This window comes from Canis lupus, chromosome 24 (genome assembly GCF_011100685.1).
Source record: "Canis lupus familiaris isolate Mischka breed German Shepherd chromosome 24, alternate assembly UU_Cfam_GSD_1.0, whole genome shotgun sequence".
Taxonomy (NCBI): domain Eukaryota; kingdom Metazoa; phylum Chordata; class Mammalia; order Carnivora; family Canidae; genus Canis; species Canis lupus.
The window spans coordinates 30,180,876-30,282,054 of NC_049245.1; the positions used below are offsets into that span (position 1 = coordinate 30,180,876).

The following is a 101,179-nucleotide window of genomic DNA, read 5'->3' on the forward strand; positions in this document are numbered from 1 at the left end:
AAGTTAGGAAAAAATGACTAGGGAGATTGATTTTTTATTTTTTATTTTATTTTAAAGATTTTATTTACCTATTCATGAGAGACACAGAGAGAGAGAGGCAGAGACACAGGCAGAGAGAGAAGCAGACTCCATGCAGAGAGCCTGACGTGGGACTTGATCCAGGGTCTCCAGGATCACATCCTGGGCCAAAGGCGGCACTAAACCTCTGGGCCACCAGGGCTGCCCGGAGATTGATTTTTTAAAAAACATTTTTATTTTTTATTTTTTTAAATATTCATTCATTCATTCATTCATTCATGAGAGACACAGAGACACAGAGAGAGAGGCAGAGACACAGGCTGAGGGAGAAGTAGGCCCAATGTGGGACTCGATTCCGGAACTCCAGGATCACAACCGGGTCGAAGGCAGATGCTCAACTGCTGAGCCACTCAGGCGTCCCCCTAAAAAACATTTTTAACAGCTATATTGAGGCATAATTCACATACCATACAGTTCACAATTGCAAATGTACGGTTTGATGATTTTTAGTATATTTATATAGTTGTGCAACCATCATTACAATCCAATTTTAGAACATTTCCATCACCTCCAAAAGGTCCTTTTTTCCCATATACAGGCAATCCTCACTCCCACGCCCCAGGCCCAAGGAACCGTGGATCTGCTTTCTTCTATATGGTTTTTTTTCTTTTCTAGAAATTTCATACATATGTAATAGTAGTCTTTTGTGTCTGTCTTATTTCACTTAGCATAATATCTTTGTGGTTTATCTGTGTTGTAGAATGCTGAATGGTATTCCATTCCATTCCTTTTTATAGCTGAATGGTATTCCATTGTATGGATATGCCATGTTTTGTTTATCCACTCACCAGTGATGGACATTTGGATTGTTGCCACTCTGGGGCCATTATGAATATTACTACTAGGAACATTCATATACAAGTCTTTGTGTAGGCACATGTTTTCATTTCTTTTAGGAAGATACTTAAGGAGATTGCTGTTTAAAATGGAAAACATTCACTGAGAGAACACTTACTGAATGCCTAGGTCTGACTTTCACAGCATTGTCCTAGGTGCCGGGGATACAGTGACAGAGAAAATTCAGCACAAATTTAGCCCTTGTGGAGAGTATACAGTCTATGGAAAAGACAGGCATAAGTCAAATAATTGTGCAAACAAATGTGACATCACAGCAGTAGTAAGTGCCATAAAGGAGTGGTACATGGTGCCATGAGAGCCTGTGATGGAAGGATCTGCCCCAGTCAAGGTCAGGAAAGCAGAAGTATGCCAAGACATATCACCCCAGTGAAATTGACCCTTCAAAGTAATATCCTATATGTTTATTTCCAATAATGTTGCCCTTGCAAACAATTCCAAGGCCGTTTATAGGTGTGCTAGACCTAGGCCTGTTTGTCCTCAAATAAAGTCCTTATGTCTTAACCTCTCAGAGTTTTTTGTTTTCTGATTAGACCATGAATACCATAACAAATCACATAAGAAAATCTACTGCATTCCTTTAAAATCACATCTTACTACCAAAATGGAATTCCCCTGCTGGGTCATGGACCTTATTCCCCAGAGCTGGGGGAAAGGTGTTCATGGCAGTTTGCAAAAATAAAGTTACAGATATCATTCGTAAAAGGAGGAGAGTGGACAATGTGAAGTCTATTCTCCCTTATAGCTCAAAAATCATGTGTCTGTGGTTTGCCACTGAGGAGATTCTGAACAGTGACCCATAGTGTGTAGAGGTAACTTCCAAAGAAGAAATAAAAGAATGTGTGTAGCCAAATGACAGGGGTCAGTCTGCCAAAAGCACCCTTCCATGGGAAAAAAACTGGATAAGAATAGTTAAGCTCACAGGCTTTGGAGGCCAACAGATCTGGTTCAAATCCCAGATTTACCACTAGTGAAGTTTTTTGATTCCGCTAACAGGGTTGTTGTATGGATTAAATGATTCATTCAAACTACTTAGCACATGAAAACTGTTCTATAAATTGTTAATTACATTATTACATCTTTTTCTACAACCCTCATTTCCCCCTGTACTGTGTAGGCTTTCCCTCTTCTGTTGACTTGCTCTCTTTAAAACATACTGATTCCAGGGACACCTGGGTGGCTCAGTGGTTGAGCATCTGGCTTTGGCTCAGGTTGTGCTCCTGGGGTCCTGGGTTCAACACCCCCCCAACTGCCGCCCATTGGGCTCCCTGCAGGGAGCCTGCTTCTCCCTCTGCCTGTGTCTCTGCCTCTCTCTCTCTCTCTCTGTCTCATATATAAATAAATAAAATCTTAAAAAAAAAAAAGAAACATACTGATTCCACTGATTCACCTGAAGTCAATCTGTGTTCTTGCCTTTGACCTGAGGGAGCTTTTGTCCTCTAAAGTGACTTCTGGTAATAGATAGCTTCCATCTCTTATGATTTAATCTGACTGATTTAACTCTTAAAGTGCTGCAGAGCTCTTTCACACATGTATAACTACGACTATTTTTATTTTTTTTTATTTGAGTTAATACATACAAATGACTGTGCTCACTTTTAGTAACCATGATTTATAAAAAGTCACACCTTGAATGTTCTTGGGTAGGATTTCTTTTAAAACACCGGTCACTCTACCCTGAAACAGTTCCATAAATCTTTCATTCTCACCCAGCAGTGTACTTTCCTGCAGCGACAGATAATTTTAGCCATAAAAACTTGCTTAAGCCGAGGCTTTTCACCGAGCCTCAAGTTGTGGTGGAATCCTTTTTCTTATGAACACAATTCTAACAATCAGCATAACTGACCAGCTCAGAGAAACTACCACCTGCAAATTAACAATAAAAGAAGCAGCACTGTTTCATTCTTTAGGAAGAAAGTGCTACAGTTTTTAAAATTAATTAGTTAACACATTTTTTGCTGAGGAAAAGCATGGTAGACCTCCATATATTGTTCCCTCCCATCCTGAATGGCGCCAACTAAGAATGGCTCATAGCATGAAAACCGTTTGCCATCTCCAAACATTGACTTTCTAGATGGAGTCATTTCATCTGTAAAATAGGGATATGCCCTGTCTAGGCAATTTCTCAGAGTTGCTGTGAGGACCAAATGAGGTGTAGAATGTGAAAGAGCTTTGACATAAACCTAAGAATTATTGTTGAGGATTTCAAGTAGTGTATTTTTTTTTAAGATTTTAATTTATTCGCGAGAGACACACACAGAGAGGCAGAGGCATAGGCAGAGGGAGAAGCAGGCTCCTCACCAGGAGTCTAATGAAGGATGGAGTCCCAGGACCCCGAGATCATGACCTGAGCCAAAGGCAGATGCTCAACCACTGAGCCACCCCGGTGCCCCTCAAGTAGTGTTTTATACAAGAGATGTTAAAGTATAAACCCTTTGTGTATAATTTGCACATGTCTTGTTGATGGCCAGAGCCCCTATTCATAAACCGATGATGTCTCAGTGTTGGAATGTCAGTGCCTTCAAAAATCTTTTGACTCAGGGCCCTAGAATTTTCCAACTACTAAAAAGTGATATCTTCCCAGACCAGACTGCCAATCGGTCATAGAGAATTGCCAGAGCACTGCCCCTCTTCACTTATTCCTGAAATATTCTTTTGGCCTAGGCTCTAATAGCAACATAATTTCCACTGTCTTCCTTGGACAGTTTTGAAAAAGTGTAGACTGTGCCCCCAAAGGGCCAGTTTTGAACTCCATGAAGATGTACCAGCACTTCTGCTCACTCAGCAAATTCATGGCATCTCTGGGACAGGAGCTGATCTACCAAGACTTGCTCAAACAATTTCATTCCAGTTTAAACTTGCGTCCATCGTGGATTTTTTTATCGTAAAACTGTATAGGAGGGCAGCCCCGGTGGCGCAGCAGTTTAGCGTCGCCTGCAGCTTGGGGTGTGATCCGGGGGACCTAGGGTGAAGTCCCACGTCGGGCTCCCTGCATGGAGCTTGCTTCTCCCTCTGCCTGTGACTCTGCCTCTTTCTCCATCTCTCTCTATGAATAAATAAATAAATAAATAAAATCTTTAAAAAAAAAAACAAAACTGTATAGGAATCTGACAGTCATTCAGTCGTAGTCCTCAGTGATCATGTCTTGACATGACATGGCCAATCAGGAGGTATGTGGCAAATGTCACTAATGAGATACCTTTTAGAAAACAAACAAATGGGAGTAGTCTTATAATAGTGTCACTCCTGTTCATTTGTAGTTTGACACGTTCTCCTGAGCAATAGAGCAGGGAGTGGCATTTTAGCTGAGTGCTGGGAATATCACACAGCCCACAGTCAACCTTATCTATGGCTCAGCCAGTGGTGAGAGACCATCACCCGTCTGACAACCGTAAATTATGGTGGTGTCTGTGAATGAGTGGTGACGTTGCAGTTATTGCCTCTATGGATGCTTTTGCTTCAGTAATACATGTTTTCTCACCTTAGTAGTAGTATCTGTGGGGGAAAAGTCTGAGCAGGAAACAAAACTTGTTAAAAATAAAGTGAGCCATATTGATTTAGTTTGTCCTTATCTAATGGCAATTTTTAAGATCTTTTAAAATTGAAGTTCGATTTCCCAACATATAACATCCAGTGCTCATCCCATCAAGTGCCCTCCTCAGTGAATTTTTACGATTTTTAAATGACTTTTTTTCTTATTTTCAAAATGCCTTTTTTTCCAGAATTATTTATTTGTTTTATAAAGAAAGAGAGCACAAGCAGGGGCAGGGGCAGGGGGAGAGAAGCAGACTCTTCACTGAGCATGGAGCCCAACAGGAGGATCAACCCTACAACCCCAAGATCATGACCTGATCTTAAATCAAAAATCATACACTCAACTAACTGATCACCCAGGTGCCCCTCAAGATGCTTTTCTGACTATCTCATCACAACTGTTTTTAGTACTATTTGTCTCACTTCCCCATGGGGGTAAATCAACCTATATCATGAAGAGTATGACTTTCTTTTAAACCTCCTTACTGGGAAAAGGGTAGTAGAGCAGAAAAACCCTGAGGCACATAGCTCTAATCCAGAACTTTCCATACGCACACACTCATATACTGTAGGTTTGCTTATTCTCTTGACTCCTTCTGGGCATAACCCAGAGAAGGGCAGATCAGGGTCAACACAGAGTCAACACAGGCAGGGCTCCATTACAGGAAGATTACAGGAAGACCCATTGGCATGCAGCCAGTACAAATTACTACAGGCAAAACTGAGAGAGGCTTAGGATCCAGGAACTCCAAGTCATTTGGAGTTAGGATCAGAGCTAAAGAGGTGGTTAAGAACAAATTAGGATGACCTGTTTTAGTCATTAGGTCCAAATTTTGGTGTATGTGTGCGTGTGTGTGTGTGTGTGTGTGTGTATGCATGTATTTGGGGTCTGGAAGGGGTACTATTTTTTTAATTAAAAGGTCAGAGGCAAGATAGATAAAGGTAGCTCATGAATGATTAGATAGATGGTTAAATAGGTGGATAAATTGATGCATGAATGATTGGTAGATGAATAGATGCTGAATGGATAAATGGGAATAATGAAATTAGGATGGATGGCTGATATGACAGATGAATGGGCGGTAGGCAAGTGAATGACTAGTTAGATGAATGGATAAATAAATAGACAATTGGATGTTTGGATGGATGAATGGAGAGCTTGATAGATGATACATACATACATACATGGGTATATAGGTACATAAATAGATGAGTGAATGGATGATCAAACTGATGGATTGGTAGATGAACACAAGATGAACTAATGAATGAACTGGATGGATCAAAGCATAAATGGATGGATGATTCAGTAAACAGAATAATGGCCCCCAATATGTCTATGTCTTAATTCCTAAAATTTGTGAGTATGTTAGATTACCATGGCAAAGGGGAATTAAGTTAGCTAATCAACTGACCCTGATATAGGAAGATTATCCTGGATTATCAGGATGGACCCAATGTAATCACAAGTATCTTTATAAGAGGAAGGCAGAAGGTACATAATTAGAGAGAGATTTGAAGGTGCACATAGGTGTTGATTTTAAACTCTGAAGATTTGTAAATTTGAAGATGTGTGTACATCTTTGTTTTGAAGAAGGAGACAATAGATCAGGGATGCAAGTGGGCTATAGAAGCTGGAAAAGGTAAGGAAACTGACTCTCCCCAAAAGGAGTACAACTCTACCAACATTTTAATTTTAATCCCTTGAGACCCATTTTTTTTTTAAAAAGATTTTATTTATTTATTCATGAGACATACACACAGAGAGAGAGAGAGAGAGGCAGAGACACAGGCATAAGGGAGAAACAGGCTCCATGTAGGGAGCCCGACGTGGGACTCGATCCCAGGTCTCCAGGATCAGGCCCTGGGCCGAAGGCGGCACTAAACTGCTGAGCCTCCTGGGCTGCCCCATTGAGACCCATTTTGGACTTCTGAATTCTAGAACTACAGATCTTCCTCAACTTAGAACAGGGTTATGTCCTGATAGCCCCATTGTTAAGTTGAAAATACCCCAAAAGGGATCCCTGGGTGGCGCAGCGGTTTGGCACCTGCCTTTGGCCCAGGGCGCGATCCCGGAGACCCGGGATCGAATCCCATGTCGGGTCCCGGTGCATGGAGCCTGCTTCTCCCTCTGCCTATGTCTCTGCCTCTGTCTCTCTCTCCCTGTGTGTGTGTGTGTGTGACTATCATAAATTAAAAAAAAAAAAAAAAGAAAAGAAAATACCCCAAAAGATACAGATGCAATGTAACGCTGGGACACCTGCACCCCGATGTTTCTAGCAGCAATGTCCCCAATAGCCAAACTGTGGAAGGAGCCTCGGTGTCCATCGAAAGATGAATGGATAAAGAAGATGTGGTTTATGTATACAATAGAATATTACTCAGCCATTAGAAACGACAAATACCCATCCTTTGCTTCGACGTGGATGGAACTGGAGGGTATTATGCCGAGTGAAGTAAGTCAATTGGAGAAGGACAAACATTATATGGTCTCATTCATTTGGGGAATATAAATAATAGTGAAAGGGAATAGAGAGGGGAAAGGAGAAGAAATGGGTAGGAAATATCAGAAAGGGAGACAGAACATGAAAGACTCCTAACTCTGGGAAACGAACTAGGGGTGGTGGAAGGGGAGGTGGGCAGCGAGTGGGGGTGACTGGGTGATGGGCACTGAGGTGGGCACTTGATGGGATGAGCACTGGGTGTTATTCTATATGTTGGCAAATTGAACACCAATAAAAAATAAATCTATAAAATAAAATAAAATAATAAAATAAAATAAAATAAAATAAAATAAAATAAAATAAAATACTGTGTCTAACAACAACAACAACAAAAAAATACCGTAGGTCAAAAATGTGTTTAATACACCTAACCTACTGAACATCATAGCTTAGTCTTGCCTATCTTGAATGTGTTCAGAATACTTATCTTAGCCTACAGTTGGGCAAAACCATCTAACACAAAGCCTATTTTATAATAAGTGTTGAATGTCTCATGCAATTTTTGAATTTGTACTGATAGTGAAAAACAGAATGGTTGTATGGGTGCAGAGTGGTTATAAGTATATTGGTTGTTCTCATGGCTTGTAATCACATGGCTGACTGCGAGCTGTGCTCACTGCTGCTACCCAGCATCATGAGAGAGGATAGTATAACATATGGCTAGCCAGGAAAAGATCAAAATTCACAATTCAGAGTATGGTTTCTGCTGAATGCATATTGCTTTTGCACCATTGTAAAATTGAAAAACCTTAAGTTGAACCATCATAAGTTGGAAACCATCTGTATAATATGGTCTGTGTTGTTTTAAACCACTGTTGTTTTAAACCACTGTTACTGTTTGTGGTAATTGGTCACTGCAGCAATAGAAATGGATGAATACACCAGTGGGTAAATAAATGGATGAAGGTGGACAAATACTTGGATGATTAAATGAATGGATGATAAATGGAGGCAAACGGATAGATGGATAAATGGATGAGTGGAAGAATGGGTGAATGGATACATAAATAAATGGTTAGTTGGTTGGAAAGAAGGTAAAAGAAGACTTGTTTCTCCATTCATTACACTTCTGACACCAAATGTCTGCAGTTTGTCCTTTCATTAAACAATTCTGACACTACCTGGGGTTAGCCCAGATCCCACAGGTTAAGGGCTCATTCCCATAAGACTGCCTCCCACTTCAGATGCCAACCACAAGTTGTAGGTTCCTAGGTTACCCACACTTCTGTTCAACTTAGCTACAAATTGGGGCTTCCCACAACCCCCTCCTCAGGTTGGGGAATTTGCTATCATGGCTTACTGAACTCAGGGAAATACTCTATCTACATTTACCAGATTATTGTAAAGGATACAAATGAACAGTCACGTGAAGAGAGCATAGCACAAGGTCTAGAAGTGTCTCAAGGGCAGAAGCTTTCTAGTACATGGATAGACGCACCAAACCAGGGCCTCTCTAAACCTCATGGTTTAAGGATTTTTGTGGAAGTTTCATCACATAGGCATGATTAATTATTAACTCAATCTCCAGCCCCTCTCCTCTTCTCAGAGAATGGGGAGAAGTGAAGTCAAAAGTTTCAAGCTTCCAATTATGGCTTGATCTATCTGGTTACCAGTCCCCATCCTGAAGCTATTCAGGAGCTTACCAAGAGTCACATCATTAAAACAAACAGTGCTCTTATCACCCAGCAAATTCCAAGGGATTTGGGACCTCTGTGTAAGACAATTCTATCACCTCCATCACTGAGAAAATTACAAGCATTTTCAGAGTTCTGTGTCAGGAGCTGGGGATAGACACCAAACATATTTCTTATTATGCTGGAGAGGGATAAATGAATAAATGGATACATGAATGGGTAAATGAATAGATGGATAGGTAGGTAAATGGATGAATACATAGGTGGCTGATAGATAAATGGATATATAAACATAAAAGATAAAATGTGTGTAGATGTATAGATACACGGATTGATGGATGGTTGTCTGGTAGATGGGTAGACAGACACATGGATTGATAATTGGTATGATGGGCAATTAAGTGGATATATGAATAGGTAATGAATGAACAGATAAATAGATACTTGGTTGGAGATCTGATTGGATAGATGGATACTTGCATGTAGGCATGAATAAATGAAAAGTACATTATGCTTAAGAACAGAAGTCCAATCTTCAACATGAAATGTGGACTTGTTGACCATTAAGGATCTTTCCAGTTAGGAAAAGAGATGTCCAGATAGAATGTAAAATGTGTGCAAAGTCCTGATCTTGCAGTAAGCCTCCATCCTCCAAGATGAACCATTTAAAACAAGAGACCTTTGCACTTAATGATTCCTTTATCTGGAATATAATACTCTACCTCCAAGTAATTAACTCTGCTTATTCCCCGCATCACAATACAGGCATTGCTTTCTTAGGGAAGCCTTACCTGACAGTATTGTGTAACTTTTCTTATAAGCACTTGTTAAAATTTCAATTTTACATTTATTTGATACATGATTGTGAGATTAGTATCTGTCTCCTCCACCAGATTCTATCTAGCTCTAAAGAGCAGGGATCAAAGTATTTTGGCATACCATTTGGTCCCCATCACTTAAGTCATGTCTGATACATAGAAAGTGTGCTTTTTATAAGTGTTTTTTGAATGCATTGAAACCTTCCTGTGGCTTTCTCACTCAGATCATCAGGAAAGATCTTGATGGGTTCCTGGGGCATTACTGATACCAGGGTGATTAAGTTTTGATTTACTGATGTAAGACTTTGACAAGGAGAGTGCTTCTCCAAAAGGGAGGAGCCATCCCCTGGAACCTAGTGTCCCCTGCATCCTAGAAAGACCAGGGCTCTATCTCAGGCCTAGCTCAATCATCTCTTTGCCTTAACAGTCTTTCAGATTCTCAGCCATCTGGGAACCAGCAGCCTCTCTGACTGGATGAGATCCTCCAGCCATCCTCACCCTGACCTCCATCAGGGCCAGCTCCAGCCACCTGCTCCTGCCCTGCTCCAGGGGGGCAGATTCAGAGGCCACACCACTAACTAACTGCTAGCGAAAACTCTTCTGTCATTGTGATCATTGTGGTCTCCTGTCAGTTTCACTTTGACCTTCTCAGTTCTCTGCTAGGCTTCAATTTGGGTTTTGTGATCTATTCTTCCTTGCTGTACCCAGCACACCAAGGGTCTGAGAGAACTACACTCAAGTCCCAGCTCTGCATGAACTAGCTGTGTGCCCTTGAGCAAGTCACTTAACCTTTCCAGGCCTGTTTGCTAGTCCATGAAATGGATGCAATAAATCTGTTTCAGGATGATTGTGGAGATTAAACAAGATGATACAAAGGAAGTATCTAGTACGTTAACTGGCAATAGTAAGTGATAATCAATTATTAATTCCCTTCTTTCTTTCCAGGTTTCTCTCTCTTGTTTCTTTCTGTGGCACAATGCTGTCTCCCTTTCTGTTTTCCACTGTTCTGTCTACAGAACGTTTTCTAGCTCTCATAAAAATAGCACTACATAAAACAAAATGGCACGGTATTTTTATATCCTCCGAATAACTCAATTCATTTATAGACCGGTCAATTTTAGTTATCCGAACATTACTAAGCCACCTGAAACTGCTAAAGGTCTATATTCATCCAGAGAATAAAGAGCCAAATCAATACTTTAAAAAACACCAAGAGAAAGACATTTTCCCGGAGGCCTACGGCCTCATATGGAATGTGTCAGCCTATTGCTGCTTCTTCTGGCTGGAAGACAATGCACAAGAAACCCTTTATATTTTAAATTTGACACAGCAGCCATGATGATAGTGGAAGAATGGATGCCCATATTTCCCAGGAAGAGGGATTTGGCAGGAGTTCCCATGTGTTACCCACAGGGTGCTCATATGCGTATGTAAGTGTTGGAGATTTGAAAATTCAGAAAGAAATGAAGAAATTAGTGGAAAAATGGTTATCAACTTATTTTTAGTGTAGTCAGTGGAATAATTTGATAATGGTGAGGGTCTCTAAATGGAGATTTCAAGACAGGATCATTATCAACTATAACAAACACAAGCACAAAGGAAAGCAGACAGTCCAGGGTTCAAATATTGGCAGCATTACTTTCTGACTGTAACTTTGGTCAAGTTACTCTGTCCCCCTGGGCTTCTTTTCCTTCACCTGTAAGTCAGAAATTGATGTTGTGTACATTATGTTGGAATGTTGTAGCTGTTAAATAGTCCATTACAAAAAATAAATAAATAAATAAATAAATAAATAAATAAATAGTCCATTACAGGTAACAAGAATAGTGCCAGGCACCTAAAAAGTACCTAATCAGGGGATAGGCATGATTATTAATTATTATTAGTTATAGGGTTTCTGGCATCTTCACCTCCACCACTTATTATTGAGAAAGATACTTGCATAGCCATGGAAATGTTGGAGATTATTTCCAAGAAAATATGGTGAGACTCACATTTCTCAGAAAGTTCTGGATTAATTAACACTACCCAAAGTCCAGCTCTTGGACTTATATATAGCTTAAGGATGATTTTGTCAGCATTGAGATTAGGGTGGACTCACACTAACCAAACTCATTAGACCAATATACAAACCAGATCAGTCAATTAATATTTTTTTTTCTTTATGTAGGCTCCACCCTGGACTTCAACTCAAGACCTTGAGATCAAGACCTGAGCCAAGATCAGAAGTCAGACACTTAATTGACTGAGCCACCCCAACGCCCCAACTGTAGTCAATTAATTTTCAGTGAGATATGCAACTTTGAGAAGATTAGAATACTCAAGGCTGTGTGATTACTACATTTTCTCCCTGGGCTCACACCTATGTTGGAAGACAAGTCTCCATAGGAACACTACATAATGAGAAAATTCGAGTCAGAGCAGTGAGCCATAAAAGATTTAAATATAAAGTGGTTGCAATCCATGTTACTTAAGCTAATGATCTCTTATTAGCAATAGCCTTTCCCATGCTGTGTATTGTGAAACTTTATCCTCTTTGCCAAGCTAAAAAGTAAACATTCATTGATGATTCTGACCATTTGGAGATTTTGTAGAATCAAAATACCATAAACAAGTCAAAAGACAAATAACAAATTAGATAAGTATGTGCAATACATATGGCAATAAAAAGGTTAAAATCTAATATACAAAGAGCTTTTATGAACCAATAAGAAGAGAGTAATGCTACATCAGAAAAATGGGCAAAAAGGACAGCCTGGGTGGCTCAGCGGTTTGGCGCCGCCTTCAGCCCAGGGCCTGATCCTGGAGTCCCGGGATCAAGTCCCACATCGGGCTCCCGGCATGGAGCCTGCTTCTACCTCTGCCTGTGTCTCTGCCTCTCTCTCTCTCTCTCTCTCTCTCTGTGTCTTTCATGAATAAATAAATAAAATCTTAAAAAAAAGAAAAATGGGCAAAAGGTATGAATAGATAGTTCATGTAAAAAGAATACAAGTGGTTTATAAATTATAAATGGGAGCACACTGTGTTTATGAATAAATAGTTTATAAGCTTTGTCAAGCTAAGTGGAAATGATTTTTTCTTATTGTTATCATTTGCCTTTTTCTCTTTTTTTTTCCATTTGCCTTTTTTGGTTAATGAAGTGCGTATATATGGCTGTATATTTGTATGTAGATGGCATTATATTTGTATATGATTAATAGCCGTTAAAATGTACTCTTTAGGGACACCTGGGTGGCTCAGCCATTAAAGTGCCTGCCTTCAGCCCAGGGCATGATCCTGGAGTCCCGGGATCGAGTCCCATGTCGGGCTCCCTGCATGGAGCCTGCTTCTCCCTCTGCCTGTGTCTCTGCCTCTCTCTCTCTCTCTCTCTCTCTGTTCTCTCATGAATAAATAAATAAAATCTTTAAAAAAATAAAAAATAAAATGTACTCTTTATTAATTGCTTCTATCTTTTGCCTATTTTTGTATTGGAGTATCCATTCTCTTATTGATTTAAAAGAGCCCCCCCCCATATATATATATATTCAGGTATTAACCCTTTATACATATTGAATAACGCTTTCCCCCTTCCTTGGGCTTCTTGAGACAGGGTCATGGAGGAGAAGCAGAATATCCACTGTGTGTCAGAGTCTTTCATATAAATTATCTCATTTACCCTCACAACAAAAGGTATTGTTGGACATAAGTGCTATAATCCCATCTCACAGCTGAAGACCCAGTGGCTCAGAAAGACTGGGTAACTTGCTCAAGAACACACAGCTAGGAAGGACAATTTGAATTTGGAACCTAAAGCTGTCTCTTTCCTCTCAATCATGCAAATGCCTTTTCAGAAGGCTCCAAGCTCTTCTAACCATCACCTAATCTCTGACTTGCTACATCTGGGACCCCACAGCAGGGCTAGCCCCAGCTTGTTCATGTTCTTGAAGGAACACGAATTGGGCAGAAGTAACAGGTAGCTGAACATTAGTCAAACTATCCTTTTTCTAGCATGTTGCATATTTGGGGACGAATCCTGGACACTGGGGTGCCCACTGAGTTTCAATTTCCTTTCTCTTCTTGCCTGTTTCCCTGTTTCCCTGAGGCCAGCCCAAGTTGGATTCCTCTGCTTAAAAGACAGCAACTCATACAAAACAGGAGCAGCATATCAGCCATCCCCTCTCCTTTAAGAGGAAGATTTGTAATTTGACTGAGTTAAATGGTAGAGCTGTGGGGTTAGAATCCATATTACTAGTAGGTGGGATCACCAGAATCACAACCAGGAGTACAGCCCTTTCTTCTGCCTCTCATCGACATCTGCAACATCTGCTGTCACATCCTCATATGCAGCTGGTGTACCAGTCCCATCGAATGACCTGTAGTACCCAACAGGCTTGGCTGTGACATACTTCATGCCAATACACACGCTTCTCTTTTTCGCCTAAAAAACCTAAATACTTTTATGTCCGTCAAGTAGGAACTCGCCTCTACTCTGAAGGACCTCCAGACCCTCCACTCCAGTGTGAAGGACCTTCCAGTTTTTTACCCTCTACTATGAAGGACCCTCAGACCTCCCCTTCCATTTTGAAGGACCCTCAGAAAAAAAAATGAAGGACCCTCAGATTCTCCTTCCACTATGAAGGATCTCTAGACTCTCTTTCCAAAGAGGCAGAGTCCGTCCTCCTTCTCTGCACTCCACGGCCCCTGTGCTGACCTCTCCCATAGCTTTGACTGTTACTGTAGTTTTGTTTTGTTTTTTAAAAGATTTTATTTATTTATTCATGAGAGACACACAGAGAGAAGCAGAGACATAGACAGGTGGAGAAGCAGGCTCCATGCAGGAAGCCCGATGTGGGATTCAATCCCAGGACTCCAGGATCACACCCTGAGTCAAATGCAGACTCTCAACTGCAGAGCTACCCAGGTGTCCCAGTGTTAACTGTAGTTTATTATATGTCTGGGTTCCCCACCAAATTCAAACAGGGGTTCCCTCTAGGGCAGGATCCAGGCTTGGTCATCTCTGCATCTCCAGTGTGCAGCAGGAGGTGGGGAATGAATGATAGGGCTTCTGATCCTGAGGTCTCTCCTCCCCACTCAGCCTGTGCCCAGACTCACGGGTCTGATTCCTGCCTTAGATCTCACTCGGATTTGCTTCCCTCCTTCCCCACCATTCTATGAAGCTTAGTTCCTATCTCCATCTTACTGTGAGGGCCTGAAATACCTCTTTATGTTGCATTACCTGCCAGCTGGACTTGCACCACTAACTCTGCCTGCTTGGTGGGAGAGTCTCAGAGCTTGGGCTTTAGTGAGGACTCTGCACTCCCTTAGGTCCTTCCTGGCTGTACTCCGGGGTTCAGTTCAGGACCAGGCCCTAACTCTTCTGGCCCTCTTCGTGGTCTTGTGGGCATGAGGCCAGGCCTCCTCATGACTATAAGATTCAAACTTTGCTCCCAGCTTGTCTCCCTTATCATTCTGCTCCCCACCCCCCGCCCCCCCTACCACTTCAAGCATGTCAGAAGGAAAATCAGCTGAGTCACTCCTGGACCAGGAGTCCTGCAGCATCACGAGCAAAAGCAACAGAGCGAGAGAAATTAGCTCATCCCACAGAGAGGCACTTAAAGCAGCCAGGCAGACTACAGCCCCCGGCAGGCCAGGCAAAGGACCACCCAGATCACAGCTGTATCCTCTCTGCTCTTGCTATTCCGTGGAGAGAAGTGCTTTCAGGGCCAAGCCTACAAATCCAGTCACACCAGAGAAGTCTTGATACAGGGAAAGGATCGTGGGATCCCACCAGGCTGTTGCCAGGATCCTCATTTTTGCACACCTCCTCAAGATGAACTGCTGAACCAGGGGATCGGGGACTATGTGTCTTGAGCTCTAGGAGAAGGATGTTTGAGAGTCATTGCCAAGTTGGTCTTTAATACTCACAGATGGCCACTCTGGGCAAGCCCCAAAGATCACTAGATCATCATCTCTGCCCAGAAAGGTTCATGATCCAGTAGATGGGGATGTTAAAGCATTCCAGATTGGGTTCTTATAGAGAAAAGGGGATACAAGTAGAGACAGAGAGGTCCAAACAAAGCCCCCTTGTATGGAGTGTGGTTGAAAAGAAAGAGCATTGGCCAGAGGGTAGGAAGAACGATTTCATCTAAAAAATTATGTATTGAGAAGTTCAGATGTTGTGGTACAGAAGGAGTGGAGAGAGATGAAGCAGGAGGACTGGGATACAGGGAGGACTTCATTTTGAAGACCAGATTGCTATAGTAACAGAACATTCACTGAGTTTGGGTACACAGAAGAAGCAATGAAGGGGGAGTAAAGTTGACTTTCTTAAGTTTGTACAGTTTGAGTCTGAAATGTTGGGTTGGAGTGGAACCCATTAGCTCTGTTTGCCACCTTTTAGCCTCCCTGGGCCTGGGAACCAGAGACTCGAAGCCCTGGGCAGGGCCCTCTCTATAAAGAGTGATCAACTGATCTAATCACACCATCTTTGGGAAGCTTGGATCTAATAGATAAACCCAGACACTAGAGCAGCCTGCAATATGAGAGAAATACAGGGAAGGGGCAGGGAGCAGAAGCAATGAGGCAGCAGAGACACCAAGCAGAAGAGACCATGGGGCAGGCAGGCAGGGGTGCCTTGGTGTGAAGCTATGACCCAGTGAGAGTAAATGCTTGGGAAGGGTAAATAAATACTCACCAGAGGGAGAAGCCATGAGATAGAAGTGGAGATAGAAAAGCATTAAGTCATAAGCCTGGTGAAGGGACAAAGTTGGGAAGCAAGGGTGCCCATTTCTCACGAAACCATGGGATATCTAGAAAGACAACAAGCATTTTCTGTTCATCCATAGCTGCTGGATTCCTCTCTCCCTGGCTCTGCCTCCAAGCAGAAGACATGGCAGTATGATGAGCCAAGGGCCAGGATACTAACTAAGCCACAGGGTGAAGGATGAATCTCCCTTCTTTCTGATTAGCAATTGTTTTATGTTCTCCCTCTCTTCCTGTGTGCTTGAGAAGGGAAATTGCTTCGGTTTGTTCCCACTAAGGATCTGTGTTTCCAGCATATCAAGGAAAACCTGTAGTGGGTGGATAAGTCAAGATGAGCTGTGGAACTTAGGATCTCTATCCTGCGCAGTATATTTGTCCTTGGGCTTGCCATTTTGCACCAGTGGAGTGGGGAATGAGTATGGGCCCCATGATGGGGATAGGATAAAAAAGATACTAAAATATTTGAGGTTTCTGGTCTCTAACAATAGGTGCCCAGTGATCCTAAAGAAAAAAGGATTTACTGGAAGAATATCAAGTAGCTCATAGAACTAATAGGAAGACTGGAAAACTGGCCTCAGAAAAGTCAGCTAAGGAAGCCTGGGTGGCTTAGTAGTTGAGTGTCTGCCTTCAGCTCAGGTCATGATCCCAGGGTGCAGGGATCAAGTCCTGTGTCAGACTCCCCACAGGGAGCCTGCTTCTCCCTCTGCCTATGTCTCTGCCTCTCTCTCTCTTTCTCTCATGAATAAATAAAATCTTTAAAAAAAAAAAAAAGAAAGAAAAAAGAAAGAAAATCTAGCTAAGATCCTACTACAGGGACCATCCAATTAGGTCATTGCTTTTGCCCCTGGACACATGCCTCTAACATACAGGCTCTGGTTTCCTCCAAATAGAATGCACACTCAGATGCAGAGCAACCAAAAATGGCACATGTTGTCTTTTGAGGTCAGTTAGGTCTCCCTTGAGCCCAGGTCAAAGAAATCCTTCACATTTGTCAACTGAGCACGAGAGGCCAGAACCCCAGAGAAAGAAAATGTGCATTTGTCTGGCTAGGTTCTCTGCTCACATATTTCTTTCTAAGTCCCTGGGAGAAGGAATGAGCAAGAGTTGTGGTAGGATAGGCTTCAGGTCTCGGGGAATCCTGGGCATCCTCCGAATTCCATCATCCCCAACATGACTTAACACATCACAGTTGGCAAACCTGGCCAAGTGAGCACCAAGTTAAGACCTGAAGGGTGAGTAGTTGCTGGCCAGTCACAGAGATGGGGGAAGAAGGTTCTGGTATATACAAAGGCTTGGTGCATTTAAGTAACTGAAATTGATTCCACATGTCTGGGAAGACAGGCAAAGGAGACTGTGGGGTGAGATTTGCTAGACAGGAAGGAATAATAGAGAGTTTGGATTTTATACTGAAGGCAGCGGGATGCCATTGACATATTTTAAATCGAAGACAGACATGATGATATTCATGCTTCAGGAAAGACAAGTGATTTTTGTAAGAACAGTAGTTCCATGAGTAAGGATTTTGTTGTGCTTACCATTGTATCACCAGCTCCAAACACACAGGAGGTGGTGGGTAAACACTTGTGAAGTGAATGAAGGCATGACCATTCTGCGCAAGACCATTAGTCAGGAGGTGCCCATTAAATAATATTAAATATTAAATAATCTGTGGTGGTCTGAACTGTAATGATGGGCTGTGGGGGTGGAGAGAAGAGACCAGATTCATGGGATGTTTGGGAGATAGAATACATTAGCTGCTGCCGGGGGGTGGAGGGGGCAAGGTATCAAGGATGATGTCCTGGTTCCTTACACAGACAGATGAATAGCTGGGGGTACCACCACTCAAGACAGAAATGATGGGAGGTCTGGCACAGAGATGAACAAATTCGTCTGTCAACACATTGTTTTAGGCATCTTCAGAAGGTCCAGGTGGAGAATCCCACTGTGAAGTTCATTACAAGAGGTCTCCAAGGAAGCACATCTACCCCTAGAGAGACTACAGATGGAGATTGAAGAAATCTCTCCGGAGAGCAGTGCTAGGGTCTGTGCCAGCTAGGACACTTGAGCCCAGGATGCTGGGACCCTGGGAAGACCCTGGCCCTGTCTCTGCCCTTGACTCTGCCATTAAACATTTATGTGATAAACGTCGAGAGCTCACTCTGTGGCCATCCTGATGTCTTACCTTCCCTCTCCTAGTTCCCAGGCTCGTCACTTCCTTAGGACTGCAGGGAGGACAGCTCTGCTTTTAGGGAGACTGAGCCTAAATGCTGCCCCATACATCTTTCTCAGAATTATGTAAGCTAGTCCAGAACGCCGGAGCCTCAATTTTTAGATAGCACAGACTGATAAAACTGAGTGCTCACATCACATGCTTATATTACTTTTATAGTTAAAATTATAAAACTAACACAAATCACCTAACAAGATGTGGATACACACTCCAATGGCTCCTTACGTAAGGAAAAGAATCCTGTTTTGTTACTATACTACTGTCATGTCACTGTGCCACTCCTGTTTCTAGGGGTTCAGAAGTGAGGCCAGCCTGTCTGACAGCAGCCAGGAAATAAGCACGGAGGAGGCGGGGTGGGGCTTGGGGGTGGGGACTAGGGATTCGTGTTACTCAGTCGCCCGTGAAAATTGCCCTGTTCTCTGGCTTTTCCATGAAAGAGGATTTCAACCACCTCCTTTTTTTTTTTTTAAGTCTTTTTATTTTATTTTATTTTTAAGTAATCCCTACACCCAACATAGAGCTCAAACTCACTACCCAGAGATCAAGAGCCGCATACTCCACTGACTGAGCCAGCCAGTCATCCCTCAACAACCTCCATTCTGACCTCGAACTTTCTAATTGATGAAGTGTCTTCTTTCCAGCTTATCAATTAGCTTGGGCAAAAGACCCTATAGGTAAAGCATCCCCTGATGGGAACTGAAACTACCCACTTCAGCAAGAAGGACTGACCAGAGCCAGCAACACTCTGCGGGACTGACCCCAAGACAATGATGGGCCTGACCTTCACTGCCCACCTGCACGTACCCACCAACCTTTGTCCCACATTTTCCTTACATAAACCTGGAAGTATTTTCGGCACTTTGCAGTCTTTGAGACATTAGTCTACTGTCTTCAGTGACAGTGACTCACTGAAATTCCTTTCTTGTTTCACTACCACTCATTTCTCTGCCTTCGGATTTTGTCAGCAAGTAGTTGAACGTGGTCTGTTTGGAAACCCCAGAGGCACGTGCTTTTCCACCCTTGTGCGTAGGGCCTGAATGTGTGGGGATGCTGGGCCAAAGAAAGTGCCATTAACATGAACAGTAAAGAAAGGAACAACTTCATAGATTATATTGAGAACATGGTTGAGATACAGAGATTTTTCTAGAAGAGAAGAATTTCCTGTTTTGTTTTGTATGATAACTCAATAGGGAATCAAAACAGTGCATATGTTTTGAAATGTACATACTTATTAAGTGCTATTTAAATGCTAAATTCTTTTAGTCTGAAAAGTAAAATGGTACTCTAACAAATGTAATATAAGTAATGAAGCATGTCCTGTCCATGATCTGTTTGCTCTCAAGTGCATCCTACCCTTCCCCTGCTTTGCTCTGTGTCACAGCAGACTGACCCCACAGGCTCATCTGTCAGCTGAGTTACAGCTAGGTTGAGCATGGGAGGCACTGGCAAAACCCAGGAGAACAGGAAAAGGACATCTGGGGGACAGTGGGGGATGGAGGAAGGGCCATCCCTGCAGAATCCGGTAGGGTTCTTTGGTAGCAAGCAACAGATAGAGACTTGGGTTATTTTAAGTATAAATGGGATTTATTGGAAGACTACAGGAAAAGTCAGAGAACTGTTAAAAAAAAAAAAAAAGCTAAATAGTCAGCTTTTGGAAAGATCCATAGCTCTAAGATCTAGGGAATAGGAATCAGCAGTCTCTTTAGGAAGCTTGTTTGGAGTAGCTATAGTACACAGTAATCACTTTTGTCCTTGGATCATTCTGCACAAGACTCAAAATCTAGGAGAGGAGAGAAAGGGTCCAATTGGCTCAGCATGAGTTAAGTGTTCATCATTGCCCTGGGGGTAATGCAGGCAGAGAAGGTTTTCCCCATGAAGTGAGAGCAGGTGGGGAGAGCTGTGTTATTTGCACCCTGGGCCCACAGTAAAAATAAGAAGTAGGGCATGAAAAAGTGGCCCCAAAAGGGAGCAAGAGGATCTTCCTCTCTAGCCAAGAAACCCACCATGAACCAAAATGGAGGCCAATCTGAGAATGAAGTGGCTGCAGCTGGAGACACTGGCTGGGGGATAGATGATGTGTTTGGACTTGCTTCTTCCTTTGAGCCAAAGGCAGCTGCCTGCTTCCATGTAACTTGGGGCCTGTCAAGGGAATCCTCAAGCCAATCAGTTCTGGAGTGGATGAGATGGGGTGGGTGGAGCAGATTCTTAGACAGGAGGGCAAAGCATAGAGCAGGGATAGGCCTACTTACTCTACTCCTAGGGTGTGTTGGAACAGTTTATGTTTGTACTCAGAGCTCATTAGCACAGGGTTGTTTAGCATGTAGTAGCATTGTGGCTGGAAGCCAAGCTCTGAAGAAGCACCCAAGGACCCTGGTTAATAGAAAAATCATAACTTCACTTTTCAGGTGGAATCAATGGGCGAAGGCACAGGTTCATGAAAGGGACTGTGAAGGATTTACTGGGATCAAGAGGGTAGCAAGGATATCAGCTTGGTCTAAGCTGTGTCCATACATGGAGTGAAGACACACCTGGTTATACCTCTACAGACCTGCTAGGCTTGTCAACCAGACATCTACTCCGCATGAGGCTATGAGGGGCCACCTGGGAGAAAACTCACCCTAAATAAAGAGGGAACCAGAGAAGATGACCTAATGAATGAAGCCCTTGTCCTAGGCAATTTGGAGATCAGACAGGAGATTGATGTCCAGTGAATAAATATCTGAATCTTCAGATAGGGTGAGGAGAGAGAGAAATTCTGAGCTCTGGAAAGTGAAAACATAAATGGGAAGCCTAGAAAAATTGCTGCACTAGAAACCTCGTAAAGCCCTTCCCTCCTGCACAGCATAGCTGTTGGGCTTCGATCAATTCCCATGGCACGATGCTCCTGCTACCCCAGTGCATCTCAGCATCAGTGGTAGTGTCTGGAGGAAGCCATGTAACTGTACCCATTAGAGGGTAGCTAGAGCCAAAGAATCTACTTGGAGATAACTCAAGGTCACCTTCCAGGCTTGTAAACAATGTGAGACATCCCTGAGCCCCTGAATGATCTACTGTGAAATTCTTGCCTGGAAGTGGGAGTTTTGTGTTTGAAGCTAGGGGCAAGAGCCATCAAAATATTAGTTATTGGATGAAGAACATTCATCCAATAGCAGAGAGGGTGGTAAGGAATTTAGACAAAAATAGCCTGAGTGACTACATCTTCCAGGACTGGCGCAATTGCTAGCACTTAAAAAATGTCAAGCCATCTTCACCTGGGTGGTGAATATGTAGTGGCTGGTACAGGCATTCATGGTAAAGAAGTCCTGTTTCTGGGATCCCTGGGTGGCGCAGCGGTTTGGTGCCTGCCTTTGGCCCAGGGCGCGATCCTGGAGACCCGGGATCGAATCCCATGTCGGGCTCCCGGTGCATGGAGCCTGCTTCTCCCTCTGCCTGTGTCTCTGCCTCTCTCTCTCTCTCACTGTGTGCCTATCATTAAAAAAAAAAAAAAAAAAAAAAAAAAAAAAAAAAAAAAAAGAAGTCCTGTTTCTCTCGAAGGCTGAGTACCAGTTCAACCCTAGGAGCAGGCTGGCCTACTATCTCCTTCCTTTTCTCCCTCACTCCCTCCAGCCCCTCTCTCTCTTCTGCCCCAGGTCTCTGTCTCTCTCTCCCTCTTCAATCTTTTCCTCCTGATTTCCTACCTTGTAGCAGCTACTTTCACAAAAGCTGACGGCTTATGCCTTCCAGGAGGGGAAGTTCAGGAACTGCAACAGTTGGGTTTTTGCTTTTTGGTGTTTTTTTTTTTTTTTTTTTTTTTTGCTTTTGTTTTTTGTTTTAAAGCTGAGCAGCAGGATCACAGAACCTGCAGGTTTGCAGCCTGCTCTGCAGGACAAAGAGAGCAGAGAGAGATGAAAGCCTCGCCGACCAGAAGAAAGGAAACTCAAAGGAAGCTCATTGAAAAGGGGGAGGAGACTTTGCTTAAGCCATTGGGGTGGGAGCAGGGCACTGCCCCAAGCCTATGCTGCTGTTTCCATTGTCCAGATGGTGTCATTTGCCCTGCAAAACAAGTAACAGATATGATTTGGATGCTCAGAAAGAAATATGTGAGTGAGTCGTGCTGGAAATGATGCCTGCGGCCACTACACTCAAACAGAAGAGATGGAACCATACTTGAAAGCAACTGCCCTGTCATTGGGGCCTCCAATTCATTTGAATACTTTGTTTACATTGTTACCAGCTATATTTGCACAACTAGAACTTCCACCTGCCTGTAATTTACTTAGGACACATACTGTATTTACATGGTATAGACCAGAGTGGGAAAACTGGTCATACCAGTTTGGGGGCTGGAAGGAGTGGAAACTCAAATGGAATATTCATCTTGGTTTCCCCAGACCCACTGCCCTTGCCACAGGTGCTAGCATATAGTAAATACAACGTAATAATAATAATAATAACAATAATAACAATAATTTCTGAGGGAATGGCTATATCCTAGGCACTATTCTAGAGTTCACAACACTCAAGTGAAGTATGTGCCTTTTTTTTTTTTTTTAAGATTTAGTTATTGGAGAGAGAGAGAGAGAGAGATAGCATGAGTGCAGGTGGGAGGGCCAGAGGGAGAGGAGGAGAGAGAATCCCAAGCAGACTTCACAGAGCACAGAGCCTGACTCAAGGCTCCAACCCAGGATCCTGAAATCATGACCTGAGCTGAAACTAAGAGTCAGACAGTTAACTGACTATGCCACCCCGGCACCTCAACTATGTACTATTATTATCTCTATTTTACAGATGAGGAAACAGACAGTTTCTGTAACTTACCCATGGTTAAGCAGCTAGTATGTTCAAGAGCCAAGATACTGAAGCCCACATTCCAACCTACCCAGTCTGGATGCACGTGTGTTAATGCCAGTTATTAATCAACTTCAAGATTTCTGGTTCAAGATGGCGATTTTAACAAGTGGAGTGGATTACCAACCTTCTTTCCCAAAACACAAGTAAAATAATAAGTGTAGGAATTTTGAAAAGATTGATTGATTGATTGATTGATTGATTTATCTATAAAAATAAAGAGGGTAGGAGAGAAGACAATACTCCCAAGCAGCAATAAAATTTTAGAAGCTGGAAATCAGATGAATATATGCTGGCTGGCTTAGGAGACCCAGAACTGTCGTGGGAAAAGCCAAGAAACAGCAACCTGTCTTCACAGCAGAAACTCCCAAAGCTCAGGGTTTGGAGGCACCCCTAGATGGGGCTGAAACAGGAAGGTTGGTTTAAAATCTAAGAAGAAGACACCTGGTTCTCTACAACCCCAGCTGAAAATTGAAGGTTTATTTTCCTGATAAGGTTAAAGAGGGCTCTGGATCTGGGGATGCCAGGTATAGTTAAGGGTAGGTATCTTCTCTGCTGAAAGCAGGGGAATTAGATATAAATTTGCATACTAAGTGTTGAAACTCCCACCCTTTTCTTCCCTCATAGCAGCTAGAGTGCTGGTTGCCAGGATCATATCCTCCAATCAAAGGGGACAATCCTTCTCTCTGGGGAATCTTACCAGTTTAAGAAGAATGATATAACAAAGAGACCCTGGGGGGATCTCTTTACAATGATGTTCACAAACCACACTCCAAACCCAGTACAAAGAGCTCCTAACTGGTGCTTTTTAGTACTCTCTCTCTCTCTCTTTTTTTTTTAAGTAGGCTCCATGCCTAGTGTGGCACCTAATGTGGGGCTTGAACTCATGACCCTGAGATCAACATGTGAGTTGAGATCAAGAGTCAGATGCTTAACTAACTGAGCCACCCAGGCACTCCTTACTGCTTTACTCTTAAATGTGATCAGGCAACCTAAACTTCTACACCTAAAACTAATCAAACCATCTGCTAAATGTCCCCAAACATTTGAGGAAAGCCTCCACTGTGAAAGAGAGAGACACAAACTGCTTACCTAATGGGTGCAATTTGAAGGAATTTGAGACAATACATAGAAAAGACAAGATTGGATACTGCCCCCGTGGAAAAAGGACAGGGGTGTTTTAAAATAGGAATCAAGTAGATCAAAAAGAGTTCTTGGAAATTAATACAGCTTTAATTGAAAGGATGGAATAATTTTCCTTGGATATTTAGAGGACGTTGTATGGTTTTCTCTTACTTTGGAACCTGATGCCATTATGATTTTTGATATTTTCTATGCAAATTGGCTTCACTGTCTGGAAGCTTTTAGGATCTTCTCTTTGTCATCAGTAATCTGATACTTTCTGAAGATGTGACTTAGGGAGAAATATTTTTGGTGTTTGTTTTGACCCTTCTTTAGAATCTTTGAAGCTGGAAACTCATGCCTATCTTTTCCAGGATATTTCAGTTATTTTCAATATATTCTTATTATTTCTTTGATAATTTTCTTCCATTTGTACTCTCTGTTCTTTATTTTTGGAATTCCTATTTTTCAATTGTTGCATCTTCAATTAGTGCTCAAATTCTCTGATATTTTATCTCTTATCATCCATCTCTCTGTCTTTCTGTCCTTCAGAAAGATTTCCTCATTTCCTCATCTCATTTCTGAGCCAGTCCTGGGGAGAGAGCTCCAAGAAGTCTGGACTAGAGAATACAGGGAAGCAAGCCCTCCAGGGAGACTGTGATATCCCCTGATATGGCATCTACTGTCCTGCAGTGTTTGAGCTACAGGTGTGGGGAGGTGGTATTGGGGAAAACCTTCTCTGGTTCTCTTGTTGCTGTAGTACTGGGACCCTACTGCAACCCTCTTGTCCTGCACCTCCTCACCTTTCCCGTCTTCCAATTCAAATCCAAATTCTATCTTTACAATAGAATCTATGGACAGAAGTGAGAGGATTGGTGATATAGATTGTCTTCTGAACTCTGATGTATTAATATCTTTCTTTAAAAGCCTCTCTTAATACTGGCCACCCCCAAGAACTGGATTCCATGAATGCCCAGTGAGTCACCAAGACTCCAGTTTGGATACTCCCTTCTAAGAGCCAGTGTCTGGGTAAAAGGTAAGGATCAACCTCATCATCCCCTATAACAGTTAAGGACTCACAACTTGTCAGGAACATGGGACAGTAAGATTTTTGTTAGGCCTCAGGTAACACACCATTGCCTAGGCCTTGCTGCGTCCTGGGATGCCAGAGGACTTGTTTCCTTAGCAACGATAATCATGTGACAGGAACACACAGAGATCCTGGAGATGTTGCTTAGCAACTATGCTGCACCTGCTGGGGCTCTGGGCCGGCAGATTGGGCCAGGGAGCCTGGCTTTGAACTTGGAAACTCCTATCAGAGCTGGCAAAATGAGGAAGACCTAATTGGGCAGGTCCAGTTTGGACCATGGGCTTTTGCAGGGATGACAGAAGCACAGATGGAGAAGCTAAGACATATGGAACTGGCTTTCCCAGAGAAATGGGATGTGGGAGGTAATGGCAAATGTAGGAAGAGCAGGACTGGATGGGAAAAATGACTGTGGGGATCAGTTATCTGACTGTCCCACATGGAGAAAACTCTTACATCTTAGAGGATGGGTCTCCAGAACCCTGAGGAGAGATGTTCCTGGCTCAGGACCCAGCTCCACAAGGCTTATCAGGGACTTGAATCAAGCCACAGCACCTGGTCCCTAAGAGTCAGTCCAAGGAAAATTCCCCTCTGCAAGAAAGCAGAGCTCTTCACAAAGGGTAGACATTGGTAGTGGTCATTGGTACAATGAACCAGTCTCAGGGATGTAACTATGCAACCAGGGGCCATGGGGAGCTGTCCATGGTTTGGGGTAGCCTCCCTACCAACTCTCTCTGACCCGCTACCAGGGCCTGGTTGACTGGGAGGGGAATAGTAGGGACAAACGGCTCAGATTTTAATATAGCTTCCTCACTCAAGAGCAAGGAACTCAACTTGGTGTTTCAGTTTCTCTATCTGTATAACAGGAATGATAAGAATGACCACTTCATGGATCATCATAAGGATTAACAGAGTCACCAACTCAGTAAAAGTGATCATTACAGTTCTTGGTTTATAGTAAGTGCTCAGTAAAACTATCATCATCAACATCCCCACCCCAATTCTGACCCTTCAGCAACTGACGCTGGAGGCAGACTCTCTGGCCAGGTCTTCTCCATTCTCCCCTGATGCCTCCCAGAGCACATGGTGGCACATAGTGGCAAGAATTCTAGGACCTACTGCTTTTACAACTGGAATGTCCCTTCCCTTGAGGAGCTTGCTGAAGGTTTGATATCCCTGACCAATTAATTGACTTAGTTTAGAGAACCAAGTGCTTGTCTGACCCTTACTGTCCCAAATACTCCAACTCTTCACCATGGTGCTGCTCAGAAAAATTGCACGTGTGGCATGTTGCTTTAAGAAATGGTGAGGGCGTGGATTTAAGAGTTGAGCTCAAATTCCAGTTTCTGCCACATCCTAACCATGAGATCCTGAACAAGCTACATTGTGTCTCTGAACCTCAGTTTTCTCATCTGTAACACAGGAAAGTCATTGTACCCAACCACCGTGGTATGAGATATGCCTGGCTCTTGACGAATGTTAGCAGTATTAGCCCGAGTTGATAGCCAGAGATGAAAACTAAGATTTCTCTCTCTTTCTCTCTCCCTCTGTGGCTTAACGTCTTTATAAGCTGTCTCCAAGTGAGGATGTGAGGACTGAGGGGTGACAGATCCCATGGGTGCCTCAAAGGGAGAGAGGACACAGAGCAGCTGGTGGTTGAAGGAATGCCCCCGTTTCTCCCCTGCAGTGATGCTGGCAGCTGCGTTGGCAGCTGGGCCCATGCCCCTGACTCTGCTGCTCCCTGGTGCTGAGGGAATCCCAGCCAGCCTGCTCTCAGCACACTTTCCCCTGCCCTCCACTCCAGCCAGCCCGAAGCCCCTCTCCTGACCTCCCTCTGAGCCACAGCAGAGAGAGACTCTTGCCTGTGCTTCCTCCTTTCTCAGCTGAGTTTGTTCCCCAGATGACCCTACAGCTGCGTCTTTCTAAAATTAGCTGGATCCTGCACTTGACTCTGATAATTAATTACCCAAATGGAGAAAATTGAATAGTTAACTGGTTCACAGGAAGATAATTAGCTTTTCTGAGCCCCTGTTACAGGCAAATAAAGAGGAGGATTGTTTCTCAATTGCCTTCATTAAAGGGAGTCCCTCTCAACCAGGGGCCCTGCCCCAGAGGCCCTCGGGGCCCTGTAGGGTTCCTTAGGGCTCCTGGTGCTTCATCCCCAAATAGAGAGGCAGCTGGTACAATGTAGTCAGCCTCTGGCTCCAAAAGGCTGGGGCTCAGGCCCCAGCTCCACCACTTGTTACCCATGTGACCTTGGACAGTTACACAACCTCTCTGAGCCTCACTCTCCTTATCTGGAAATGGGGATGACGGTGTGTACCCCATAAGGGTATTATAAGCATTAAATAATGTAATGTAAGTCAATTTGGTTCTTTGCTCATAGATGGGTATTTTTGCCGATAAAATTCTTCATGGATTCATTGTTCACTGATGAAGCACGCATTGACTGAGAGCTGTTTTACCACATCATCATTATTGCTCCCACCACGGTACCACACCCCTCCATCATGGAAACACAGCAGATTCTGTTAGCCAGTGACACACACAGAAACCAAGGGAACATTAAGTCAAGATTAAATCAAGCATTATATGCTGACTGATGCAGGCCTGTTCAACTTGTCCCTGTACTTCGGATACTGGCTCTGCCTTTTGGTCCCAGGCTCCCTGGGTCACCATGTGGCCACCTGTCTTCCAGTAGCAAGTCCCCACCAATCCTCTCCTTTTTTTTTTTTTTTTTTTAAGATTTTATTTTTGTGACAGAGAGAGCATGCCAGCACACAAGCAGGGGGAGCAGGAAAGCGAGAAGCAGGTGTCCTACTAAGCAGGGATCTCAATGCAGGGCTGGATCCCAGAACCCTGGGATCATGACCTGAGTTGAAGGCAGACACTTCACCAACTGAACCACCCAGGCGTCCCACCCACCAATCCTCATCCCCATCTACCTGGCCACAGCTCCTCACCCTTTCAAAGTTGTATTTCCTTCTCTCAAGCACAACCCCCTCTAGTGATTATCTCTGACACATCTAATACATACAGATAGAGACATAGGATTCAAGAGCCTGGAGCCAGACTGCCCGAGTTGAATTCAGCTCAATAATCTACTGTATTACTTGCCTGTGTGTGGGTTTCCTCATTATGAAAAGGAGGTATGATAATAGTAGTGCCTACTGTTGGGGCACCTGGGTGCAGTCCGTTGAATATATGGCTCTTGGTTTCGGCTCCAGTCATGATATCAGGGTCGTGAGATCGAGCCCCATGTGGGGCTCTGCACTGAGTGCGGTGTCTGGTGGGGTTTCTCTCTTCCTCTCCCTCTCCCTCACACTTGCACTTTCTCTTTTCCTCTCATGAATAAATAAATTTTTTTTAAAAAGTAGTATCTACTGCATGGCATTACTATGCCTAAGTATATATGAAGTGTTTAGAGCAGAGCTTGGGCCTTGTAAGTGCTCTCTCTCTATGCTTATTTTCCAATTCTGATGTTGGGTTAGGGCAAGGAAAGGGCTACTGACAGAATGGAGAGAGGCAGGGCCTTTCACCTGTCTCAGAGACAATTGGACCATCTCCAATGGGAAGATTAACTTCTGGACATCATTTCTCACACCATCTTTTATTTTTTTTCTTTTTCTTTTTTTTTTTCTCACACCATCTTAGGTAACTAAGTTGCATTGTCTCATTTCTATTTAAATCCCCCAAATTCCTCCTCTGGACTCACTCTCAGCTAGCTTTCCTTTTTGTTACACTGAGAAAATACAGGTGATTGGAAAGGACCTCCAACAAGCTCCCCACCACATTTCTTCCTTACCAGGACTCTGTCCATATATTCTGCTTTCTTCACTGTTCCTACAGATGAACTGCTTGGATTCTTTTCCAAGGCCAACCTTCAGCTTATGGCTAGATCTCATCCTTTCTTGCTTCCTCAAGGACATCACTCCAGCAATTTGCCCTTTCCTGCATCATCAATTTTTTCTCTCCCCTGGAACATTCCCATCAGCATAAAACATGCTTTTATTTCTTCACCATGAAAAACAAAGCAAACTTCTTTGATCTCACAACCCTCTAGCTATCACCTTTTTGCTTTGATTCCCTTTTCAGCAAAACTGACTGAAAGAAGTTGTTAGCAATTGCTATCTCTGATTCTTCTCCTCGCATTCTCTCTTGCATCTATTCTTATCAGGTTTTCACACTCATGACTGGATTATCATGATTACCAATTGCTTCCATATTGCTAAATCCAATGGTCAATGCTCAGTTGTTATCTTCCTTGGCCACACAGTAGAGAGTACTCTACCTTGCCATTCACCAAATCTCTCCTTTCCTCCTTTTGGGCACTTGATTTCTTAATCTGTAGTTAGATGTGGCCATATGATGGGTTCTGGCCAATGGAATGTGGGTGGAAGGGATATATGTGCCTCCCAAGCCCTGAGTTACAGAAACATTCCATGCTGGATATCTGTTCCTCCAAATCCACTCTTCACCTTTTCCCACCCTGGTCTGTGCCTTAAGAGCCTGGCCACTAGGGATTTTAGTAATGAGCCTTCTCATTTCTGGATGGCTTGAGTCATTGGGAAGTACCTGCAGGAGATTGGAGGCAGGAAGGAAGAAGGTCAGGCAATTTGTTCCCCTGGATTGGTCCCTGTATGCTTGTTTTTAGTTGGCTATCTGCCTCTACCAAAGCTTCAGTCAGGCATCTCTACCACATAGTTCTTTGTCTCTCTTGAGTCCACTAATCATTGCTTTCTCTTATCTCTTCAAGTCTAAGATGGTAACAGCTACTACGATCAACCATCTCATGGTCATGGAAATCCTTTCACAGTTTTCCTGCCCCTGCTCCTACCTTTATAGATAATCTTTTAATCAAATGCTTCTAAAATTACGCAGCTTGAGTGTGCTATTTCTTGCCAGACTCTTACCATTATACTTTCTGTGTACTATTCTAATCTCCCACCAACATTTACTGGCTGGACATTGATACCTTGAGTGCCCTTGAAAGCCACAAGTTGAAGATAATTCAGCCTCTGTCAACATGGACTCTGAATATTTTTATGGAGCAAAGAGCTTCTTCTCCCCTCCTTTTATCATTCTTCTCTGCTGCTGAATATACTGTACGTGAGTGAGAAATACACTTATATTGCTCATGCCACTGAGATATGGGGATGTCTTTAATGTCTCTATTATGGCAGCCAGTTCTACTGGGGCTAATACAACTTATCTGCAGCATTTGGCAATTGATGTGTTCCTAGAAATACTTTCTTTAAATTTATTTTTTTTAATTTTTATTTATTTATGATAGTCACAGAGAGAGAGGGAGAGAGAGAGAGAGAGAGAGGCAGAGACATAGGCAGAGGGAGAAGCAGGCTCCATGCGTCGGGAGCCCGATGTGGGACTTGATCCCGGGTCTCCAGGATTGCGCCCTGGGCCAAAGGCAGGCGCCAAACCGCTGCACCACCCAGGGATCCCCTAGAAATACTTTCTGTGCTTAGCTTCCATGACACTGCATTTTTAAAGTTTTCCTTCTACTTCAATGAATGTTCCTTCTTAGTTTCCTTTATTGGTTCTCCCTCATCTTCCCATCTAAATGTTGGGTTTCCTACCTAAATGTTGGAAGGAAAACAGTCCTGCCTCATCACTGTCACCATATTACTACTGAATCCTAGTCTTGAACTGGTTTGATTGTAAAGTCTTTTTTATTTTATTTTATTTTATTTTATTTTATTTTATTTTATTTATTCATGAGAGACACACAGAGAGAGGCAGAGACATAGGTAGAGAGAGAAGCAGGTTTCCTGCAGGCAGCTCGTTGGGGGACTCAGTCCCGATAACGCTCTAAGCCAAAGGCAGACACTCAACCACTGAGCCACCCTGGCGTCCAGATTGTAAAGTTTTCTAAGAACAACTCTTCCCCAGGCACCATACAAATCTTCCTGATTTTCTGTTTTCCCGCTTTATTTCCACTTACTTCCTGGTGACCTCATCCAGTTTCATGGCTTTGAACACTCCCAGATTTATATATCCAATCCAGGCTTCCCCCCAAATCTCTGGGCTTATATGCCCAACTACCTGCTTGATGTCCTTTTTGATGTCTAATAGCATCTCAAATATAACATGGAATTAAACTCTAGACCTCTTCAAAACTTGCTCATTGTATCACTTCCTTCATGTCAATAAATAGCAACTTCTTGCTTCCGATTGCTTAGACTAAACACCTTGGAGTCATCCTGATCCATCTCTCTCTTTCACCTTGCATCCAATTTGTCAGCAAGTCCCATCAGCCCTAATTCCAAACATATTCAGAACCTGACCAAGTCTTACTACCTCTACAATCTTGGCCTCAGGAGGGACCAGACTTTGAGGAGGAGGGGAGAAAGATATGGAAGGAAAACAGTTCTGCCATATTACTGTCACCATTATAATTACTGAATTCTAGTCTTGAACTGGTTGGATTGTGAAGTCTTCTAAGAAGAACTTTTCGCCAAATCCATCCAAATCTTCCGGATTCCTTTCTCAGACACAGATTTACAGACCAGATGGTTTCCAGAGAACTCACCCTATTATCCCAACAGAATGAGGACATCAGGGCCTTCTGTAGGGAACATGCAGCAGAGGAATGGGATAAGCACCATCACCAGCTTTTAGCACCATTTAAACTGGTTCCAGGGTGGGAGAATAAACAATTCTGAGGAAATCTGCACCCAAAAGCTCAAAGGATGCTCACTGGATCTTCATCAGGTTCTGTTTTCCTAAAGCAGAAACCATCTTTCTCCCTAGGAGTCCCAAGAATAGGTCAATCCCCAGATAAAAATTCTACCCAACTAAGGAATGGATGTTGAGCCCTTGGGCACTCACCTGGGAAGGCTAGAAACCATAGAAGCTGGGACAGTGCTTTACTGATCCCAAAAATGTACTTTAAGCAGAAGAATGACATGATTAGATTTGTAATCTCAAGAAGATTCATCTGAAAAACAAAACCAAAACCAAAAGCAAAACAAAGGGATTACCTTGGAAGCTGGTGTGACAGACAGAGGAGTGATAAGAATGAGACCAGGAGGTTGCCACAGGAACCCACATGTTAAGAGGGGGTAGGAAAGGTGATCCAGGAAAAGGCAATGCAAATAAGGATGGAGAGGAATGGGTGAATTCAGGAAATAGTACTCTCTTTCTTTAGAAAGAATGACTCAGGGACACCTGGGTGGCTCAGTGGTTGAGCCATCACTGCCTTCCACTCAGGGCTTGATCCCAGGGTCCCAGGATGGAGTCCCACATTGGGGACTTCCCCTGAGGGGAACCTACTTCTCCCTCTGTCCGTGTTTCTGCCTCTCTCTCTGTGTCTCTCATGAATAAATAAGAATTAAGAATCTTAAAAAAAAATTAGAAAGAATGACCTTTCTAAAAAAGCAACTCTAATGGTATGATTCTTTAGTTTAAATTCTTCCTTAGCTACCTATGGTAGCTAAGTTTAAGTTTAAGTACAAAGTCCTTAACATGACTATTGCTCAGCTCTCAGCTCTCCATGTGTACCAAGAGCTCCACTACCCTGAAATGTTTTCAGGGTCTCATAAACACTAGGAGAGCTCAGTGCCGTAAATGTTTGTACAAAACGTTCCTTGAGGTCTTCCAAAATTTTTGTCCTGTGGCTTCTGCTCTTTCCACTAAAATACTATCACTAAGTTCATCAGTGAACTTATTGTTAAATCTAAAATGCACTTTTGAATTCCTATCTTATTTGATCTTAGCAGAACTCAACATTTGGCTACTTTCTCCTTCTTGAAATACATATATGTTTTTCCTTTTTATAGTATGTTCCCAGCCCTATTTTGGATGCTAGAGATGGAGTGGCAGGCAAATCAAGTATTATTCTTGCCCTCCGGTAAGATGTGAAGTGGTCCAACCAAGGGTATAAGTATATAGGAGCACTAGCAATTGAAGGAAAGGAATACAAAATCCATGAAATGGGGTGCCTGGGTGGCTCAATTGGTTAAATGTCTGCCTTCTGCTTGGGTCATGATCCCAGGGTCCTGGGATTAAGCCCCACATTGGGGCTTCTCCCTCTGCCTGCTGTTCCCCCTGCTTGGGGTTGCTTTCTCTCTCTGTCAAATAAGTAAATAAAATCTTAAGAAACAAACAAACCACAAAACTTGGTCTTTATTATTTATCCTGGTCTTGGTGGTCCTAGAAAGTGCCAAAAAAGAAAATGAAATAACTTACTAAGCATTGGAAATAAAATTTTTCTCTAATGCTATTATTTAACATGAAAATATGAGAGGTTCCAGTAAAAAATATAATTATATGAATAAGATAATTTGAGAAGGTGTCTTGTTATAAGATATACAAAAAATCATAGCATTTTTCTATTTTACCAATAAATACCTAAAAATGGAAATATGAAAATGTTTTATTTATAATAGCTCCAAAAACTAAAAAATATTTAAGAATAAATTTAACAAGAAAGGCTTTGGAAAAGCTAAATAAAAAAAAACTATAAAGTTTATTGAAAGATATAAAAGAACTAACCCAATAAAAAGCTTTACCATGTTCTTGGATGGAAAGGCTTAATACAAAAATTCTAATTTTCTCTAAATTTATATATCAATTTATTATAATTCCATTCTTAATCCCATAAAGTTTTGTTTAAACTGGATAAAGTGATCTTGTCTGAAAACTATGAAAAGAAGGGACAGGAGTCTTACATTACCGGATATTGATTATAGTCCAAGAAGAGCAAACTGAGGTAACAATATTTTATATCCTCCAGACTGCTAAAAATTAAAAAAGAACTATTGCCTGTAGGGATATTGAGAAATGGTGCTCTCATACACTGCTGATGGAAATGTAAGTGTTTTAGTCTTTTTGGAAAGTAATCTATTGACATCTGTTAAAATTTAAAATGCATACCCCTTCATCCAGTTGGCTTAGGTATTTAGGCAAATCAAGTATTATTCTTGCCCTCCATTAAGATGTGAAGTGGTCCAACCAAGGGTAGAAGTATATAGGATTCTGTCCCTTAGAAAAAGGAGCATCAGAAGACAAGAACCTATGTTTATTACATTGTTAAGAGTGGGGGGAAAATCAGAAACAAAGCAGGTGCCCAATAGTGAGAAGATGAGGGAATAAATTTTGGTACTTTTTTGAAGCCATCAAAAAATGCATTAAAAGGGCATCTGAGTGATGCAGTTGGTTGGGTGTCCCTTGGTTTCTGCTCGGGTTGTGAGCTCGCGGTTGTGGGATTGAGCCCTGTGTCAGGCTCTGCACTGGGCACAGAATCTGCTTGAGATTCTCTTTCTTTCTTTCCTTGCCCCTCCCACTTGTGTTCTCTCTCTCTCAAAATAAATAAGTAAATCTTAAAAATATATATATATGTATTAGAGCTATACTAGTTGAAGTGGAGGAAATGTCACAAGGTTGTATAGACTCAGGAAAGCAAGATCAAGAAAGTTGTCTTCTCCCTCAAAACAATGACAGAAACCTACATAAAACTTGTGTGTGTGTCTTTATATAGGTCTTAATATAATTATATAAGCATGGGGAAAATATAATAGGGTGAGATTCATCTGTGAATGAGGAAAACCCCAAATAACAGTGGCTTAAATAAGATAGTCTGTTCTCGTTCATGTTAAGGTCCAGATGTAGGCAATCTGGAGCTGATGTGGCTTTTCACTTTCATGAAAACCTCTGGAAACCAGATTCTTTCCAGCTTTCTGCTGTGTTGTTATTAGACTGACCTTCATTCTCAAGGTCTAGCCTATACATCCTCATCCTCAGACATCATCATGTTCCAAGCAGCAGGGTAGAGAAAGGGGTTAGAAGGGAAATGATGCATGAATCCATTTTTAAAGAAAGGTTTCTGGGATGCAGCAACAAAACACTTTCATTGGTCAAAACTTAGTCACAGGAACATACTTTGCTGCAAGGGAGAATGGGAAATGTACTCTTTATTCTGTGGGGCTAAAAGCCCACCAAAAATTTCTTGGCTTCAAGTATACCTTCTTTTAGACAACTTTATTTTTTTTTTTATTTTTTATAACAAAGAGATTTCTATATTCTTTTTTTTTTTTTTTTTTTTTTTAGATTTTACTTGTTAATTCATAGACACAGAGAGAGAGAGGCAGAGACACAGGCAGAGGGAGAAGCAGGCTCCATGCAGGGAGCCTGATGTGGGACTCGATCCCGGGTCTCCAGGATCACACCCCAGGCTGCAGGTGGCGCCAAACTGCTGTGCCACAGGGGCTGCCCTCAGACAACTTTAGAATCAATCTTTCAAGTTCCAAAAGTTATCCCATAGGGATTTGAATTGAAACTACATTAATTTTGGGGCACCTGGGTGGCTCAGTCAGTTAAGCATCTGACTTTGGCTCAGGTCATGATCTCAGGGTCCTGGGATTGAGGCCTGTGTCAAGCTTCCTGCTCAGCAGAGAGTCTGCTTGTCCCTCTCTCTCTGCTGCTCCACACCCCCTGCTTTTGCTCTCTCTCTCTCAAATAAATAAATAATTTTTTTTTTCAGCTGAAAGGTCTCACATTTATTACTGAACCAACCTACTGGTATAGAGGCATAGTAACAGAGAAAATCATTCCCTTGATAAGACATGTCTATTGGCCAGGTAGGGAGGATGTTTCCATATTGATAGGATAGGAACATGTGATCTCCATGTGGCTTAAATATGTGTGCCAACTATGCTATTTCATGATCTGCGATGCTTCCTCATAGACCCAGCTTGGTTCTTCTCCAGTGTCTCCTCTTGGAGTTGTACCTGATTTTATTACCAGTTTTCATCCGAATCCACTGGGGAATAGGACAATTCTGCTTTTGTTTCTTGGCCAGGAATCGCTTGATTCTGAAAGTCTTGTGAGAAGACATGGCGATCACAACCACATGCAACAAGGATGGCGGCAGAAAGGAGAGAGGAGGAGATGGGCCTAAACTCTTTTTTTAAAAAAGAAACTTCATTAACTTCATAAAATAATTCAGGAAAAACTAACATTTTTATATCTTGAGATGTGGTCTCTCTCTCCAACTTTTTAAGGGTTTTTTGTTTGTTTTAGGAATATTTTATTTATATTTCATATATTTTCTTCATGTGTCATATATTTAAATCATAGTCACACACAGGTATTCTACAGTTATTGTTGCAATTATGACTAGAATCTCCTTTTTCTCTCCCATTACATTTACTAACTGGTTATGGTTAGTATATAAGAAAGTTGTAGATTTGTCTATTTCTTATATTAAACCACTTTAGGGGTGCTTGGGTGGGTCAGTCGCTTAAGTATCTGACTTTTGGTTTTGGCTCAGGTCATGATCTCAGAGTTGTGAGACTGAGCCCTTATGGGGCTCCAAGCTGAGCACAGAACCTACTTAAGACTCTCTCCCCCTCTGCCCCTCCCCCCACTAGCTCTTGGGAGTGCATTCTCTCTTTCTCTCAAAAACAAAACAACACAAATCAATCCTCCCCTAATTGACATCTATTATTAGTTTCCATAATATTTTCAATTGGTTTTCATGGAATTTCTAGGAAGAAAAGAATATAATCTGGAAATGAAGATTATTTGCTGTTTTTTTTTTTTAATCTATTGCTTTTATTTCCTTTTCTTCGTTAATGGCATTGTTCTAAGATTTCAGAAACATTTTGATTAATAGCAATTACAGTGAACATTTCATTTAATTGGAACATTCCCAAAGTTTAATGTTATACCATTAAGTTTGTTGCTTGTGGCTTCTGATTAAAAAAAGAAAGTATCCTTGGCTTTTCTGTTCTTTGCTTACTAAGGTATTTATCATAATCATTGTCAGTGCCATTGTCATTGTTATCAGAAATATATGTCATGCTTTAATTAATGCATTTTTGGCATATATTGAGATGATCATATGCTTTTTTCCTTTCACCATCTGATGTATTACAGAATGCTTGATTCAGCACAGATTTCTTAATCATTCTTCCTGGAATCAACACTACTTGATCACAGTGCACAATTCTTTTAATACACTGTTGGATTTAACTTACTAATATTTTATTTAAGGCTTTCATATCTGTAAGTGCCTAGTTAGTCTTCTGTATTATAAAATGTATTGCATTTTTGTATTATAAATTACATCTTTTCCTATGCTAGTGTAAATGTCTAGTTTAAATAACACAGAAATGGTATTTTAAAATAAGATTTCCTAGAAGTCATTCATAAAACCATCTGGGGCTCTGTTGCTTGGAGACATTTTTCCATTTTATCAATGGCTTTGGTAAATTATGGTATATAGGTTCTTTAGAGTCAATTTTAGGAACTCATATTTTCAAGGAAAACCATTCATTTCTGATAAATTTTCAGATATATTAACATAAGCTTTAATATAGAATTTTCTAATAATTTATATTTTTTATATGCAGAAGTGAAGACCCTATTCCTTATATCTGGCACTGTGCTTAACATGTTTTATCTCTTATTTTTCTCCTTGTACTTGATAATTTTTCTTTCCTTCTTCTTTTCCCTCTTTTGTTCCAAGAACCAGCTTCTAGTTTTATTTATCAAAATCTAGTTATTTTTAACTTTCTAATTTATTAATTTGTTTCTAACTTAATCATCCCTCTCTTCTAAAATATCTGTGTCCTCCCCTCACATATGCTGATAGCTCTGCTGGGAGAGATCTAATTTAAAAACATATTTTTTTTACAAAGAAATAAAAAAGTCATTGTTCCATTAAATAACAATGAGATAAAATTGTTCATATTAGCCATGTATAAAATATCCAGTAATGTCAAGTGTGTGAAGTAGGATTGTATATTGATATAACCATTCTGACAGGCAATTTAATGATATGTAAAAAGGTTAAGTGGGTATTCATTTGAACAAACTATGTCTAGCAATTTAACTAGACAACCAAGTACATCAGGGAGCAAAGATGTATTTGAAGGATATCTTCAGACTATTATTTCTAATGGTGAAAGTTAAGAGATTGAATAAACGGCATAACCATGCAACAAAGTACAATGCAGCCATTAAGAAGGATGTGATAGGTTTATGTTTTGAGTTGTTACATTTTGAGTTGATATAAAAAAAACCGGTTAAACATAACAATGATTCTAATTATGTAATTACATTGCATAGAATCTGGGAAGGCTATCACCGAAGTGTGAAGGTAGTTATATCTGCCAACAGGCAGTGTGACATTCTTTGAATAAGTATGCCTTATTAGAAAAAAAAATAATTTTGACAAAAAAATTCTGAGTCGCTTACACTCTTTAGGGGTATATATGACAAACATTTACTAGATGCTACGCAAGGCATGGGAGGTGATAAGAAAAAGGAGAATTGGTGCAGTTCCTCACTTGAATACTGAGGTGAAGGTAATTTCAGTTCCCTAGAGAGCAAGAAGGGTGATGGAAGGGTTTTTTTCTGCCAAGAAGTAGAGACTTCAAGAGACAAGGCAAGAGTCCCTTGAAAACCTAACAGGGGGCAGCCCCGGTGGCTCAGTGGTTTAGCGCCTGCCTTAGGCCCAGGGCATAATCCTGGAGACCTGGGATTGAGTCCCACATCAGGCTTCTCCCTCTCTCTGCCTCTCTGTGTGTGTGTGTGTGTGTGTGTCTGTCATGAATAAATAAATAAAATCTTAAAAAAAAAAAAGAAAGAAAGAAAACCTAACAGGGAGGACAGACCTCTTACCTTGCTCATATCTATCCAAATCTTGGGACACCTGGGTGGCTCAGCGGTTGAGTCTGCCTTTAGCCCAGGGCCTGATCCCAGGGTCCTGGGATGGAGTCCCACATCAGGCTCCCTGTGGGAAGCCCGCTCCTCCCTCTGCCTATGTGTGTCTGTCTGTGTCTCTTATGAATAAATAAATAAAATCTTTTAAAAAATCTACCTAGATCTTTTGGGTTTCCTCCTATCCTGAGATACTGGCTCTTACCTTTCTCTCCAGACTTAGCTCCTGCACATACTCAACATCTCTCACCAGTGTCCTGTCCTTCAAACCACCTGCCATTCTTTAAATGTGCCACACAACCTTGTGTCTCTCTGACCTTCCTGATGTCGTTCCTCTCTATGGAACACATACTCCTCCCACTTCTCCCTAGAACAACATCCCTTGGTTGTCCAAGATTCAGCCTGTGGTAGGTTAGATGATTATTCAGCAAATAATTAGTTTTACACTGCAGATCCATGCAAGAAATGTACTTTATTGCACCTTGATTTTGGTCTGTGATATGACCTACTTTGGCCAATGAGATATTGGTACACATGATTGAGCAGAGGCTTAAAATGTGCTTGCGTGTTGGGCTTTGTCTCTTCTATGCCTATCTTTTGCCATGATAATGAGGTAGCCAATGGTCAAGGAGGCCCAAAATTCATGGAATACAGGCGCCTGGGTGGCTCATATGGTGAAGTATTTGACTCTTGATTTTGGCTTGGGTTGTGATCTTGGGATTGTGGGATCGAGCCCAAGTTGGACTCTGTGCTCAATGGGGAGTCTGCTTCTCTCCTCTCCCTCTGCCCTCCCCCTGCTCATGCTTTCTCTCTAAAATAAATAAAACTTAAAAAATGAATGGAATAGACTTGAATCAAATTTATGGCCTGGAGCCAGGCCCATGTAACCCCAATTTTAATTGAGAAATGCTGTCTCAATATTGAAGACACCTTTAAAAAATTTTTTTAAAAATTTATTCATGAGAGACACACAGAGAGAGAGAGAGGCAAAGACACAGGCAGAGGGAGAAGCAGGCTCCATGGAGGGAACCTGATGCAGGACTCGATCCTGGAATTCCAGGATCATGCCCTGGGCCGAAGGCAGGCGCTAAACCGCTGAGCCACCCAGGGATCCCCTCAATGTTGAAGACACCTTTGCATATTCTTGGGATGATTTTGGAACTTATACCTTTAGTTACTTCAAGTTTGTCACTTCATGCATTAATCAGATCTCAAAGGAGGGTGTTTTATGCTTTTCCACCTCTTGGTGGACTGGTGTGTGTGTGTGCATATGCATGCACGTGTATGTGTGTGTGGGGGGGGGCGTGCAGTGCACGTTTGATGGATTATGTTTTCCTTAGTTTTCTCTGGCTCAGAGTTCCTGCTTTGGGAGCACCTTGCCTTCCCATCCTGCTGGCCTGCACTGCAGCATCGCTTCCCGAAGAGCCTTTTCACTGGGTTCCTCCTGCTCCAGACATCACACCCACAGGGGGTGTGTGCCAGGAGCCTTTATGGAAGGCATGGTGCAATCGAGGGGTTTCCTACTGCCCAGCTGCTCAGCCCCTTCTCCGCCTCAAGCTTCCAGCTTCCTGTCCTCCTTGCCATGCCAGGCACCCTTCAGAAGCCCAACCTCTCCCTTCAATGTAAAGAAACAATTCTGCATTCTTTCCTCATCTCAGGGTCTACATTTTCAACCTGCAGCATTGTCATTGTGCTTTATAAACAAAGGGCTACCCCGTCTTTCCATTTTTAGTAACAGAGAGCCAGCAAGGACTCTGAAATATGAGGCTGTGTTAGCTTAAGTTTCCAGAAGCAGATTTGGAGAAGGAGATTCATATGAAAATTATTTATTTAAGCATTCAAATGGCAGGGAGTGGGGGATCGGACCTGGAAAGGAAGCCGAGGAAAGATGTGACAGCAAGCAATGTTGAAGGAGGGTAGCTCTGGCTCAGTCCCTCATGGGAACCCTGGGGACACCTTAAAGCCTTAAAATTGCCCCCATTGGGGAGCCAGAGAGTGGGAGGATTATCCCCCTGTGTTTGTCAGTCTTTGGCTGATGGCTGGCCCTAGGGGCACATACATTCCCTGGCTTTCTACCAAGAGCTGCAGGTGCAGGCATGGGGAGAACCAGTCTGCATAAAACACAGCCCAGGGGGCCAGGGCGCGGTGGGCAAAGCATTGACAGTGGCTGCTGCCCAGCCTTTCCTGTCCCTCCCTCACCCACCTGCATGAAGGGAAGGGTTGTGTGGAGAATAATTTCCTCACTGATGTGAGTCATGGCACCCCCTGGAAAGTAGAAGCAGCTATTGCTGCGGATGAGAGGTCAGCCTCTGTGCTATAATAACAAATATATTTGATCTCCATCCCCAGTTCCTCGCACAGAGCTCCTAAAACTCTTGTAATTTCCTCAGTAATGGGAGTACCTTTTGTTATTTATAACAAGGCCTCTTAATCACAACTGAGTTCATGCTACTCAAGTGACATAGGGTGGTTGGGGGCTCTACTAAGTCAACTCTTCACCAGAAAAGACCATTGATTACAGGACTGGAACTTTGGGCTCCATTCACCGATTTAAGGAAAGGAGGGCATTGCAAATTAAGTTGCATAAAAGCTCTTAAACAAGGAGATTTGATGAGCTTCTGGGTGGGTGAATGCATCCATGTGCCAGGATTCATGGGGACAGGAGTTCCTGAGCTCGGGACGCTTCATGACTTGGCCCTCTGGACTTCTTCATCTAGCTGGGCATCTGTATCTTTCGTCATATCCTTTATAATAAACTGGGAAATGTAGAAAGCCGGTTCCCTCAGCTCTGTGAGCTGTTCTAACAAATTACTCAAACCTGAGGAAGGGGTTGTGGAAACCTCCAATTTATAGTCAGTTGGTCAGAAGTCCAGGTGACAGGACACCAGGGTGGCTCAGTGGTCGAGCATGTGCCTTCAGCTCAGGTCATGATCCCGGAGTCCCGGGATTGAGTCCCACCTTGGGCTCCCTGTTCAGCAGAGAGCCTGCTTCTCCCTCTGCCTGTGTCTCTGCCTCTTTCTCTGTGTCTCTCACGAATAAATAAATAAAATCTTAAATAAAAAAGAAGTCTAGGTGACAACCTGGACTTAAGAAAGGTGTGTGAACTCAGGCATCCTTGTAGGACCGAGCCCTTAGCCTGCGAAATTTGCTGCCATCCCTAGGTAGACAGTGTGGGACACCCCGTTAGTGTTCATGGAGAAGCGGAGAACTGCTTGGTGGTGTTGGAACACAGTCCAGAGCATGCTTATTCTTACAGGCCCTTGTCTCATTTTCCCACCTCTTTGAGGCTTCTCTTTGCTTCTTGGCCTGACCGCAGGGCAGCAGAGTCCTGGGGTCTGTGTGGTTAGAACTTGCATGGGGGACTGCCCGGTCATCTCTGAGATGATGCCTCCACCATGGGCCACGGAGTCCTGGCCACACGGGAGAGCTCCACTCTCCTCTTTCAGACTCTGCCCTGTCTGACCTTGGTTGCTGGATGCAAGGGGCAGGTTAGCATCCTGTCCAAGAGGCAGCTCTCCTGTTTGTGGCTATCTGCTCCACACTGGAAATGAGGTGGCCAGTGCTGTTAACCAGGTACTAGCCTCTGGGGGAGCTCTCTGTGGAGGAGAGATCTGCTGTTTGCTCACTTCTGGGAGGCAGCCTCAGGTGCTGGAGTCAGACCAGTACTCACTCCCTGAGTCTGAGCAGGGGCTGGTGGTGGACTCTGCTCTCCTAGGCTGTTCCTCAGGAGCGCCCAGTATTGCCTCCTCGGGAATTAACTCTCTCAAAAGAGACCTTGAGGTGGGTGAGCTTCATCCAGATCTCGGCTGTCAATACTTTTCCAGGAGATTTTTGCTCCAGCTGAGCCTGATTCCCTCTCCTCAGTTCAGTAGCCCCTTTCTCTGCTGCACTTTGCAGAAATGCCACTGGTCTGAACACACACGTGGAGAATTCCTCTCTACTCAATCACACAAATGAACACCACGTCAGGCAGTCGGCCAGCTGTGGGGAGGCCTCTGAAAACCAGAGTCTGCTGCAGACCCAAGTGAGGCCCTGCAGACTATCTGCGGTTTTCTGTGCTCCTCCCCTCAGGTCCTACATCCACACTGGGATGTGTGTGTGTGTGTGTGTGTGTGTGTGTGTGTGTGTGTGAGTGTGTGTGTGGCATTAAAAACACATCATCCCCAAAGCCTCCAAATGCTAGCAGAGAAATTACAACTGAAAAGGCATATATCCACAAGGACAAAGAACTGGAGAGATGATACAGGAACAGATGACATGTCAAGAAAATTTTGGAAGCTGGAAAACTCAGCAGTAACTCATTTTAAAGAGTGAAGAAAGCTAACATTTAAAACTGAAAGGGGGGGCATCTAGGTGGCTCAGCTGAGCCTCTGCCTTTAGCTCAGGTCATGACCCTGGGGTCCTGGGATCAAGTCCTGCATAGGGCTCCTCACAAGAAGCCTGCTTCTCCCTCTGCCTATGTCTCTGCCTCTCTCTGTGTCTCTCATGGATAAATAAATAAAATCTTTAAAACTGAAAGGGACATGGTGTGCCATAAGAAACAGCAAGTGGATTCCTTGCTTGGAATCCCCCTAAAGATGGGGACAAGAGGTGGGACTGAAGCTTGGAGGTACATCTTGGCTGTCCTTCTGAGGGTCAGTGAGATGCCCAGAGTTCCACTCCCACCTGCACAACCAGGAGACTACTTTGCCCACATGGAGAAAGATGGGGACTTCACACCAAGAGGCCCTGGGTTCAGAGTTACCACACACCAGGTGAAAACAGGGAACTGTACTGAAAATGCAAAGTCAGCGAAAGTCTATGTGTGAGTGGTAAACGTCCCCCTCCCCCCCACTCACTCCACTCAACTTCCCACCCTACAGCCAAAAAGATGGCAGACAAGCTTACAACCTCTGGAGGGAAGAAGGAAGTTTCCTCTCTGGGAAAAGGGCTAGGCTGAGAGAGAAAAGCGCTATTGACATGTGGCATTGCCCCAGTGAAACAGCTGGGTTCCCACGTGGTCACCCTACTGTGAAGACCACTGGGAGATAAGCCCCATCCAGACACTCAGGACTCGAAATCAGCATTTTGATACGTTAACTTTTACATCTGAGCAGATAGATGTAACATCTCACTTAACATCAGAAGGGTGCTTCTATTTTTTTTTTAAGATTTTCTTTTCTTTTGTTTGTGTTTATTAAACACTAACTAAAAGGCCCTAACGGGATGCCAGGGTGGCTTAGTTGGTTAAGTGTCTACCTTCAGCAGCTCAGCTTAAGTGATCCTGGGGTCTTGGGTTCAAGCCCCACGTTGGGCTCCCTACTCAGTGGGGAGTCTGCTTCTCCCTCTCCCTCTGCCCCTCCCCTGCTTGTGCTCTTTCTCACTCTCTATAAAATAAATAAATCTTAAAAAAAAAAAAAACCCTAACAGTCCAATGCAACAAGGGAAATAATCTATATCAAAGCATATTTTTATGAAATGTCAGAGCATGAGAAGTGAAGAGATTATTATAAAAGTAGTAAGACAGGGGAAAAAAGCCTCACATACACAAAACTGAGAATTGGAACGGTCTTGGTCTTCTCACCAACAAGACTGAAAGTAAAAGACTGCATACCTTCAAGATTCTGAAGGAAGACGATTCCTATCTAGAATTCTATACCGATCAACACAGTAAATGAGAGTGGAGAATTAAGATAAACTCAGACAAGTTAGGCCTCAGGAGTTTTATCTTCCAAGTACCCCTTCTCTAAATGAAAGAATGTGCCCCACCAAAATGAGCTAGTAAATCAAGAGAGGGGATCCCTGGGTGGCGCAGCGGTTTGGCGCCTGCCTTTGGCCCAGGGCGTGATCCTGGAGACCCAGGATCAAATCCCATGTCGGGCTCCCGGTGCATGGAGCCTGCTTCTCCCTCTGCCTGTCTCTGCCTCTCTCTCCTTCTCTCTCTGTGACTATCATAAATAAATAAAAATTAAAAAAAAAACATGTAAATCAAGAGAGAAGAAAACCTGGAAACAGGGACACAAGGATTCTATTTTATTTATTTATTTATTTATTTATTTATTTATTTATTTTATTTTATTTTTTTAAGTAGACTTCACACCCAGTAGACTCACCACTCTGAGATCAAGACCTGAGCCAAGATCAAGAGTTAGACACTTAACTGGCTGAGCCGCCCAGGTGCCCTGAGGACACAAGGATTCTAATACAGAAATGAGACAAAAAGAATATAAAGGGGGTGAGTCCCCAAAACAGCTGAAGACAGGCACAGAGGACAGGACAGTTTGGAGAGAACAAGAGAATTCCAGGAGAAATTTCTCCACAAAAATCTTGCAATTGTTCAGTTACCTAATATTTAAGTGAACTGAGAAATCTGCAGTTCTATGCAATAGTTTCAGGAAGAATTATTGATTGGTATATAGAAAACTAAGCCAAAATAAACAAACAAACAGAAAGAGGCCAAAAGGCCAATTTACTCTAGGGAAAGCCAAAAGTTGTATAGGAAAGGATAAGTAGGGATGCCTGGGTGGCTCAGTGGTTGAGCGTCTGCCTTTGGTCCAGGGCATGATCCTGGGGTCCCAGGATGGAGTTCCACATCGGGTTCCCTGCAGGGACCCTGTTTCTCTCTCTACCCGTGTCTCTGCCTCTCTCTCTGTGTGTCTCTCATGAATAAGTAAATAAAATCTTTTTTTAAAAAAAGGAAAGGATAAATAAATATAATCTATACAGCTCATTAGTATGTAGTATTTACAAAATCCTGATAATGTTGAATATTGACTGAACCAAAAATTATCTAATTATATAGGGATAATGAGCACAGTAGAAGTGTATTTGTGGGTAAGAGTGTGTGGAATTTAAGAAACTGAATCTTCTGTAGCTGTAAATAAATGCTTAATTTCTAAAATAAAAAGAATCAACCAAAATAACAGGATAGGGAACACTCCCCAACTCAATTTGTGAGCCTATCTAACCCTGAACCAAAACTAGTCAAGGATATCAGAGGGTAGCCAGTTTCACTTGTAAGTGTAGATGCAAAAGCTTTAGTTAAAATGTTAGCCCGCTGAATGCAATAGAACCAAGCTGGTTCTAGCTCAGTAATGAAAAGTTGGCCCACCTTTAAAAAAAAAAAAGTATTCATCTAAATCAACACAATAATAGATTAAAGGAGAAATTTTACATAATTACCTTGACAGGCATAGAAAAAGTGTTTGATAACATTTGGCGCTCATTTATGTTAAAGATAATCTTAGCCAGGGGCCCTGGATGACTCAGTTGGATAAGTGTCCATCTTCTGGTTTCAGCTCTGGTCTTGATCTCAGTATTGTGAGTTCAAGGCCCATGTTGGGTTCCACACTGGGTGTGGAGCCTACTTAAAAATAATAATAATAATCTTGGCCAATGGGGAGTAGGAAATTTCTTTAATTTTAGGAAACTCTCTACCAATATTTTACAGCAAATACTTTTTCTCCTCTCAAATAGAATACTTAAATACTTAAAAGGTGAAGTATACTTAAATAGAATACTTAAATGGTGAAGTATTAAACATTCTGGTTAAAATCAGCAAGATCGGGTGCCTGGGTGGCTCAGTTGCTTGAGCATTTGCCATTGGCTCAGGTCATGATCCTAGTGTCCTGGGATCAGCCCCAGCATCAGGCTCCTTGCTCAGCAGGAGCCTACTTCTCCCTCTCCCTCTGCCTGCTGCTCCCCCTGCTTGTGCTCTCTCTGTCAAATACATAAATAAAATCTTTTAAAAATAATCAGCAAGATGAAGGGCACCAGGCTGGCTTGGTCAATGAAGCATGTGACTCTTGGTCTCAGGGTTGTGAGTTCAAGTCCCACATTGGGTGTAGAGATTACTTAAAAAAAATATCATCTAAAATCAGGGAGATGACAAGGGGGGCGGTCCTCTAATATTTTTCCTGTTCAACATTGTATCTGGGGAGTCTGACCAGGCAGAACAGGAAGAAAAGAAAAAGAAATAAATGATACAAAGATTGTAAAGGGAGAAAATAGCTTCTATCTTGTTCTGAGGAGACAAGATTCCAGGTTAGAGGTCTAAAACCACCAAACTTGCAAATGAGAGAAGAGAATTAAAACGAATTCAGACCAGATATGTCTTCCAAAGTTTATCTTCCATAAGCCTGTATTAGTTTCTCTGTTGTTGCTATAACAAATCACTACAGATGTGGAGTCTTAAAACAACACTGATTTATTCTCTTGCAGTTCTGAAAGTCTGAAATAAGTCTTAGAGGTTAAAATCAAGGTGCCAGCAGGGATGTGTTCCCCCTGGAGGCTCTAGAGAATGTTTCCTTAATTTTTTCAGCTTCTAGTCACTGCTCACATTTTTTGGCCAGGGGCCCCTATCTCCATCATCAAAATGCCTCACAGCAAAATTTGTTTATACCACTGAATGGTCTCTCTCCTGTACCTCATCACACAGCCTTCATTTTCCTTCTGCCTCCCTCTCAAAAGGACTCTTGTGATAACACTAGGCCCACCAAGGTAATCCAGGCAACTCTCCCATCTCAAGACCTTTAATTTAGTCACATCTACAAAGTCCATTTTGTCATGTCAGGTGGCATATTTACAGGTTTTGGGGGTTGGGATGTGGGCATCTTTGGGGGCTCACTATTCAGTCTACTGCATATCACTTCCATAGAATCATTCACAGGTTATTTGATTGTTTCCATAGAAAAAGATATTTTGCAGATTATTAGAATTAATACAAGAGTTTAGCAAGGCAGCTCAATTGCTTTCCCATGGTTCTGACACTAGGAGTTGGAAAGCATAGTTTTTAAAAAGATGTCATTTACAAAATTAAAGAAGAAATTATATCTCAACAAATCTAGAAAAAGAATTCTAAAGAAAACAAAAATAAAAAAAAAAAGATTTTATTTATTTATTCATGAGAGACACAGAGAGAAGGAGAGGCAGAGACACAGACAGAGAGAGAAGCAGGCCCCATGCAGGGAGCCCGACATGGGACTCGATCATGGGATTCCAGGATCATACCCTGGGCCAAAGGCAGATGCTCAACCGCTGAGTCACCCAGGTGTCCCTAAAGAAAACAAAATTTAAAAGGATTCTAATAAAAAGGAAACTATAAAATACTTTGCAATAAATCTATAAAAGATGTTTAAAACCTTCATGAAGAAAACTATAAAAAATGATAGAAAAAAATCTTAAAGGTGAATTAAATAAACAGGAAAACATATGAACATGGGCAGAAAAAGTTATTAAGATAAAGAAGTCAATTCTCCATAGGAACATGTGGCTTTTATTGCAATTCCAATAAAAATCTGTTTTTATGTTGGGGCACCTGGCTGGCACAGTCAGTGGAGCATGTGACTCTTTGGGTTATGTTTCTTTGGGAACGGGACAAGCTGATTTTAAAATAGGAATGGAAAGGTACAAGAGTAGGTGAAACACACATGAAAATGCAGCAGAGGATGGCTGACTCAGCGTTGTACACAAGACTTACTGTAATGTACCGTCGTTAAGACTGTGGCATTGGAATAGGGGCAGAGATTGAGAGCACTGGGACAAAATAGAGCCCAGAAACACAGCCATAGATGGACAGCAGATATACATGACAGAGTGGCTTTGCAGATGAGTGGAGAAAAGACAGTTTTTAAAAAATGGTGATGAGTAATTGGTTATTCAGAGGAAAGAATAAAATAAAATTGGAACTCTTTCTTGAATGACATTAAAAAAAAATCCAAGTGGAATTTGAGAACCTAGCAAGAAAACTTTTAGAAGAAAATATGAGAGCATGTCTTATGATCTTTGGCTAGAGCACAGATTTAACAAAATATAAAAGCACACCTAGGGAAGGAAAAATAAGATTAGATAAAAACAGAGAGGGAGGCAGACCATAAGAGACTCCTAACTCTGGGAAACAAAAGGAGGCAGGTTGCTAGAAAGGAGGCAGGTGGAGGGATGGGGTAATTGGGTGATGGGCATTAAGGACACTTGAAGTAATGAGCACTGGGTATTTGTTTTGTTTTAAAGATTTTATTTATTCATTCATTAGAGACACACACAGAGAGAGGCAGAGACATAGGCAGAGGGAGAAGCAGGCTCTCCACAGGGAGCCTGATGTGGGGGCTCAATCCCAGGACCCCCGGGATCATGACCTGAGTAGAAGGCAAACACTCAACCACTGAGCCACCCAGGTGCCCCAGCACTGGGTACTGTATGCGACTGGTGAGTCACTAAATTCTATCTCTGAAACTAATAATACTGTATATGTTAATTAAATTGAATTTAAAGGGTACCTGGGTGACTCAAGTGGTGAAGTGTCTGCCTCAGCTCAGGTCATGATACTCTGGGTCCTGGGATCCTGCATTGGGCTCCCTGCTCAGCAGGGAGTCTGCTTCTCTCTCTCTCTCTCTCTCTCTCTGCTCCTCTCCTTGCTCATGCTCTCACTCTCTGTTTAAGTAAATAAATAAAAAATTAGAAAAAAATTGAATTAAAAAAAGCATAACCTATACAGAAAAAAGCTGATAAAATCAACATCATTAAAATTAAAAATGCTCAAGTATCAAAAGACATCATTAAAAATGTGAAAAGACAAACGGCAGACTGGGAAAAAATATTTGCAAAAATACATAATTGACAAAGGATTCAAATCCAGAATATATAAATAACTAATAAGTCAATAATTTAAAAAGCTCCATGGAAAAATGAGAAAAAAATAAGCAGGTAAATCAGAGAATAAGACACCAGAATGTCTAATATATGCATGAAAAGATGCTCAACCTCATCGTTAATCAGAGAAATGCAAACAAAACCATAATGAGGTACATTTCAAATCCATCAGACTGGGAAAGTTAAGTCTGACAGTTTCAAATGTTGGTGGTCATACGGAGAAATGAGAACTCTCCTACCCTGCCAAAGTGTGAATTGGTACAAGCATTTCAGAGACCAAGCAGATAATATTTAAAGGTGAAGGTGCATAAAGATGCATATGCCTTTTGAGCCAGGACTGCATTCACTGGTAAATGAATCACATAGGATGACATGTGTATATGCCCTAGGCTCCTGCACTTGTGTTTGAGGAGACACTGTAATAATAAAAACAGGAAACAATCCAAATTTCTGTCAACAGGGGTTGGGTAAATAAATTCAACTATATTCAAATAATGAGCTACTATATATCAGAGGAAATTAATGAACCACAGCTATGCGTGTTATGGAGGATGATTTTCAAAAAACTTAAGAAAAAAAGTTTTAGGAAGTACTGTGCCATTTTTATTAGAACTTAAAAACATGAAAAGACAAGATATTTGGGGATTTAGACACATCTAGTAAAAGTATAAAAAAGAAATGTATGGGGGGGCACCTGGGTGGCTCAGTGGTTGAGCATTTGCCTTCTACTCAGGTTGTGATCCCGGGGTCCTGAGATCAAGTCCCACATTGGGCTCCTAGTGAAGAGCCTGCCTCTCCCTCTGCCTATGTCTCTGCCTCTGTCTCTCTGTGTCTCTCATGAATAAATAAATAAAATCTTTAAAAAATGAGAATAAAAAACACACAAAAAAACACACACATGGTTTTGCTTTGGCAGAGGGAATGAAATCAGGGAGGGTAACACAGATCTCCAACTATAAATGCAATGCTTTATTTCTTAAGGTGGGTGATGGCTATTCACTATCATTTATCACTTAGAAGAAAATATGTCACTTAAGTAGCACTGTTTGCTTATTGTTCAGAGACATGGAGGAAGAAGCACCAGGAATTAGGAAGGGGAGGGTGAAGGAAACTTCCAGAAGACTCTTGTTTTTTTTTTTTTTTTTTTTAAACCTTGCACTCCTGGTTGACTTTTTAAACGATACACAATTGTGGCTTCAGTAAAAGTCGATATGATAAAACTAATAAAACTGTGAATCAGGGAGTAATATGTGATATGTTTCTGTAAGATCTTCATTTGTAGATGCTTTATCTCAGTGCTATTCAAATATGATCCTTAGACAAGTGTGGGTTGCCGATCTAGTCTGCCATGAACTAAATATAGCATCGAGCCTAAGTGTTTGGGAGCTATTATAGCAATTTTATTTTTCATTATGATTATTTTTTAAAGTAGTCTCCATGCCTAGCATGGAGTACAATGTGGGCTCCTGAACTGAGATCAAGAGTCAGATACTCAACTGACGGAGCCACCCAGGTGTCCCGCTTTTATAGTAATTTTAGAGAGATTTTATGTATGTTAAATCTAATAACTAAAAATGGGATTATATTTTATATTTCACTATAATTTAATTTTTTCTAGAAATAAATTCTTATTTTACAGAAGTATTGGAGGGTAATGAATTGAAAACAAAGAAACAACTAGTCCTGCACAAATAATTTGAGATCCATTGCTCTGCCTTAATGAGAATTGATATCTACATGATTTCTTTTTCTATAATGCGTAGGTTTTCTTGTTCACTGGGGATCTTGTGCTCTACTCCTAAAATATTAATGTTCAATGTGGGAGTCCGGAATTGTTTTGTTTGGTTCTGGATATGTGCCTTGCATATAAAGATATGGCTATTCTCTGCATGCATTTTCCCCAGAGACACATATAAATATAGTTGTAACTTCCTGTTAGTAAACAGTAAGTCTTTAAATTTAGAATCAGGTGGGGAGGCTGACATGTAGAAGCCTAACAAACTGGATTGCTTTCAAAGTCGTATCTTTCCTAGTTAATTGTTAACTCACCAGTGTGCGGGTCTTCTTATATCAAATATCACATGGTGTGTGAAAACACTAGATAGGGTTTAAGGCAGTTCATGGCTTTTTTTCCATGACAAATGGACCTCATACTACAGAGGAATGAAAGATATACATTAATAAAACATTATCATCATAATAGAACAACACCAGGGACAGTGGCTCAGTGGTTGAGCGTCTGCCTTTGGCCCAGGGCGTGATCCTGGGGTCCTGGGATCAAGTCCCGTATCGGGCTCCCTACATGGAGCCTGCTTCTCCCTCTGCTTATGTCTCTGCCTCTCTCTGTGTGTCTCTCATGAATAAACAAAATCTTAAAAAAGAGAGAGAGAGAGAGAGAGAACGACACCAAACTAAATCTCACCAGTGCTTGGCAGTAAACTTCCTGAGCAGTTTCAGGCTGTGTGTGGCCTCCATCCTGGGATCCAAAATCTGCGGAATGGCCTGTGTGACAGCAGGAACCCAGTTTCCATGAGATTCTGTCTGTAAGATGCAGCACAACAGGCGCCTCTGAAATGTCCAAACATACTTGTTTTAGATCTCCTTTTCCCCTCAAGAAAAGATTCCTTTTAAAAAAGTATTCTTTTTTTGAAGCCAGATTACTGATTTCCAGGGTTTTCTTACACCTGCCACTTCCCAAGGGATTTTTTTTTTTTTTTGGTATACTATTTAATCTTTCTGGAAGGCTAACAAAACATTGCATATACCTGGCTTTCCCTCAGAAACACCCTTTCCAAATAAATTTAAAAAAAAGAAGAAGAAACACCCTCTCCTTTTCAATCATCATGCTTTTTAAACAAATTTTTTGAAGAGTTTATTTATTTATTCATGAGAGACACACAGAGAGGCAGAGACACAGGCAGAGGGAGAAGCAGGCTCCATGCAGGGAGCCCGACGCAGGAATCTATCCCAGGACCCCGGGGTCACGCCCTGGGCCGAAGGCGGCTCTAAACCGCTGAGCCACCCTGTCTGCCCTTATCATGCTTTATAAAGGACTTTATTATCTGCTCTCTGGGTTCATTTAACTCTATTAACATATTAATTTAGCATCTTCGCTATGTCTTCTTGTTGATTCTCATTTCATTCTCTATATGCCACTTAGCACTTCTGTTTGAGCATCAGTATCTTCCACTTTCGTACCAAAGTGCCATTCTAGCATTCTCACGACTAATATTTAGCTTTGCTTTGCATTTCATTCTCAGGCTCTTTTATTTTTATTTATTTATTTTTTAAAAAAAAATTTATTTATTTATTCACGAGAGACACGCAGAGAGCGGCAGAGACACAGGTAGAGAGGGAGAAGCAGGGAGCCGGACGCGGGCGGGACTCGATCCCAGGATTCCGGGGATCACCACCTGAGCCAAAGGTGGGTGCTCAACCACCGAGCCACCCGGGTGCCCCTACTTTTTTTTAAAATTATTTTATTTTATTTATTCATAGAGACAGAGAGAGAGAGAGAGAAAGAGAGGCAGAGACCCAGGCAGAGGGAGAAGCAGGCTCCATGCAGGGAGCCCGACGTGGGCTAAACCGCTGCGCCTGCAGGGCTGCCCCCTACTTTTTTTTTAAAGCTCATTTATTTATCTCTACACCCAATGTAGGCCTCAAACTCAAGACCCCAAGATCCAGAGTGTCATGCTCCCAGGGCTGAGTCAGCCAGGCCCTCCTGTCTCCCCCTTTTAGGAGGAACCTGAGTTGCAAGGCCACAAGGACAGCCCTTCCGAAGCCTTACACTCCCGCCGGAGGTCTTGGCAGCAGATTCCCCGCTCCTGCTCCCCTCAGTGCTCTCCCAACCCACTGAGCTCAGGTGAGGTCGGAGACCTTGATTGCAGGGTCACCAACCTGAGAGGTTAGGTGATGTAGTCCCCATACATCATGCTTCTGAGACGACAGGGTCCAGGGTGAGCACAAGGGGGTAGAGGGAGAACAGACAGTGGAAAAGGTTCCCAAAGACCAGACGTTAAAGCTCTGAAGCCGCTCGAGTGGCTCAGTTTGGCTGCTGCAGAAGCCAGGGTAGAAGAGCAGGGGGAGGTCCCACTGAGCCTGCAAGTTGACTCGAGGTCACGGAGAGCCGGCACAGGTTTAAGGATCTGCAGACACGCGGGCGGCGCTGCGTCGCGCCAAGAGGGACAGCTCAGGGACTGGGGAAGCCAGCCCAGAAGCGGAGACCGGGCGCTGGCACCGGCCACTGCCCGCAGCCCGGGATCCATCCTCGCCGCGCAGCCGCTGGCCGCAGAGGTCACCTGACAAGCTCCAGCCCGCCCCTAATTGGCTCGCAAAGCTCGCCGTCTCTCCCACTGTCGTCCCTGTGGTTTAGGAAACTACATTTCCCAGAAGGCCTCGCGGCGCTTAGCTGCTCCTGGTTGGTTAAATGAGGACGATGCCTGGTTCGTCCCTCGCGTCTGCGGAGCTTTGCGAGACCCGGGTGGGGATGGGGGTGGGGAGGGTGGGGGCGAAGCTTTCTGGATTAAAACAGCCGGCACACCGGAGGCTGGGAGGAGAGGCGCGGCTCCGCCCCCCCTACTGTTGCGCACAGACCTCTGGGAAATGTAGTCACTTGTAGATGCCTGGGGCCTGGGGCTCTCAGCTCTCCCTGGGGTCGCTCATGGAGCGGGAACCCGTGGGGAGAGTCCGGCCGAGCCTTCCACACTGGCTCTTCCCTCTCCACCAGGTAGCGCAGTGCGCGAGCATCTTCGCATCTACCTCGGGATCATCCCATGCTGGGATAACCTTCTACCCTCTTACCCTCTAGTCCTGAGAATTCTCCAAGCTCGGGTTTCTGCGAAGTACTTTTTAGAGGGATCTGCTGAGAAATAGGGAAAGTTTTATTTTATTTTATTTTATTATTTTATTTATTTTATTTTATTTTATTTATTTTATTTTATTATTTTATTATTTTTATTTTTTGGGGGGGAAAGAATTTTAAAGGAAACAAATGATAGCGGCCCTAAATTACTCCCCCCTCCTCTGCTGCGCAGCGGACGCTTATTAAGGGTACGCGGGGGATCCCTGGGTGGCGCAGCGGTTTAGCGCCTGCCTTTGGCCCAGGGCGCGATCCTGGAGACCCGGGATCGAATCCCACGTCGGGCTCCCGGTGCATGGAGCCTGCTTCTCCCTCTGCCTGTGTCTCTGCCTCTCTCTCTCTCTCTGTATGTGACTATCATAAATAAATAAAAATTTAAAAAAAAAAAAAAAAAAAAAAAAAAAAAAAAAAAAAGGGTACGCGGGACCATGGCGCTGCGCATAGGGCGGATCCTTTCCAGGTCTGGACTTCCAGCCGGGCACAGACTTCCGCCCCGCGGAGCGCGGCCGCTGCACCTGCCGGGTGCTGCCCCCGTCGCGGGCTGCCTTCTTGGGCCACACGACGCTCGGCCCCAGCCCCAGCCTTGTTTCTGCCTCGAGGACGTGCGTTCTGCCTAAGCTGCGGGGGCGACGGTCCCATTTCACTGAGGGGAAGACTGAGGATGTGGTGGGTGAGGGGTCGTTGGCCTGCCCGGGCTGCCCGGCCGGTCGTGTGCTGGTCACCCCCTTTCTCGAGTTTGCTGCTCCTACCTTGGGTTAAGTCAGCATCATCCCGGCCTTTCTTTCTATTAAAGGTTTTATTTATTTATTCATGAGCGACACAGAGAGAGAGAGAGAGAGAGGCAGAGACACGGGCAGAGGGAGCAGCAGGCTCCACGCGGGGAGCCCGACGCGGGACTCGATCCCGGGACCCCGGGGTCACGCCCTGGGCTGCCGGCAGATGCCCCCCCGCTGAGCCCCCCACCCCGTGCGCCATCCCGGCCATTCTAACGTCTCCAGCCGGTGTTTATGGAGGGTGTGCTGGGAGCCAGGCATTGTGCCCAGTGCTGGGGACATGGAACCTGCCTCTAGTGGGGGGGACGGGTCACAGGGCGCAAATAGGAGTAAAGTTTCAAAGTTTCAAAACTAGAAGGAGGAAACAGGATGCTGCAAGAAGAGAGAAGGATGGAGGGAGCCAGAAGTCAGATTGGGAGATTAGGGAAAGGAGGAAAGGCAGGCCCCACCGGAGACTGGGAGGCCCAGAAAAAGGAAGGTCTGTGACAGCCCAGGAAAGAGTAGTGGAGGCGGACTGAACAGCAAGTGCAAAGGCCCTGAGGCAGGACAGAACCTAGGATTTTGTTATTCAAGGAACTGAGAAGAGGCTTTTGTGACTGGAGCACAGTGAAGTTGGGAGGGAGTAGAGCAAATTGAGGCTGGCCTCCTTTCCTCCAGGCTTGCCTCTTTTTTAAGTCGTCACATGCTGGCAATAGACAAGAATTTTCTTTCTTTCTTCTTTCTTTCTTTCTTTCTTTCTTTCTTTCTTTCTTTCTTTCTTTCTTTCTTTCTTTTTCTTTCTTTTCTTTCTTTTTCTTTTCTTTCTTTTCTTTCTTTCTTTCTTTCTTTCTTTCTTTCTTTCTTTCTTTCTTCTTCTTCCTTCCTTCCTTCCTTCCTTGTTTCTTTCTTTTCTTTCTTTCCTTAAGATTTTATTTATTTATTCATGAGAGCCACAGAGAGAGAGGCAGAGACACAGGCAGAGGGAGAAGCAGGCTCCATGCAGGGAGCCTGACGTGGGACTTGATCCCGGGTCTCCAGGATCATGCTCTGGGCTGAAGGCAGGCGCTAAACGCTCAGCCACCCAGGGATCCCCCGACAAGAATTTTCAAAACTCGGATGTGATGATGTTGCTCCCTTTTAGAGGCTTTGTGTTCCCTGCAGGTCAAACTGCTTGGGCCCAGTGTTCAAGGACCCTCAACATTGGATTTACCTTCTTTCCAGTCTCCCTTTTCACCTCTGCTTGGTACTACGCCTTCTTCCATGTGCTTGCTGAGTGGGTGGACTTGGTCTTGGTCGCACTGTCACTTCCTCTGTGCTCTTCCCCAGGAACTCGTATTCTTTCTCTGTATGATGCAGAACATGAGGCCAGGCAGTTAGTATTTTCAGAACAAATATCCACTGAGAGAATGAGTGGAAGAGGTACCCGTCACTAGCCGCCACCTGATACCCGATGAGAGGGTGACGTGGGGTTCCTGGCTACGGTTGAGTAGAGGGTAGCATCCCAAAGAAGAGATGAGTAAGAAGTCTGCGCTTATCATGGCCAGGCACCGTCTCATTTAATCCTCATAATAGTTATGGGTCTTAGATTCTTTTTGTAGTCAAGAAGGCTGGTGCTCGGGGCACCAGCCACCACTGGGTGGCTCAGCAGTTGAGCGTCTGCCTTCCGCTCAGGGTGTGATTCCGGGGTCCTGGGATCCAGTCCCACATTGGGATCCCTGCAGGGAGCCTGCTTCTTCCTCTGCCTGTGTCTCTGCCTCTCTCTCTTTTGCTCTCTGTGTCTCTTATGAATAAATAAATAAAATCTTAAAAAAGAAAGAAAGAAAGAAAGAAAGAAAAGAAAGGAAAGAAAGGAAAGGAAAGAAAGAAGGAAAGAAAAGAAAGAAAGGAAAGAAAGAAAGAAAGGAAAGAAAGAAAGAAAGCAAGCAAGCAAGCTGGTGCCCAAAGGCTTGCTCCAGAGATCACCCCACTGGTAATGAGGAACCTGGGATAATGAGGAACCTAGATCTTTTCTGACCTCGAAAGTCGAAGTACATAACACTCCCTCCACTCCCTTTGCCCCTATTCTTGCACCTTTAGCCAGCACAGGAGCCTGAGACGCTGAAGGAACCAAACTCCAAGTATCTTCTATCAAGTGGGTTATTTGTACCTGAGGACATCAGATCTGGGACTGCCGTCGTCCTGGGGCTCTGCCCCTAACCAAAACCAGTGACTCATGGCAGTTTCTTCTTCTATCAGTGTTTACAGGGCCTAGAAGGACTGTGAGACTCAGAAGCAGAACATGCAGGAAAGGGTACTCTTGGATGTGCTGTCCTATAGAATTCCCTGAGTTGATTAAAATGTTCTATTTATCTATGCTGTCCAGGGTGATAGAGTTCCTGCTTAGATAGTAGCTCCCATCCCACACTTCCCGGTCCTCTTCTGACTGCAGGCTGTGTCCAGGACAGCTTAGTCTGAGACTACAGACCCCTGGGCTCGATCTTCATGGGCCTTCCAGATCCAGTCTCTACCGTAGCCATGGCTCAAGCCATGTCCAAGGACACACATCACGGTACAGACGGATGTGGCCAGTACGTTACTGATCTCACCACTCTAGCGTCCTGCAGGAGCCTGGCCCGGAGCAGATGCTGTGTTAACATTGGATCAATGGACTACCTTCTCATCGCCAGGCCGGTCTCCCTCAGCTACTGGGATGGCTTCTAGAATCCCTCCCTATTATGTGGACTAAGGACTTCTGCTATCCATGGAAGGTGAATGAAACCAGGGCTTCAGCCTCATCTCCATCCTGACTTCCTGGGGTGTGTGCCAAGGTACAGCTGAAAACCAGTGAGCAATAATTGGAAACATCCTGGATTCAGCATTGTTATGTGACAATCTGATTTTTATTTTGAAACTGCAAAACGAAAGCCATATAAGCATCTGCTCTGCATGATTAGAGGCAGTGTGGTCCTGAGGAAAGAGGACTAGTCTCAGGGTCATCCTGGACCTAACAGGCTGTAGTGGACAAGGTGCTCCGTCCCTCTGCACCCCAGTTTTCTCATAAGTAAAACAAAAACATTAGACTCTAAGCTTCTTCCTGCTGTTAATGTGAATGCTTGAAAAATGGCTGGTCACATCTGCAATCAACCCACATGAAGTACCTTTTAAGTAATCATTTGCCTGAATCCGGTCCATTTTCATGGTTTAGTTTTTCTGACACCTTTCACTTAACCCTTACACCACCGGGGCCTTTCTCATTTGCAATCTTCACTAGTGCTTCTCTGGATTGCAGTAAGTCATGTTGGATTCCAGCCACTGAATCACCTGCTTCTTTGCCCTATCTGGAGCCTCTTAAATCCGCAGCAGTCTCAACTCCCTGACAAAGCACAGAGAGAGGTGCCGGTCTCCCTCCTCTACCACCCCTCCCATTCCTGCTTCCCTGAAAAATCAAATGGGGGGGTTGGGTGGGGGAATCCAGAATGTTTCTATTCTGGCAGTTAGCACTCTTACCACTAGATGGCACATGTGTGCAAGTCATCAGTCTTCCGGCAAAAACTCTAATCTTTAAAAATATATTTGTACTCCCATCTCAACCACAAAAGCTTTGAGAGGAATTATACAAGTACAAAATAAGCAAGAGGATAAAATGAAAAGTTGAAGGAATTGGAGAAAGTAGAGAACAAGTGGAAATGGTAACTCGAGGATGGGTTTTCAGAGGGAGGATGCTGAACAGTGAAACACCAGTGACTTCTCTGGAACAGTTTCTGTGAGTCCTTCTATGCAGAACTATGGTGTGATGCTACATGAAGAAATGTAGTTCTCTGGGGTGCAAACACTGGGTTTCCAGGAGTTGAATTTGCTGCTCTATGCTTTTGTATTTTCAAAAAGTGAAATTTGCACCCACCTCCTGAGGTTTGGGTGAAGCCTGGGACCAGGAGGCTCTCCTTGAGGCTGTGGTCACCAGTCTCCAAGATGCCCCCCCATGACCCCCCTGCCTCCTCGCTTTCACACCCTATGGAGTCCCCACCTACATACCAGGGAGTGGTCTGTGTGACCAACAGAATATAGAGGGGTGATGGCATGTTGTTTCTGAGGTTAGGTTACAGAAGACATTGCAGCTGCTCTCTTGGTCTCTCTGTGTGTTTGTCTCTGTCTTTCTATCAGATCATTTGCTCTGGGGAAAGCTAGCTGCCATGTCATGAGGAGCCCTCTGGAGAGACCCATGTAGCAAAGAACTGAGGCCTTCTGGCAACAGCCAGCATTAACTTGCTTGGCCATGTGTGTGAGCCATCTTGGAAGCAAAGCCTCTAGCTCAGCGGACACCTTGACAGAAACCCTATGAGAGATGCTGAGCCAGACTATCCAGCTAAGTCTGTCCTTAGCTCTGTGAGATAATAAGTATATGTTCTTGGGACGCCTGGGTGGCTCAGCGGTTGACTGTCTGCCTTCAGCTCAGGGCGTGATCCTGGAGTCCCTGGATCGAATCCCACATCAGGTTCACTGCATTGGAGCCTGCTTCTCCTCCCTCTGCCTCTATCTCTGCCTCTCTCTGTGTGTCTCTCGTGAATAAATAAGTAAAATCTTAAAAAAAAAAAGTATTTGTTCTTTTCAGCTGCTGAGTTTTGGTGGTTAATTTGTTATACAGCAGTAGATGACTAACACAGAGGCCAATGGAAACCCAAGGCTGAATCTGAGATAATTTTGGAAAGATGGAAGTAGAGAGTCGTACATGAAATGTCTGCAAAGGAGGTTTCTTTGCAGAATGGTAAGGGCAAGGACCTCAACTGTCTTACTCACTGTGGCACCCTCATGGCCTAGCACAGGGCCTGGCACATGGTCGGTTTCTACAAATTTTTCTTGAATGAATAAATGAATGGTGAGCTGTAACTCGGAATGAGCCATTCAATTTTCTGGAAGACCATCACTCATTAAGCTCCTACTATGTGCCAAGTACATAATGTTGGTTAAGCTTCCATAGAACTTTTGTGTTCTATACAGATTACATGCACTTTTTCTTCCCATTATGTCTTCCCTCTGTATTTCCTGCTTGGAATTCTTCATTATTTTGGTAGAGCCTTGCATGTATTTTAGATTGCATTCTGAAAACATTCACATGGGAGTAGTGTTCTTAGGTCATTATGCCGGGTAATTTCTGGTTACTGTTTTTCCAATATGAGAACCAGAATTGCTCAGAATACTGGGTTTATTTTGTGTAGTTTTGTTTTAGGGTCCACCTAATTTTTTCTCCCCACCTCCTTTAAAAAAAAAATCTGAAAAGGCTAATGCTAAGTAATAGCAGTTCATTTTCCCCGTAATGACCACTATCTAGAGTCTATTTTCTCCTTTCATATTGACTCTGGTCCTGATTTTAACCATATTTTACTGTAACAGAAACATTCTAGGGATGAAGGAGAATCAGGGTGATTTGATTGAGACCCTTATCCACCCCCAATCTGTAAACACTCCTCTTTGGATAGCTAGCTCTGCACTACTTCTTCCCTTCCTCCTCCACCACCACCATTATCACCACACAGCTACGATTTGTGGAGAACCTACCACATGCCCATCCCTGTGTTATGCAGGTGTTACATGTGTTATTGAATCTGTGCTAGAGACTGAATTGCCTGGCCAGTGTTGCTAGTCTGGGTCCTTTGAGCAGCAGACACCAGGATGGGATTAATTGTGTAAGGGTTTTATTAGGGGTGGAGGGAAAGTCTGTTTCAAAGGAAATAGGGAGAGTGCTTCAAGGCCAGGAGGGCCATCAGACCCCAAATGAAGGGGGTAGGGAGAGATGGTTGGGTTCAAGTGTCCCACAATGCTCTCCATTTTAAGGAGACTTCAGTCTAGCAGGTTAGGCAGAGCTGTCAGGGAATCCTTCAGTTCAAGCCAGTCAAGGAAGGAGTCCCTTGTCTTTTGAGACTGGGTCTGACTTTGTACCCAACCAAACTCAGTCATTGGTGGGGTGCAGCCCATGGGAAGTGTGGCCAGTGAATTTCAAAGCACAGCAGCTGGTGTCCTCAGCTCCATGCAGTAGGAAGTCTGTGGGAGCACATTTCTGTGGCTGCCAAACCAATATTTATTCTCCTTTCTTTTTTAAGTAACAGAGGCCTGATTTATTTGGGTGGCAAAGACGGGATACTGAACTAAAAGATGGTTCCCTGCCTTCCTTGCAACTAGTTGTGGCTCTATGATTGTATGTATGACTAATCATGCAATATAAGCAGAAGTGTTGGGATCCCTGGGTGGCGCAGCGGTTTAGCGCCTGCCTTTGGCCCAAGGCGTGATCCTGGAGACCCAGGATCAAGTCCCACATCAGGCTCCCTGCGTGGAGCCTGCTTCTCCCTCTGCCTGTGTCTCTGCCTCTCTCTCTCTCTCTCTGTGTGTGTGTGACTATCATGAATAAATAAATAAAATCTTAAAAAAAAAAAAGCAGAAGTGTTATGGGAACCTACAAATAATGCTCCTTAAGGGGATCTGAATCAGCTGGGAGGTGCCTCCCTTCTTCCCTTCTCTCTGCCAGGATTAAAGACAAAATGGCTGCAACCTCAGCAGTCATTTTGCTCCAAGAGGCAATTTGTTCATGATGAAAGGACAAATAGACATATAGCAAGAGTCTGCATCCCTGATGATTAGAGACCTCATATCCGCTCTAGATTGCTTAGCTCCAGACTTTAACCTGAGAGAAAAAAAAAAAACAAAAACCTTTGTTTAAGCCATTGTTACTTTGCATTATAAGCAAGTAAATCTAATTCTAATTGGTACAGTATCTAATCTTCACAGTGGCTCTGCCAAGCAGGCATATTTATGTCCATTTTACAAATGAGGAAAATAAAGCTTAGAATGATTAAGTATTAGAACCTAAATTAGAGCGCAGAGTAATGTTTAGGATACTTTTGGCTGTGAATCTCCCCCCAAAATAAGAATGACTTGTGAACTTGCTAAATACATGGATAGACAGTCCTCTCGTCTGGAAATACTCATTCGATAGGCCCAGGTTAAGGTCTGAGAAGCTGTTTAATCTCAGACAGACAGCGCAGCCCATCATTATCCTCAGGGAACAGTGTGAATCCCAATGTGGATGAACACCAATGCCAGACAGCTTAAACAATGAGGTAAATGCTTCATCATATAAGAAGACTTCTGTGAGCCTAGGAGTTGTGTGGGAAAGCTTAGCAGAAGTACAGATTCTGGGCTTTACTTTCATAGATTTGGAGTGAATAGATCTTTTGTGGAAGCTGGGGGTTTGCCCTTTCAGAAGCTCCCTAGGTGATCCTGATGCCAGTGGTTCAGAGTCCAGCTCGAGAAACCCTGGCTTCACTATTAGGATCATGGCACTGGAGTAGGATGAACCTGGGTTTGGGTTCTGATGCTGCTGTTTGTTGGCTGGATGACTTGTAGTAGGCTTGTAAGCTCTGTGTCATTGGTTTTATCATTTTGGATTTGAAGAAAGTAGTAAGGCCTACCTCACAGGCTTGTTGTGAGGATTAAATGACTGACTTGTTTGACCTTTCACCTAGCTTTTACCTTTCTGGTTTCAATTTTCTCATCAAAGAAATGTAGGAGTTGGACTAGTTATCTCTGAACTCTCTTCCAGCCACTGACACCATCATGATCAGCTTTTTTACCTTGATTTTACTCCCAGGAACCTGTACAGAAATACTCTTCCAAGTGCATAAAGATGTATGCACACAAGAATACTCACTTATAGTAACCTAAGTGCCTATCAAGATTGTTTGGGGCACCTGGTTGGCTCAGTTGGTTGAGCATCTGTCTCTTGATTTTGGCTCAGGTCATTATCTACGGTTGTGAGATCCAGCTCCTCTTTGGGCTCCCTGCTCAGCGGGGAGTCTGCTTGAGATTCTTTTCCTTCTGTTCCTCCTCACTCTTGTGCTATCTCTAAAAATAAATAAGTAAATCCTAAAAGGCAGGGGATTGGTTAAATAGCTTATGGTATACATGCTCAATGATGATGTTGCTCAAAGTAGACATCCTGTTTTTTATTGGTTTGCTAGGGGATTAGGAGCTTGAGCCAGAATGTGAATTAATGACTTTATCAAGAAAGTCTTACTAACAAAAAAATATGTGTATATGTGTATATATATATTATATATAAATAAATACATATACATATATATTTAGCTACATAAATACATATACATATATGTGCTATCTCTAAAAATAATACATATAATTATACATATACAATAATACATATAAAAATAAATACATATATATGTATATGTGTTTATGTAGCTGAATAGTGTGTTTAGAGACATAGTTGCTTTGCATTCTGGTACAAGCTCTCCTTTATCTTTTCTCAGTCCAGAACACATAGTTCCTGGACTAGCACTGGTGCACAGACTACACTTTGAGTAGAGTTGGGGAGAAAAAAATTCCCCTCAACTCTTCTAAGTTCTTTGGCTGGTTTAATAATTAAATTGACACAGGACAGACTAACAGAAGAAAAATGAACAAAAAATGTAATAACATGTATACTTCAATAAATGGGTGCAGACACAAGAGCTTCTCTTGTCTTGTAGTTTCTTAAAAATAATCAGCTTGAAATAATCAGAATGCCAAAGAGGCAGATCACTTCGTGTGACAAAATTTGCTCCCCTTCAGCAGCATCACTCAAGCTTCACAAAAATGAGGTAGGTAACTCTGCTTGTGTAGATGTAGAAGGATGTCTAAGATGCATTGTTAAAAGAAAAAAGTATGCTACAGAATAATATGATGTTTTCAGAAATAGGGATCTATACAAAAAGGATGCATAAGTGCACAGATAGGTGGATAGATGCATAAAATATTTCTGGAACAAGCTTGAGAAATTAACAATGCTTCCCTCTGGGGAGTGGAGCTGGGATTCTGGGGTGAAAAATCTCTTTTCTGTGGTATATCCAGACTGCTATTCAGTGGATCCTCTCCAGAAAATACAGATGCTTCTAGAGCCTCTATTTGCTGGATAACAAGCCTTTTTTTCATTTTTTATGAATATTCCCTCTGTTCCCACAACGAGGTATGTGAACAAGGCAGTTCTCTCTGTCCTGTGCCTTGGAGCTCTTCTCTTGCAGATATATTCACAGTAAATCATTTTGGTTCACAGCTTAGACATGAAGAAGGCCTGGGGCCGGAGGACTGATTACAGTTCTAATTTACAATTATACAGTGATTTTTCACACTGCTCTTGGAATTCTTACTTCCTCCCTGTTTGAGTTGGATAGTTAGAAGGATCCGATTTGATTGAAACAGTGTAGGCTCTGATTACCCTAAGAATTTGGTATATTCAATTGAACTGGGAAGTATTGGGTAACAAATGTAAATTATTTTCTCACTCCCTTACAACTGTGTATTTACTGTTTGTGGCTGACCCTGAGTAGAAAAGTGAATTGACTTCTCCTTTCTTTGAAATGGGAACTGTTGAGACATCTAAGTGGCCTCTTTATTTATTTATTTTTTTAATTATTTATTTATTTATTTATGATAGTCACAGAGAGAGAGAGAGAGAGAGAGGCAGAGACACAGGCAGAGGGAGAAGCAGGCTCCATGCACCGGGAGCCCGATGTGGGACTCGATCCTGGGTCTCCAGGATCGCGCCCTGGGCCAAAGGCAGGCGCCAAACCGCTACGCCACCCAGGGATCCCTAAGTGGCCTCTTTAAACTCAAGATGCAAACAGCCTGTGCTGTGTAGGAGTCTGAGGGGAGCTGAGACAATGTCCCTGGAGTCTGATAGTTTTTGATTCAAATGCTGAGACCTATTTACTGTGGTTCTTGATGGAATTGAAAAAAAAAATTGTTTTTGAATATATTTTGTCTTGTTTCTGTGTTAAAGAGAATGTCTGGCCCTTGCCCCTGGCTTCTGGGGAACATCCTCTAAATACTTAGAATTTCCTGAGTCATGAAAGATCTTTTGTTTATCTGATTGAATTTTGGAATGTAGGTGAGGTTTGGTGGGGTGAGGTCAGGAGCCACAGCCAAGAAAGAATTCTTGATACGTCTTTGGTGCAAAATGGTGGTTTAATTAAAGCATGGGGACAGGATCTGTGGGCAGAAAGAGCTACTGTACCTGGGTTGTGAGGGGTGACTGATTATATATTTGGGGGTAAGGAAAAAGAGAAGTTTTCAAAAGGACTTTCATGTGCTAAAGAGGACCTACAAGATACTAGAGGCCTGGCCATTGTCAAGTTAAAGTTGTTTTCCCTTCTAGCAAGGCATTAATATTAAGACAGTTGGAAGTTTCCTGGAGGAATGTCACACGTATCCCACCCAGGAGTATATGTGTGTGTGTGTGTTGGGGAGGGGGCTGCAGAGTGTCAGCTTGTGCTTTGTCCTCAGCTAGTTGCCTGCTTCCTTATCATATCCATGGTGGGCCCTGAGAATTGATACTGGTAAGATGACTCAGACTGGGGACGGGCCAAGCCAAAAAAGCCCAATGTTGTGATTAGAGGATTGGGCTTTTTTTGGTTGTTGTTAAGATTTTATTTTATTTTATTTTATTTTATTTTATTTTATTTTATTTATTTTTAAGATTTTATTTATTCATGAGAGAGAGAGAGAGAGAAAGAGAGGCAGAGACACAGGCAGAGGGAGAAGCAGGCTCCATGCAGGGAGCCTGATGTGGGACTCGATCCTGGGTCTCCAGGATCACGCCCGGGGCTGAAGTAGGTGCTAAACCACAGAGCCACCGGGGCTGCCCAAGATTTTATTTATTTATTCAAGAGAGACAGACAGAGAGAGGCAGAGACACAGGCAGAGGGAGAAGCAGGCTCCCTATGGGAGCCTGATGCGGGACTTCGATCCCAGGACCCTGGGATCACAACCTGAGCCAAAAGCAGATGTTCAACCACTGAGCCACCCAGGCGCCTCAGGGTTGGGGCTTTGAGCCCTGTGATACCCTCTCAACTTCCAGAGAGGAGAAGGGAGTGTGGCCAGTGAGTCAATCAATCATGGCTGTGTAATGAAACCCCAATGAAACTGGACTCTGAAGTTTAGGTGAACCTCCCTGGTTGCAATATTCTGTGTGTGGTCATACATCAGTGTAGGAGAGGGTAATAGGTCCTGACTCTAGGGGGATAAAATAGTAGGACCCTCTCAGAGCTCTCCTCTCCTGTGTAATTCTTCGTTTGGCTCGTTCTGATTTATCCTTCTGCTATATAAAACTCCTTGTAAGTAGAGCAATTCCCTGAGTTCTGTGAGATGTTCTACTGAGTTAACAGATTTGAGGTGGTGGTGGGAGGTCCTGAATTTGCAGCCAGCAGATCAGATGTGAGGGTGGCCTGGGGAACCCCAAACTTGTGATTGGTTTCTGAAGTGAAGGCAGTCTTATGAAGTGCTGTACCCTTGTAAAGTTTGAGCAAAGTCTGGGTAGTGGGCCTCAGAAATCATTGCAATTTCCCTATTTATATTAAGAAATTAAAAAATTGAGTTTACAAGAAGAATGCAACAAATACTCATAAAACTTTTACTTACAGTCTTGTTTGTTACCATTCCAGTATTTTCTTTATTTCTCTCTCTTCTTATGCATATTAAGTTTGTTTGTTTTCTCCTAACCACTTAAAAGTTCAGATGTAACATCCCTAAATACTTCTTGGCATATACCTGAGAACCAGGATATCGTCCTGATATGGGAGAGCTAGGTTCTTGTCTCACAACGTTGGAGAATGAATCTAGCGGACAACAGAGAGTGAGTAAAGCAATAGAAGTTTATTGAGCAAAGATACAGAGAAAGCTCTTAGGAGTGAGAGGGGTCCTGACAGGGTTGCCCCTGAGGGCTTGTAGGATTGGTCTTTTATTGAAAGCCAACCAGGGAACCTAAATCTATCTATCTATCTATCTATCTATCTATCTATCTATCTATCTATCTATTTATTTCTAAATCTTTTTAATATTATCTATTGATATCACCATTGAGTAAGACTAGTGATAACATCTTTAATGGCTTACTTCTTTGGGAACTGGTTATTCTTTGTTGATCACAAATGACTGTCATAAAAAAGGACACCCTCCCTGCCTACACCTAGGGCAGAGTGGTCTGGCTTGTTTCCTTATCTCTGATTTCCTTACACCTCAGCATTTTTGGGATTTTTGTGAGCCTGCTTCCATGGCTCCCTACCTATCCGTGCCTAGCCCCATTTGTCCCTAACTCAGTCCTATATAACTCTAATGTCATGATCAGACCTAAGAAATTTAGCATTAAGGGCAGCCTGGGTGGCTCAGCAATTTAACACCACCTTCAGCCCAGGGTGTGATCCTGGAGACCCAGGATCAAGTCCCAGGTTGAGCTTCCTGCATGAAGCCTGCTTCTCCCTCTGCCTGTGTCCCTGCCTCTCTCTCTCTATGTGTCTCTCATGAATAAATAAAATCCTAAAAAAAAGAAAAAAAAAGAAATTTAGCATTGATATAAATATTCTCTAATATACTATATTTTTTCCCTATTGTCCCCCAAATATCATATAATTTATACCCTTTAGACTTGTGATCTAGTCAAGGATATATATTACATTTGATTGTCATTTTCCCCCTCCTTTAATCTAGATTCTAGAACTGTCCCCTAGATTTGTTTTAATTTTCTTTCTTTTTTTTTTTTTTTTTGTCTTTCAGGACGTTGATATTTTTGAAGGGGCCAATCTACTTGTCTTGTATATTATCCCATGATCTGGATTTGCCAGATTGTATCCTCGTGATTAGATTCAGATGATAAATTCTTGGCAAGAATACAAACTGATGCAGGCTGGTTAGTTCTGAAGACACAGAGGGGGTCCCACAGGATGAGCCAACAGGGTCCTTGGCTTTACAAAGAATAGAAACCAAACATGAGCTAAGAGGAAATGAGGGCAGAGTTTAACTGAAGATATAGAGAGAGCAGATATGGACAAACGTATCTGGGAGACTTGGAAAGGATAAGAAAGCGAGTCTCATCTTTGCTTGAGGCCTGGGGTTTCTATTGAGGGTGATGGTCTGATATATATGTCCTCTCAGTCATCTACGAACTGGTCAAAACAAAGACAAGTGCTCACTTATGCCCTGGAACTAGAGGTCTTGGTATCTTGATATCAAGGTGTCTGGAGTCAGTGGTAAAATGTTAATGACAACCTCAACCCAGTCTCTCCTTAGTAGTTATCTGTTGTGCTGGAAGATTCCAAAGAAATCATTAACTCCTTGACCTTTACTAGGAGGACCTACCTCATCAGTACCTTAAGGCATGTATAAGGTTGGGCTGCAGGTCCTGGCAAGAATAGAGGCAGGGAAAGGGACAAAAAGTAGTCCTTTATGGGTTCCCTTCAGTTTCCCTGTCTCAAAGCTATGTAGATGATGTGCTGATGAAATGTTTGGGTTGGAAAAGGGATAAAGTACATCAGCAGTGAGGTACAAATATACCCCGCATGGCACATGGAAGAGCTGCGTGGGCTCAGGGTGGGGGGACTTTCACAGAGCAGGAATATTGGGGGTTGTCTGAAGCTCCTCCTGTCTTCTCACTCTTCTGACATCATCTCATCCCAGCCTCCCTATGGCTTAGAGGGTGCTCCCATGTCCATCTTCAGACAGACCACTTCCCCAAACCCAGTCCTTGTTTTCATCTCAGAGCTATCTCTAAGGTCTTTCACACATAGCACGTTCAACACTGTACACCAGCCCCTTGCCAGGTGTGGTCCTCCTCTGGTCTCACTGTCTCCAGGAGTGGCAGCAAACTCACTCTGCCCCCCATTCAGTTATGTGAACTGGAAACCAGAGCATCATCCAGGATGCTTGCTTCTTTTTCCCCTCCTCTTGTAGCAGCGCCAACTCCTGCTGCTCTGACCACCTGAATTCCTGTCTGATCCATGCACTGTCTCCATCTTCTGTACCACCACCTTAGTCCACGCCACTATTCTCCTACAGCCCCCTAACTGCTCTTCATATTTCTACCCAGGCTCCCCTTCTGAATTTGCTCTCCTCAGAACAGCCAAAATATCTTCTTAAAATGTAAATTAAAAAAATTATTTTTATATTTTTTAATGTGAATTTTCTGATGACATCATTCCCCTTCTTAGAATCCTTCAGTGTAAAAAAAAAAAAAAGAATCCTTCAATGTATTAGAGAGCAAAAATTCAACTGAGTGAATTTGAAGATGCAATTGGCTTTATTAAACAATTCATGAATGGGGAGCATCTCCTCTGGCAAGTAGAGAGATGTTTCAGGGAGTTGGATGTACAAAAGGAAGGTTTTCATAGATAGGAGGGTGGAGCAAGGAGATTATTAGCAAAAGAAAAGAAAGGATTGTTTCTGGTCAAGACATCTTCTTGGGACGCCTGGGTGGCTCAGTGGTTGAGCATCTACCCTTGGCTCAGGGCGCGAACCTGGATCCCGTATCAGGCTCTTTGTGGAGAGCCTACTTCTCACTCTGCCAGTGTCTCTGCCTTTCTCTCTGTGTCTCTCGTGAATGAATGAATGAATGAATAAATCTTTTTTTTTTTTTAAGACATCTTCTTTTGGGGGGCGGTGGGGAAGGGAATGACAGGGTTGTTTATCAGGCAGATGCCTCACTGGTGCTGATGGGGGAAATTTTCCAATGACAGCTGAAAGGTCTCATTCCTGGGTTGAGTTGTAACTACTTCAGTCTTGGTTTGCTGTTGGGAGGTAGGGGGTGGGTGGGGCACAAATGAACCCATTTTGGGTTTGTTTCTTTTTGAAATAAATGGATACTCCTTGTTGTTTCAACAAAGACCAAAATCTTTGCTAAGCCCCCTGGCGTCTACGTGTACCATTCTTCCCTGTGCCTTCTGCTCTGCCGCCACACGGTCCTGTTTTCAGGCTCTTCAACCACAAACAACTTCTCCCCTGCTCCCCAGGATGGATGCACACGTGTCTCACGTGTGTTTTTTCTTCACTTCTTTGTTCTGGGAGGCTCCCCTGTTATACAATCTCAGAGCACAACCCCCCCCCCCCCCCACCTTAGCCTTCATTACAGATTGCATTTCTGCAGCCGTTTCAGTGTTTCTTTAGGACCTGACTAATCCACTGCCAAGTACTGAAGGGCAGTGCCCACATTTGACTTCTTAGTAGCCCCAGCATGTGGGGTACAGTGCCACCCTCAATAAACACCTGGGGGTGCAGGACCGGCCTATAGTTGGCCTCCTGGGAATTCTAAAGGGTATGCGTGCTCATGCAAATGTAAGAGAATTCATTCCACACTCTTTTAGTCTTGGTAAGTTTGATAAAATATTATCTATTTTATCTGCTCAGGCTGACTTCAAAAGTCCATGGGGAAATTTTTATTTCAAAGCAGTTCCTATATTTAAACTTTGAAAAGGAAGAACGACCAGCATTTCTCCCATCTTCCCATTACGTCTTGAGCCATCTAAGCTCGGAGGGTGGCCAAGGCAGCAAATGAAGTAAGAGGCCATTGATATGCAAATATGCCATTAAGATTGGAGGCCCCACCCCAGAACTCCATCTCAGTTCTTTCCAAGTCAAAGCCAATTTGCATTTAAAAAAATGAATCTTCCAAACTTGAAATTATTCTCTGAAGCTAAAATGCATGGAAATTAATCTATTGAAAATATTGAGCTTTCAATACAACACATTGCTGTTTTGGGGGGAGAAAGCTGACAGTCCTTCAACAACTAGGTTCTCTTTGGCTTGTGAAGGGGTTCTAGGTTAAGGATGGACACTCTTGACCTTGGACTGCCCGTGTTTCCCTGGAGCACCGACACGCTGAGCAGTTAAGGTAGGTTCTGCTGGAGACATTGCTACCATTTTCAAGTTATGGAAACTGAGACTAAAAAGATCACTTGCTGTATTCAAGATTCAAATCCTAGTCTTCAGATTCCATGTACAGAGCACTTTTCTGAATACTTTTTAAACTGTCAAGTCCCCCCAAGGGCTGTGATTCTCTTTAGAGCAGAGACCAGACCTGCCAATGCTGTTCATGCCCACTCTGCCCAACAGATTTCACAGGAATGTATTTCTAATCTCACAGAAAAGAAGCAAAGCAAATTCCTTCCAGGTAATAGCAAGAGGGTGGGGAGCCCTTCATCTGTCCTGCTGCCTAAACCTGGCTGCACACAAAAGCCCCAAGGTGCCATAAAATTACTCCGGTGGCTGGATGCCAGGGTCAGAATTGATGACTTGAGAGTCGGAGAAGCTGAGTGGCTGTGCTGATCTTAGAAAAATGGGATGAGACTGCTGAAGCCCAGAGCTGGCTCCCTGTGAACCTCAGCTCTGGTGGCCAGTGCTTTCCCCTCCCGCTGATGGGTGATGGGCCAGGGGCTCCTACACCTGTGGACAGCTCCCATTTCTGCTTTGAGCTTGAAGCCATGTCACTTTTGGGATTAGAATGTTGTTCTCTGATTCAAATGATTTCTTTCTTCTCTGCAACAGGGTAGGAAGTATGTAGTGGCAGGATGGTCAGCTCTGCTGTGGGCCAGCTCTGCTGTGCACCAGCATTGTGGTCTCCAGCAAAAGACTTCTCTGATCCTCATTTCTCCATCTGTAATAGACCCTATCTCATAGGGTTCCTGTGAGAATCAAGTGAGATACTGCCAAGAGAAACCCTTAGCTTGGTGCCTAGTGTCAAAGATGAACAAAGTTGGCCACTGGTTAACAGTGGTTAAGGACCAATTTTAATCAGTAACATACTGTTGCAAAAGAAAAGAGAGTCTGGTGTGACCTGAACTCCATTTTGGTTTGTACAGAGGTGACTGGGTGTTTTAGAGGGAGAATGAGGGGTTAAGGAGAGTGGTGAACCAGGGCTCAGTAGAGTCTGGGTAATGAAAATTTACGAAAAGTGTGTGTGTGTGGGTCCACATGAAGCCTATCTGGGTTTGCTCCACCCTCCCACCAAGGCTGGAGATTGGAGCCCTGTTCTCAAGTGTCCTCTGGAAGAAAAGGTTAGTTTTTTTGGGAGTCTTGCATTTTCTCAGGCAGGCCCCTTTTGGGGGGCGGGGGTTAGGTTCATCTTAGGGATGTGGCCCTGGGTGTATTGGTGTTTGTAAGTCTTCCTAGGACTAGCTTGAGGCTTAATGGAGAAGAGGGTTCAGAAGGGCTTGGCTAGAGTTTGGTCAAGGAGAGAGTCCTTGTCACTACCAGGCAGTGGTAAAAGGAGAAGGTAGTTATTCATTTGTAAGTTAGAAGAGGGACCATCTGTGGGAACACTGGGTGGAGACACCGCATGGGATGATGTGTGGGGATGCTGCATGAGTCACTGCATGTGACAAAAGCTGCTTGAGAGATGGCAGCGCAAGATGGTAGGACCGACTCATGGTTTTGTAATCTTGGGAAAAATGCTCAAGCAAAAATATGAAAGGGACAAACTTTACAGGACAGCTTTTCTTTTTTCTTTTAATTATTTATTATTTTTATTATTTTTAAGATTTTATTTATTTATTCATGAGAGACACACAAAGAGAGGCAGATGTGGAGGCCGAGAAAATTAAGGCCATTCCACTTTAAGTTCAGCGTTTTCGCAGGTACAGCCATCCCAGGCCCCGGTGAATAAGAGCTGAACTTTACTTCATTACAGGAAGAAAACAGTTTACAGCTTAACATCCTAGAAAGCCCCATATTAGAATAAAAACAGAGCCCAAGCCAAGGGCAGGAAGCCCCTATTAGAATAAGAACAGAGCTCAATGCCCTTGAAGCCCCATATCAAAATGTAAACAGAACTTGAGGAATTGCTCCCCCTCTTCTGGAGGTCCCCTAGACCAGTCCTTAAAACTAAGCTGAAACCCACCACGGGGTCCAAGTCCCTGCTCCACTGTGTCGGGTATACTTGGACCCAAGCTCGAGCTTGTAAATAAACCCTCGTGTGTTTGCATCGGTGTCGGCTCCTTGGTGGTTTCTCGGATTCGCAATCTTGGGCACAACAGCAGAGACATAGGCAGAGGGAGCAGGCTCCATGCAGGGAGCCCGATGTGGGACTCCATCCCCCGATCACGGGATCACGTCTTGAGCAGAAGGCAAATACTCAATCACTGAGACACCCGTGAGACCCTCCCTCCCTCCCTCCCTCCCTCTCTCTCTTTCTTCTTTCTTTCTTTCTTTCTTTCTTTCTTTCTTTCTTTCTTTCTTTCTTTCTTTCTTTCTTTCTTTCTTTCTTTCCTTCTTTCTTCTTTATTCTTTCTTTCTTTCTAAAAAGATTTTATTTATTCATGAGAGACACAGAAAGAGAGAGAGAGGCAGAGACACAGGCAGAGGGAGGAGCAGAGGGAGAAGCAGGCTCCATGCAGGGAGCCCAATGTGGGACTCGATCCCGGGTCTTCAGGATCACGCCCTGGGCTGAAGGCGGCGCTAAACCTCTGCGCCACCGGGGCTGCCCTATTTTTTTTTTTTTTAATATTTTATTTGTTTGAGATAGAGTGAGAGAGCACGAGCAGGTGAGGGTGGGGGCAGAGGGAGCAGCAGACTCCGTGCCAAGCCGGGAGCAGGCTGCTGCAGGACTTGGTCCCAGGGATGGTGACCTGAGCCAAAGTCAGACACTTAACCAACTATGCCACCCAGGTGCCCCTACAAGACAGCTTTTGATGTTTATTGACATCCTGACTGAGCCGGCTCTCAAATCCAAGTCTGGCTGACTCCAGGGCTGGTGAGTAATCCTCACCTGGCATGAGGATGCACCAGGGAAGACCACACCATAGTCCTGCGGGTCATCCTTCACAGTGGGAAGCCCTGGGCAGTCCAGGGATGCTGTTCCTGATGGAGCGGAGGAGTGGAGACGGAGAAGCTAAGGTGAAGGAGTTCTGGCTCAGGCTCTGGCAGCTGCTCTAAAGGCACATGCCAGTCCTGGGAGTGGCTCGAAGTCTTCACTGCGTCCCTAGGACCAAACGTTGGGCTTAGGAAAGCCTGCATTCGAGCTTTAGAAATAGCCGAGCACACATTGTCCTACCCAGAATCCTCCTGCCCCAGGATGAATAGTCAGCAATTTTTGGCCACTCAGCATCTAGTCCTTCTTCAGAAAGCCTGATATCCTCTGGGAGAATCATAATAAAATCCTTTTTATAGCTCTTTCTATGTCCCAGTCCCTGTTCCAAGAGCATTATGTTTATTAACCCATTGAATCCCCCCAGCAGCCCCAGAGCTGGGTGCTATTAGTATCTCTGTTTTAAGGTGTGGCAACAGAGGCACAGGGAGGTCAAGTAACTCGGCCAGGGTCACACCTCTGTGACAGGCAGGGAGCCTGCAGAACCCATGCTCCTTACCACTGCTTTATGCCACGGTGTGTACATGACGGGGGTGGCTCTCCCCACCACAAAGCCAAAGGGTCCCTGCAGTTAGGTCAGCCAAGTCTTGCCTTTCACATCCCAGTAGAGCCAGAGAGGGGGCAGGTGGTGAGAATTAGCTGAGGGACTCTAATGTAAGGCTCGAGGCTGAGGGCAGCCCTGGTGGCGCAGCGGTTTGGCGCCCCCTGCAGCCCAGGGCGCGATCCTGGAGACCCTGGATCGAGTCCCACATCGGGCTCCCTGCATGGAGCCTGCTTCTCCCTCTGCCTGTGTCTCTGCCTCTCTCTCTCTCTCTCTGTGTGTCTCTATGAATAAATAAAATTAAAAAAATCTTAAAAAAAAAAAAGGCTTGAGGCTGAGAGGATGTGAGGTTGGGTCTCACCTGCCCCTTGGAACCTGGAGGGTTAGGTTTACCTGTTAAGGCAGCTCAAAGGGGAAGGTGAGCGGAGCAGGGAAGACTGTGAGAGGTGGATCCTGACTGTGTCCTTTCCCTATGGCTGTTGTAACCAGTCACCGTAAGGTTCGTGGCTTTAAACAACACACATTTATTGTCTGATAATTGTGGAGGTCAGAAATCCAAAATGGATTTCACTAGACTGAAATCGGTGTTGGCAGGGTTCTACTCCCTCTGGAGGCTTTGGGGAGGGCATCCCTTTCAGTTTCTAGAGTTCTACTCCTTGGCTCATGCCTCCTTCCTCCATCTTCAAAGCCAGAAGTGTAGCATCTTCAACTCTCTCTGCTTCCACTTTTGCCTGGCCTTCTCTGATTTGGAGCCTCCTGTGAACCTCTTCCTAAGGTCTGTTGTGATTACCTTGGGCCCACCCAGATATCCCTGAATCATCTCCCCATCTCAAGAGCTTTCATGTAATACCATGTGAAGAGTTTCTTTTGCCTTATGCGGTAACATCCATAGGTTCTAGGGTTTAGGACACGGACATATTTGAGAGGCCCTTAGTCAGCCTCCTACACTGACTGTCTCCGTGGTGGGTCCTGCCTGGCTGGTGGGGTGGCCACCCTGGGGAGGAAATGTTCTCATCCAGCATCCCCATCTTGTGTCATTGCCACACGGCAGAGTGCATAGCCGCAGTGATGGATGGCAGTCAACGTTGACTACAATTCTGGAGACCTGGCTACTGTTCAAGGACAGGCATTCCCCCCACCCCGCCCCAGAACCACCTCCTGGGGCGCTGCAGCAGGACTCCATCTGCTGGAGTCATCTTGCCGCATTCCCAGCACCTCTAGCTGAACCTCACACCTTTTCTGAGAGGCAGCCAGGGCTATGTTGGCGTGCAGATGTAGCCAGGTGGATTGTTCCTTCTGCACAAGGCTGAAAATAGGAATTTGGTCTTCACGGTTTCCTGCTTCTCATGCTCCTTACAGAAATGAGGAGAAGGCAAGGAGGTAGGAGACGGGTCTTTCAAGGGAGCCAGTGTCATGAAATGTTAGCCAAAAGAAATCAATACTAATCCATTACAATAACACCACCACCACCACCACCAATGCTGAACACTTACTGGTACTGAGGGATAAGCATTTTATTTACATTATTATTTTATCAAGAATGATAAATGTAAAATTGAAATAGTACAAGAAAATATGCAGTACAATATAAGTTCCCCTCCCACCTGTCTCTGTTTCTCTCCTTAGAAGCAAACATTGTTTTTTATATATTCTTCCAGAATTTTTTAAATCTGTGAGCCACCATACACGGGCACACCCTTCAAATAACAAAAAATGGTTGTATCTTAACTATTTTATACTGCTCCTTGCTTTTTGCATGTAACAATATATCTTGGTGATTTTTCCATTTTAGCCCAAATAGATTTATTTTATTTATTTATTTTTAAAGCTACATGGCATTCCATTTTATGGATGTGTCATAATTTCTTAAACCACTTTCCTTTTGAGGGATGTTTATGTTGTTCCTAGTCCTTTGTTCTTACAGAAAACAGGGCAATGAAAATCTTTCTATGTATTTCTTTGCATACAAGTGTGAATTTATCTGTAGAATAAATTCCTAAAAGTAAAATTGCTAGGTCTTATCTCTTTCGTCCTCACAGCAACCCTGGGAAGCAGTGCTCTTATTATTTCCACTTAATATACAGGGAATCAGACATACAGAGAGGCTAAGTAACTTGTTCAATAAATTACTAGTGGAGATTGAATTAAAACTAATTCTGTTGAGCACTGTCGAGACTACACACATTATCGAGAACTTGAGTCTTCTAGAGACTTGAGATTTCTTCCTTCTTTTTTTTTTCTTTCCTTTTTTCCTTTTCTTTTCTTTTCTTTCTTTTCTTTTTTCTTTTCTTTTCTTTCTTCTTTCTTTCCTCTACACCCAATGTGGGGCTTGAACTCACAACACTGAGATCAAGAGTTACATACTCTACTGACTGATCTAGCCACCCCTAGATTTCTTGATATTAGAAATGATCCTAAAAGAAAGAAAGAAAGAAAGAAAGAAAGAAAGAAAGAAAGAAAGAAAGAAAAGAAAGAAAAAGAAAGGGTTCTATTTTCTTTGCTCAGGAACATATTAGTCATAATAATCACGATAGGATGGTGATGCTGCTGTAACAAATCTGTCCTCAAATCTGAGTATTTTAACAAGACAAAAGTTTAGTTTTTGCTCATGCAGAGTCTGATGGAGGCTGTGGATGCTCTCCTCCATCTGGTGATTCAGGAATCCAGGCTCTCTGAGATACTCCCGTGTCTACACATGATTGTCAGTCTCCCTCAGTACGGAAGAAACTAAGAGGTGTGTAGTAGGTACACCAGCTCCTATTTATATTTGGGCTTAGAAGTGACACAGGTCATATTTGTTTATGTCCCATTTACTAACACCAGTCATATGGCCCTAACCTAACTGCAAGGGAGACTGGGAAATATTTTGTGTTCAGGAAGAAGAACAGTTATGGTGAGCCTTAGTTCAATTGTGTGTGTAAATATCCCACCCACCTTGAAATAAGGAATTTTAAGAAGCTTTGCTGAGCAATGTGCGTAAAACTCCTGTCTCCATTTCTCTATGGAAACTTCAGGAAAGATACATTTGTCTTTCAATGCCTTGGGAATGAGAACCATATATATATATTTTTTCCTGATATGACACCACTCTGAGACTAGAAAAGATGGCTCAGCATCATTTGAGTTTCATTAACATTAAAAATATCAATGTAGTAAATGATTTACTTAAATTAGAGTAAACTCAAGATTATTCTTCTAATGTCTTTCTCACTTACTTGATCCCACTATGCTTTTTTAAGAGGGAGACAAAGATGTAACTACAGGAGTTCTGGGTTACTTTGTGCCTAACTCACTTCCATCTTATTTTTGCTGCAATCATAATAAATGAGGTACTTATGAGCTCTTAAGCAATAGCTCTGGAAATTACAAATTATTTTAGTGTTTTAGTTCTCCAAAAATTGTTTGTTGTTATTATTTCAGGGTCCATCGTTGAGACTGTGTTGGAGATGTGCATGTCTCCGTTCTTACATGTCATGGCAGCAAGGGCAAAGTAAATGGTCCCCAGGAAATTGGGAATCTAGTACTTGAGGGCACTAAGCTGAGGGATGTATAGTTTCTTTCAGTTGCATTTGGCTGTCTGGGTAGATGAGTGAGGAAAGATGAGAGTTGAACTGACTAAACGCTGGGGTTCTCTAGGGTAGAAGAACAAAGGAGGTAGATATTAAAGTGCTAGCAGGAGTGGAGGAAAGAATGCTTTAAGGGGTCCAGGCTGAAGAGGGAAGAAGATGAAGTGGTAATTTTGTAAGAAAGATAGGAGTCTGGGGCCAAGGAGTGAGGTCAAAGAAGAGGTATCATGGGAATAGCAATGCAGTGAGAAAGGAACATGGGCAAATATTGTCGAAGTCAAGGAGAATGTGGAGGGTTGGATGGGTCTGTGAGAATGTTGAATTCTCCCAAGATAATGCCAGGAGCACTAAAGATAACCCAACAGTAGAGGCATAAGCCTCAAAGCATAGAAGGTATTTTTCACATAAGTGAAAATGTAGTGATCTGCCAAACTGTTCACAGTAGTTATTTTGGTGGGGGAGAGAGAGGTTTTTGGCTATTTATTTATACATTGTGTATTAATTGGCTTGTCATAATAACCTGAATTGCTTTGTAGTCTGAAAGCGAATCTACTAAAGTCTAGGGAAAAAAAATGAAGACAACTGGAAAATTAAAAAAGAAAATTGATGGTCTGGAAGTGCTCTGTAATTGTTAATTAGCAACATTATCACTATTATCGTGGTTAATGGCAATACTCTTCATACTAGCATGCCAGAGCAGACTCTTACTGTCTCCTGATAGAGTTTCTGTGGCTCCCTCTCCTCCATCTCCTGAATTCCATGCTGCTGATGGGTAAGGGAACTCAGCCCTGCAGGTGTTCCTTCTCCGTGCTTGCTTCATCATGCTTCATACTGAGCTGTGTTCCTGTACTATGCAGTGATAAGATCCTAATTCTTGGATTTGGGCTCAGGGGAGAGAGAGGACGCCACATAGGTCCCATAAGCAGCTGTTCCACCTCCTCATGAGCAGACATTTATAGTTACCCATAGACATCCCTGGTTTTTTACCCAATAGCCTTTCTCTGATTCTTCCCTGCTAACAGAGTCTTGATTTTGTTCAGGCAGCAATGTGCCCAGCTTAAGATTTATTTATTTATTTGAGAGAAATCGAGAGAAAGAGGGAGTGAGCGAGAGCATGAGCAGGGGGAAGGCAGAGGGAGAAGCAGACTCCCCATTGAGCAGGGAGCCCGACATTGGACTCGATCCCAGGACCCTGGGATCATGACTTGAGCTGAAGGCGGAGGCTTAACCAACTGAGCCACCCAGGTGCCCCCCTCTTACCTTTTAATAGTGATTGCTCTGGAAGTGGATGCTGTGACTCAGCTCTGGTGAGTGAGATAAAGGGATGTCAGCCCGGTCTTCTGGGAAGCTCCCTCTCTGATAAGATAGAGCAGCCATTTAGCTTCGAGGCCTCTTAGTTCTTTCTCTGTGCATTGTCCTGTGAGGATGATGGATGTGATGGCTTGTTGCAGCCATCCTGATATCATGAGAGCAGACTCAAGGATGGCAGAGTGGAAGGATTCCAGGAGCCTTGATTCCTGTTGACATTGAATTGCCCCTCCTCCAATCCACTTCTGGATTTCTTAAGTCAACAATAAATGTTCTCATGTTTAAGCCATTATTGACTGGGATTTCTGTTCCTGTAGCTGAAAACATTTCCAATGGTGCGGGACTCTGCGCTGGAGACTAGCCAGGGTGTACAGCTGAATTGGATACCTCTCCTGCCCTCGGGGAGCTCACAGGCCCCAGAGAAGCACCTCTCTGGAGATATATCTGGGCTTGAACAAAGTGCATCAACCATGCTGAGCTGGGAGGTGTGATGGTGCAGAAAGGTCAGGTGCCTGGCCTGTGGATCATTCACGGGCCCACTCATCTTTGTGTCCCATCACTTGTAATCCCACCAGCCTCTCAGGACAAGAACTGTGATTGCCAGGAACTAGGTAACTCTCTTTTTGAAGGCAGACACTCACTTTTCAGAGAAGCATTCAGATTACACTAGGGCTACAAATTAACACATTATTTTAGGCCATTTCTGGGCCATATTTTTATCCTCCCCTTAGCTATTTACTGCATGCAAATTTTCCACTCCATGCAAATCGCTCACTTTATGCAAATCATTTACCGTATGTTCCCAAGCCCCAGCACCTGTGTCAGGTGGAATCGAATGATTTGGGCCTTGGAGCATTAAAGTGCAAACACTTAACTCAAGTTATCTCTCAGGGGGTGCGGGGGATAGGTGAGCATTGGATGCTGGCGGAGTGCAAACAGCCTGCTTCCCTTACAGGGTATGCTGAACTCTGCTGCCTCCCCCACCCCCTCTTCCCTAGTTATCTACAAGCCCCTTCCAGGTGGTAATGACTATTTGGAGTAAATATTTTGATGTGAATGGAATGATTAAGTCCCGGCTGGCTCTGCACAGAACCTTAAGGCAATTAGGTTTTCCAATCAGTGCAGGCGAGTGCATCATTGTTGCATGGCTGGGCTCAGTGAGGTGCAACAGGGAGACTGCTTCTCTAAGGTAGGCCTCCTGGGGTGTGGGGAGGGTGTGAAGCAGTGGCCACCTAACCTTGGAAGCATGTTGCAATCACCTAGGGAGCTTGAAAAGTACTCATGCCTGGGGCCCATCCATAAGTGTTCTGATTTAATTGATCCAAGTTAGTATGCTTTAGGTTTGATTATCTGTGGCCACATCATACAGGACACAGGAAAAGCACACCAGGACACAGGAAAAGCACACCCAGGACACAGGAAAAGCACACCCAGGACACTGAGTGTTGAGTTTCTCTTGTGTTCCTCCCTGCCCTCCAGTGGCCCCAGCACAGAGCATTAGAATGTTGGTCCCTTCTGTGGGCACCAGGCCGGAGAAACTCCAGAAACTCTCCTGTACAACCTGTAATTTATTCACTCCAACTCCCATGGAAGATAGTTTCATTTTATTGGTGAGGAAATTGGCTCAGAAAAGTGGCTCACCTAAAGTCTCCCAGCTAGAAAGTAGCAAAGATGCATCTGGCAGTCAGGATTCCTGCTTCCAATGTACAGATGGTCAGTCAGTCCTAAGGCACTACTTTTTCTAAGATTTATTTTATTTTATTTTTTAATTTTTTTTATTAAAGATTTTATTTATTTATTCATGAGAGACATAGAGAGAGAGGGAGGCAGAGATACAGGCAGAGAGAGAAGCAGGCTCAATGCAGGTAGCCCGATGTGGGACTTGATCCCAGGACTCCAGGATCATGCCCTAGGCTGAAGGCAGACGCTCAACGCTGAGCCACCCAGGCGTCCCTTTTCTAAGATTTAGACCCTGGGACAGCCACCTCACTTTTGGTCCTTAGACTGGGGATGCTGCACATTAAAATCCTACTTCTCAGGCTATTGCCCTGACTCTCTGTAAATGGGGGATCTGGGGTTCCTCCTCCCAGCCCTGGGGCCATCAGGAGGCTTCACAGCACCTGAGGGGGGCCAAGCCAGGGAGGGAGACAGGAAAGAGCCTTCTCATCAGCTCCAGGAATCACACCTGCAAACGGCAGAGCTGCCTGCCAGACTAAGGTCCATGGCACCACCTGGTCCTGTTATTGGGTGGGTGTTCTGAGTAGAGGGAATTAACAAAGACGATACTGGAGGAGGATGAGTTTGGAAGCTAAAAGACCAGAGAGTTCTAATCCAGGCTCTGCTCCTTTGTATGACCCTGGAGAAGTCTCTTTACTTCTCTGAGTTTCAGGTTCCTAATCGATAAGATGAGGATTATGACCGCATCTTCCTTTTGGGGTTGTGAGGACAACCGAAGACAATGGAAATAATGCCCCTAGAACAGTGCCTGGTACACAGTAGGTGTTCACCTTATGTTAACTTCTTTCTCTTTTCCCTTGATTTTTTTTTTTTTTTTTTTTTACAGATGACAGACTGTCATTTTTAGAAAGTTTGTTACATTATAGCAAACAGGATACAAAGGACATAATCACAGAGAAGCTGAAATGGGGACGTTATTGATTTAATTCTTTAATGTTAAAAAATTAAGCTACTAAAAGAGTCTTTCAATCAAGCATATTGTATGGTTCCGAAAATCCCAGCAGGATGAGCACAGTGCCTGCTGTTCCATCCCACATCACAAATCTGCCTCTGCTGTATTGTTCCTAGGACAGTATCGAATGAGCAGGTCAGGAAATCCCCAGCTAGGCATCACCGCACCCCCAGGAGGCCCCACAGCCCCACAGTTTTTTCCTCCTTGTTTGTCTTGGGGTGTGGCCTCTGAGCCTTCTGTGACCATGCTGGTGGCTCAGGGTCCATCAAAAGGCCTCTGCATGGCTAACCTGAAAAATATTGGATCCAGAAATGAATGAAGGAAGGAATGCATGCTTCCCAGGTCTTGGAGCCAGAGGAGAGTTTCTTCACTTTCAGAAAGACTAGGGTTCTGTGGCTTTCTGAGCACAGGAACTGGCCAGATTTGCTGAGGGTTGACATGTTCTGTGTGGGATACTGAGGACAGCTCCTCTCAGCCAGCCAGCCTGTGCTGAGGGTGTGTAGATAGGAGCTGCTCTCAATCCTTGCCTTCTCCAGATTCCTCTAGGCTACAATCCTTTGCCTGGTCTTCTGGTGCTCAGTTTTAGGGGGCCCCAATCCCCTACATTCTCAATCCAGTTCCCATTCCAACCATCTCAAAGTAGAATTTTTTTTACCTCCTAACCTCCCACCCCAAACTCCTCACCATCTCTGTCTCCTTTACATAAGGTTGGGCCACTTCCGGGTTGGCTTTCAGCAAATGATGAAGTTTCCAGCACTATGAATTTGGACAAGTCATCTACACTCTGTATTTCAGTTTCATTTTCTATAAAATGACGAATAACATGGGACCCACCTCATGCCATTTAAGTAACTTTCACAGGTTCTGGGGATCAGGATGGAGACATCTTGGGGGCCATCGTTGGAGGCCTGGGGTCCCACTTCACTGCCATCCTTCCCCATCAACTGGATATCCAACAGTTGACTCATCTCACCAAATCTTTTTTTTTAAAGTTTTTATTTATTTATTCATTTAAGTAATCTCTATGCCCAGTGTGGGGCTTGAACTCACAATCCCAAGATCAAGAGTTGCATGTTCTTCCAACAGAGCCAGCCAGGCACACCCATCATCTCACCAAATCTTACTCATATCTGCTTGAGTGGACAGAGCTCCCATAGGGTCCTGCTTCTTCCCAAATGGCCCAAGTGCCCCAATGGCAGATCTTTAAATGACATTCTCCAGGGGCCCAGAAAATACATGCCTCACTCTGACTTAAGTTGTAAGGTCAGCCTCTGTCTCCTGGGTTTTGTAGAGGTGGCTGCCATTTTGGTTGCTTCTCTGAGGCTTTAGTATTTGCCAATGACCGGGAATCATCACCTGAATGCTATGGTGTGGGCATGTATCTAGGAATTGCTATGGCAATTTGCCCCCATGAAGGCAATAGTCTCAAAGTAAAGCCAACATCAGATGTGGGCATAGCCTAGGCGATGATGGAGAACTAGATAAAGCTGACCCTGAATTTCCTTATTGAATAGGCCAACTTGAGCTGGTTTTTCTGTTACATGCAGCTGAAAGCATTCTAAATGATACAATGATGAGGGGTTCCTGGCTAAAGATGGTGCATTCTTGATATGTGTTTATCTCTTTTCTCCTCTGGAACTCCATTATAGAAATGAAAAAGGAAGAAAGGCCCAACAATTCAAAGAATGAGAGAAAGGGCATCAGTGGGTAAGAGATTTCAAGAAAGTTCTAGTAGTTAGGAAGGAGATGGAGGATGGTGCCTGAAGAAGCTGTTGCTTGAGTCCATGAGCCCCGAGAATGCCAGCTACAGTGGAGGGGAAGATGGAGATGTGTAGCTGAAAATGGGAATTAAACAAAAGTTTTGTGTATAGGAAAGCCAACTCTTCTCCCCCTACTTAGAAAGGCCAAGCAACAAAACGGGTGTTCTTTTCTTGAAAAATTGAATGGTCTCAGAGAGGTGGCCTCTGGCATCTGACATCTGGGTTGGGTAGACTTATCCACTAGGTATAGTGTCTAGAGCTGCAGAAAAATATTATGTTAATATTTTTAGGGGCTCACGAAAATGTTTTAATTTTAGTTTATTTTAAAAATCAGAAAAGGAGCAGCCCCGGTGGCGCAGCGGTTTAGTGCTGCCTGAAGCCCGGGGTGTGATCCTGGAGACCCAGTATCAAGTCCCACGTCAGGCTCCCTGCATGGAGCCTGCTTCACTCTCTGCCTGTGTCTCTGCCTCTCTTTTGCTCTCTCTGAATAAATAAATCTTAAAAAAAGAATTTATTAAAAAAATCAGAAAAAATAAGTATAAGAATGACTATAAAATAATAAATTCAGCCTGAATTATTTCATCTTTATACTAACAGAGTCATACGTTTTAAAATAATATTTATGGAAGAAGGGACCAAGAAGGCAAATGAAAATCATAATGTAGCCCTGATCTAGGGTCCCCTTGCATGATAACCAGCTCCCAACCCATAACTCCAAAATGAAGCCCACTTATATGTTTTGTGTTACACTATTGAAAATTAAGTGAGATTAAAACCTGATCTGCCACTGCATCAGCTCAAAGAGTACTCAAGGTGGGCAAGGCTGTGCTGAAAATCTTCAAGACCCAGTCAGTTGAGGATCCCCCTTAGGTGTGTGGAACAGACCAGAAAGTCAAGTTCCCATTGACTTTTAGGGTGGTTGTCAGGCTAGTGCAGGTGACTTGAGTCAGGAGTAACTGACAGGTTCATGCAACACACATTTACTGAACAGGGATCCGAGGTTGAGTAAGAGGTGGCTCCTGTCCTCCAGTGTGCCCAGTTTTCTTAGGGGGCCAAGAACCACTCCGATAATTACAATACTGTGTTACAAGTGCCCCAAGAAACATGTGTGCTGTGTCATGGAGCTTGGAGGCTTCACACAGAAGGACATATTTTCTATTTCTTAAAAAGAGAATAAGAATTTTTGACAGGGGACTTTGAGGCATAGGGAATGGTATGAGTAGGTGCTCAGCAGTGTGGAAGGCCACTACATGGTTAGAGAAATGCGGAAAGCCTACGAAGGCTGGCGTGGCTGTATAGTTTAGTGGTTAAAGGCGTGGATTACAGGTGCTGACTACCTGGCCTTTAACTTCACTTCTGCTGTTTCTCATCTGTGTGACCTTTGGCATATTTCTTTTCTTTTTTACTTTTTTAGATTTTTATTTATTTATTCATGAGAGACTCAGACAGAGAGGCAGAGACATGGGCAGAGGGAGAAGCAGGCTCCCTGCAAGGAGCCTGATACAGGACTTGATCCCAGGACCCCAGGATCACACCCTGAGCCGAAGGTAGATGCTCAACCACTGAGCTACCCAGGCACCCTAGCACATTTCTTAAGTCTCTATTTTTCAGCTTTCCCATATGTAAGGTTAGAAGGGTAATGATGGTACCTACCTCAAAGAACTATTTTCAGGATTAACAGAATATACAACCTGGAACAAAGTAAGTGCTATATAAGTGTTACCTGTTATTATGACTTCCTCCTGTTTGGACTATGGCTATTTCTTCCACCTCCATTAATGAGCTGTGAGCTCCTTGGGGGTAGGAACTCTGCCTCTCTCACCTCTGTCTTCCCGAGGACCTTACACCACGTAGGTGCTCAATAAAGGCATATTGAATTGAATCAACCTCTGAAAGGATAATACATATAATCAGGCATTTTCTTGATCCTGAGAGAAGGAAATTTTAGAGTTCCTTCCCCCTGGTGATGTCTTTTGTATTGCCTGAAATGTAAGTGGGATGAAGACCGGAGTATTTACAGAGTATTTCCTAGGGCATAGCCTCCTTGCTAGGTACATTTACACACCCAGCTTCATTTACTTCTCCCTACCGCAGAATGGCAGAGGTTTTCATGCCCACTTAATAAAGAAGGAAACTGGGGCTCAGAGAAGTGAAGTGACTTGCCTGAGGTCACCGAGTTAAGTGGCAGAGTCAGAATTCAAATTCTAGGCTTATCTATTCCAAAGCCTGCGTGGCCTCTGTGGTGGGAGCCAGTATTCAAAGGTTATTAGTTGGCACTCCTTTTCTCTTCCTCTTTTTAAGATTTTTAATTTATTTATTCATGAGAGACACACAGAGAGAGAGGCAGAGACATAGGCAGAGGGAGAAGCAGGCTCCATGCAGGGAGCCCGATGTGGGACTCGATCCTGGGACTCTGGGATCACACCCTGAACCAAAGGCAGATACTCAACCGCTGCACCACCCAGGTGTCCCATTGGGCACTTCTCTAATCATTCCTGTTCTTGCTCTGTCTTTGCTGTAAAGATACTGTTTGGAGTTGGTCTCAGAGCTCATCAGCCCATCAGCGTTGGTCCTTTCTCAACCTGACAAGTATCCACTGTAATTCACATTTCTTTCTGCCATGTTTGTTGAACAGTCCATCATCTCTCCACTGTGGCTTGGCTTACTGAAGATTGAAAGCAGATGGGGCTGCCTGGGTCAGCTGAGCCTTCATGCCCACCTGGAGTGTGTTAGCCAAGAGCCTCCTGGGTTTGGATGGAGAGATTGTTGGCATTAATGGCTCTAGACATAGTTATTAAGAACAGAACAAATACAGGGACAGAGGCCACTCCACCTACTAGGAAAAGTGTCCTCAGGGAGTAGGGAGTGCGGCTGGAGGCAAGACGAAGTTTCCAAACTGGGCTCAGCCTGGCGGCTGGACTAAAGAATAATTGTGAGAAGATTCAGATTGGTGTCTATTTAAAACTTTCTGATCTCTTCCCTGGAAGTCCACCCAAGTTCTTTGGCATGGAGAACTAAACAGAAAGAACCTGGTCATTCCTTTGGAAGGGGAGACAAAATTGCCAACCCAGTTCCTGGAGGGACACGGCCCCATCCCATGGAAAGCTTTTGTGGGGAAGCTGCAGTTGCTGATTGTGGCCACTAGATGGCAGAGTGGAGAGCAGCACTAGTTACAGTCTGGAAGGAATTCACCTGTTGAAGGGAAGAGGCGGTGTTAGGGCTTCCAGGGATGCTCTACTGAGGTCCCAGGCTGGCCTGGGCTGGCAGAGTGTGGTCTGCTCAACGGAAGAGGAGCACTCAGGTGTTCATATGTCCCCAGATCAGTGACTTGCCTCAGAATTCTGGTGGTTGGATTCTGGGAGACCAGCATCCCTGGGGATTATGTGACTCCTGCCTGCCCTCTGCCCTCCCCTGCCACCACTGGGCTCAGTCCATTCATCAGGAACCTCCAGCAGATGAGAAAGGAGGAGCAGTTTATCTTTTGGATGTGTGTGTTCAAGTTGCTTGGAAACAACAACGTGGCTTCCTGTATCGGCATCTATACTAAGGCCAGACTATCCCTCCTCAGCTGTCCACACTGGCTCATCACTGGGGGCCTGAACTAGCTGTTCCCTGATCACTCACAGAAAGGCTTAGAGGCTCTCTGAAGACCAGAGCAACTGGACTATTTGCTTTAGTAATTTCATCAAATAAAAGGGCAGGGAATGTGTTGCAACAAAATTCACTTTCTGCTTCATTCTTAGAATAATGTGTCCGGAAGTGAATGAGAAGCTGATTTGCTGTGAATTTTAAAGGAAGAGGTTAAAAGTATTGCAGTTCAAAACATTCCTCTGTTTAGTCAGACCTGACAGTCTGTATCATAAGGGCTGCCCATCGAGAGAGGGGAGCAGACATTGGTGCTCATGGGTCAGGCAGGTGGCAGGTACTTTCATCTCTTTTTCTTTCTGTGAAGTGGGCATTATTTTTATGATCATTCCTGTTTTACAGATGAGGAAAGTGTAGGCCCAGGGTGTATTAGTTTTCTAATACTGTGTCATGAGTTATCCTAAAACTTAATGACTTAAAATAACAAACATTTATTATCTCATTCAGTTTCTGAGCATCAGGAATCTTGAAGTGGCTTAGTTGCCTGGTTCTAATTTAGAGTCTCTCTTGAGGTTATGGTCAAGATGTTGGCTTGGACTGCAATCATCTGAATGCTTGACTGGGGCTGGGTAATCTGCTGTCAAGATGGCTCATCACACAGCTGTTGGCAGGAGGCCTTAGCTCCTTGTTATGTGATACTGATGAGGCTTCTGCAGAGGTGCTGAGTATTGGTTTAATGTGGCAGTTGGCTTTCACCAGGGCTAATGATCCAAGGGAGAAAAGGATAAGCCATATGCCTTTTTATGATCTAGTTTCAGAAACCACATACTATGACCTCTGCCATATTCTATTGGTCATGCAGACCAACCACGATACAGTGTGGGAGGGGACTCTACAAGGACATGAGTACCAATAGACAAGGATTGTTGGGGGCCATCCTGGAGATTGGCCACCACAGAGAGCTTAAGTACCTTGGCCGTTGAAAAAAGAGGCTGAATGTTACTTAAGAAATTCAAAGTTCCTTTCCAGTATGAACAGAGGTCTTGGAATGCCATTCAGATGGGCTAAAGATTTAATAATTTGCTCATTCTGAAAAAATAGAAAAATGTTAGTAATTATTATTTGTCAGGATGTGGGGAAATGGTCACTTTCATTCACTTTTGGTAGAAGTATAATCAAAACTTAAACTTTTCTTATTCTTTGAATCAACCATCCTCCTTTTTTTTTTATAAAGATTTTATTTATTTATTTATTAGAGACACAGAGAGAAAAAGAGGCAGAGACACAGGCAGAGGGAGAAGCAGGCTCCATGCAGGGAGCCCGACGTGGGACTCGATCCTGGGTCTCCAGGATCACACCCTGGGATGAAGGTGGCACTAAACCGCTGAGCCACCCGGGCTGCCCAATCATCCTCCTTCTAAGACTATTTTATTCTATCTATCTGTCTATCTATTCAGCAGGATATGGCAGAAGTGATTTTATATATATATATATATATATATATATATATATATATATATATATATATGACAGTCCACAACACACAAGTTTTTATAAAAGTATTGTAATAAGGAAAACATGGAGACAGGTTTGGGATTAGTTAAATGAATATTTGTTTATTATTATAATGGAATGTTAAGCAACAACTAGTATCCTTTTTGGTTCAGAATCCAATCTAAGACCCTATGCTGCATTTAGTTATCATGTTTTCTTAATCTTTAGTATATGAGAGGATGTTTTTTGTTTGTTTTGTCTTTCATAACTTTGATACTTTTGAAAAGTACTGGCCAATTGCTTCATAGAAATAGACCCTTAATTTGGGTTTGTCTGGTGTTTTCTCATGATTCAGTTGAAGTTATACTTTTCTGGCAAGAATACCACACAAGTGGTGTGCCCCCTTCGCAAGGCATCCTATCACTGATGTTGATATGTCTTATTACTTGTGGTATTAACTTGGGCCTGCCAGGTTTCTTCACTGCAAAGTTACCATTTTCCTGTTTATATTGCATAAGTATCTTGTAGGGGAGATACTTTGAAGTTATGCAAATATACCATTTCTGATTGTACTTTCTATGGTACTTGCTTGTGACAATTATTACCATGAAGTTTGCCTACTGGTGATTTTCTATTTCCATCATTCCTTCTCTATTTACTAACTAGTATCTTTCTGTAAGGAAAAACCTTTTCCCCTATTTTATTTATTCAGTGATGTACTTATGCCAGTATGGAAAATAAACATGCCTTAAATATCTATTCTTGGGACCCTTGGCTGGCTCAGTCAGTAGAGCATATGACTCTTGATCTTGGGGACATGAATTCAAGTCCCACAGTGGGCATAGAGCTCACTTAAAAAAAATCTATTCTTTACAACATTAGTACAAATGTAAAATCTTGAATTTTGAGGTTTTTCCTGAAGGAAAGAACTGATAATATTTGATAAAGCAATCTGCTATCATGCAGGGCAAGAGAAAGCAGGGGCTTTTTGGGGTAGAAGTCTAGCCTTGAGGGCCAGAACAGAGCATGTGCCTTTCTGCAACAGAGAGATTCTTCATTTCATTTTACAGATCTTGAAATGGCTCAGAGAAGTTAATTTGGCAAATCATGCTGGAGCTAGGGGTACAATCCATGTCTGTCTGATTCTAAGTCTCATACCCTTTCCTCTATCCTCTTGCAAACATCAGAAGCAGGCGAGCTGGAAGGTCCCTAAATTTCTAGGAAGTCTCCAAGCTGCATTGAGCTGTAACCCCTTCTTTTCCATAGAGAACTCAGGCTGGAGACTCACTGTCTAGCTGCCTTTTTTTCTTTCTTTCTTTTTAAAAATTTTATTTATTTATTTGAGAGAGAGAGTGAGAGTGAGCACAAGCTGTGGAGGGGCAGAAGGAGAAGGACAAGCAGACTCCCTGCTGAGCAGGGAGCCCACATGGGGCTCCATCCCAGGACCCCGAGATCATGACCTGAGCCCAAGTCAGACGCTTAACTGACTGAGCCACCAGGTGCCCTGTCCAGCTGCTGTTCTAGTGACTCATCTTGTCTTGACCTCAGAGATAGGATTTCTTTCGAAGAGCCTTTCTGTTCTTCTATCCGGGCAAGACCCTATCTAACTGCAGTTCTCATCTGCACATAATTTTTTTTTTTTAATTTTATTTATTTATGATAGTCACATAGAGAGAGAGAGAGAGGCAGAGACATAGGCAGAGGGAGAAGCAGGCTCCATGCACCGGGAGCCTGACGTGGGATTCGATCCGGGGTCTCCAGGATCGCGCCCTGGGCCAAAGGCAGGCGCCAAACCGCTGCGCCACCCAGGGATCCCTGCACATAATTTAATTCCTCTTCAAACACAAAGAGATGAGAAATCGATTGTGCATCGTGTGTCCCTGTGCGCGTGCATGTGTGATGGTTGTAGTGGTGGGCAATGACGGAATCAGACAAACACCCCCAAAACTAGGGGGCAGTTCAAAGCCCCTTGTCCCCAGCAGTCATCTCTGGTCAGGCTTGTTGAAATAATGCACTAAAAGCTCACATCTTCTCTGCATTTCCTGGAATATAACGTAGACTTCCAGTTCCTGGCTTGAGCATCACAGAGGAAGCCTCACTTGGCCCCCCTGGACTACATCACACTCCTTGCCCCATCATACTGGCTAATGGCACTAGTGTCCTTCACGGCACTCTCCCAGGGCACTATTTTAGGAATTATTTGGCTTCTGCCTGACATCCCTATTAGACAATAAGCATCACAGTGGACAACTACCATATTTCCTTTTATAAGCAAGAAAGGTGTGCCTCCGTAAGTGGAGAGTGCCAGAGTTGGGAAGCGTGGTCTTTCTCTGTGCACCAGAGAGTTGTATACCAGTTAGCTCAGTGAATGTGGATTTACTGTAGGAAGCTCTGAGTTTTCTAGAAACACAGAGATCACATGGCATTGAATCCACATTGACTTTGGAGATTGGCTTTTATGGCTTTTGATATTTGCAAAGGGCGAGAAGTGGGTCAAATTGTTAAATAGCAGGACAGATGTCCTTATGGATATATCCAAAGTTGTGAATTCTCAGGAACCGTGTGTCCTACACACCCAGACAGGCGAAGGGACTGAAACAGCCTGGTAGTGTTCCTAAAAGAGCCACAAGATGGCACTGCTGCTGCTTCCCAGGTCTGACCAGTGGGCCCTAGCAAGTAGCCGCTGCAATAATTATTGTAAAAAGTGCTCTACAAGTTAGAAGTGATTGCTTAGTGGAAACCCTGCTTGACTGGCCTTGACAAGTGATGGAGACTTCCTCACTATGAAGACTTTCAGAGAAGGCTTCAGTGAAAGGCCTGTCTTGGCTGTTTGCTACAGGCCAGGTCTTCCCTAAGAGCAGATTGATGGCTGTATCCCCTAGAACCATCACCAGCAGCAAGCCTTCTAGCAGCAAAGCTCCCTCCCATTGCTTGTTCCCTCCAGCCTGAACCAGTGTCAAATGAGTTTGTCCACCCTGACCCCTTGCATCTTCTACCACGGATCCAATTTGCGAGTTAGGGATTGTGACATCAGGCAGGGCCCCATTGGTGGTGTGAGTTGTCTGCTCTAGTTGTCGGAAGTCTGCATGCCTCCATCTGCTCATTCATTCAGCTTGCACTGAGTTCTTGCTGTGTGCCAGCCGCTGCGCTGGAAACCGGAGTTACAACTGCAAATAAGACAGCCAGGGATTTGGACTCAAGGTTCCCGCTTTGGCTCCTGCCTTCCCCTGATCCAGCCTGCTTCTGGCCAGCCTTTGCTATAGTGGAGATTCCTTTCCCTCTGCTCTAGTTTCTGGCTGGGATCTTGCTGTGCCTAAATCGATGTCTTGCATGGTTTGGTTATCTGAATGATAGCTTTAATCTTGTCTTTGAGGTTATCCCCGGGGACCCTGTCTATCCTTGGGCACCTCATCTGATGGACAAGGAAGCTGACCCAAGTTAGGGAGACTAAATGACCCAATTGCTTAGGACTGGGGGGTGTGTATTCCAGGATGTAGAATTTTCATTTTATTTATTTATTTATTTATTTATTTTTAAATTTTTATTTATTTATGATAGTCACAGAGAGAGAGAGAGAGAGAGGCAGAGACACAGGCAGAGGGAGAAGCAGGCTCCATGCACCGGGAGCCCGACGTGGGATTCGATCCCGGGTCTCCAGGATCGCGCCCTGGGCCAAAGGCAGGCGCCAAACCGCTGCGCCACCCAGGGATCCCAGAATTTTCATTTTAAAACAAGGACTGGGGGTTTCCTGGGATTTGCAGTGCTAGAAGCTGGAAAGCCTCGGTAAATCGTGATGAATTGGTCACCGTAGGCCAGTTTCCCCAGTCAGTCCTATGTCTGACAAGCCTGTCCTCCTGTTCCTTCTACCAGTCAGGGGTTCTGAGGTCCTATCTACTAGGCTGGGAGAGGAGATCAGACCACGGTGAAAGGGCAGTAGAGCTGAGTGAGTGACCCAGACTGTGGGGCCCTTCGCTTTCCTGACCTGCAGTTTCTCCCCATCATGTGAGCTCTGAGCTTGTGCCTTGTTGAGCATTGTTCCTGAGACTCTAGAAAGCCCCCTCACTTCTGAGTCCTGCTTTTCTGCATGTTTGATGCTAATCCCTGCTCCAGGACATGCTCTTGGGGTCTGGGGACTGAGGCTGGAGAAGGACCGCCCCAGCCTTGAGGAGGGGCATGGGTATGCTCAGACACTGGGACACTTCAGATGGAGTCAAGGGCTTATACCCTGTACCTGGTGCCACCTGACTCTTGACCCCAAACCATGGCTCTGCCCTTATGGCTGGCAGGACTCTCCCATGCATCCTACACCCACTAGCCCATGAAACGTCGGTGAGATTTGTGGCCTGTACTCAGTTTCCCCACCGCCTTCCCTGCTCGGACCTGGTTCTGTTCCCTTCACTTCCTCTTTGTTTCTATGACCCTGACTTGAGTGCAGATCAGGGATTTACATTTGCCACCACCAGTGTTTGAACCCCCAGATTCTGACTATTTTTTTTCCTCCTGCTGTCTTCGATAGAACTTGCTGCTCAAGATCTGTCCTGGAAGATTTCCATTCCTGGTGGCTGGTGGTCACCCAGGACAGCCAGTCTCATGTAAGGTATGTGTGTATATGGGAAGGGGATTTGGGTGGGCACCATAGGACTTGGTAGAAGCAGAATCAAGGTTGGGTCAGGTTGGTATGAGAGGTCCTGGCATACAGCCAATCTATAATTAATCTCGAGTGTCAGCCCAGGGGAGACTGGTGGGGTGAGGGTCCTAGCAAGACTTACCCAACTGGAGTACTCCAGGGACAGTGAGAAACTCCAAGTTTAGGATTTAGCCGAGTCAGGAAGCAGTGAGACGCCTGATTGTGAAAAGTGATGGTAGGTGACTAGTTAAAGTGATATGGGGGGATTTTGTCAAATGCTTTGTTTCAACAGCGTCTTCTCCCATTGAATACAATGCTGGAGGGACAATGGATGGTGCTAACTCCAAAGTCCTACCTGACTCCTGCAAGGAGTGAACAAATACCCTTGTTGTGTGAGCCTAATGAGAAAGCTGTAGCCTCAGCGGAGAGAGTCCCACTGCAGCCATAGGATGGAGCCCTGTGGTGCAGCTGAGTAGGGGCCTGGGAGGGGTGGCCGGGGGGGGGGGGGCAGCATCACTTTGAGATGAGACCAGGGATGACCAATGAGGAGAGCTTGAGAGCTGTCATCAGTGGCCTGACAGAGAAAGGGAGGGACCCAGGGGCTATTTGCTACTGAGAGAAAGAAGGAATGAATTAGCCACAGAGAGAAAAGGTAGGGTTGGTTGTCCCCCCCAGAAGTGCCACCTCTAGTCAGGTCCACTCCCACCATGTGGGCTGCAGCCGAGCAGAGCTGCTGTGGACATATTTCTATCGAACCACAGCTCTGCCCTTTCAGACACTGAATGTTATACATCATTGGAAAAGGACAGAGGTCAGCATGGGTCCCTGGGATTCCCACTGAGGAGGCTAGTTAACTTCTGAGAGTCTCAGGTTTTCTCATCTGTAAAGTCCTTTTTTTTTTTTTTTAAATAAAAATTTCCTTGCAAGTTTGCTCTGAGGATTAAATGAGATAAACAGTTCTAATAGGTCTGGCACAGGTCTGGCTCACAGTGACTGGATTCTAGACACACTGAGCTCACACCTCCCACACTGGTTTCATAAACCTTGGCCTTTCTTCTAGACCCCGGGGTCACACTTGCATTGGCCTGCTGGGCAGAGTCAGCCTCACTGCCCCTCTGCCCTACCCTACACAGCACCACAAACTCAGTCTCCAAACTCACAGGTGTCTGTGAACATGTCAGTTCTAACAATAAATGGTAATATTTCAGATCTCTGGGGGCTTTACAGTGTTTCCACATCTTTGATTTTGTCTCAAGCAGCATTAAATCTTTTCTGGAACAAAATAGGGTGTAAGTGAACTTTAAAGCAAACCCACTTCTATAATCTTCAGAATTACCTGATTTGATATTATCCTCATTTTATGTATAAGAAAACATTTACCCAGTTGTAAAATTGGGTTTGATCTTGTATATCCTGCCCACCTTCCTTAGTTTCTCTCACTGAGAACCAGAGTCTCTATGCCTCTTGCCACTGCTGGGTCAGTCCTCCTTGCCTCTCATTTGGTGCATTTTATAGTCTGTTCTCTCTACTTCAGATTTCCCTACCTCCACCCTACTACCCACAGCAATTGCTCTGGAGTAAAAGTAATCATGCTACTCCTGTTTGAAAAAACACAAACCAGTCCCAAATGCCCCCTGGGCAGAGTCCACATTCTTTAGTGTGACACACAAGGCTCTTCAGGATCTGGCACCTGTCTACCTTTCCAGCATTATCTCTCATCACACCTTGCCTGGCTGCCCACTAGTATTTCATCCTTTACACCAGGGTAGACTCTGCAGAGCCTGATAGCATACTGGTTTATCTATTTTATTATTAATGCCTTTTGAAATATGAGCTCTTAGAGCTTTTAAAAAATAACTAGTTGAGCTCCTTTTCTGCTTTCAAATGAATTAATTCCTGTTATCTTTAATTATTCCTCCTGTCCCCTCTAGTTAGGATTTCTTGGCTGTGTCTGCTCCCTGTTCTGCTCCCCGCTCCAGGTGGGCTCAGTCTCCCCTGGCAACAGTGGGAGAGAGAAGAACATCCTAGAAGAAGTCTTCCCTGCATGTTTTGATCTTAGAATTTGCCTCCCCTCTGCACGGTTACTTCTATGCAGCCACAATGCCTGGTGGAAGAGTCACAGCCGTGTATATGTGAATCTTTACATGCATTGACTGATGAGAGCCAGTCTATAGTGTCCTCAGAGTTCTGAAACCTACAAATTTAGTTTCGCACATTTATAAAACCTGAAATCCTCTTATTTTTTTCTCCATTCAGGTCTCTATTTGTATCTCTCTTGGGGGTATTTTGTTGCCACTTATCCTAAAACTGGATTAGGCAAGCACTTCTTGTTTCTTTTATCATGCTATTTTTAAGATGGGGTTTGTGGTTCCTAGACAACATTATTCGTGGTCCTAGGCAACCTTGTTTGGCACCTGTGGGACAATAATGAGAAAACTATAAATCCTATTTGTGTAGCAATAACTTGTACAGGTGTACAGGGATGCATGTTTAAGAATGTTCATTGCACAGGGTTTGTAATATCCGAAACTGGCAGCAACTGAAACATCAATGAATAATTGACTTCTTAAATACATATGATTACACCCCGAACATTATGTCACCATTGAGAGAAGCCTTTATGCATTAATATGGAAAATTGTCATTTATATGGTTAAGTGAAAACAATGAATTTAATATGTTGAATATGAAAATATGATTCCACTTCAGTCAAAAGAAGATTATTATATACTTATATTCTCTTGTTAATAGCTTAGAAAAATTTGGAAGGAATGTTTAAACTGTAATCGTAGTTAAGGGAGTGGGAGGTATGGTAGAGAGTGGAATTATAAATAGAAGACTTTCTCATCTAAATCATACATATGGAATGTATACTTTTTTACTTACATAATATGTTACTTTTAAAATCAGGAAAGAAGTTTTAAATGTCTTCTGGGATGCAACCAAAGCTATTATCAGTGGAAAATTCATTGCCTTTAATGCTAGAATTACTAAGCAGAAAGAATGAAAACAAACTTCAAGATAAATAAATAAAATATAAAAGTAGGATTCACAGTGGTTTAGAAATAAATGGACATAAGGGGTGCCTGGGTGGCTCAGTCTGTTGAGCATCTGACTTTTGATTTTGGCTCAGGTCATGATCTCAAGGTTGTGGGATCAAGCCCTGTGCTGGGTTCCACACTCGTTGGGGAGTCTGCTTGAGATTCTCTCCCTCTCTCACTGCTCCTCCCCCTGTTCTCTCTCTCTCGAATAAATAAATAAATCTTAAAAAGTGAGAAATAAATGGACATAAGTAAAAGGCAATAGAGGAAGCACAGTTATATGTATAAGGACAAATAAAAGGACCCAAGTTAGTATTATCATCACCTGGAGCCAGCAACACAAAATAAGATGGAAATAGCATCTATCTAGTTATGCTTCATTTTTTTTTTTTTTAAGATTTTATTTATTTATTTGAGAGAGAGAGAGCACAAGCTAGGTGAGGAGCTGAGGGAGAAGCAGGCTCCATGCTGAGCAAGGAGCCTGACCTAGGGCTCCACTTGAGCTGAAGGCAGACACCCAAATGACCAAGCCACCGGGCACCCCTCTAATTATGCTTCTGTGCAAAAAAGCGGTTTGCAAAAACACTTAAAAGGAACAAACAGGTATTAGAATTTGTGCAGTTTCAGTTTTTAAAAAAATATTTATTTATTTATTTGATTGAGAGAGCAAGAGGGAGTGAGCGTGGGAAAGGGGCAGAGGGAGAGAATATCCAAGTAGTCTCACTGAGTGCTCAGAGCCCAGCATGGGGCTTGATCTCATGAGCCACGAGATCATGACCCGAACCGAATCCAAGTGTCAGACGCTTGGATTGAGACTGAGCCACGCAGGTGCCCCAGCACAATTTCAGTTTTGATTTCTGTTTGAAACAAACTGTCAGAGAGAGTTTATTTCTCAGTGATTTGGCTGTCTGCTTTGCTTGTGTCAACTTTTGTATTAGATTTATTATTAGGTTTTACTGCATTTACTGTATTATTAGTTTTTATTATTAGATTTTACTGTACTGTAATGTGCTACTGTAATGCAGTTCCTACTTTTGTGAATTTACTAAGGTTTTCTTTATAATTCTCTAAATGCTCCATTGATACTTCAAAAGAATATGCTTTTCTGGAGGGTGCAGAGTTTGAAACTTACCTATGGATCCATCTTATCAATTTAATTAATCAGATTGTCTCACTTATCTGAGTTCCCTTGATCTGTCTTTAGATAAGCACTTTGAGTCCCTTCCCCCCCCCGCCAGGTTCTCCTTGTATTTTTTTTTTTAAAAGATTTTATTTATTTATTTATGAGAGACACACAGAAAAAGGCAGAGACATAGGCAGAGGGAGAAGCAGGCTTCCTTCGAGGAGTCTGATGCGGGACTCGATCCCAGGATCACATGATCACAGACCTGAGCCAAAGGCAGATTCTCAACCACTGAGTCACCCAGGTGCCCCAGATTCTCCTTGTATTTACGACAGTTTTTGTGTTACATATTTTGATGACACCTGCCACTTAGTACTTAAAAGTTCAAAATGTCTACATTTTTACCACAGAATAAAACTTTCATTTTAATTGGCCTCATTCTTCCAGTTCATATCTTTTTGCTTTGGATTAAATTTTTATCTTATTATCAAGAGCATCAATTTTTAAATTATCACAGGCTCACTGAGATGTACCTCACATACCATACAATCCATCCATGTAAAGTATACAACTTGATGGGGTTTAGTGTATTTAGAGAGTTATGTAACCATCACCACACTCAATTTTAGAATATTTTTCTTACGGGTCACCTGGGTGGCTCAATGATTGAGCATCTGCCTTTGGCTCAGGGCATGATCCAGCAGTCCCGGGATCGAGTCCCACATTGGGCTGCCTGCATGGAGCCTGCTTCTCCCTCTGCCTATGTCTCTGCCCTCTCTCTGTGTCTCTCATGAATAAATAAATAAAATCTTTAGAAAAAAAGTAAAAACTAAAAAAGAATATGTTTCTTACCCCAAAAAAGATCCCTATATCCTAATTAGCAGTCATCTTCATTTCCTTCATTCCCCAGGCCTCTGAGCCTTATGCAATCACTAATCTGTTTTGTCTCAATAGAGATTGGCTCATTCTAGACATATTCAATATTAATGGTGGTGATACAAGAATGTGGTTTTTTGTAACTACTGGCTTCTTTCACCTTAGGAATGTTCTCAAGGTTCATGCCATGTTGGAGCCATGAAGTGACAAAGACTTTAATTCCTTATTGGGCTGAACAATATTCCATTGTATGCATATATCACATTTTATTTATAGACGCTTGGTTGTTTCCACTTTTTGGCTATTAAACAATCCAGCTAAAAGCATTCATGTACAAGTTTTTGTGTGGACATATGTTTCATTTCTCTTGGATGTATACCTAGGAATTGAATGCTAGGTCATGTGGTACAACTGTTTTTTTTTTTTTTTTTTTTTTTTTTTTTTGTGGTGTTCATTTCCCCCCTTACTTTTGGGTAAGAGTTTTTTGTCTTTATGAGTTATGGTAACCTTTTGTCTGTAACATATGTTGAAAATATTTTTCCAAGTTTATTTATTGGTCAAACAGAAGGTTTACATTTTTATTAGTACAATCTGCCAGTCTTTCCTGTTTGGTTTCTATTCTTGATTTGATGTTTAGAAAAAAGTGCCCTCACCATCCTGGAATCATAAAACTATTTACCTAAATGTTCTTCTGGTATCCTTCTGCATATCCTTTTTATGTTTACACCTTTGATTCATTTGGTTTCTATTTCAGTGTAAGAGTGAGATCGGCATCCAGCTTATTTTTTTCCCCCAAAGGACTAGTCAGCTGGGAGAATTTTAGCAAGGATGCTTTCCTTTATCTTTTCCTGCATCTTGGTGTTGGTAGCAGCTTTAGCTCATTTCTGGCTGCTCCTTCTTGCGTCCTGGGACCTGAGGAACCACCCCAGCTGCAGATTGGCGAGCACCAAAGTCCACAATCCCCTCACTGGGCAGTGAGCATAACTTTTCAAGGAGGGTGCACCAAGGTTTTGCCAATCCTCTAGGGTACTTGGGTTTCAATGGCAGGTGGCAGTGAGGCTGTTAGCATCCTGCTTCCTCTCCACTTGCATCAAGGTGAGATGGGACTGAGGGGCACTGGTATTTCATTGGCTAAGTTTCAGAGAGATTTGTCAGCACCTTGCTTTTTAATTTTTTTTAAATCAGTATTTTTTTCCTGCTTTAGCATCATCTCCTTTCCTCATATTTTTCCTGACCTCTAGCAAGGCTTGCAGAGCCTCCTAACATTTGCTTCCTGCCTCAGACTATAGGGGGAGTATTATACCATATTGTAGGGAGAATTCAATACAATGAGTCTGGGTGACAGCCAGAGAGAGTGACTGACCTATTTACAGTCATTCAGCAAATGCGTGGCAGAGCCAGGAATACAGCTTAGATGCTTAAGCTCCTGCCAGAGCTAGGGCTAAAGCTGGGTGCTTTAACTTCTAGATCAAGGGTTTCTTCCTCCATGTTACACAAACCACCATTTATGAACACACATTTCTCTAGAACAAGGGTGCCTGAGTTGCTTACTAGCTATGTGCATTTAAGTAAGTTACTTCCCTTTGAGCCCCATTTCCTTTTCTGTCCAATGAGGGTAAAATAGCACCTATAGTATTGTATTGTTGTAGGATAAACTACATGTAAGGCACTTAAAACATTACCTGTATACGATGAAAGTGTATTATGTATATTACATAGATTAAGTATATTATTATGTAACTCTGGATATAATGAACACAGCAGTGGGGACTCTTGTCTTCCTCTTGTCCATTGCTATGAAGCTTTGATGGTTTGAAGAGTTCCATAATTAAAAATCTGCAATTGTTTGTATAACCTCGAATGCCCTGAAAACAAATAATAAAAGTAAAACTAAAATAATAACAGTAGACACTGGCTATTTCATTTCACATGCCCATCTGGAAATATTGGGAGCAAGAGATAGGGCTCTACACTGTTTCCTTGACTATAAATTGCAAAAGCCAAGAGAACTCATGAATAGATCCAATCAACACCACTCCTTGCTCAATTCCAAATGCAAATTGCAAAAAGAACTGGGTTGGAAAACCCTCAAGCGTATGCTCAGATATTTTCCAAAGTTTGTTTTCAGTCTGCATCCTAGAGGACTGAGCTTTGGCAAAAGAGAGAATACATTCTGTAGGGGTGGTGTGGCAGCGGTGGGAATGTGTCTTCAGGATTTAGAGGTGTCTGGTTTCCTTTTTTGCACACACGTGACCTGTTGACTTTTTAATAATCAATTCTTCAACACTCTTCCTTTCATTTTAAAGTGTCTCCAAGTCAGCGCACGACACACTTCCTACCTCAAAGAGCTGAATCTGTCAGTGTCCTAAATTAACGTAAACCACATTGATGTTACGATAGAGTTCATCTTCTTACCACAGTGTAAGAGCAGCTCAGGGAGAAGGGTCTGGTCTTTGTCATATGTTAGAGGGTAATTCCAAGACAGTAAGGGGCTCTGTCCCCATTGAGGCAGGGATGAATACGGTGCAGTACAGGCTGCCACAGCTGGGACTGGAGGTGCCTGTTGTAATG

General features: G+C 43.4%; 1 protein-coding gene and 1 long non-coding RNA gene across 5 annotated transcripts; both read right to left on the reverse strand.

The window, feature by feature from the left end:
* Positions 1-376: 376 nt before the first annotated feature.
* On the reverse strand, positions 377-54,032 carry LOC106557658. 4 transcript variants are annotated; one of them, XR_005377865.1, is made up of 4 exons: positions 53,637-54,032; positions 52,162-52,307; positions 1,034-1,134; positions 381-440 (listed from the first exon to the last, which is right to left on the reverse strand). It is a non-coding gene; the product is annotated as an uncharacterized LOC106557658 (long non-coding RNA). The 4 variants fall into 4 exon arrangements; XR_005377864.1 differs by having other exon boundaries at positions 377-1,134; XR_005377866.1 differs by lacking the exons at positions 381-440; positions 1,034-1,134 and adding an exon at positions 48,090-48,147.
* Positions 35,942-36,434, reverse strand: LOC106557657 (60S ribosomal protein L39-like). Its single transcript, XM_038572339.1, has one exon. It carries the CDS (start codon positions 36,280-36,282, stop codon positions 36,127-36,129), a length of 156 nt encoding a protein of 51 aa, XP_038428267.1. The 5' UTR covers positions 36,283-36,434; the 3' UTR covers positions 35,942-36,126.
* Positions 54,033-101,179: the final 47,147 nt, after the last annotated feature.

Excerpts from the sequence above, each read along its gene's own strand:
- LOC106557657 (XM_038572339.1), bottom strand. The coding sequence starts at position 36,282 with ATGTCTTCTCACAAGACTTTCAGAATCAAGCGATTCCTGGCCAAGAAA.